Source organism: Bos taurus, chromosome 29, assembly GCF_002263795.3.
Source record: "Bos taurus isolate L1 Dominette 01449 registration number 42190680 breed Hereford chromosome 29, ARS-UCD2.0, whole genome shotgun sequence".
NCBI classification, from domain to species: Eukaryota; Metazoa; Chordata; class Mammalia; order Artiodactyla; family Bovidae; genus Bos; species Bos taurus.
The window spans coordinates 45,526,655-45,648,550 of record NC_037356.1 but is presented as its reverse complement, the minus strand read 5'-3'; the positions used below and the strand labels follow the sequence as shown (position 1 = coordinate 45,648,550).

The window sequence follows — 121,896 nt, the reverse complement described above, 5'->3', positions numbered from 1 at the left end:
ACCAGGGTTTCCTGACGCCTGCCCAGAGGTCTGGTTCCCCACAGGGTGACTTCCATCAGAACAGGGATCTTCTAAACAACTGCGTTTCTTGTGTCACAAAAATAAGGCATCTGGGGTACAAAACCAGGGGACAGGTTTCCACCAAAATCAGAAGGTGAGTTTGGAAGGCTCTCCAGTGGGGACACAGGAAACGCACTCAGGGGACCCCAGGGATCACTGCTGGTAGGTGGGTGGTCACTGCCAGGGTCTACCTCGGGGGTCCCAGGAGGGCTTCCTGTGCTCTAGGGCCTCAGAGTTAGATTTTTGGTGTCATTTCTAAGTAATCAGAGAGACGTGGTCAGGCTTGAAAATGCTTTTCAGTGTGCCACAAACCGTAATTATTTTTAATGAATCCTGCTATTAGCTTGGGAACAGTAACATTATCTTGTGCAGCTTTTGCATGTGTGTTAAGAATACTGATATGTGGGACTTCCCTGGTGGTGCAGTGGTTAAGGCTCCATGTTTCCACTGCGGGGGGCGCGGATTCAATCCCTGTTCTGGGAACTAAGATCCCCCATGCCACGCAGCACGGCCGAAAAAACAAAAGGCACTGATTTGTTCAATTTACGTGTTTCAAATATGCCCCCGTTTTTTAAAAAATAAATATTTTTAGATAAGACAAATAATTCTATTTATTTTGACTGTGCTGAGTCTTTGTTGTTGAGAGGCTTTTCTCCAGCTGGGGTGAGTGTGGGCTACTCTTCTTGGCAGAACGCAGGCTTCTCAGTGCCGTGGCTTCTCTTATTGTGGAGCACAGGCTCCAGGACAAGCGGGCTTCAGGAGCTGCGGTTCCCAGGCCCTAGAACACAGCAGACGCAGTAGTTGCGGTGCTCACGCTTAGTTGCTCCGGGGCCTGCGGGATCTACCTGGATCAGGGACTGAACCCATGTCATCTGTATTGGCAGGTGGATTCTTTACCAACGAGCCATCAGGGAAGCCCTATGCCCCAGTTTGGATAATTATGTTGAGGTACCAGCATGCCTTGGAGATACTGCGGGTTGAGTTCCAGACTACCTAATAAAGCGGGTATCGACATAAAGCAAGTCACACGATGGTTGTATGTTTCCTAGCGCACATGCCACATACTCCTAGTGTGCCACAGTCTATTAAGTATGCAATAACTGTGTCTACAAACCAGCGTACATCCTGTCAACTGAAAAAAATCCGCAACCTAAAAGTTGCAAATTACAGTTTTTAAAAGAAATTTTTGGCTGCGCTGCGTTTTTGTTGCTGCGCCCGCGGGCCTTCTCACTTGTGGTGAGTTTGGGCTACGCTCTAGCTGCAGTTTGGGGCTTCTCTCATTTCACAGCACAGGTTCTAGGGCCTGCAGGCTTCAGTAGCTGAGGTGCATGGGCTTAGTTGCTCTGGGTCATGTGGCATCTTCCCAGACCAGGGATCAAACCTGTGTCCCCTGCATTGGCAGGTGGCTTCTTAACCACTAGACCACCAGGGAAGCCTGAGAATTATGTTTTATTGGGTGAACATTCTGAGATAGCTTGGAGGGACAGCTCCAAAGAGGTAAGGGATGACCCAGGGGACAGAGGAGTCTTTGCAATAAAAACCAGGTAGTGGGATCATTCAAAGATTACTGTTAACTAAAGGAAACTAGACATGTCGAGTTAATGAATTTAGCACTTTTCTATGTATGGAAAGATGCCAGAGTCTAGGGTCACTGAAATAATTCCTCTGCTCGGCACCTGAGCCATCTGGGGCCTGCATCCTCTTCTCCCCCATCCCTGTTCCTTGGGGCACACCGCTGGGTGCGGCTGCAGTGGCTGATGGCTGCATGGCCACCGCATCCTTGTTCACTGATATGGCAGGGAACATTCTTTATCCAAATACTTAAAAAAATACCTTATTGCTAAAAAATGCTAACCATCATCTGAGCCTTCACTGAGCGGTAATCTTTTTGCAAATCTATCAATATCAGCTGGGAAAAAAATGCACAACCTAAAAGCTGAGAGGTATGTTTATTTGGGGACCTTCCTGAGGAATGTAGTCTGGGAAATAGACTTTCAGATAGCTCTGAGGAAACGTTCCAAAGAGGCAAAGGGAGAAGCTGGGATATACAGGATTTTTGCTGGGGGAAAAAAAAAAAAAAAACCCAAACAAATAAATGAAACTTAGAGTCAAACATCAAAAGATTTACTGCTAATCACAAAAACCAGACATCTTGAGTTAATGGTTTCAGTGTTTTCTCTGGATGGCAAGATGCAAGAATCTGGGCTCAGTGCAATTATTCCTTCGATAGGCATCTCAGCTATCTAGAGCCAGTATTGTTTTTCTGCATCCTGAATTCCCCTCAGGGTGCACAGCAAGGGGACTGCCACAGTGATTGATGGCTCCGATGGCCACAGCATTCGTCGTTTATCGAAATGGTGGGCAGTAATTTTTGTTCACAAAAACAAGATCTCAGATCACAATAAAAAATATAATAATAATAGTGTTTCCCCAAATTACCAAAATGTGACACAGACATGAAGTGAGCAAATGCTGTTGGAAAAATGCTACCAAGAGGCTTTGCTCCATACAGGGTTGCCACAAATTTGGGGGAAAAAAATGTGGTATTTTTGAGGAGCAATAAAACACGTTTTGCCTGTTATTTCTTCGTTTTTGAAAAGTGCTAGGTGCCTCAAAGAATGGAAAAGGCCCCAGGCCCTGGTAGACTTCTGGGAGGCTCTGTATTGCTATTAACAGAGTTCTTTGCTCTCATCTCCCCTGCACCCCCCTCCCCCTGCCCCAGCCCCTGGCTAATGGGATGAGTTGCTGCAGGGCCACCCTTACTATTAATAACACCAGGTGCTGGGGATCCAGAGAGCAATCAGTACAAGTGCACAGCTACCCTTTGTGTGGCCCTGACCTTGAGCCCAGCCCTTTCCCTGCTCCTTCCATGACTCTCCCCACCTCCAACAAACGAGTAGGGTAGGAACAGTCATCTCCATCTGGTTTAAAGGGGTAGGTAACGTATCCTAGGTCACACAGCCGGTGGAGGCAAATGCTGCAGACAGCTTTTTACCTCTAATGCTATACTCAAGATACCTGCATATGGGGGGGGGAGGGGGTGAGAGCCTATCCCAACCGCTGGACACATGGGTGTACAAGTCCCCTGCTTTCATTAAACTCTCTGGGCCCTTGGTCCTGCCTGTGGCCTTGGCCTTGAAGCACTGAGGCTAGGTGTAAGGTAGCATCGTGTCTCAGAAAGGCTCAGAGACCTCTGGAAGCTGCTGGGCCTGCTCGGCCTCAGGCTAACAGCGCATCCTGGGCTGGGGTCAAACCCAAGCACTTAGTGAAGAGCCCAGTTCCATGTCACACTGCTGGCAGGGGCTGTAATTCAATCTTGAGCAGTTAGGATTTCAGTCCAATGGCCTCTCTCCACCCACATTAATATTTTAAGGCTCAGAACTGAAACTAGGGTGACTGGGTTGAGTACAGCCTGGGAGGGGGTGGTAAGCAGAGCCCAACCAGGGCTCTCCTTCTGCAGTCCTCTAGGAAATCCCCACTGTGCCAAGTGCCTAGGACTTTCTGGGTCAAAGGTGCTTTTGGTGCAGAAGGATGGAGTTCCCCTATATTCAGGGGGAGGAGTCCTGGGTAGGTCCCTGGGTCCTGACCTTACTAGCTGCCTGCCTTGGAGAAACGGTTTTACCTCTGGGGTGAAGCTCAACCTTCTCACCTGAGAGACGAAGTGCTAATTATACTTAACATACTGTTGGCTTTGAACGTTCAAAGATGCTGGATACAAGTAAGGAGCTTGCCCACGGTCTGCCCAAAGACTCCCCGGCCAGGCCTCTCAGGCCAGACCACAGGAACCAGTCTCCAGGAAGGCCAGAGACTGGGCAGGGCCTCGCAGTCTCCCCCATGCCCTGCTCCCTGGTCCATCCTGAGGCCCATCACCCATGCCATGTGTGTGCTCTCAGACAGAATTTAGCATCAAGGAGCTTTCGGAAAATTTTTTCTGATGTCCTAGAAGAAAAGATTTTATGCTTGGGACACACTCCTCCCAGCACCAGCACCTGCCATAGCAAATTTCTCTCCAAGCCTTGTACACGTGTGCACAAACGATCACATTTTGGTGATCAGAATGTACACTGCATTCTCATCTTACACAGTATTGTCTTCCAAGGCTGGTTTGCTACAAGGGGTGTGCATTATTCATTACTCAATGCCAGCTGCTGGATAAGAAGCCACACCAAGCAGAGACTGCATATAACAGGAGGGTGGGGGTGTCTTGCTCGCTGCGCACATACTGTACATCCGCCTGTTCACCCTTCACAACAACTCTGTGCCCTGTGAATGATAACCCATTTTACAGCTGAGGAAACTGAGGCTCAACCCAAAGTCATAAAGTTAGCAAGTGCTGAGCAGCAAATATTTCCTTTTAAAAACTTTTTCTTTTTGGCTGTGCTGCATCTTTATTGTTGGGCTTTTCTCTAGTTGCAGCAAGTCAGGGCTACTCTTCTTTGCAGCGCACGGGCTTCTCATCATGGCAGCTTCTCTTGCTGCAGATCACAGGATCTAGGGCGTGCAGGCTTCAGGAGTTGTGGCACGTGGGCTCAATGGTTGCGGCTCCTAGAGCTAGGAGCAACTAGGACTCTAGAGCACAGGCTCAGTAGTTGTGGTGCGTGGGCTTGGTTGCTCCACAGCACGTAGGATCTTCCCAGACCAGGGATTGAACCTGTGTTTCCTGCATTGCCAGGTGGATTCTTCACCACTGAGCCACCAGGGAAGAACTTTTCAGCAAATATTTCTGGCACACTGAAGGCACTCAAGGGAAAAATGAACCCTTCCTACTAACTTCACTCCTGACTGATGCATCGATATCCTTTACAGCTCAGACTAGGAAGATAGAAAAACATTTAGGTTATTTCCAGCTTTCTTCAGCGAGAAATAACGTGGTGATGGCCAGTTTTGTACATGTATTAGGGGCTTTTTGCTGCTGATGACTTCTTATTTGAGGAGGAAGTCTTGGGGATGGGTGCTACCTCAAGGGTCATGGGCATATTTATCCTTCTGGATTTCTCCTTTGGGTAGTGATGTGTCTGATATTTTTCCTGAACACCCACTGTGTGTTGGATACATCATCACAGATGATTCAGGAAAGTTGCTCCTATTATTATACTCATTGCAGAGGTAAAAGCAGCCTGAGGCTTCTGACTGCCTAGGAGAGATGTCTTGTCAACCTTTCAAAGCCCAGCTCAAACACCCCCTAATGTAAAATTTAATATTTTAGCATTACCATGCCAAGCTACCTCAGTCTCTGCCCTGGAGGTTTTGCATGGAGTTGACAACTCCAGGGCTAAGAGTGGGCCCTGACTGGCCATTGAGAGCAAGTCCAGGACTATAGTTAGACTGTAGTGGGTGGGAAGTTTTGTATCCATACAGGCATGATGCTCTTCACATGAAGGAACCAGGACACCTGCCTTGCTCCTCATCTTCTTCACCGTGGGCCAAGGGTCCTTACCTGAGTCGTTCAGCCTCCACAGGACTCAGTCTCCACATCCATTAAATGGGAGCAGTAATGGACATAACTTTCCAACACCTTTATTGAGGCAATTTCTTATTCCTACAATGAACTGTGATCCCATAAGGAAGCTGTGGGTTCTAACAGCCCAAACCAGCAGACATTAGAGTTCCCTCAAAGGACAGAGGCCCAATCTTCACTTCCTGTATCCCTTCCTCCCTGCCACGTTTCAAGCATTCCTGTGAGATTACCAGGCTGCTGCCACCGGATAGTGGCATAAAGGCCTGTCACCTGGGCAGACCATAGACACAGCCTCACCTTCTCAGGGCTGGTATTTTTAGAAAAGTCCTTGGCCCTCTTATCTAAATGGCCTGACTGGAGACCTTGACTTCTCAGCTTTCCCAACATTCAGCTCCTCCTCTCCCTAAAGTGCTGGGCCGGCTCCCAGCTCCCTCCAGTTCAGTGTCCAGGCCCACCTCCACAGCTATCTTGACAAAAGCCCCCTTTCATCATAATCCTTTGTTCAATGAGCCCTCCCCCCCAACCCCCCTCTTGGAGCAAGTGCAGCCAAGCACACACTGCTAAGAAGAGATGTTTTCTTCCCGAAGACTGTGAAATCCCTACACAGAAGCCATTTCCTGTATGCCAGGCGCTGAATTTCCTAAGCAACCAGGGAAAACTCTTGTCCCAGCTCACGCCGGGTAAAAAGAGGATCCGTAATTTTTAAATGTATCCGTGGATTTATCTCTGGGCTTTCTATTTTATTCCATTGATCAATATTTCTGTCTTTGTGCCAGTACCATACTGTCTTGATAACTGTGGCTTTGTAGTAGAGCCTGAAGTCAGGTAGGTTGATTCCTCCAGTTCCATTCTTCTTTCTCAAGATCGCTTTGGCTATTCGAGGTTTTTTGTATTTCCATACAAATTGTGAAATTATTTGTTCTAGCTCTGTGAAGAATACTGTTGGTAGCTTGATAGGGATTGCGTTGAATCTATAAATTGCTTTGGGTAGTATACTCATTTTCACTATATTGATTCTTCCAATCCATGAACATGGTATATTTCTCCATCTATTAGTGTCCTCTTTGATTTCTTTCACCAGTGTTTTATAGTTTTCTATATATAGGTCTTTAGTTTCTTTAGGTAGATATATTCCTAAGTATTTTATTCTTTCCGTTGCAATGGTGAATGGAATTGTTTCCTTAATTTCTCTTTCTGTTTTCTCATTATTAGTGTATAGGAGTGCAAGGGATTTCTGTGTGTTGATTTTATATCCTGCAACTTTACTGTAGTCATTGATTATTTCTAGTAATTTTCTGGTGGACTCTTTAGGGTTTTCTATGTAGAGGATCATGTCATCTGCAAATAGTGAGAGTTTTACTTCTTCTTTTCCAATTTGGATTCCTTTGATTTCTTTTTCTGCTCTGATTGCTGTGGCCAAAACTTCCAAAACTATGTTGAATAGTAATGGTGAAAGTGGGCACCCTTGTCTTGTTCCTGACTTTAGAGGAAATGCTTTCAATTTTTCACCATTGAGGATAATGTTTGCAGTGGGTTTGTCATATATAGCTTTTATTATGTTGAGGTATGTTCCTTCTATTCCTGCTTTCTGGAGAGTTTTTATCATAAATGGATGTTGAATTTTGTCAAAGGCTTTCTCTGCATCTATTGAGATAATCATATGGTTTTTATTTTTCAATTTGTTAATGTGGTGTATTACATTGATTGATTTGCGGATATTGAAGAATCCTTGCATCATCGCAGCACTGTTTATAATAGCCAAGACATGGAAGCAACCTAGATGTCCATCAGCAGATGAATGGATAAGAAAGCTGTGGTACATATACACAATGGAGTATTACTCAGCCATTAAAAAGAATACATTTGAATCAGTTCTAATGAGGTGGATGAAACTGGAGCCTATTATACAGAGTGAAGTAAGCCAGAAGGAAAAACATAAATACAGTATTCTAACGCATATATATGGAATTTAGAAAGATGGTAACAATAACCCTGTGTACGAGACAGCAAAAGAGACACTGATGTATAGAACAGTCTTATGGACTCTGTGGGAGAGGGAGAGGGTGGGAAGATTTGGGAGAATGACATTGTAACATGTAAAATATCATGTAAGAAACGAGTTGCCAGTCCAGGTTCGATCCACGATACTGGATGCTTGGGGCTAGTGCACTGGGACGACCCAGAGGGATGGTATGGGGAGGGAGGAGGGAGGAGGGTTCAGGATGGGGAACACATGTATACCTGTGGTGGATTCATTTTGATATTTGTCAAAACTAATACAATTATGTAAAGTTTAAAAATAAAATAAAATTTAAAAAAAAAAAAAAAAAAAAAAAAAAAAAAAAAAAGTGTTGTAGGATAGGACTTGTCTTAAATAAAGTTGAAGTAATAATTTGGGATTTCCATGCATTTGCAAAAAAAAAAAAAAAAAAAAAAAAAAAATAAATGTATCCGTACTCTACTTTTGGAAAGGACTGGGGCGCCGGGGTGAGAGAGGAGAGAGGGACACGGGGCAGTAACATGGGGTAAATGGGGGGGGGCCTGCCCCCCCACCTCCGCGGGCAAAGGTGCGTTAGTCACAGTCACGGGGCTGCCTCCTGTGCGGGGGCGGGCGGGGCGGCCTCCACAAAGACAGGAGCCCCCGCGACACTCACCTTTGGCCAGTGTTCGGGGAGGTCGCGGGGACGCCGCCCCGCCCGCCCCGCGCCCGTAGGCCCAGGCATCCTCAGCACCACGGACAGGGAAACTGAGGCTGCAGAGGGTTGGGCCGTCGGCGCGGCCTTGAACCTGTCTTCCCCCTTTGGGGCCTCGGCTTCTGACCCGGGGACAATAATTTCTCACGCTCCAGCTTGGACGGGGCGTGGCCACGCCTCGCGGAGAGCGCAGCCGGCGCCGGGAAACGTTCTAAAAACACACGTACGGAGCTGCAGAAGGAGGTGCCTCGCTCCAAGGTCGTGGGGAAAGAGAAGTCGGCCCCCGGGCACCCGTTTCCTGCCTGCCCGCCCCCTGCCAGGCTCCAGCCTCTGCTGTCCTGCAGGTTTCGAGGGAGATCCAAGCAAAGTTTCAGCCCCCAAAGAAGAGGTCTGGCTCTCCCGAAGTTCAAGGGCCGCCCGGCCCCCGACCGCTCTCGGGGAGCTCCCAGCAGGCTTACTAGCTTTCTCCATCCTCGTGACCCCAGGAGCCCGCTCGACGCTCCGCCCCCTTGAGGCACCGCCCCTTCGAGGCACCGCCTCCCTCTCCCGCAGCACCCGAGACTGGCAAGGAGGCGGGGCGGGGCCGGTGTGCTCCCGCAGCCAATGGAAAGGCGGCGTGGAGAGGGCGGAGGCGGTTGTGATGCGCCGGGGCCGGCGGGCGGCGGCCAATCAGCGGCGAGCTCGAGGGCGGGCTGTGACGCGGCCGGCGCTCCTCGTGCGGCGGCGGTATAGGAGCGAGCGCCACGGCGAGCGGGACCAGCCGAGTGCTGCTGCCGCCGCCGCCGCCGCCCGCCGCTCGCTACCTCCGCGCCGCCGCCCCGCACCCGTCCGCCGCGCCCCCAGTCGCCCGCGCCCCGGGCCTGCCCGTCAGCGAGGGGGCAAGCGGCCTCGGTGCCCGGCCTCCGTGAGGGGGGCGTCCGGACGGACCCTGAGCCTCGCCTTCACGCGCTGCGGCCGACCGCGCCTCCTCGGCCGCCTGCCCGGCATGAAGACCAAGTTCTGCAACGGGGGCGAGGCGGAGCCCTCGCCGCTCGGGCTGCTGCTGAGCTGCGGCAGCGGCAGCGCGGCCCCGGCGCCCGGCGTGGGGCAGCAGCGCGACGGCGCCAGTGACCGCGAGCCCAAGCAGCTGGGCGGGCGGCAGCCGCCGCTCGCACTGCCCCCGCCGCCGCCGCCGCCGCTGCCCCTACCCCCGCCGCCCCCGCCGCCGCCGCCGGCGGACGACCAGCCCGAGCTCCGGACGCGGCGCAGGGCCTATCTGTGGTGCAAGGAGTTCCTGCCCGGCGCCTGGCGGGGCCTTCGCGAGGACCAGTTCCACATCAGTGTCATCAGGTCGGTGGCAGAGGGGGCGGGCGGTCAGGTGACGCCGGCCGGGGGCGGGGCCCGATGAAGGGGGCGAGAGCCCGACCCGGGGGCCTGCGGCCGGCTAGGGGCCAGATCCAGAAAAACGGACCCCGCGGCCCCTCAAGGCCACCCCCCCACCCTCCGCCTGAAGGCAGGCTGTTGAAAACATACCGGTGTCGTGGGAAAACAGGTCTCTTCTAAGGAGAGCAATATTGTTCAGTCACAAAGTACACTTTGTACAGAAGCTTAAAATGCGTCTGAAAGAACTGAAAGTGTTGATCGCTCAGTCATGTCCGACCCTTTGTGACTCCATGGGCCATAGCCCACCAGGCTCCTCAGTCCATGGGGATTCTCCAGGCAAGGATACTGGAGTGGGTTGCCATGCCCTCCTCCAGGGGATCTTCCCAACCCAGGGATTGAACCTGGGTCTCCTGCATTGTCAGGCGGATTCTTTACCCACTGAGCCACCCGGGCAGCCGGAAATATGTCTAGCAAGTCCCTTTGGGTTTAGGGACTTGAATGAAGGAGGGATATTGTGGCCCGCTTAAAAAAAATCACCTGGTGACTTTTGCTTTTAGTTTCTCTAGTCCAAGATTAGATCTCTTTCCTGTTGAAAGAGACATTTGTATGCGGTGAAGTGGTGGCTTCTGTTCATTCCTCACTAACTTTGCAGACATGTAGGTGGGTGACAAGCCAAAATTAGGATGTGTGGCTCTAAAAATAACTATTAAAGGTAAAAAGATTTTGCCCCCTTTGTTAAGCTTAGAAAACTTAATCATAAGTTTAAATTACAAGAAGTGTGTGTGTGTGTCTGTGTGTGTACGTATGTATTCAGGCTTAACCAGAAAACATGAATTTGGTTTTTGTCAATACTGTGCCTTTGAGATGACCACTTACCATTTAGTAGGCTTCCTACTGTTGAGACATTTAAAAATGTGTGGTCTTTTACTGCTAATTTTCTTTTAACTGTTTGACCAGGTTGAGTGCAGTGTCTAGAAACTGGCTGGCTGGCACCAATAATCCTGAAATCCAGTTTTCGTCATTTGATTCCTTTTCTGTGCCCAGTGTTTTACCAGAGCCGCAAATGCAGCAGAATTAACTGACCTTCACTTTATTTTTGTGCCAGTGGCCTTTCTTACAGATACGCTTAGGAGCAGTGAGAGTCGAAGAGAAAGGAAAGCCCAAGAATTGCCTAATTAAATGTTCTGTTTTTTTGTTTTTTCTCCCCAAATGAAACTTTCTTCCAAGCTATCACATTTAGTTAGGCCTGAAAATTCTCTGTGAGAGGCTTGTCCCTTGTGATGCTCAGATCATCCAGCTGTAAAATGGAAGGTGTAAGGGGCAGCGGCTTGCCTGAGGTCAGTGGCTCTGAGCTGACCTTAGAGCGAGCTGCCCAGCCTCTTGAACCCACTGCCTACTCCAGTGCTCTCTCCTGTTGCCTCTGAAAACATGTGGACACCTTGGATCCAGCTGTAGGTGTTTTTGTGGCCCCTTTCTGGGGAGTGTCACTCATTAGCAAAACCTTTTGTGTTTTGCGCAAATCTGACAATCTTAAAAGCTTAGAGGATGTCGATGAAAAAACTAATCAGTCTTCAATCTAAGAAAGAAATGGGAAGTTTTATTCGATCCAGGCTGAGCCTCATAACCCAGTGACAGCCTCTGAAAACTCTGAGAACTGTTGGGGGTGTGGGGAGCTGTGTGTACGTGGCCGAGAGCGACCTTGCTGACAAGTACATGTCTCAGCAGAAGGTTGCTGCTAATCAGGAGGAACAGACATCTGTGTTAATGATCTCAGTGTGGGAAGGTGCAGGAATCCAGCTTTGTGAGATATTTCTCCTGGAAACAATCTGAGGGCCAATTTGGTCATTTTTCCTAGAGCAAGAAGTACCTCATCCTAATCTTTGCCCTGAATTCCTTTGGGGATGAATGTGAGTCAGTGATCGCAGTGGCTAATGATTTGATGCTTATAGAACTGGACGGTGGGCAAGATTCTCTACAGTCCTTTCCCTTTCAGTCTTAATTTGACCAAGGTTTAGGAGGCATTTGGTGAGCAATTCCATGGTGCTAGCCATGCTCACTCCCAGGTCAGGGGAGGATTTCCTTGATAGGCCCCTTGATGTGCTGTTAGGGGACTAGGCCCTGTGAACAGCAACCAAAAGCCTCTGGACCACGTATCTTAGTAGTCTGTTATGCTCCAAGAAACAGTTCCCTGTTGTTGCTTCTTCCCACATGTAGAGCTATACTACTATAGTCATTGGTTTTACAGAGCTATATACTTAGTCAATCATTTCAAGTTATCTAGTGGCCATTAATTTTATTGGAGGCTTAGTCACACGTTTGGTAACGTAGGAAACAGTAATCTTATAAAATAGGCAGAATGCAAGTAATGTAGCTAGTGACATTAACAAGGTCACGAGTGACTAAACTAAGAACTCGCATTAGGTGTAGCCCCGTCTCTTCTGGGCCAATTGCTGTTCTGAAGGGAAATGATGTATTGGCATTGTCAACGTGACATATGTGTGTATGAGATGCTTGAAGGGAAATGATATATCGGCACTAAAGTTCACTGAAAGTGTCTGCACATGCAAGGTGAGTGACTCCTGAGAGGACTGAGAGAGAGGAAGGATTGAGAGAGGAGTTTTGTGGCTGGCTCCAGAAGAAGGAAAATTGATCTTAATGGTTGCGTGGGTATTTCTGCCACTGGGGAGGGCTGGTTAACAACGTAACACTCCAAGGGGGAGGGAGGAGGCCAAAATGGGCAGAGAAGAGTTTTATGTTTAAATTTTTCTTGTCTTGCCTTAAAATACAAATTTTTATTTCATCAAGAATGTTTTGTTTCTTTTCTCCAGGAATCGATAATCTTGAAAGACACAGCTTTCCTATTGGCTTGGTGGACCTTTTAGAATAATGTTGTATGGTATGGTGTCAGTCCTGTTTTCTGGAAGAATGTAGTTATGGAATGAGTTGAATGAGGAGAAAGAGGTGTTTTAGAGTATAGAAAGTGGGTGATGCCTAGTTAAAAAAAAAAAAGATAGACAAAAGAGACAGTTCAGAGTGGGGAGAGGGATACACCTGGCTGAAATTCAGTGGCCCTCCACAGCCAGTTCCCTTATGGGTTCTGGCGACCACGTCTTCCTGGCCCACATCTCCAGCCCCGGCTTTCTGCTGGGTGCTGGTCCGCCTTCGGTTTATGCGAGCTCGCTCAGCTTAGTCCAGCCAGTCCGTCCCACGTTTAACCCTTCTGCTCCTCCCCACCCTGGAATATGCTTCTCCTGCTTTTTTTTTTTTCTTTTTCTTTGAACTATTAATATTAACAGCAGCCGGCTGGTGCCCCAGGGTTATTTCTCAGATTTCTCATTCTCTCTGGAAGCCTTTGTCACCACGCAATAGCAGCTAAACCCTGGTGACCTGCTTCTGCGCCCACACCTCCCGTCTGCTCCTGCTCTGCTGTCCTGGCTTAGACCCTGTAACAGGAGTCGCTTGTGCTGTGGGTTGCCTCAGCCCCGGCTCGATACACCATTGCCAGGGATTTCTCAAATATCCCGACTCCTTTGTTTGAAAGTTTACGGTGGCTTCTGTAGCTGGAGAATAAAATCCAAACTTGTTTGCATGTGTTACACTTGGGCCCCAGCCTTACTTTTTCAGAGTGGTTCTTTTTTTGTTATTGTTTTATAAATCTCTCCTTTCCCCTAACCAGCAACAACTAACTGAGCTAGTTACACTTGAGCTTGTGTTTCTTGAATGAGCTTTGTTTTCCGTCTCCAGGCCTTTCTTCGCTCCTACACTCTACTTGGCAGCCTGGTGTCTGCTTTTAAAATACCTCCTTCAAGGCCTAAGTTAGAGAGCCAGAAGAATTAATTTCTTCCTCGCTTAGGTTTCTTCTATAGCACTTTCTGCATAGACACCTTTGTGTCACAGCACTTACCGTATTGTGTGTTTATTCGTTCAACTGCGTTAGATTGAATTTTTAGAGGGAGGTCATGTTCATCTTTACATCTTCAGCAATAGAAAAGCGCTTGACTTTAGCCCCTGGATTTTAGCTTAAATTGGCTTCTTTTCTGTCCTTCTAATGTGATTACAGGGGTCTTTGTCATCAGACTGCTGGTTGCCCAAGTCCCTCCAGCTAAGAGTGGTATAGGGAAGGATAAAAATTATCGGAACATGAAAATTGTCTGTAATGAGTTGACGACTTGGGAGTTTTCTCCATGCCCGGACATCATAGCTGAACATCAGCTTGTACCTCTGCCCATGAAATCAGTGTTATTGTCACACTCAGTGCTGGTTGGTAAAGCGGTCACAGTTGTGAAATATAATTGTTAATCTTGCAAAAGATGCACAATGTCTTTTAAGTTTGAGGAAAGAAATGTTTGAGGACTGAAAGTTTCACACATGTCCCTCCACAGCCCACTAGTTAAGAAACGATGGGGTAGATGATATCACGAGCGCCTCAAAATTGAATCGTTTGAGTATCAAGACAGAGAGGCCCTTGAAAAAGACTGGCAAAATCCTCAGCTGTATTTGCAAAATTCTACAGCAGGAGTTAAAGAAAGAGTGAGTTGTGCTTTGTGGTGCCATCATAAATGTTTTTGGAAAAATTAAGCCAAAATTCCCTACTTGGTTTCCTTTTTATGTCATAGTTCCATTTATAACCTACGTTATGTTACATGTAAAAACATAAATGGTTCTGTTTCATTTTTCAAGATAAAGTTTCATTTGCACTTTGTTTTTACTACACACTGAAAATTTGGTCTCTTAATTGGCTTTACTTCTTTCCAAAAAACAAAAAAAAGAATCAACTTTAGAGCCGTTTTAGATTGACAGCCGAATCGGGCAGAAAGTACCCAGTTGGCTTTTTACCTCCCCGTCCCCCGCAGCCCCCGTGGCTGTCGGTCACTCTCCTCCCGCAGCGCGCCCGTGCACCTGCGCTGGCGTGGCGTTACCACGCTCCACAGTTGGCACTAGGGTCCACTCTTGGCGGAGTACATTCTGTAGGTTTGGCCAGACGCGTGATGGCGTATTGTATCCACCGCTGTAGGATCCTACAGAAGAGCCTGCTGCTGCTGCTAAGTCGCTTCAGTCGTGTCCGACTCTGTGTGACCCCATGGACGGCAGCCCATCAGGCTCCCCCGTCCCTGGGATTCTCCAGGCAAGACCACTGGAGTGGGTTGCCATTTCCTTCTCCAGTGCATGAAAGTGAAAACAGTGAAGTCGCTCAGTCGTGTCCGACTCTTGGCAACCCCACGGACTGCAGCCCACCAGGCTCCTCTATCCATGGGATTTTCCAGGCAAGAGTACTGGAGTGGGGTGCCATTGCCTTCGCCAACAGAAGAGCCTCATGACCCCCAAAGTCCTGTGTCCTCTGTCTGTTTATCCCACCCTCCCCTCAACCCCTCATCTTTTCAGTGTCTCCATAGGTTTGCCTTTTCTAGAACATCGTATGGTTGGAACCATGCAGTATTGCCTTCTCGGATTGCCTTCTTTCACTTGATAAACATTTACATTTACTCCATATCTTTTCATGGCTTGATAGTCTTAGCGCTGAATCATTGCCCATGGTCTGGGTGTACCACAGTTTTATCCATTGGCCTACTGAAGGATATTTTTGATTGCTTCCAAGTTTTGACAGTTATGAATACAGCTCTTAGGAACATCCTTGTACAGGTTTTTGTGTGGACATAACTTTTCAGTTTATTTGGGTAAATAGCAAGCACAGTTGCTGGATTATATGGTAAGAGTATGTTTATGTAAGAAACTGCCAAAGTGGCTGTACCGCTTCTCATTCCCATCAGCAGTGAGTGAGGGGCATGTGGGGCAGTGAATTGCTCCACAGCCTCATCAGCATTTGATGTCAGTGTTCTGGGTTTGAGCCATTGAGAAGGTGTGTGATGGGATCTGGTTTTAATTTGTGGTTCTCTGGTGACAAGTGATGTGAAGCAGCTTTTCATATGCTTACTGGCCATTGGTGTATCTCCTTTGGTTAGCCCAGTTTCAGTCAGGTTGTTTGTTTTCTTCTTGTTGAATTTTGAGAGTTCTTTGAATATTTTAGATAATAGTCCTTTATCAGAGGACTTCCCTGGTGGCACTAGTGGTAAAGAATCCGCCTGCCAGTGCAGGAGACACAAGGGATGTGGGTTCAATCCCTGAGTTGGGAAGATCCCCTGGAGGAGGGAATGGCAACCCACTCCAGTATTCTTGCCTGGGAAATCCATGGACAGAGGAGCCTGGCGGGCCACAGTCCGTGGGGTCGTAAAGAGTCGGACACGACTGAATGACTGAGTACCACCTTTATCAGATTTGTCGTTTGCAGATATTTTCTTGCAGTTTGTGGCTGTGTCTTCACATTCTCTGGATAGTGCCTTTTGCAGAGCAGAATTGTTTAATCTGAATGAAGTCCAGCTTATGAGTTATTTCTTTTATGGATCCTGTCTTTGGAGTTGTATCTAAAACCTCATCACCATACCCAAGGTCTTCTAGATTTTCTTCAGTGTGATTTTCTAGTTTTATAGTTTTGCATTTTCCGTTTAGGTCAGTCAGTTTTTTTGAGGTTCTTTTTTTTTTTTTTTTCCCTCACTGCACACCTTGCAGGATCTCAGATCCCCAACCAGAGATTGAACCCAGGCCCATGACAGTGAAAGTGTCAAATCCTAACCACTAGACCACCAGGGAACTCTATTTTGAGTTCATTTTTGTGACGATATAAGGTCTGTATCTACAGTTCATTTTTCTTTTGGCTGGGCTGCAAGGTTTGGGGGATCTTACTTCCCCAGCCAGGCATCGAACCCATGCCCCCTGCAATAAAAGCAGAGTCCTAACCACTGGATCGCCAGGGAATTCCCTAGGTTTCGTTTTTTTTGCTTGTGGATGTCCAGTTGTTCCAGCGCCGCTTTTGAAAGGACTGTCCTTTCTCTACAGTTTTGTCTTTGCGCTCTGTCGAGATCAGTTGACCACGTGGGTCTGTTCCGAGGCTCTGCATGCTGTTCCATCGGTCTGTATGTCTTTTTTGCCAGTATCACAGTCTCTTGATTACTGTAGCTTTGTAGTAAGTCTTGGAATCTGATAGGATTAGTCCTCAGACTTTGTTCTTTTTCAATATCGAGTTGACTATTGTAGGTCTTTTCCTTCTCCATATAGCTTTAGAATCAGTTTACTAACATCCACAATATAACTTAATGGGATTTTTATTGGGATCACTTGAATATATAGACCCAGTAGGGAAGAACGGACATCTTGACAGTATTGAGTCTTACTCTTCACATGGGTCATGTCTCCATGTATTTAGTTCTTCTTTGATGTCTTTCTTTAGAATTTTTTAGTTTTCCTCATATAGATCTTGTACATATTTTATTAGGTTTATACCTCAGTATTTAATTTTGGGGAGTGCTAATGTAAAGAAATAGAGGAAAACAACAGAATGGGAAAGACTAGAGGTCTCTTTAAGAAAATTAGAGATACCAAGGGAACATTTCATGCAAAGATGGACTCGATAAAGGACAGAAATGGTATGGACCTAACAGAAGCAGAAGATATTAAGAAGAGGTGGCAGGAATACACAGAAGAACTGTACAAAAAAGATCTTCACGACCAAGAAAATCACGATGGTGTGATCACTGACCTAGAGCCAGACATCCTGGAATGTGAAGTCAAGTGGGCCTTAGAAAGCATCACTACGAACAAAGCTAGTGGAGGTGATGGAATTCCAGTTGAGCTATTTCAAATCCTGAAAGATGATGCTGTGAAAATGCTGCACTCAATATGCCAGCCAATTTGGAAAACTCAGCAGTGGCCACAGGACTGGAAAAGGTCAGTTTTCATTCCAATCCCAAAGAAAGCCAATGCCAAAGAATGCTCAAACTACTGCACAGTTGCACTCATCTCACACGCTAGTAAAATAATGCTCAAAATTCTCCAAGCCAGGCTTCAGCAATACGTGAACCGTGAACTTCCAGATGTTCAAGCTGGTTTTAGAAAAGGCGAGGAACCAGAGATCAAATTGCCAACATCCTCTGGATCATGGAAAAAGCAAGAGAGTTCCAGAAAAGCATCTATTTCTGCTTTATTGACTATGCCAAAGCCTTTGACTGTGTGGAGCACAATAAACTGTGGAAAATTCTGAAAGAAATGGGAATACCAGACCACCTGACCTGCCTCTTGAGAAACCTATATGCAGGTCAGGAAGCAACAGTTAGAACTGGACATGGAACAACAGACTGGTTCCAAATAGGAAAAGGAGTACATCAAGGCTGTATATTGTCACCCTGCTTATTTAACTTATATGCAGAGTACATCATGAGAAATGCTGGGCTGGAAGAAGCACAAACTGGAATCAAGATTGCCAGGAGAAATATCAATAACCTCAGATATGCAGATGACACCACCCTTATGGCAGAAAGTGAAGAGGAACTAAAAAGCCTCTTGGTGAAAGTGGAGAGTGAAAAAGTTGGCTTAAAGCTCAACATTCAGAAAACGAAGATCATGGCATCTGGTCCCATCACTTCATGGGAAATAGATGGGGAAACAGTGCAAACAGTGTCAGACTTTATTTTTAGGGGCTCCAAAATCACTGCAGATGGTGAATGCAGCCATGAAATTAAAAGATGCTTACTCCTTGGAAGAAAAGTTATGACCAACCTAGATAGCATATTGAAAAGCAGAGACATTACTTTGCCAACAAAGGTCTGTCTAGTCAAGGCTATGGTTTTTCCAGTGGTCATGTATGGATATGAGAGTTGAACTGTGAAGAAAGCTGAGTGCCGAAGAGTTGATGCTTTTGAACTGTGGTGTTGGAGAAGACTCTTGAGAGTCCCCTGGTCTGCAGGGAGATCCAACCAGTCCATCCTGAAGGAGATCAGCCCTGGGATTTCTTTGGAAGGAATGATGCTAAAGCTGAAACTCCAGTACTTTGGCCACTTAATGCGAAGAGTTGACTCATTGGAAAAGACTGATGCTAGGAGGGATTGGGGGCAGGAGGAGAAGGGGATGACAGAGGATGAGATGGCTGGATGGCATCACTGACTCGATGGACGTAAGTCTGAGTGAACTCCGGGAGTTGGTGATGGACAGGGAGGCCTGGCGTGTTGCGATTCATGGGGTCGCAAAGAGTCGGACACGACTGAGTGACTGAACTGAGCTGAATGTAAATAATATGTTTTAAATTTCAGTTTCTACTTGTTCATTACTCATATATAGGAAGGAGACTGACTTTTGTGTATTAACCTTGTCTCATATAACCTTGTTGTAATCGCTTAGTTGTTTTTTTTTTTTTTTTTCTGCCTAGTCTCTGGCTTGCTCAGCTCTGACCCTGATGCCCATGCTCTCCTTTCCAGTTTTCTTCTCCAGTGGAGCCCTGGCCATCAGCCTAGACTGGCCACCGCCCCCCGATCTCAGCATCCTCTGCCCACTGGCAGGGAGTCTTGTACTGCCCTAGGACAGCATTGTCTTCAGCTTTCCATCAGCCTATTGTGCATCTGTAGCCGGACTGCCATCTCCCTGTACATCAACACTCAGTTGTCTCACTGCGCCTAGCCCTTATGGCACCCACTCCAGTACTCTTGTCTGGAGAATCCCATGGACGGAGGAGCCTGGTGGGCTGCGGTCCATGGGGTCGCTGAGGGTCGGACACAACTGAGCGACTTCACTTTCACTTTTCACTTTCATGCAGTGGAGAAGGAAATGGCAGCCCACTCCAGTGTTCTTGCCTGGAGAATCCCAGGACGAGGGAGCCTGGTGGGCTGCCATCTATGGGGTCGCACAGAGTTGGACACGACCGAAGCAACTTAGCAGCAGCAGCAGCTGTGTCACAGCAGTCCAGGGGCTGGTGATGAAACAATAATATGTAAGGCCTGGGAGGTCTGGGTGGGCTGGAAGGGATGTGGGTTCTTTGTGGAGAAAGTGAGAGTGAATTCAAGTGAATCCATCCTTGAATTCACTCTGAAAGGTGGAAGGACCTTGCAGGTGGGAAGAGAGGGCAGAAGCAGGTTGTGTCCCAAGGATGCTCGGGTTGGTGGCTTGAAATGGGTATCTTCAAAATACTTTCTGAGGGACACCGAGTCATGTCTGGACACCTTTTGATTGTCATGGTTTCGTGGTGGTGGTGTTGGTGACCCTGGCACCTGATGGTGATCCTGGTAGAGGGCAGGGACACTGCTGAACGCCCTGCAATGCACAGCGCAGCCCTCTCCTCTCGTGCCCCCAATAGCGATGGGGCTGAGGATTGTGCAGCCTCGAGTAGAGGACTGAAGACGGAGCTTTCTCCACCTGGCACACCCTTAATAAATGAACTTTTGGCACTTCCACTGTAGGGGACACGGGTTCTGTCCCTGGTCAGTGAACCAAGATCCCGCATGCCATGCAGTGTGGCAAAAAAAAAAAAAAAATTTTTTTTTGCTTTGCAGTTGGTGGTGATGGTAACCAACCGACGTCATTCGGCCCTAGACATCGTTACACTGTTCTCCCGAGCAACGTGACGTCATCCCGCACTAGAAACCGTTACACTGTTCTCCCAAGCAACGTGCGGTCATCCCGCACTGGATACCGTTACACTGTTCTCCCCAGCGATGTGACGTCATCCCGCACTAGACACCGTCACGCTGTTCTCCCGAGCAACGTGACGTCATCCCGCGCTAGACAGCGTCACGCTGTTCTCCCGAGCAACGTGACGTCATCCCGCGCTAGACAGCGTCACGCTGTTCTCCCGAGCAACGTGACTTCATCCCGCACTAGACACCGTTACACTGTTCTCCCGAGCAACATGCTGAAGGCCCCGCAGCCATCTGCAGAGCCAGTGGCCCACCTGGGACCAAGACTCTGCCTTAATTGTGCCCGCAGACTCGGTGCCGAGAAGGCTGGGCGCTCAGATGCCTGCTCCCGATGACGGCACAGCTGTGCTGTCACTGAGCTGAAGTGGTTTTTCCCCCTGAGCTGTGGTTGGTTCACGTTGAATTTTAGATGGTTATAAGAAATTTTTCAAAAATGCACTCTTTTCCCCCTTGTTTGTGTTCTAAATTCAGGTATTTAGGAATTTAGATATTTAGATGTTCAGAAACTTAGATATTATCTAAATATGTTTCCATATTATCCTGTCTTCCATCTTCCCTGCTTACAGCCCTATGGACTTAAGGATACTTTTTTCTGCTTAGGTATTGGTTATGATGTTAACTTTTTTCTAGTCATCTTGACTTTTATTTATTTTATTCTTTATAATTTTATTTCATTTTTTTCTTTTGGCCACACCGTGCAGCATGTGGGATCTTAGTTCCCCAACCAGGGATCGAACTTGTGCCCTCTGCAGTGGAAGCATGGAGTCTTAACTATTGGACCATGAGTGAGGGCCTCTTGACTTTGAGATGGTGCTCTTGCAGCTCCTGGGTGCAGGCTATGAGCCTTAGGGAGGCCAAGTCCTGTGCGTGTTGGGTTTTGCACCAGGTTACTTGTGGACAGTTTGCAGAGGTTTCAGTCACTTTTTGGTTTTCAACAGAGTGCAGTCGGTTGGATGCAGGCCAGAAACTAACCACTGCAGTTTAGCAGATGAAAGCCTTTGTATTAAAGGCTTCCCTGGAGCAGGCAGTATCTTGGGTATCTCATTATTTAAGCTGACTCTTTTTACAAGTGTTTAAAAATATATAGATGTTTTTGATGGATGAATGGATGAGCAGAGTGTGGCGTATGCATACAATCAGATATTATCCAGCTTTGATAAAAAGGAGATGCTGAAATGTTACAGCATGGTGAACCTGGAGGACGTTATGTTAAGTGAAATAAACCAGTCCCCAAAAGACAAATATTGCCTGACACCGCTGCTGTGAGTTCCCGAGAGGAGTCAAGTTCATGGGGACACAGTATCCTGGTGGGTGCCAGGGACTGGGGGGTGGGGACTGGGGAGTTCGTGTTTAAAGGGGGTCAGCTTTATGAGATGAAGAGCTCTGGAGGTGGAAGGTGGTGATTCACAGCAGTTGAATGTACCTAATGGACAGTCACAAGTGCTTCCGATGGCAAACTGTGTTATGGGTATTCTACCTCAAACTTACAAATTGGTAAGGAATACCCTCTGGATGTTTGACATTAGGAATGGCGTATTGCTGACCTTGGGCACTGCAGCAAAGTGTAGTATCCCCACAGCGTGGGTTTTCCCCAGGTAGAATGCTGTAGAATCAAACAAGTAACCTCATTAAGACTTGGTTAAGTCTACAGATTAAGGACACAAGCCATTTGTAAAGCTACTTGAACACGTGTTGCTAGAACAAAAGCTGTTCCACAGTGAACCTCAGCCTAATGAGGTGATTTTACTCCAAAACTTTCAGAGATTGTTTCTCTGGGACAGAGTCTACATGCTGGATGCAGGCTCTCCCCCGCGTTCTCTTTATCACTGTAGTTAACAGTACCAGCCACTTCCTGTCGCCAGTGAGTACTCGCCCCTCCGGGCACGACATTCTCAGGTGCCCAGCGCCTGCCCGGCATAGACCAGCTTCCTGCCGCCACGTCAGCGTGACTCACACAGCACAGCGCGTATGAGTCACATCTGCTGGGCTGTTCAGCCTTAACGGGCTTAGCGTGGACTCAAACTTGACCTCCTTTCTACACGTGGGGGATATTTTCAATCTATGAGAACTTCCCAAAGCAACCAAAGTTGACTGACAGTCTTAACAGCCAATACCTGATGGTATGAAAAACACCCCCCAAAAATTTCAGTGTGTGTGTGTGTGTTTTAGTTTTTATTGGACTATAGTTGTTTTACAATGTTCTGTTAGTTTCTGCTGTACAGCAAAGTGAATCGGCTATAGTGAAAGTGAAGTTGCTCAGTCGTGTGCGACTCTTTGCGACCCCATGGACTGTAGTCTACCAGGTTCCACCATCCATGGGAGTTTCCAGGCAAGAATACTGGAGTGGGTTGCCATTTCCTTCTCTATTCAGTGTTTTTTCACAAGGTGGGTGAAGAGTCGGGAAGGATTTGTGAAGCAGCTGTGCAAGCAAGATGCCATCTTGCCCTGCAGCTTCCTGGCTGGAGAGGGAGTGAGGAGGGCAGGGCTGGGTCAGGCGTCCACCTCGAGAACTGAGCCTTAGAGGGCCCGGGGGGCTGGGGGGCTGGTATTTCCCGTTGCTGGGGCTGCAGCCGCCTTCCTTTGCTTCCCGGTGTTCCAGTAGGTGTTCAGTCAGGCTTCCTGGCTCTCCGTGTTGGAGTGGGGAGCGCTTCTGCCACCTCTGGCCGCCCGGTAAAGTGCCGCGGTGCCGTAGGTGGTGCGCTGATAAAGCCAGCAGTGTTTTTTCCTCATTTGCCATATGGCGGGAAGTGCTCATCTTCTTCTCCCTCCTTGAAAATCTCCACTGCTGTTAAATCTGGAAATTAATTGTATGTCATCCCAAATGTGACAGTAACCTGTTTGAAATGTAGTGACCTAAGGAGGCGACAGGACGAGGCGGTTGGGTGACGTCACCGACTCAGTGGACATGAGTGTGAGCAAACGCCGGGAGTTAGTGAAGGTCAGGGAAGCCTGACTGCTGCAGTCCGTGGGGCCGCAAAGAGTCGGACATGACTGAGCGCCTGAACAACAGCAACAACAACAATTAGCAAATTAGGGGGGCGTGATTACTTTTGTGTCTTACCAGGTTTGGGGGCTTTGCCCTGCGTGTAGGTAACATGTAAATTCCCCCGAGCCCTGTCATTGCGTAACATAGTCGACTGCCGTTGGAAAGGGTTATGCTGTAGGCCCTGGAACAGCGGGGCTAAAGTAGAAAAAGATGAGTCAGAGAAAAATCAAGTTGGCTGAATCTAGAACTGGCTTTCAAGTTGAAGGTTAGAAAAAAGTGACCAAGAAGCAGATTTATCATTATTATAGAGTGCCATCAGTGAAAAATACTTTGGTTTTTTTAAGGACTCTGCCATGAAATTCAGGGCTGAAAACGAGGCCTGGGTCTAAAAATCCTGAAACGTACCCAGGGTCTTATCTGTTATGTGACTAGAGGAAGGAAATCAGCAGGAAAGGTTCAGTTAACTGGAGCCAAAGTTACTAAACATTTCCCTTAATTTTCTAAAGAAAATGTGTGAAAATAAGGAAAAGCAAGACTAAGAATTCAGAACATTTCCTGGCCTGCCTTGGGAGCTGTTCGCGTCTGAGCTCCTCTGTGTGTGCTACCTCCTAGGGTCTTCAGTGATATTTCATGTTCGCGATAAGGGCCGCAGACCAGTGAGGGGCTCGAAACGCGAACAGGCACCTCGTATTTGCCACCCTAGATTTAAGGCAGGAATGGAGGGAAGGCATGAAGAGTTTTTAGATTTTACACGAGAATATTTCACTTGTTAACCTCTGATTATCTTGTGGTTAGCATGGTACTTCATACGACTTGGTGATTAACCAGGAAATTCAGTTGAGTGGGATAGCTCCCTTCTTTTTGTTTGTGCAGTGATTAGAGAAGACAGTTGGAAAAAGAAAATAAAGATTATTTTTGTTCATTATATTAAAAAAAAACTTTGTGAGTAGGTAATCGGTGTACTGGTTAAAATTCAGAAATTTTTATGGAAGGGTGTCTTTCCCCCCTCTGGCCCCAGCACCTCTCCCTAGAAGCAAGCATTGTCCTTCCTTCGTTATCTGTTCTTCTGAGAGACGTCAGGCAATATAGCATGTGTGGGTATACCTGTTTCTCCAGCAAACCTGAGAGCTGCAGTGTGCCCGGGGCTGGGACTGCCTGGCTCCCCCTCCTACTTTAATGTTGATACTCACAGTACGTCACGTTTTTGCACTAAAAGCAGCACTGTATCTTAGAGATTGTTTTGTGTTGGTATTTACTGAGTTGTCTTATTCTCTTGAATAGCCATATAGTATTATATTTTAATTGAAATATCATTTTGATGTTTTTCAGGACAGTTAAAGACTAGAGCTTCTGCTTTCTTAAGTTAATCATGGTAATAAAAGATTCCATTTGTTAAGTGCCTACTTGTTCCAGGTACTATGGCAGTTGTGCTTATCTCAGTTAACCTGGGCATCAGGCCTCCAGGAGAAGTATTACTCTTTTTTTCTTTCTTGGCCAAGCTGCGTGGCAGGCAGGATCCTCCTTCTTGGACCAGGGATCAAACCTGTGCCCCCTGCAGTGGAAACACAGAGCCCAAACCACTGGACTGCCAGAAAAGTCCCTCGAGGAGGTATTCTTTACCCCAGGGGCCCAGAGAGGTTAAGGAACTTGCCAGAAATTAAAGTGTTAACAGGTGGTGATTCCTTGCCAGTTGTAACACAGTATGATGGTTATTTCAGCTGTTCCCTCAGGCATGCACTTCAATTTTGGTGGAGATTACATACACCTGTCTCTATTTTTTGCCCACTTTTTGTGTGACAGGCACTTCTCTACAACAGTACCTACTGCTTGTGAAATATGTACAAAAGTATGCTGAGAATGTGATGTCTGGCAAGAACTTCAAATGAACTTGAGTGTGCTGAAGAGTCCTGTCTTTTAGGTGAGAAATCCAGTCAAGGGGCAGGTCTACCCTCAGGCCCAGTCAGTGCTCCCATGGGTTAGAAACCTCTGGCCAGGCCTGCTGTCACAGTCCAGGGACATGTCACGTTCGGAGGGATGCGTCACGTGGAGGAGGCGGGGGTGTCTGACCTTGCCAGGGACCCTGTTTTACCAATGAGAACTGCAGACAGACCGGGTTTGTGAGTCGCTTTTGTCTGTTTGTGGATTGTGGATAAGGATGCTAAGGGTTCTGTTGGGTGCACATACGATGGTGGATAATTAATACCAGAAGCGATGGTGGTGGCGTTTGATTGTTTTCCCCCGCACATAGGCTGTTGGAAATGTCATTTCTTCCGAGCCTTCCTCTCTCAGTTTTCCTGCACTGCATTTGTCCTGGCAGCGCAGGGGTGGAATTCAGGACGCTGCATCAAAGAGTACTGTAGAAGTACTGCCCCCAGGGCAGAGGTGGTCACAGCTGCTAAAGCATACTTTTAAAACTTTGAGAAGTCCAGAGATACGAACACATGGAAGTGTGCCAGTCAGCAGGAGGAAGGCAAAGGGCAGAGGAGGCAGGTGTTGGCAAACCTTCCCTCCCTGGGCTTGATTCTGAAATGTTTTCTCCTGACAGGTTTTACCATGGCCTGGATATCTGGCTTGTGAAAGGTGACTGGGGACTGGGTTGTGGCAGAGAAGGCTCTGTGTGAGGGGCTCCCTGCCAGGCCTCAAACTGGGCAGGGGTGGGGAGGGAAAGCCCTTGAAAAGATACGTGGGGAGGAAAGCAAGAAGGTATGGCAGGACTGCAGGAAAGGACCTCTGGTGGTACTGGTGGGGGACAGGTGCCACCTCCAGACAGATTTGTAGGTAGGTGTGGGAAGCTGGAAACCGAGCGTAACCTCAGAGGTTTCCCGAAACTTGGTAACTTTTCTCATTCCAAAGCCCTTCGTAGCACTTATGGGCTTGATTTCTCCTAAGCTCTGGCAGTTTCATTCAAAGTGTTCAGTACTTGGGAGCAGATTTTAATCAAATAGTGATTGCCCTGGATCCTACACAGGGAGCTTAATATTAAAGAGGGTGGTCATTCATAGATTCAGATAAATCAGTGAATGGTTTATCTTAACAAACTGCTGAAGGCAAGTTATCACTGATTTAGAAAAGGAAAATATAACAGCTTTATTGAGATATGTAATTCACATAGTAAGAAATTCATCCTCTTAAATGGTACAGTTCAGTGCTTTTTAGTATTTTTACAGTTAGCCAGCATTCACTGCGATTTTTCCAGGACATTTTCATCATCTCAAAATGAGACCCTATACTGTGTTAGCAATCTCCTCCCATCCTCCCCTCTCCCTAGCTTGACAACCACTGACTGATTTTTATCGATTTGCCTCTTCTGACATTTCATATAGATGGAATCGTACAGTATGTATGGCCTCCTGTGACCAGTTTCTTTCACTTAGTATGATGTTTTCTAGGTTTATCCTTGTAGCATGTATTGGTACTCCATTCCTTTTTATGGCTGAGTAATATTCCGTTACATGATATACCACAGTTGGTTTATTCATTCAGTAACGGATGGGCATTAGGGTTCTTTCTCTTTTGGGGGCTGTTACAAAATTCTGTGTACAGTGTTGGTGAGAACATATGTTTTCATTTCTCCTAGGTATATGTGTAGGAGTGGGATTGCTGGATCATTGAGTAACTCAGAGTTTAACTTTTTGAAGATGTTCCCAGCTGGCACTAGTGGTAAAGAACTCCCCTGCCAATGCAGTAGACGGAAGACATACAAGTTCAATCCCTGGGTCGGGAAAATCCCCTGGAAGTGGGCTCAGCAGCCCACTCCAGTATTCTTGCTTGGGAAATCCTTGGACAGAGGAGCCTGGCAGGCTACAGTCCATAGGGTCACAAAGAGTCGGACGCAACTGAAGTGACCTAGCACTCACAGCAGCGCGCACTGGTTTTTGCGGCCTGTGTCAGAGGACCCCCGTGGACCCCTGCACACACCCCTGTTGAGATCGAGAGGCCATTGCTGTGACCATTGTGGTCCTGCACCAGGATCTTTTTCTCACCTTACTGCCGCGATCTTGGGTTTATGCGTATGCTAAGTTTCCGGCTGACTTTTGAGAAGAGTTGGTTATAGCATATGCTGGCGGTTGTGTTTTAGATGCCATGCAGTTTTATGCAAAATAAGTTCTCTTTATTAAAAATTACATTTGTAAAGTAGTAAAGAATAAAGTAGCTTTATAAAATCTGAACATTTTGCCAAATTGGCCTCGGGTTCCTTTCCTTTGTCCAGAGGTAACGGCCATTTTACATTGATGTTAAAATTTGCTTGTTTCATTCTGAAATGAGTCTGATCTTTAGAGCAGACTTTTGAAATCTTTCATAACCTGTGTATTTGGTGTAAGTGCTGAAGTGTTAGAGCATTTTGTGTGACAGGTGTACTTGTAATAGGGTGGTTTGTCATAGGGAGGTTAACAATGTATGTTTTGAAACATCTTGGTTCCAATTTGACCGAATGGAACCGGTTGATCTAGTCTTCTGTTTTAGAAGACCTTTCATATCAGGAAAGCATAATGATATTTCCTGCTATGAGAAACCTTGAGAGTAAGTATCATCAGATGCCAGATCTTAGTTTCGTGGAGTGGCTTTTGTTTTGCACTGATTTTGTGGAATTGGTTTGGTTCTTTTAAAGTCAATTCTAATCAATGTGATGCCTATTGAGACACTGTTTCTTTGACCCATTTTTGGATCAACTACATTTTTAGATTATCTGCTGTTTTACATTTTCCAGTTTTCTTTTCACAATGATTTCACAATTAATTGTATGACTTTGGTTGAGGGGAGTAGTGAATTGATGTTTATCAGTTTAGGGGGAAGTTATTTAGCATAGATCACTAAGATGTTTCAAGAAATCCCTTTAAATTGGCTAACTTTCAGTATGTTTCATAATTTTTTTGGATTAATGATTTTACCCATATTGATGTACTTTCAAATATTCCCTTTGCAGTATTTTTTTAACTTTAAAGTATTTCATGCCATGTGTTAACTTTATATATATCTTGAAGCATTAAAAAATTTCATTATCTTCACTAGTAATTTACTGTTTAAAAAAGTTATATTCTGCTATATCAGGTTTTAATTGATTAAAAAAACAGGTCCATTTAGATATGAGACAGGAGTTCTGACACCACTGATGGGTGAAGAGTGGCCTGGTGGTGGCTGTTTTGTGGGACACTTTGACAGCAGCCATCAGGAACGTTTAAAATGGTAGTGCCCTTTGGCCCAGAAAACCCAGCCTTAAAGGATCTCCTCAGATTGTGCATAAAGGTTGACATGTAGGTATGCATTTTATAGGGTTGTGTATAGAAGTGAAAAATAATGGGAAAACCTTTATCTTTAGCAGTAGGCAGTTGCTTAAACCATGCTGTGTCTTTAAGGTGAAATTCTGTGCATGATTAAAAGTGACGTTTTTAATACTGAATTGATGGGAAATGCTCGTAATAGAAGTGGAAAAGCAACTTAACAGAGCAGGACATTCACCATGACGCCACCTTTAATCAAAAAGGAGAAACAGGGAAAGGAGCCTGGGAAAACGACAAGAAAAATATACACCACAGTATTCAAAGTGGTTATATTTGAATAGTAGAATTTGGGCAGGAAGTTATCTTTTTTATTTTGAGGAGGTCTTTCAGCTCCTTGTACACACAAATTTTTGGAACCTAGATTTTAAAGTCTGAAAGTAAAAAAAAAATTTAATACATGTTAAAATAGCCTACTTTAGTTGCTTCAACAACTAATAAACTGATAAACTTATCTGAGTTTTTTTTTTTTCTTAATTTTTTTAAATTTTATTTTATTTTTAAACTTTACATAATTGTATTAGTTTTGCCAAATATCAAAATGAATCCGCCATAGATGTACATGTGTTCCCCATCCTGAACCCTCCTCCCTCCTCCCTCCCCATACCATCCCTCTGGGTCGTCCCAGTGCACTAGCCCCAAGCATCCAGTATCGTGCATCGAACCTGGACTGGCAACTCGTTTCTTACATGATATTTTACATGTTTCAATGCCATTCTCCCAAATCCTCCCACCCTCTCCCTCTCCCACAGAGTCCATAAGACTGTTCTATACATCAGTGTCTCTTTTGCTGTCTCGTACACCGGGTTATTGTTACCATCTTTCTAAATTCCATATATATGCGTTAGTATACTGTATTGGTGTTTTTCCTTCTGGCTTACTTCACTCTGTATAATAGGCTCCAGTTTCATCCACCTCATTAGAACTGATTCAAATGTATTCTTTTTAATGGCTGAGTAATACTCCATTGTGTATATGTACCACAGCTTTCTTATCCATTCATCTGCTGATGGACATCTAGGTCTTATCTGAGTTTTAAAAGTTATGCCTGGGTCACCGGGGTTCTTTGTCACTTGTGTGTAGGTGACGTTGAATGTGCCAGAAGCAGCGGAGCCCTACCAAGTGACTGCTTTGTGGCTCTGTGATCACAAACTCATTTTCTTTGGCATGTCATCCGGTTAGTGTAAGTTAATTCTTTTTTTAAAATTGTCGATTGGCTCTTATCCTTTTTTCTTTGTTGATGTTTCTTCTATTTGTTTATTTTTGGCCCTGCTGGGCTGCTCTCTAGTTGAGGTGCGCAGGCTTTCTCACCGCAGGGGCTTCCCTTGCCTTGGGGCGCGGGCTCCAGGTGCGTGAGCTTCAGGAGTTGCAGCGCGCAGGCTCAGTAGCTGCAGCGCTAGAGCACAGACAGGCTCAGCGGTTGTGGTGTGTGCGCTTATTTGCTCTGCGGCCTGTGGGATCTTTTCAGATCAGGGACCAAACCCATGTCTCCTACATTGGCAGGCAGACTCTTACCACTGAGCCACCAGGGAAGCCCGTAAGTTAATTCTTAAAAATATCTAGAGAAATTGTATATTTCAATTGAAATTGAATATCAATTTCAAGAGAAATTGAGATGATTTTCCTATGTGATCAACAGTCTGTAAAAGCAGGTCTGTTCTCGCTTGTGGTCCCGTTGGTGCTGTTTGAGGGACCATGGGGTGGAGATTAGAGGCCACACTCAGCTGGATCCCCAGGCGCTGGTTAGAATTGCCACCACAGGGACCTCTCTTTTCAGCATCCTACCTGCCATGGCTTGCTTACTTACATGTGTTGAATATGAAATAAAGGTGTTATTTTCATTTTATTTGATATTTTGCTTATGTGAGTATCTCTACTATCTCCTAAATTGAATTATGGCAGATACGTTTATTATAAAGCGCTTCTGCCACTTGATAAAAAGTGTGGCGTTTCAGACTTCTCTGGAGTCCTCCAGCTTTCCTGGGGTTTTATGCCAGAGGATATTCCTGACAAGTCACAGGGTAAATTGACTGTTGTATTTCTGCTGCCGTTTCTGTGGCCTGTCAGGGTTTCATTTGATTGTCACCCCAAAAAGAAAAATCATCAATGGTTTACTTCCTCCCACTAGAGCATATTGAGCAAGAGGCTACAGAAAATACAAGAGATGCAGGATTTCCAGGTTGTGGGCCTGTTTCTGGCCAAGCCAGCCCGCCTGTCTTTTTCAGGAGTCCAGGGATAAACTCTGAATCGAGTTACACAGCTTAGAACAGTAGCTCATCTGTTTGCTCTCGCTGTGGACTGAGCTTGGAGAGTATGTGACAGGAAGGAAAACTAGGGCTTTTAGCTGATGTCATGCCGGCCCTGTTGCTTGGCAGCCACATGCCCATGGTGGCCAGGACTGGACGTGGCGGGCCCTTGTGATGGAAGGTGGAGGCTGCTGGGCCAGCCTGTCTCTGGGTCTGCCTTCTCTCCTGTCTTTCTGGGCTTCCTGAACTGAGGTGCACAGCTAGCTTGCCTCCTGGAAAGTTCAGTTCAGTTCAGTTGCTCAGTCACGTCTGACTGTTTTTGACCCCATGGACTGCAGCACGCCAGGCCTCCCTGTCCATCACCAACGCCTGGAGTCTGCTCAGACTCATGTCCATTGAGTTGGTGATGCCATCCAACCATCTCATCCTCTGTCGTCCTCTTCTCTTCTGCCCTCAATCTTTCCCAGCATCAGGGTCTTTTCCAGTCAGTCAGTTCATCACATCAGGTGGCCAGAGTATTGGAGCTTCAGCTTCAGCATCAGTCCTTCCAATGAATATTTAGGACTGATATTCTGAATATCAGACTCCTGGGAAAATAGTCCCTTATTTTTATAGAGGCTCCCAGATGCTGTGTGATTGCTTTTCTTTAAATAAGCTGTTGAAAATATTCTTAAAAATGACTTATTTACATCTGTGAAATGTTTATGTGGAAGCACAATCCAGTTTACTTGGTTCAGAAAAAATCATTACGTAGGAACAAAGTTTGTTTTTCCCCCTAAAAACACCTTTATTGAGATACAGTTCACATATCATATAATCCACCCACTTAAATGATAGATTCAGTGGTTTTTAGTGTATGGTTTTGAATATATCCACAGCTGTACGCAGCCATCACCACAATCAATTTTAGAACATTTCCTCACCTCAGAAGGAAAGCCAGGCCCCTTCAGACCCCTTCTCCCCTCGCCCTAGGCGCCCACACTGTAGGTTTCCTGTTCTGGACATTCGTATGAATGGAATCATAGGATGTGGTCTTTTGTGCTGGCTTCTTTCATGGAGCATGTTTTTAAGGTTCATCTGAGTTGTAGCATGCATCAGGACTCCATTCCTTTTTAAAAAATTATGGTAAAATATACATGGCGTTGTTGTTCAGTCATTCAGTCATGTGTGACTCTTTACAACCCCACGGACTGTGGCACACCTGGCTTCCCTGTCTTTCACCATCTCCGGGGGTTTGCTCAGACTTATGTCCATTGAGTCAGTGATGCCATCCAACCATCTCGTCGTCTGTCGCTAACATTTACCGTTTTAGCCATTTTTACATCTACAGTTCAGTGGCATTAAGTCAGTCAGTTGTTGTTCAACCATCACCACCATTCATCACATGAATGTTTTCATCTTCCTAAACTGAACCCTTGTGCCCATTAAACACGGACTCCTCATCCCAGCCTGTGACCCCTGTTTGAGATTCATTTGTTGTTGTTCAGTTGCTAAGTCTTGTCCGACTCTTTTGCTAACCCTGTGGACTGTAGGCTTCTCTGCCATGGAGAGGAGCCAGGCTCCTCTGTCCGTGGGATTCTCCAGGCAAGAATGCTGGAGTGGGTTGCCATTTCTTCTTCAGGGGATCTTCCCCACCCAGGGATTGAACCCGTGACTCCTGCTGCTCCCTGCAGCTCTGTTCAGCTATGTTTTGTGTTTCCTGGAAGGTGGTATGTCCTGTTGATGTCTAGCCCTGCTGACTCCTTGATTTTAGCCCTGTGAGACCTATGTCCAGGCATCTGACCTCCAGAACTGTAAGACAATGAATGTGTGTTGTTCAAAGCCACTAAGTTTGTGGTCGTATGTGACCACAGGAACAGTCATTTGTCTTTTGCAAGACTTCTGCAGACTCATTCTGACATCATGCTCCTGTGACCCACGGGGGTGCCCAGACCTGCTGTGTGTCCGATGTGGCATGTGGCACCCTCCAGCTCTGTCTCCCATCTCTCTCAGCATCAGAGGTAAACCCAGGGCCTCTGGAGCCCGACACCTGCCTTCGCTCCTGGCTCGGCCACCTCCTTGCTTTGCGCCTCCATTTCCTCTTGTGTGCGATGGAGGCAGCCCAGGTCCGCCCTGAGATTGTCGGGAGGTTGAGATGGTCCTGCCGGGTCAGATACTCAGAGCGTCGCAGTCCCCGGGCTCCGTGACCCTGCCTCCTGCAGTGACTATGTGAGGTGCTGCTCTTGACCAAGCAGTGGATTTTTGCGAGTAGGAGAGCTTTAGCGCTGTGCCCAAGGTCTCACAGTGAGTGCAGAACTGGGATTTGAATCCCTGGCTCCCTGGCTCTGAAGCCTGTGGTTTTTCTCTTCAGTGAGGCCCTCCCTCAGGAGAAAGGGCCTGTCCCTGGGGGAGCTTTTAGCCTCATTAGAGAGCCGGGCCTAACCCGCCAGCCTGGTGAGGACAGTGTAGGATGGTCAGTTACGATGCGTGGCAGGGAGGAGCCCAGTGAAGGGAGAGTGCCGCGGGCCTTGCCGATTTCAGAAGGTGTCTGCTGAGCACCTTCCCTTGGGGGTGTGGGCCTGGAGAATTGAAGCTAGACGTGACCCCTGCCTTCAGGGAGCTAGCAGAAGATAGCAAAAGCTTCCTGAGGATGTTGGGCTTCAACCTGGTTTTAAATAGTAGGTAGTTAGAATAGCAGAGAAGAGTGAGGAGTTTTGACTGGAAGAACAGGAGTCAGTGGGTGAGGTGGCGAGTGGTATCAGTTAGTGCTGGGCTTAGCTGCTTGTGACACAGGACCCCAGAGTCACATTGGCTTAAACCACCTAGAAATTTGTTTCCCTCGTGCATTGAAGAGGCCCGGGAGTAGCCAGGCTGAGCCGTGGCAGCAGCTTCCCGGGCTTGGTGGGGATGCGCACTCCTCGCGGCTGATGGCTGCGCCATTCCTGGGATGTGGCCCTTAACGTCATGGTCTAAGACGCCTCTACAGCTCTGGCCATGTGTGCTAGTCAGGATCCTGGCAAGAAAATGGAAACGACACTGGGTATTTCAGCAGACCTAGAGAATTTTATAGGAAATTGGGTGAACAGGCAGAGGAGAACCAGAAAAGCAGAAAAGGGAACACAAGTGAGTAGGATAAGGAGCACTGAGTGTGCAGGGGCAGACTCCTGGGGCTGGGGAAGCGAGGGGAGAGGGATGAGATCCTGGAAGCGGAGAGGAGGGCCTAACTCGGTGGGCCCACCTCCGAGGGCACTGCTAGGCTGTGGTGGGACTCTGACCTCTGGGCTGGTACCCTGAGGAGGGACCATGAGGCTGGTGCTGGCGTTGCCCACAGAAGTGAGGACGGGAGTGGGCGGGTTGGTACCACAGCACGTGGGCAGGTCTGCCTGCCGCCAGAACCCGGTGACACAGGAGCCGCTGCTCACGGAGGGGTGTCCCCGAAGACACCAGCGTCATCGCAGAACCGACCTGGAAGTCGGTCCACACCTCAGGATGGACGGGGGGAGGGGCCCAGCATGTGAGCAGGTCCGTCGCTGGCTTCAGACCCTTCCTTTACACTCTCTGTGCTGGCACTTGGTCACACAAGCCTGGACGGCTGTAGAGGTGGCTGCTAAGTACACTCCTGATGTGAGGCAGGCTGCCCCCTGGGCACAGCCCAGCTTCTCTAACGCAGGAAGGGCAGAGAACGTCCGCCACAGGAGTGGAACTGGCCACGACTCTCTGCCACCGTTAGTGCGGAGCATTAACACCTCCAGATAAAGAGTTCTCCCAGTTATCTCTCTTCGGCACACAAACTGAACTCTGTCTCTTGGACCGGTTCTTGGCGGGACCTCTCACCGTGTGCCATGAGCCCTGTCTGGGTGTGTGATGGTTCCGTTGTGGTTTGTATTTTAGCCTCCCTTGGGGAGTGTAGTTTCACTGGACTGTTGGTGGATAGAACAGGGAGAGAGGCAGCTGGCTCTGGAGACTGGGGACTGTTGTTCTAGAAAGCCGTGCTCCAGCTGGCTCATGACTTTGTCTCCAGAAGTTGTACAGGCACAGCATTGCTGTGTGATACACTGCACCTGACGGGCAGGCGTAGGTCAGGGTTTGCTGAGCACCTGCTTTAGACACTGTCCTGCAATTTTGCAGTCTCTCTTAGAGTTTTATGCCTGCATTCTTCCCTGGAGCCGAAGTCTCTCGAGGCAGGACCAGAGTCGGTTTCAGTTTTGTGTTACCTGAGCTTCTAGTATCGTGCTTCGCTTGGGTGATAGCTCTTCACGATCTGAAGCCTACACAGTCGAGGCGCCTTGGGTCTTGAGTTCCGAACTGCACAGTGTTTAATGTTCCTTCATTTAAGTCTCCAGTATCTGCACTAATCATTTCCAACCAGGGAAGGTGATTTGTCCCCAAGGCTACACTTTACTGTTAAGTGTCCCCTGTAACGTGTTCCTCGTCTTCAGTAGTCATGTGAAAGGTTTTGGGTGTTGAAGTCTCCCCTTTCCTCTGAGAGCTCCAGTAATTCTTAATGTTGCAAATTGTTTGAAACAGCTGTTAGTCAAATCTGGTTGAGAAGGGGTGGATCTTGCAACTTCAAGTGGAAAGTCCTGGGGGGATGATTTAGGTATTGCTCCAAGATTTTAACTCAGCAGTGACGGGAACAGGATGGGAATTTGGGGTCACAGATGAACATGGACTGGAAGGGATACATCTGAGATACCCCCACCCCCAGTTCCCATGGCTGAGGAGGGTCTCTTTGCCCCGTGTCCCTCTGTGAGGCAGATGCTACATGCAATTAAAAGCTGTTCTAATGAGGTAGATGAACCTGCAGCCTATTATACAGAGTGAAATAAGTCAGGAAGACAAAGACAAATACTGTATATTAACGCATATATATGGAGTTTCGAAAGATGGAACTGATGGTCCTACATGCAGGGCAGCGAAGGAGACACAGCTGTAAATAACAGACTTTTGGCTTCAGTGGGAGAAGGTGAGGGTGGGATGATTTGAGAAAATAACATTGAAACACATACATTACCACATATAAAATCGATGACCAGTGCAAGTTCCATGCGTGAAGTAGGGCGCCTAAAGCCGGTGCTCTGGAACAGTCGGGGGCGGGGTGCTCTGGAACAGTCTAGAGGGATGGGATGGGGTTCCGAATGCGGCGGCGGAGGGGGGGGGGCCAGGTATACCGACGGCCAACTCATGTCGATTATGTCAAAAGCTAGCACAGTGTTATAAAGTAATTGCCCTCCAATTAAATTAAAAGCAAGACACCTCCCTCGTGGCTGTCCTAGAAGGACCGATGGGGAGTTTGCCTGTGGAATTGATCTGAGAACTGTGGAGCTCATCTGTGTTGCAGGTGCCCTGAGGGACTGAATGGAGACTCAGGTGAGGGCAGGTATCGTGGGCGGGAGCCAACTTCTCGCCCAGTTACCCCAGAAGAGTGACGCGGCTCGCCCTCAGGTTCCGCTCCTTACGGTGCTCTTGTTTCCAGCAGAGGTGGCCTCAGCAACATGCTGTTCCAGTGCTCCTTGCCCGACACCCTGGCCACCGTCGGAGACGAGCCTCGGAAGGTGCTCCTGAGGCTGTACGGGGCGATCCTGAAGATGGTGAGTCCCTCGGCTGCTCGGGGCGGGGGGCCTGGCCGCGGTTCTCATCCTCTTGGCCTGATTACCTGGGAGGAGATTTAAGACGTGTTAGTGGTGTTGTGGGAACTATTTAAAGACACTGCTTTTACTGTAATCGGGCTGCACCCCTGGGTTTTTTTCTTTATTATTCCAAGTGAATTCTGTCTTACTATTTGTTAGCAAACTAGTACAAGTACCACTTTTATGTCCAGAAAAAGTACAGTGTTGGTCAAATCTGTAATAGTGCTTTGATGACGCCTAGATTTTCCCCACACTGAAATTTTCAGCTCAGACTTAGGTTGTAAGCTTCCAGCGTGGGGAAGGTATGGTTTGTCTGTCATCATCAGAAAGGGGCTGCAGGATAACCCCAGTGCAGAGGGACAAGCTCAGTGCAGCTGAATGCAGTAAGTGCCTCCCTGTGAGATTTCTTTTAAAACTTTGAGTTTGTTAGATTCTTAATCTTTCTGAATTTTTATATGACGTAAGTAATTGAATCTAACTTTCAGTTTAAGTGCCTTATTTGTTGAATTGTCTTAACCAATTATTTCCCAAACGTCTGGATTAAAAAAAAAAAACCTATACATGAATTTATCATTTTACTGAACACACATATAAATGCGTGTATATTGCAATGGCAGAATTTTTATATCCATTTAAATCTCCCTTGGAAGGGCCCGTTTTGATCCTCATGAAATGGAAAATTCGTTTTCTCACTTATTTTTTTTTTTCCTAAGACTAGTCTCTCTCAGCTCAGTCTAAAAAGCAGGTCATGTCCATTATCTGTGATAATCGATTATATGTTTAGAAATAATAAAGTTGGTGTTCTGAGTGTTAACTCACTTAAAAAATTGTCATGATGTGACCAAACCTTCCCACTGGGTAGCTTCCCCGTAGAGGGTGAGGGTCTGAGGTTGGAAACAAGCCCGCACGTCTGAGGAAACCTGAGCTGCCGTGGAGTTGGGTTCTCACACTGACTGACACCTGGCCCTGCCCGCTGACCCTGCGGTTCAGTTTTTTTATTTAATCAAATTGCAGTCTCAGAGAAGTTCTTGAAATACTCAATTTATGTCCTTTTGGGTCTTTGAATGAAATAACTTTCAGCCATTTCCCCCCCTAAGGACTCTCCCTAATGGTGAAGTCCCATTTCGGCTCATTTGTTTTGTATGCGTTCATTTAAGCAACACCTTTAAAATGCCTTAGTAGCCACCTCCTGGAATCGCAGGCAGTAAGACTAGTATTTACCTCTGATTCCTGAGGCTGCTGTTTTAACTTACACAGGAGCGTGTTCAGCGCGCACTGTATGCTCCCCCTGGGCCAGATGGGGTCCCGGGGCCCTGTCCAGAGGGGATGAGACGCTGATCCGTGCTGTCCAGGACGCCAGTCACCAGCCACCTGTGGCCGTAGGCACGCTTGAAATGTGGCAAGGGCAGCCACGGAATGGAGTTTTAAACTTTATTTAATTTTAATTCATTTAAATGGACACAGTCCTGTGTAGCTGGTGGCTGCTATGTTGGCCAGCATGGCTCTAGAGCGTGCCATGTTAAGGATGGGCAACTTAGAGAAAGCCAGCTGCAACATAGCCCATGCACCCTGAAATTTTCTTTTCCCCAAATAAAGATTCACCATCTGTAGTTAATATTCTGCCTTTTTTGAAATTTTAGCAGTCTAGAATTATTACTTTACAGTACTTAAGTGCAATAGATATGTCTGGAAATAGAATTTAACAGAATTTTCTCTCCCTATTTATTTTTAAAGGGAAAGAAAGATCATTGGGTAACTCAGTAGAAAAATAGAGAATAATGGACGCCACTTAAAATGCATTTAACTTTTTACTGAGCTAATGGATCAGAGCATGTTCTACACACAGTTCTAACGGGGGAGGTGGGGGAAGCACTCTGCATTTAGCTTCTCAATTCTATTTTTACTAGGCTGTCAGTTTCCAGTCCTAAAACTGCACCTGCTGAGGAAGTGCAGAAGCCGTGCTTGAAAGCACACGGGTGGAGAGGGAAACAGGTTGCTCACGAGATGGGCACTGATCAAACGTCGGCTGGCCTCACAGTTGACTCAGTAGACAACAGACTTGCTTTTGTTAGAAAAGGAGCTGTTCCTTTGCTCTCTAGGTGGGACTCAGTGTTTTCACATAATTACTCAAGTTCAAGTACACTTTTGATGGAGGCCCTAGTTCAAGTACACTTTTTTTGTTGACGTATAAACTTAGTAAAAACTGTGAAACCTACAGCCTCGAATATTTTTGGTTCCCATGTTCTTCCGGGCTTGGCAGGGGCCCTTGCTGCCAGTTAAGAGTTTCAGATGTTAATGGCCCTTGTCAACTGCTGGCCGTTGAACACTTAGGCAGCATGAGGAGGAGGAGAAACTCAGGATCTCTGAGCAGGGACTTCTGTTTAAGAGAGGAGGAGTGGGGAGTCAGGGGCAGAGTCTCAATGGCCAGCAAGACTCGACCTAAGTGCAGTGCCCTGTGCTTTAAAAGCTGGGCTTTCGTGGCATGCGGCCAGGATTTTACCACAGATGTGAGTTCTTACTCTTCTCATATTTTCAAATCAGATTTTAAAATGTCTATTACTTATTTTGTTGCTGGGTCATATTGCTGATCAACTCTTTACAGTGAATCTGGCCTCTAATGGGAGGAGGGGTATTTATAGTCTACAGGTTATATTCCCATCATAACCAAAAAAATGGCCAGAATTGATAGTAACTTGTCAGGATTTGCATTCATTAAGAGATGTAGCTGAGCAAATATGGAACCCAAATAATAAGTCACATTACTTTCATGAATGCATGGATTAAAGACAGAAATATCATACAACATGTATGTCATGCTTGCCTTATTTTTTGCTCTGCCTTAGAGGAAAGCACACACACGTCCCTATACATGTATGTGCATTCATGGTATTTCCTGCATTGGTCGTATAAATGCAGTTCTCACATCCTTCAAAGTGGGTTAGAATAAGCTCCTTCCTTGAAGCGTGACAAATCACGACAGCATGTGATGATCAGCTTATGTAATACTTTCTCAGTGTTTAGCTGTTTGGCTGAATAACATGAGAGCCTGGTTGAGTTTCACACATCCCTTCTTTCCCTTTCTCCTCCTCGTTTTCAGCTCTGGGACTTTTTACCTCTGTGAGAATCGAATATTCAATAGTACTTTTTAAATTTGCATTTACAATCATTCACAAGTAACTTGGTTTAAAATAATAAGATGCTTCTTGACTGTCTCATTCTTCATCTTGGTATTGCGATGTCTGACCTTGTTTCCATAGCAGCCCTGAGATGCTCTCTGGTGCAGCTCACCACAGGCTAAACAATAGACGGCCAAGGTGAAGCCTCCCGGCAGGTTTAAAGCCGACAGTTCTGTCCCCACACAGCTGTCTCTGCCAGCCCCCATTTCTCCACGAGATGAATCAGAAGCAGACTTCCCAGCTGAACCCTGGAGGTTCTGTTCAGAATTTGGGTTAATTTTAGGGGCACATGAGAAGTCCTGCATTGGACAAGAGGAAAATGGGCCCTTTTGAGAATGAAATAAGATCAGACACACAGCTTGAAAAACTGCCACACCACACAATATTGTTTGTAGGAGATTATTAAACATAAAAATATTGGTCTGACCTTCAAACAGTGTACGTCAGTAGAATTGAGTGTCTATTTCCCACGGGCCAGCTCTAACTTTAATGAGAAGGAGGTTATCCTCCTTAGCTGGATAGATGACGGAAATTGAAATTAACCATAAAATCGACTGTAACTAAAGCAGGTAGAACAGCTGAGTAGAAGCCTTGAGAAGTCCTGGTTCAGTCTTTGCCATTGTGGGAAGAGGTATTATTGCTAGAAGAGAGCTTGAACTGATGACGTCAGCTGCCAATGTAACGTGATTTTTTTTCCTTTCTGGTTTCTGGGAAGGAACATGCGCTCTGCACCGCCCAGCAGCAGCCTTTTCCCAGAAGCGAGTTTGGCTGATTACAAATAACCTGTTTGCTTATTTATCATGAATTGTGGAAGACACAAATGTCAGTACGTATTGTTCCTTCAATGTGACCTGTGCCAGTGGGCGGAAGTCTCAGGAGGCTTTGTCCCCGCCTCTGTCAGAACAGTGACTGTGTGGAGCCGGTCCCTTCTCCGCATGAATGGAGAGATTCTGCCTGGCCTTTCCAACGGCCTCATAGGCCTGAATGTCTGTAACACACCCTAGATCTCTCGAGTGTTGTCTGGGGAACTTTTGTTTTGTTCTCTGAGTAATAGAAGGCTAATATTAGTGCTTGTTGGAGTACTAACCATAATAAAATGAAAGGCATCAAGGCACAATGCAGATATGTCTCGGGGACTCGAAGAGCACTGTCTGGGGCACAGTCTTTTTTGAATTCAGAAAACCAAAAGTCACCGTCCCTGTCTTCTCTTAACCCCAGGTTAATTGAAAATTCAGGCATGATAAAGTCCAGAGCAGCCCACAGATAGTCAGCAGTAAACTGCTGGCCCCCCGAGAAGCCGCCTGCTAGCAGCACTTGGCTCTGGAGCCGAGATGGGGTGGCCGCCCTGCTTCATGCAGAGCCCAGCTCAGTCCCCAGTGGCTGGGCACACGTTCCCGCCAGATGAACAAGATGCATTGAATTTTTTTTCTCATTGTATTAGGTCATTGTGACCTAATTTACCCTACTTTTAAAAACTCCCCATCTATGTTGAGCATGATGTAATTATATCTATTGTAAAGCAGTCAAAACCTTCCTCCCAGAAGTGAAGCATCTTTCTAGTATTGCGCGTTCCCATTTGGTCTCACCTAGCATTTCTTCCATGAATCCCCTCCAAAGGCAGTTGCCAAATTACCCCCTACCGTGGTACCACCTTCCATACCTGCTTTGGTGCCTTCTTTTGATAACGAAATAAACTACAGGCTGCTGTGTCTAATTTTGACATATGCAAAGTGTCTTTTGTCTTGCTGGTCTTAAATGTTTGGGGTTTATAGCATGAAGCCAGGACAGGTGTCTGGCCCTGGAACGCTGGTGTGACTGCAGCCCGCCCTCGGGAAGGAACGTCTTCGTGTCGGGTGGCATGAGGGGTGTGGGGTAATGTACGACTTTAGCTGTGCATGTGTTCTCTGCTGCAGGCTTGTCCATGCGATCGTGCCTGGAGCACTCTGGTTTCCAGGTGACAGACACGATTCACGGTATAGTATGAGTCCTCTGAAGTTGGAGCATTCTCTACAGCTTTAATTTCTGTCTTTTAGTTCTTGGTTTCAAGAAATGTTTTTTAAAACAACAAAGTTGTAATGCTTTTGTTAAGTAGCACCAGCTACAGTTTGTGCTTGCTTAAAAAGCTACAGTAATTAAGATTTCAGAATGTTATGTATTGAATATATCACTTTGGGGTGGTTGTTTTTATTTCAAGTCCCAGGCAAATCAGACCCCTTTCTTCTGTTTCCTCAGTAGAAAATGACAAACATTTAGTAATTATAGACGTTTATGGGCCTCAGCTTGAAAATTCATGTCCAGTATTCAGCTGCTGCTTCTCTCATGCCATTTCAGCCTTCAGGAAATGCCACATACATATTGATATTGTGGTTGGAGTTGGAAACTCCCTTCTCTGCCCTTCTCACATAGGGTCCTTCTCCCCACCCCGGGCCTTTATGAAGCTCAGCAGTGCTGCTCTGACGTGGGAGGACGCACAGGATCTGTCCCTGGAAACATGCTGCCTGCAAGTCAGCCTTGGGGTGCTCGTGCCGGAGGAACCCGAAGCCGTCAGAGTCCTGGGGCGGCAGGTCACCTGGGATCAGACCTCAGTTTTGAGAAAGTCACCTTCAGAAAGCCACCTTCTTTACCTGGCCTTGCACTCACCTGTCTTCCTCCTAGTTTAGGTCTGCCTGGAGCCTTTTAGAAGTTCTAATCTCCTCTTGATATTCGTCACACCATCTGGTTTTGCAGAGATCGGCAGGATCAGACTGTCTTAGACTGGTCCTTGAGTAGATGGAACACACTCTAGAGACTCCAGTGAAATGTTAGAAATCATTGTTCGTTTCAATTCTCGCTATCCCTATGTGTTCACTAAATAATCACACAAGCTATACTTTAGATCATTGCATTGTCATCTCACATTTTAATGTGTTCTATAATATATTTTCAGGAAATGGTGGAAGAAGCCGTAAGAGCAATAAATACAGAATGTTTTCATAGAAATCAGGAAGCGGGAAGGTTAGGGTCCATGATATTGAGGAGAACACATACTGCAAAAGGTTACTGAAGAGCCACATTCCTGCCGTGCATTCCTGCCACCTTGGTTAACAGGGATGGCAACAGGTGTAGCCCCCATGTTGAGAACCTCTTCTCTCGTCTTAGTCGTCTTCAGAACCACGGGCAGTACAGTCGGGAAGCCCATGACCCTTCAGGACCTGACAAGCCTCGTGGTGACTGAATTCAGGGTGGTGCAGCCATCCTGTGACTCAGGTTGAACCCTGGTGGCCCAGAGTCCCTTGGGGCTCAGTTCAGCAGGAGACCCTCTGGTTAGTGGAGAGAGGGTTTTCCTAGACCGAATCTTAGATGCCCTAGAAGCTTAGTCTAGCTAACATTTGGCTTATTCTTTCTTAATTACTAATTGATGGATCCCAAAGCTCTTTTATTAAAAGGCTGCAGCCAACTTAATCTTTTGTTTTATAAGAGCCTTTAAAAGAGACAGTAGCTGAATGATGCTGGCCCTTATTGTGTGTAGATTCCCGTCTGTATCTTTTTATCTCTGTAGCCACCATCATGTTAACATGGTATGCCTTCCTCCTTCTGACATTATCTGTAATTGATGATTTGATTTTAAACAGCATTTCCAACTTAGTATACCAGTGATGACGTGTCACTCTCCCTTCTCAGTGGGTTCATCACTTTGCCCTCACCTGCCCCACAAGCAGCTCATGCAATAGCGGGTCTTTAATGCACTGTGAAGATAAATGTTTCAGGTTTTACACAGGATATTGAAGTAGCTGTATGCCACTCTCATTTATGTACACACACAGCCGCAAATACACAGAGCAGGGAAAATCCAGGTGCTGCTTTTGTTTCATCCAGCAAATGTGGCTTTATTAAAGTAGTTTAATCATTAAACTAGTTCCCTCATCATTAGCAGAATCTTTTATTAACAGCTGCCCGAGCAATGAGAGTTTATTTGGCTTAAACAAATGTCAAGAAATAACCCTGTTATATTGTGGAATATTAGGTAACTTACTTTCTTCATAGTCTTTAAAGTAAGAAATCCTTTAAATGTGATTTTGTCAGAAAAGTAACATTTGAAACCTTGTACCAAATATATTTACTGTAGAAATAGCATACCTTTAAATCTAGCCAATAGTGTACAGGCTTTTAGGAATTTAGGTTTTAAATTTAGAGGTACTTGGCCAATCAAAAATCTGTTTCAGCTTTTAAATTCTTCCATGACTTTAAAACAAAATATAAACCACACCCCCTTTTTTATTACTACGACTTTAGCCTGTTTCCTACAGCAGAGCTGATGAGTACTTAGATTATAATGAATACTTATAGATTCTCTTGAAAACCAAGCCCAAACTAGGAAGAAAAGAACAAGAAAGATGGCAGGAAACCAGTGGCAGTGTATTTTTCTTCTTATTGGATATCTTCTCTCTCTGTAGTTTAAGTATGCAACTCAGGAGCTTTTAGTTTATTCCTAGCATTGGGCGTCTTCTTTAGCAAATCTGGTGCATTCTGACTTCTTAGGTCTTGAAGTTTCAGTGTTTATTTAAAACAACATTTTATTATGGAGAATTTCAGATGCATGTAGAAGTAGACCAGAAGAGCGTAGCGCACCCCAGGGGCCCGACGTTCGTCTGTGTCTCTGCCCAGCTTGCTTTCGTCTTTACCCTTGTTTGTTCTCTAGGGTTCTTCCAGATTTCACAGTATTTCTTCCATGCAGGTTTCAGTCTGTACTCACGTAAGCTGATTTTAAAAATACATGACCACAATAGTGTTGAAAATGAAACTTTTAAAACAATTATTTAATATTAAATAATGTTAGTATCCAAATTTCTAATAAATGTTAAAACTTACCTTTATTTTATAACTTATTGAAAGCTAATTTTTATTAATGTAGAAGCTAGTTGGTGAAGAACTCAGAGTCATGTTAAATATTTCTATGTTGTATTTTAATATCTGCTTTGAATAAGTCTGTGCCTCTGAAATAAAATCTCAGAGATCCCAAGTTAAGTCTTACCTCCCGTCTCCCTGGAAAGAAAGGCCTCTTTTTCTGTGGCTCTCTCTGTGGGCAGCCGCTTCCCTCACCTTTCCGTGAATATTCAGCCTGCTTGGTTTTTGATTTCCTGCTCTTCTTACCTGCAGGATCGAGGGACCCTGAACATTCTCTACTGAGGAAACAGAACAGAGGGCTGGGCGTGGCGCAAGTCCATCTCGCCTTCCTGATGGTGCTCTGATGGGAGGAGTAATGATTCACTGGGGGCAGAATGCAGTGGGCAGGGTGGGCAAGTTATTCGTAGAACTTATTTCTACCTAATGATGCTCCTTTGTTAAAAAGAAATGGCCCTGGGAACTAAGGCAATTGGTGAGTCAGGTGAGGTGACTTGCTGTTATGAGAGCACCGTTAGGCAAGGGAGGGGGACTTGTGTTGGCTCAATAACCCCTTAACTGTATCTCCCTAAGAAGATACAGTTCAAGTAATAACAGCATAGAAATAACCACAGTTGTCTAGAAGTGTGTACAGGTCAAATCCCGTTACTGCAGACTTCAGTGGGGTCTCCAGATTCCTTATTTGTCTCTTCTTATGAAGTATCAATATGCAGAATATCAGATCATAGAACTTGTTCTGTTCTTAGTGTCCTTTGGGGGGGAAAGCACAAGAATTTAACCTTTGGGGGGCACTGTGGCCCACCGGGCACCCTGCCTAAGGACATAGCCCGCCCCCCACTTCTGGAGTCACAGACCTGGGTCTGGACTCAGCAGGCTCCTTCACCCTGGTTCCCTCCTTGAGCTTCATGGTGCAGGAGTGCTTATTTAGTCCTGCCATCCACAAAGTATCGTGAGCACCAGGATTTGTTGGGAAAGACCAACAATAAAGAAAAGGTGGAGTCCCTGTTCATTAGGAATTTGTGGGCCACTGGGGAGAGGGGACAGCTGGAGTGTAGGGCTAAGGCCATGGGGCGGTCAGGAGGGCGTTTTGCAGTTAGAGAAGGAGTGAACGTACCTAATACTCCTCCCTAGGGTTTGTCCCACCCCGTGTCAAGCCATCAGCAAGAGTCAAAAACTGTCTCTGCAGTATTTTCATTTTGTGGTTTTCATTGTAACGGGATTTAACCTGTAACATCTTCCCATCCGAGAAATGCAGATTACACAAAAGAAAATAGCACATATCCCCCATTTGCAGTTTCTGTACTTTATACAAAATGTACTTCACTGTGTGCTAAAGACATTACCAAGTATGTATAAGTGCAGTCTTTTGCAGATACCTTCATATGAACATTTTGTTTACTTCTTATATTGAGTAAACTGGAACATGTACTATTTATACAGAACATACGTTAAAATGTGTGTGGGTTATTATTTCCGTGTTGACGATGGGAGCGGTCGCTCTGTGTGGCTAGGTGTTTTGAATGGTGCTGGAGTAGCTGGCGGTGCTTAACGTGGCATTTTCTTCCCTGCCCACACTTTCGACCCTTGGTACAGGTATGTTTGATAAAGCTGTGGAATGGAAAGGTATGTTTTTCACGGGATTGTTCAAGAATCTTTTACCTTAAATTTCTGTAAGAGCTTCCTTTATGGGCCTCCGTGTCTGACTTAAGCAGACTTAGTTTAGTAAATTAAACAAATAACGTTTTTCTAGGGGCAATATTTGAGTATACAATTTGACAGGACGCGTAAGTTTCTCACTTGCTTTCCCCTGTCTCCCTATTAAACACCGTGTGAAGGTTTGTAAAGCACTTGGGGTGGGGGTTGCTTTTAAGAGCTCAGATCTGCCGTGAGTGGACGATGTGGGCAGACAGTGGCTTGTGGAAGGTCACAGTCCGAGTGTGTCGCTGATAAACTCCTGGTTACCGCTAACTTGCAATTTCATTGAGGAAAGGGGTGTAGAAGCCTCTCTCAATACGTTAACAGATGAAGTAAGTTTAGGGCCTGTATTAAATTGGCTCGGGCCTCTCTTGGGTGGAGGGACTCCACGCTGAGCTAGTGGCTGCCCGACCAACAGGCCTCCTGCCTGCACAGGGCACCCTCGTCCACCCAGTGCTGACCTCGGTGGCCACGGGCCTTGTGCCCCTGGCCTTGTGGGAAAGTGTCTTCCTGGGCTGGCACTGCCTCGAAAGACCCACCTGGCTAAACTGGTGAGCCAGCCCAGCGCCCACAGGAAAGCTCTCTCCGCTGACTTTCCTCCAATGATGAAATTGTAAAAAGGTACCAGGGTGGTGGTGAGGTGACGGCTGTGTGCACCCACAGCACCTCCCTTTTCTCGTAAAGCAGCGAGGTGCTTCCTCAGGTGTTGGTCCGAGTGTGGGACTCTGGTGGTGCATTTAGACTGTGCGAGAAACCCTCGTTTAAAGATCTGTGATGTCTTGTACACCCTGACTGTTCTGATGGTTGCTGAGAGAGTGCCTGCTCAGCGTTCCCCATTTCACCGGAAGTGTTTGCTTTTTCTCGTTCGTAGCGGTCCTGTAATAAGGAGGGATCCGAACAAGCTCAGAAAGACAGTGAATTTCAAGTAAGTAATTCAGCCCGCCCTGCATCCGGTGTGAGGTGTGAGCTGGTGGTGGGCAGGGCAGTGCTGGGTGGACAGGGTCCCTGTGCTGTCAGGAAGTGGGCACAGGGTCTCCGGGCCTCGCCCCCCCCTCCGGCTGTGCCCCTTCCTGTCCCTGAGTCCTGGTTGTGTCCCAAAGGAAGGGCTCCAGGTACTGGGAGCCACCTCCGGAAGAGGCGGTGAACAGCTCATGTTTCCGGCTCCTGCCGAGGGTGTAGGGAGGGCTGTAGGGAGCTGAACAGCACTTGGGCTGCGAGGAGATGGCAGCTTGGGTGGCCGGCGTGTGTGATGTCCTAACATGGAGGCAGCCTGGCGTCCGTGCTGCCCTGACTCTGCCGTTGCCCAGGGATCTCAAGGGCCACCCGTTCCCGGGCAGGCAGGAGTGTTTTTCCCTCTGCACCACAGGTGGGCCCTTTACTGTCTGAGCCACCAGGGAAGCCCTCTCGGTGTGGTGCCCAGGTCCAGAGGGTGCTCCTGAACCGCGAGGTCTCACTCTCAGCAGTGCATATGCTCAGAGGAGCTTCAGGTCAAGAGCACCTGGCCCTGAGACAGAAGCGGGGCGTCCGGTGTCGTGACCTCCACACCGCAGGGAGCGACTGCTGTGGAGTCCACTCTCCCAGTGTGCGGAGGTGTGTGTGCAGTGTGTACACACGCTGCAGATGAAAGAAATACCTGCACGCAGTGAATAAACTAGTTTTGTTCATTGTACACTTACTTGTGGCATGCAGGATCTTTCGTTATGGCGTGTGGAATCTAGTTCCCTGACCAGAGATCAAACCTGGGACCTCTGCATTGGGAGTGTAGTCTTAGCCACTGGACCACCAGGGAAATCCCTCTCTTATTGTCTCTTATTGTAAAAAAAAAAAAGTGGCTTAAAACTCAGTATTCAAAAAACAAAGATCATGGCATCCAATCCCATTACTTTATGGCAAATAGATGGGGGGAAAGTAGCAGGTATCAGATTTCATTTTCTTGGGCTCCAAAATCACTATCGATGGTGACTGCAGCCATGAAATTAAAAGACGCTTGTTCTTTGGAAGAAAAGCTATGACCAACCTAGACAGTGTATTAAAAAGCAGAGACATCACTTTGCCAACAAAGGTCCGTCTAGTCAAGCTATGGTTTTTCCAGTAGTTGTATATGAATGTGAGAGTTGGACCATGAAGAAGACTGAGCACCAAAGAATTGATGCTCTTGACCTGTGGTGTTGGAGAAGACTCTTGAGAGTCCGTTGGACAGTAAGGAGATCAAACCAGTCAGTCCTAAAGGAAATCAGTCCTGAATAGTCATTGGAAGGACTGATGCTGAAGCTCCAATCCTTTGGCCACCTGATGTGAGGGGCCAACTCACTGGAAAAAGACCCTGATGCTGGGAAAGATTGATGACAGGAGAGAAGGGGAAGACAGAGGATGAGATGGTTGGATGGCATCACTGACTCAATGGACACGAGTTTGAGCAAACCCCGGGAGATAGCGAAGGACAGGGAAGCCTGTCATGCTGCAGTCCACGGGGTCGCAAAGAGTCGGACACAGCTTAGCGACTGAACAGCAGCAGCAATACGAATTACTAAAATTACCAAGAAACAGGAATTTAAGAGAGCTGAGATTATAATGGAATAAAAGTACTGATGTTCTTTCTCGAGTTTCCATGGATCTTCCACCGGGGCCGAGCTCCAAAGACTGTGGTCTGGAGGGTCTGGACTGCGTGCTCTCAGGGGAGACCCTGAGTGAGCCGCTGTCAGGGGGAGGTAGCTGATGTTCTGTCTTCAGTCTCCTGGGCCTTTGTGTACAGACTTCTGTCTATACTGGGATTGAAACTGTTGGGTTTCTAGGACCTCCATGACGCTGAACCTAAGTTGTATTTTCAGTTCTTGTTTCCCCTTGATTTCTTAGCAGCCAAGGGGCCAGGACTCGGGCACCAAGCAAAGGACCTTCCTTACTTCATCCCTTCCTTGTTTTCCTTCTGGGCTCGTTCTCCTATTGTCTTTTTATTTTTCCCTAATATTTATTTCTTTGGCTGCACCGGGTCTTACTTGGGGCGCACAGGATCTTTAGTTGTGAGATATGGGATCTAGTTCCCTGACCAGGGATTAAACCTGGGCCCTCTGCATGGAGAATGTAGGGTCTTAGCCACTGGACCACCAGGGAAGTCCCTCTCTTCTTGTCTTAAGTACTAGGCCTGATGCCCTGTCCCTCCCCACTCTTCCCAGCCCACCTGATCCAAACCTGGTCCTTTGTTTCTCCTGGAGGCCAGGGATCTGCGGCTCCTCCAGCCCATGGAACCAACCCCAGCTGCTCCCTGTCTCCCGGGGTGTCTCACCAGGTCCAAGACTGAGCCCACATTCTCCTTCAGTCCGTCCTTCCTGGCCAGGCCAGAAGCAGGGAGCCACCTCCGCTACTCCTCCCCAACCCTGTGTCCCACCCTCAAGTCCGTTGGTGGTTTTCCTTTGGACCAGACCTTGGATCTGTGAGTGTCTCTCTACCCGGCCTGTGAACCTGGCTAGTCCAAGCTGCCCCAGCTCCCCTCGGGGCTCCCACTGCGATTCTTGCTGCCCACAGACCATTCCCTTCGTCATCACCAGAGCCATCTTTTTGAACTGCTCATCTGATCGTGTCAGCCTCTCGATGACAGTCCTTTGGTGATTGCTTTCTCCCCTGATCCAAGTTAGGTGAGCTTTATCCTACCAGGTCCCAGCGGCCTGACCCCACGGAGCTCCCTGGCCATATTTCTACTCGGGGCCAGTCCGTGCTGTTTGTTTACGATCCCCTTGGGTCAGAAGGTAGGCAGCCGGTGGTTAGAACAGGGAGGTGGTTGGTCTTTGAGCCTCTTTGAATGGCTGATCTTCGTCTCCTCTCCACCAAACTAGCAGGAGGCCTGACTCCATTCCTGCTTAGGGGGCCTGCGAGTCTCGGGTGGGCTCACCTCCCCGGCCTGCAGTGGCAGTGTGTCCCACCTTCTTTCCTCTTCAGACTCCCCCTCCCCACCCGGGAAGTACTATTATATCTTCTCAGGAGGGTCATATTGTTGTTACAATCTGGGTATTATTGCTGGATTTAATTTTTTTCAGAGATAAAGCCATACGGATAAAGTGGAAAGGCAGTCTCACACTTCCTCCCACCCCCTGGGGCCCCTGCGGCCTCTTCTGCTCGCTCTGCCCCAGCTGCATTCTGAGCCCTGTCCCCGTGGCTTTCTGAACCACTCTTGGTTTTGTTACCAGCAACTCGTGTGGCCAGATCCAGTGCCCACTTTCCTCTGCCCTCTGTTCACCGTCAAACACTCTGCCCCGTCCTGACAGCAGGCATCTCCCCTCCCCCCACCACCCCGTCTCCATCAGCTGTTCCGGGGTGGGCTGTAAACCTCCGCTGGGGCGTCAGATGTCAGCCTTCTGTTGCTTCCTTAAGTGAACCAGAGTAGAAAATATTAGAAAGCATTGCACAGCTGTGAGCGTGTATGGTTTGTCTCGAATGTGTGTACGTGTGTGCGCGAGCGCTGGGTTGCCGTGTACAGTGTGAAAGCGTCGCTGTGAGCATGGGGCGTCCTCAGGCTCCGCGCTGCCTCCTCCTCTTGGGCCAGTTCATTTAACGCTGTCCGGATGCTGAGGGCTGTCTGGCCCAGACCCCTGGGCAGCCCCGGGGGCCCCTCCGGGCTGGTTCCATCCTCCTCCTCCTCGGTTCCTCTGCTCCGCGCATCGGCCCCTCCCAGGGTCCGTGTCTCTACGTGGGGGTGGCCGCCGCCCTCACACCCCGTCAGGATGCCCTCTGCTCCTTCCCTGCGTGTGCCCCAGTCTGCCGACGGCCCTGCTCAGTTGTGGCGGCTTCTGTCCCTGGAAGGCAGGCGCCGTCCAGGCAGTGGCCACGTGTGTCTAGTTCTTGTTTCCCTGGGGGTGGAGTATATAAATGTATATTTCTGAAGCCAGCTTGAATCGTTTCCAGTGGAGGTATTGCCTTCTCTGCTGAGAAAGCAGGACTGGCTGTGGGTGGACACTCAGAGTCCCGCCCAGGTGACGGGCAGCAGGCCAGCTCACGGGCCCGCACCCGTGTTTCACCGGGCGCGCTTTCCTTGAAGGTTTGGAGACCCGAGGTTACCACTGTCCTTCGTGACCTACCCACTTTTCGTTCCGGGGCTTGGGGTGTTCTTTCATTTACTCCCTCTCCAAATTCTTCCCTCCGCTTCTCCATGCTGTGAATAAATATTGACCTATGACATAACAGAAAAACAGAGGTATTTCTTATTCACAGTGTGCAGAGCAATGTCAAGGAGAACTGAGACACTCCAAAGTCTCTTCGCTCTTCTCTCTGCCGTCCTGGCTCTGGTTGACTCTGCTCAGGAGGGTCCTGATGGTGTGGGCTCAGCCCGGGGCAGGGGCACCGGCGACAAGGGTGAAGGCAGCTCCCGCTCTCTGCACTGCCTGTGTGCCACGAGCAAAGCGCCGAACTTCCTAAAGTCATGGCGTGGGTTAAATTCGTGTCCAGAACTTTCAGACAAAAAGGGCCACTTCCGATTGCATGCACGTGTCCCCAGTACCCTCCAGCTTAGTCACTCTACACACAAAAAGTTGAAAAACCAAACTTTAAATCTGACAGAATTCTGGCTACCTAGGACAGAGGATACCCTCCTTGATCCTGCTCTTGGAAACAGTTGGGAGTGGGTTGGATCTTTTAGGCGGGAGGTTGTACAGAGGGCAGGGGGCTGCCAGGAGCCACTGCCTGTGGACGGCCTGCTCCGGGCCTGAGCCCAGCACCCCCTTTCCATGATGCGAGCCTCCATTCGCTTGCGGGGTGTCTCTGAGGCTGGACTTGAGGTAAACAGGCCCACGCTGACTGTACCTCCTGCCGATGTTTGCTGTGAGGTCAGATGAGAGAAAGAAAACATTCTGCCAGTTCAGTAGAGCTATTAGGGATTTGTTGTCATTCTCTAAGGGTTTAAGGAGTAGAACTGGTAGAAATCCTGTCTACCAGTAGACGTCCCGTAGAATTCCGCCTACCAGTGGACGTCCCGTAGGGTCCCGCCTGCCGGTGGACACCCCTCGGGGTCCTGCCTGCCGGGGGATGTCCCGTAGAGAATCCCACCTGCTGGGGGACACCCCGCAGAGTCCGCCTTCCGGGGGACGCCCCGCAGATTCTGCCTGCTGGGGGGATGCCCCGCGGGGTCCCGCCTGGTAGAGATCCTGCCCACATCCGTGAACCCGACAGATGGATCCTGTGTCTGGATGGTGGTGTCTTCATTTGCTTGGACTGCCAGGGAAAACTACCCAGGGTTATTGTTCATGGTTCTGGAGGTTGGCGGGCCAGGGTCAGGGCGCCAACACACTGCTGGGCTCTGGTGACGGTCCTTTCCTGGCTTGCAGATGCCATCTTCTGCCTGTGTCCTCACAGGGCAGGGAGAGGCTGCAAGCTCTCTGGAGCCCCCTCTTAACAAGGATGTTGACCCATTAGGGCTCCACCCTCGTGGCCTCATCTAAACTCAGCACCTCCCAAAGGCATCTCCAAATAGCGTCTCACTAGGGGTGAAGGCCTGAACCTAGGAGTTAGGGGAGGACACAGTTTGGTTCGTTGCAGTCAGAGCTCGAGTTAGTGAGATGAGGCCTCTCAAGGTGATGATGGTCAGACCGTAGTCGTGGGGATTACACGAGGTGGTGGATGGATTACCCAGTCCCCCAGATGAAAAGTGACCGAGTTACCTTTTACCTTAATGTGTCCCATATCCTTTGAAGGCAGTTTTTCCTTTTTGTTTTCTTCTCGCCAGCTTCAGAATCATGTCCCTGCCTGGTGAGTTTGTCCTGTGTATACTTTATTTAAATGAGTATATTTTAAAGAACTGTGTTTTATGTGAACAGTGTTTCTCTGAGATCCTGTCCCCACAGCCCTTTTCTGAACAAGGGGTGACCTGGTGTCACCAGAGAGTGTTTCCAGACCACACCTGCCGCCCCTCCTGACACATCGATCTGGAAGCTCCACCTGCAGAAGCACCTTTGGAGAACCGGTCGTAGGGCTCCTTCCCACCCGTCCACCCGCACAGATGGACATGCTTTAGCTATGGTTTGCTGCTGAAGGGAAGAGGACTAAGGAATGGATTTGAATTGAGAACAAAAGATGGATTTTGAAGGCAGAATGACTCTAGATCCCACTTAGTTATTAGGACTAATGGCAGAATGTAGCAGCATCTGTGACTTGGTGTGTTCTTTCATTTTCAGACAAACGTTAAATGACAGGATTGGGGGTAAAAGCAGAAACCAGAAAGCTTGATTGCTTTATGCTTGGTGTAACCCCAGACAGGGCTTCCTGGGCAGAGGGCCCTTTGCCCATTGACTCTCACTGGTGAACACTCTCACGGGTGTTCTCAACCGAAAAGCAAATCAACCTTCGCCAGGACGGGTGGAACTGTGTGGCCTTTGATGAGATGTCAAGGGTGAGACTAAACTGAAGTGGTAAACTATTGATACCGTTCTGTTTTTGGAACCAGTGACCTAAATTCAACTGGAATTTCGACTCTCATCAATAGAGCATGATGCTCACCAGTGTCCTTGTGTTATTCGTTCACACGTGTCCGGCTCTTTACGACCCCATGGGCTAGAGCCCGCCAGGCTACTTAGTCCATGGAATTCTCCAGGCAAGAATGCTGGAGTGGGTTACCAGTTCTTACTCCAGAGGATCTTCCCAACCCAGGCGTTGAAGCTGCGTCTCTTGTGTGCCCTACACTGGCAAGGGGGGTTCTTTATCACTGAGCCACTGGGAAGCCCTTGCCAGCACGGATCCTGGGTTTACCAATCTGTTTCTTCATGTTTAAAGTGGGGGCAATGAGGATCATAACAAGTACAGTATTAATAACCATACCAACAGTAGTAGCCGCAGCGCCCAATCATAGAGTCGCTGTGGGAGTGGGCGAATGGTGCACGTGGCTGGCCTGGTGACCGGCTGGCGTGCCACCATGTGTTTCAGGGCGCCGAGGCCATGGTCCTGGAGAGCGTCATGTTTGCCATTCTCGCCGAGAGGTCGCTGGGGCCGAAGCTCTTTGGCATCTTCCCCCAAGGCCGCCTGGAGCAGTTCATCCCGGTAAGGAGTGTGGGGGCACTGGTCGGGGCTGGGGGCAGGCCCACAGAGGAAGCGGGCTATGTCATCACCGTAGGAGCCCGGGCACCGTGATCTGAAATAGTAAGAGTGGCCTTACCACAGAAGGAAACAAAAACAGACTTTGTATTGAATTTGCATCAAAACCTCCGTCTTTCCTGCAAAGGTACATTCATCCAGATCAAAACACACAGGCAGACCTTGTTTAACTGAGCTCCACAGATATTGCGTATTTTACGAATTGAAGGTTTGGGGTGGCTGTGCACTGTCAGACAATGGTTAGCATTTTTGAGCAATAAAGTATTTTTTAATTAAGTCGCTGTGGGGCTCTTCGACATAATGTCATTGCCACCTATGCGCTGTAGTGTAGCGTGAGCGTAGCTTTTGTGTGTGCTGGGAGGCGAAAACGTCCACAGGACTCGCTTTGCTGTGGCATCAGTATGGCCGCGGTGGTCTGGGACCGACCCCAGTTTCTCCAGGTACAGCTGTTTGTGGAACCTGGCACTGCATCACCCTCTGAAGCTGCTTGCCTTGGAGCCAAGCCCGGCCACCCTGGTCTCATCTCCCTGGCCCTGGTCATAGAACCACTGCAGGAAGCGGTCCTGACCACACTGCCACGTGTCTTTGCCCTGCAGGGGCGGGGCCACTACCGTTGTCCTCGTTGTCTCCCGCTGCCTGCTTCACTGTAGAGCCTCCCCTGCCCCCGTGTGCCCGTCAGATTCCTTCACGTTGCCAGGCCTGGCTCAGATCCTGTTTCCGAGAGTCAGGGCTGTGCTCCCGTTCTCCCTGTGCTGGCCCGTTGTTAGTGTTGCCTTAACATCTGCCAGTGTGCCTCACTTAGAGTCATGTGTGCATAGTCCCCACCCGCATCGGCTGGGTGCCAGGCTGCCCGAGGGCAGGAGTGGGAAACACTTCTGGTGAGCAGCTGCCTTGAGCGCCGCACCTCACGGGGCCAGCTGCGCAGGCAGAAGGGCCGAGCTGGTGGTGGAGCTGGATACGGTCCCATCGTAAACTGCTGGAGACCCGGCGTGTTGAGCCCGGGGAAGAGGCCCCCTTCAGCATGGGGTGGGGTGACCGGAAGGCAAGCCCAGGGGTGCTACGATTGTACGCGGGAAGGACTTTGTCTCCAGAAAGTGGACCTTTGCAGGTGGCTGCCCCTCCCTGAGCAGTGCTGTCTGTGGGCACAGTGCCCTTTCAGGAGGAATTGTTCTCTGGACAAGACTGTGATGCCCCCAAAGACACTCTAGATCTAGGGTCATGTGACCTCACATGTCAAGTTTACCTGGATAAATGCCATCTTTTCACCCCTCTTTTATCTCAGAGCCGGCGATTAGACACTGAAGAATTAAGTTTGCCAGATATTTCTGCAGAAATAGCTGAGAAAATGGCCAGATTTCATGGTATGAAAATGCCATTCAATAAGGAACCAAAATGGCTCTTTGGAACAATGGAAAAGTAAGTGCTCAGCTGCTTGGCTCTCGCGCGGCTCTCCCCGGGGCTCCTAGAGTCTCCGGAGCGGTTCTCAGGAAGGCCCTGAGGGTCAGAGGCCTTTCTCAGTCCACTGGCGCACACACTGTCTGCTGGGACTTATTGTCTCATGAATGAATCATTCTAGCATGTAAAAATCAATTCCTGAACCAAGAAAGAAGAGTGTTTGCAGAAATGCTCCTGAACAGGCTGGGCGGGCAGAAAATCAACTTCCTAGACTCTGGGGTCGGGGGCCCTGAGGATTCTGCATGGTCCCTTTAGTGGGAGCCCCAAGCTAAGGCCATGGTGAACTGAGCCCTGATCTTTTGCTCCTCTCTCTTCCAAGATACCTGAATCAAGTGCTGAGAATTAGGTTTACCGGGGAGTCCAAAGTGAAGCAGCTGCACAGGTTCCTCAGTTACAACCTGCCTTTGGAGCTAGAAAACCTGAGGTGAGTGAGTGCCTCCGTATCCTGCCCTGGCGAGTGCATCTGCCCAGACACGTCAGCGCTCCGAGTCACTGCGTCTGCTGCCAGTGAACATTGCAAGCATCGTCTCAGGCCTGGTGTCTTACGTTGGGTTGGTGGGATGAGTTTAAACAGGTTAATTCTGCCGTCTCAGTTTTACACGAGCGGCGTCACCTTCCCCTGATGATCCATGAAGGCTTCACGGAGGAAGTAAAACGCCAGAATTCCAGGCCTGGTCACTGACTATGGCAGTAGGTTTTTCCTGAAACAAAAACAAAAAGCAGGAACCCTTGGGACAGGCGGGAGAGTGTCAGCAGATGAGGGATACAGTTGAGCCCAAGCTTGGGCGGGCAGGAGGGCACGGAACAGGAAGCTTAACCAGGTTTCTGAGTAGAGACTACAGGGGTATCCCTAGGCTGCTGGGCATGCAGGGTTCTAGACTCTCACCCATAGCCGAGTATCGGCATTGCCACCTCTCATTTCTCACGAGTTTGAGCATCTGCTGTACCAACATCAGGAATGGCTCTGAGCTATTATGACCAAGACATCCTGCAGGGAGCTTCTCTTTTGTTAGGAGAGAGAGGAGACAAGTAAATAAAATAATGTCAGGTTGTGATGAGAGCTTGAAGGAAACCAGAGGTCCAGACAGACCCAACACAGGGCTCTGCTCGGGCTCCGTGGTCAGAGAGCTCCAAGGGGGAGGCCCCCACCCCACCCCACCCCAGGCTGGGGGATGTGTGCTCAGAGACCCTGCCAGGGGAGGGAGCTGCAGGTCTGAGAAGTAACCGCAGAACCTTCCTCTCTCAGGTCATTGCTTGAATCCACTCCATCTCCCGTCGTGTTCTGTCACAATGACTGTCAGGAAGGTAAGGAACGCTGCCCGTGATGCAGAACCTGGGCCCTGTGTGTCTGCTTAGAAGGGTCCCTCCAGTGTGTGTGTGGTAACCACCAGGGGCCCCTGAGGTGGGGGTGAGATACATGGATGTATGGCCCAGCCGTGCACGTGTGTTGTGCGACTATTAAAATAATGAGGTTGAGTTCTATACAGACCAACAGAGAAATCTCTGGGATACATTTAGCAGGAAGAGCAAGTTTTAGAAAGATGTGTAAGATGATCCTATTTCCGTAAGGAAAAAATTCTGAGAAGATCCACTAAACCGAGATCTGGGATCGACAAAGCTACATATTTGTGCAGTGTTTAACTCCTTTTGGTCAACGTGTGACCTTGTTGATCTGAAGAAGCGTTAAAGAGCAAGGTGGCCTCCTCAACCAGCCCGGGGGCCCTGGCCTCTGCACCTTGCGTGCACTGCGCTGGCCAGAGCCCCTGCTCTCTCAGCGCCGGTTCAGGTGCTTCTAATGACCTTGGGTTTCTCCGCTTTAAAAAACTGCAGGGACTTATCTGGTGGTCCAGTGGCTAAGGCTCCACACCCCCGATGCAGGGGGCCCAGGTTCGGTCCCTGGTCAGAGAGCCAGATCCAGGTGCTGCAACTAAGACACAATATAGTCAAAGAAATAAATTTATTTTTAAAAAATATTACATTTTTTTAAAAATTGCAATGCCAGGTACAGCTGACTGTAACCAAACTTCACTCAATGTCATTTCAAACTGAGACAGTTTCCTCTGAGGCCCCATCTGGTGGGCTTCCCTCCCCAACACTGCCGTGGCACCTGGCTTTGCCATGCTGTCCTCATCCTGATCCTCGCAGCTGGCTGAGGTCCACTCTTGGGCCCTTTCCAGGCTCTTCAAGTTGTTTTTAATTTTGAGAACAGCCCCTGGTGAAGACTTGTAATCAATAAGATGTCAATTTGAGCCAGAATACCTTTTACTAATTAGCTGATGATTGCTGGACAAGTCAGATCAAGTAGGGTGTGGGCAAGGCAGCCTCACGTGTAGGATGCCTTGAGCGAATCAGAACCACTCTTGGCCCAGCTCTTGGAGGACCTGTGTCTTCAGTGACGGAACATGCCCAGAGTAAAGGTCATGTCATCCAAACCCTTTTGCAGGTAACATCTTACTGCTGGATGGCAGGGAGAATTCGGAAAAACAGAAACTCATGCTCATCGACTTTGAATACAGCAGTTACAACTATAGGTAATGTCAAATGTTTTTATTTCTGTGAGCATTTTAATACGTGTATGAAACAGTTGAAGGAGACCTTGGGTCACGGTACCACCCTGAGCTGCAAGTTTCCTCGGTGGGGGCTGGCGCTTTCTGTCCCAGCGGGTGAGATGGGCACCTACCCTGTTCTCAGTCGAGCTAGTGAGGAGCAGCCCCGGGCTCCTCAGAGTCCAGAGCTTGGCCTGACATGGGCTCCTCAGAGCGCTGACCGCAGGAGGGCTCCGAGCAGTCGCTCCGGATGGTGGGCCTGGGCGCCGTGGTCGCTGGTGCTGCCCAGTTGGCGGTCCTATCACTGACACAGTCATGTTTTTGGGACCCCCGGGTCTGGGGAGCACTCGTGGCAGGCCTGCTGCCTCACTGTCTGCCTCTCTCTCTTTTTCAGGGGATTCGACATTGGGAATCATTTCTGTGAATGGATGTATGATTATAATTATGAAAAGTACCCTTTTTTCAGAGCAAACATCCTGAAGTACCCCACCAGGAAACAACAGGTAGGAGCCTCATGCGTGCACACTTGCTGAGAAGTGAGTGACTCCTACATACATTGGTTTGCCCAGTTAGAGTTGACTACAGCTCCACTTCTAAAGATGCTTGTTTTGGTTAAGCAGGTTCTTTTGCTTTAAAATGTTGTGTCAAGATACAGACAGTATTGGAATCCAGCCTTTAAAGTCCTTTGCCAAAGGTGGCCTGTAGCTAGTCAGAGACGATCACAGCCTCCTTGGTAACTCCTTCCAGTTTTCCTGCCCTGCCCTCTGGCCTTTTGGGTCACTGACTTTCCTCTGTGTTTCACTTTGTGCAGACAGTGGTGGTCTTGGGGGCACTGGCTCAGCAGCTGTTGCAGCACCCACAGCCCCCTTTCCTGTCCTGGAGGAGAGGAGTCCACTGACTAGAGTCAGTCCTGTGGGACTCCTCCGGGGAGGCTCTCTGTTCCATTTGTCAGCCATGGCCCAAGCCTTGGGTTGAGGATGAGTAGGTTGCAATGTGGAAGCAAGCAGGCTGGGCAGAAGGGACACCACCCCCGACTCTCCCAGCCTTGCAGGGCCTTAGCTGTGTCTGTGCTGGGCAGCCCTGCTTTAGGTCAGCCTTCTCCCAGGAGCTCTGCCTGATCAGAGCATTGCCCAGGGGCTGGGGGTGAAGACACAGCTGGTCAGTCGCTGTGGTAGCTCACTCAGGAGAGGTCTCTTGAGTGCCCGCCTGAACTGGGCACAGGCAGTGTATCCAGCAGGTGCCCATGCTCGGGGCAGCCGTTGAAACGCAGACCTGCTGTGCAGCCAGAGCTGCCTGCTCCGCTCTGGCCACATTTCAGGCCGACCTCATGACCTTGCATATGTCCAAAGTGACTGGGATGGTTTGGAACCTCAGGGTCATGCTATGTGGGCAGGAAGGCTGGTGAGCCCGGGGAGGAGAGCACACAGCAGGCTTCAGGTTGCTGCTGTGACACTGGGCAGGCATCTCCAGAGAGGGGGCTCTCCAACCAGTAAGGGGAGATTTTCAGTAAGAAGGATTTCATTCTAGTGGAGGCAGAGCTGTGTGACTACCCTCACTGCACAGCAGTGGAAATATAAGGAAGTGCCATTTCTATTTTTTGAGAGGTTTTAACAATCCCATACAGTGTCTGTCTTGATCACCTACCCTGTCGCCATCTCCTGAGGTCATCTCATGCTTTTCTCTCTTTAATGCATTGAGGTGTTTTAAAATGTTAAACGTTACTGGAATTCCTAAAATAAATTATTTCAGTGAATTACATTATTTTGTGACGCTTGGTTGGATCTAGTTAGGCAGTTTATTTTTGCAGTTTTTAATATATGGAACAGGACTTTAATGTTCATTTAAAAAATTATTCATACCTGCTTTTGGAATAAAAAATTATGCTAGTTTACAAAATGAGTGTCCCCTTTTTATTTTCTGGAGCAAATTTTTATAAGATGGTGCTGTTTGAAAGTTTGGCAAACTTTGCCCGTAAAACCATCTGGGCCTAGAACTTTTTTGGGAGGGAGTGCCGCTAATTAACACTTTGTTAGGGTTTCAGTCTCTTCAGATTTTCTATCTTCATTTGCTACCTTCAGCATTTAGAGTCTCCCAGAAATTAACCACCTAGGGTGGTGGTTCTAGCATGGGTTTTAAAAACTAATAGGCCTGGATTTGAATCCCAGGTCTGCCTCTGCTGGTTGTAACCTACTGTTTCCATGCTTCAGTTTCCTCATCTGTGGAAATCACTGTGTCATGGGAGTGAGTTACTGTGCAGGAACGATGCTCAGCTTGGTGCCTGCCACACAGAGTTTAATAGGTGTCTCTTGTACCAAGCTTACTGCAGAGTCCACGGCCCCCTGCCTGGAGCGTGCTAGAACGTGAAGGATGCTTTCCGGTAGAGGAGGGGCAGAGTGTGGGAAGCCGATTTCAGAGCAGCAGGATGAAAGAGGGGCAGGTTGGGGAGGGAGAGGTACTGGTTACTTCCAGCCAGGTAACCAGTTAGCAGGGGTTCCTACCTGGAAGAAACACTGATGGCTGTTTCCTTCTTCACAAAAGCAAACATGCAGTGGTTGGCCATGTTCTGTTGCCTTTTGATACAGTATGAAATAGTGAGGCACAGGGACTCTCAGAGATCCTAATTCACACGCAGACTCATGGTGGCGCCTGGCAGAACGTCAGGGTAAACCGTGTCTTTTCTGGACTGGAATGAGATGCTGCTAGTGCATGGACAGGAGTGTACAGTCAAGGCATCTGAGAGGTGGGAAAAGGCCCCTTCTCAACGCCCGGGCCAGCTCCTGCCCTGAGGGAGTATTTACTGGTGAAGGTCAGGGTGCCCTGGCACCTCAAGCCCATGCCACATGCTGTGCCATCCAGAAGGCTGGCCCTGCTTTGTGGGCAGACAGTGGGAGACAGGAGTGTGGGTGAGAGGAGAAGAGCGACTCTGCCTGAACAACCCTCTGCAGAAGTAGTAGCAGTCTCGGTGACAGTGTGGCCTGGAGAGTCCTTTCGTTCTCTGTCGCCCTGGCACCCTGGCAGGGTGGGCAAACTCCCCGGATCCCTGCCCCTGAGCAGAGGAGTGTGTGGGCTTCTCTGACATCTGGAAGAGTCACGTGAGGTGTGCGCTTAGTGACAACTTTGATATCATCTATTTTTAACAATCATTGATCCTAACCTAATTACTTTTTTTAAAGCTCCATTTTATTTCCAATTACTTGGCTGCATTCCAAAATGAATTTGAAAACCTCAGTAACGAAGAAAAGTCTGTTATAGAAGAAGAAATGCTGCTTGAAGTCAATAGGTAACTTTTCCTTTGTTGATCTGTTATGATAGCTTCCTTCTTCAAGGTGTGCACTTGGGATGCTTCCTTGCAAATAAGAGTATTTCAGGAGCTTCCTCATAACCCTACATCTCTGGGTCTTGTAGTTTGCAAAAGAAAAGAAACGAGAACATTTGGTTATGGCCATCATGGCTGAGTGTGTTAGGATCCTTCAGCTCTCAGCACACAGCAAGTTAGGAGAGGGGTCTGTGCACAGGGTCAGCACATGGAGGTGGCGTTTCCGACCGTCATCCCCGCCGCAGACTCCGCTGCCCAGCCCCTGCCACCCGGGCCCGTGCCCTCCTGTCACTCGTGCTCCTGGAGTGGGGATTCCATCAGGTAATACGAGGAAATACCTGAATGTCTGTGTCCCCGGCAGCTCTCGAAGCAAGGCTGAGAAACCCCCAGATTCCACAGAGGTGTAGAGTACAGTGTGTTCACCCTCTCTCATCTCTTTAGTGGAGAGGCCCGAGTTACCCCTCGCCTCTGGGCTCTCCAGTGAGATTCCGGGGTACCAGGGACGTCTGGAGTCCCTGTGACCCCCCTCCCTCGGCACAGAGCCCCGTCCTCGCGGGCCTCAGAAGTGTCCACACTCCTCTCTCTGAGCTGCGGCCACGCTGGCGGCCCCTCAGCTCCTCCAGCGGCAGAGAGCTTCCCTCTCTGGTTCCTGAACGGATGGAAATAGGAAAGGGGCATGGAGGAGAGGCCCAGACAGAATGGTGGTGCCAGGGGATCTAGCGGGTCAGGGGCGAAGAGCAGCAGAAGCCCCGAAGTCCTCGTTCCCCAGTGAGAGCTCGTCTTCATTGTTGGAGGAGAGTATGGGTTTGCAGTGGCGGGAGGCAGGGCACAGCCTAGAGGTGGGACTTGGCCGCACCTCCCCCCAGTCCGCTTCCCATGTGCAGAGGTTTCATTCCCCATGTGACCCCTGTTTCACCAGCACGGCTGCCAGGGCCGCTGCTTGAGTCCCGTGAGTGTCAGCTTGTGTACCCGGGATAGGCTGTCGGGTCTTCACCCCCGCGGGGCCCGCCGGCTGGGGGCGGGGCCGCCGGCTGGGGGCGGGGCCGCCGTCTCTGGGGCACGTTGTCCCCTGCACCGGCGAGTCAGAGAGCCGCTGGGCAGCGAGTGGCATCCCGTCCTGGGCGCCGTCTCACTGCGCATCCTGCTGCTGTCTTTACAGGTTTGCCCTCGCGTCCCATTTCTTCTGGGGACTCTGGTCAATCGTTCAGGCCAAGATTTCCTCCATTGAATTTGGGTACATGGTATGTGCTGCGGTGGGTTTTCTCTTCTACTCCCAGGGGAAACGCCTCCTTGTACCCGAGCGCCTGGCAGTAAATGGCTCTTCCTTCCAGAGGGTCACTGTCCCCCTCCGCGTTCCTGCGCCAGGTGACCAGCACCGGGACGGTGGGCTCCCCCCGCCGCACAGTGGAAGTCACTGTCGTGGGTGCTGAGTCTGCCACTGGGAGCTGCCCCCTGCCCGCTTCAGGGGAGTGCCGTGTGGCCCTGTGACTGACATCACATGTAGAAATCCGGACCCTTAAGACCCATCCCCGATCTCAGTCCCCCTGACACACAGGACACTAAGCGATCGGGGAGGGGCCTGCGCCCCCCACGCCGTAGTTTATTCGTCTGTCCCCACCCCATCCTCCGGCCTGCAGGGCCCGGCCTAAGAGCTGGAAGCTGGTGCTGAACGAATGAGACCCCTTTTTGCAGCAAGTTTGTACCATACTAGGCTGTCTTTTTATTCTAACCTGAGAACTGTCCTTGGCACAGACTCTGCGTTAACTCCGCTCCATAGTGCGTGGTGGGGGGCGTCCTGGGCACAGGTGCTCCCAAGTGCAGCGAGCACCTGGCTTTGGGACTTGTGGTGGGAAACAGCTGGGTCCCTTTGTCCTTAGTCCACCGTGAGGATGGTTTCTGCTGCTGGGCAGAAGCTTTGGTAAAGCACAGACACTCGTAGACAAGAGAACATTCAGGTTTTTTAAAGTGGATTTGGAATCATGACCAGATGTTACTGTAAGACCGAATGGACTTTAGATCAGGACTACCGAAGACAGAGAAAGGGGTCACATCCTAGAACAGGCATCAGATCACCCACGGGACACAGAGGTCCTGAGTGTGTGTGCCCCTGTATTCTTCAAGAGACACAGGGCAGGGGCTTTCCTGCCGGTGCAGTGGTTAGGACTCCACGCTTCCACCACAGGGGGCGTGGGTTCGGTCCCTGGTCAGGGAACTAGGATCTCAGTGCCTCACAGCATGGCCAAAACGAAAGACATAGAGCAGAAACTGACAAAGCTGAGAGAGGGGCGCCTTCACCTGGTAGCCTGGTAGACTGCACACCCGGCGGTAGCAGGTGGAGCCAGGAAGCCCTGCCGCAGGGGAGTCTGTCACCTGAACGTCACCCTGCCAGCTCGACCTGACGAACGTGTGCGGGGCCCCAGCAGCTGCGGGATGTACATCCTTTTCAGAGAGTAGGGAGCCTTCATCAGGATAGGCCAGGGGCTGGGCTGTGAGACAGCCCTCAGATTTGCTGCAGAGTAAGTTCTCTGAACACAGTGCAATTTAATTGGAAATCACCAACCACCACAAAAATATCTGGAAAATTCTCAATTTGGAAATTAACTGTATACTTCTAAATAAACCCTGGGTCAAAGGAGAAATTAAAAGGACAATTAGAAAACATTTTGAGTTATAATGGAAACGCCATTAGGCAGCAGAGGATGAGATGGTTGGATGGCATCACCAATTCAATGGACATGAATCTGAGCAAACTCTGGGAGGTAGCGAAGGACAGGGAAGCCTGGCAGTGCTGCAGTCCATGGAGTTGCAGAGGACATGGCTTAGCAACTGAACAAGAGTGGAAACACAACATCCTAGAATTTGTGGGATGCAGCTAAAACAATGTTTGGAATCTTTTGGTTTTGTAGCCTAAACATTTGTACTGGGTAAGAAGAAAGTTCTCAAACTAGTAACATAAGCTTCTACCTTGAGAAGCTAGAACGTGAAAAACCAAGTAAACCCAGAGTAAATAGAAGTAGAGTAAAGGTAAGAGCAGAAATCATTGAAATGTAAAATACTAAAAATAGGGAAAAAATCAATGATACCACAAAAGTACTTATGAATATCTGGCTATACTGAGCAAGAAAGATAAGGCAGACATTACCAAAACCAAGTACAGAGAGAGGCCACCATCACAAAGTCGGTGGATGTTAAAGTGGAAGAGTGAGAAACAACTCTCCGGATCCGACAACTTGCTTGAACATGCCAATTTCTCGGAAGATACACATGGCCAAAACTGACATCAAACTGATGATCAAAAACCTGTAGACTAAACTTCAGGTCCTGGGGAATATTATCAAACATTTAAGGAAGAAATAACAGTCTCACAGAAACGTTTAGAAAATCAAGGGGGAGGGATCATTTCTCAGCTCATTTGACGAGGCTGGCATGATCCTGACACCAAAACTAGACATTTCAAGAAGACTGCACATCAGTGCCCTTCATGGACATCACACAAAAGCCGTTTCCAAAGTACTGGCAAAAGTAAATGCAATACATATAAAAGGATAATTATTTTATGACCAAGTGGCATTTATCCCTGAAATGCAAGACTAACATCAACATTTGAAAAACCCATTAGTGTAATTCACCATATTAACAGAATAAAGGAGAAAAACCATGCAGTCATCTCAGTGAATGCGGGAAAAGTGTTTGACAGAATTCAATCATTTGGAACACCTGTTCACAACAGAAAGTCTCAGCAAACTAGTAACGGAGAACTTCCTCAGCCAGGTAAAGGGCTTTATGGGAGCCCACAGGGGGCCGTGATAATCGACGGTAAAGGACCAGGCATTCCTCCCACACGTGCCCCAAGTGGAAAACACAGCCAGGGTGTGTGTGCTGAGTTCTCGCCAGTACAGGAAGGTGAAAAAAGAAAACTGCCTTTATTTTATAGGTGACATGATTGTGTACATGGAAAAATAGAAGAGTCAAGAGAAAAACTGTTTACTGAGTTTATCAAGGTCATAGGACACAAGGTCAATATACAAAAGCCAACTGCATTCTGATGTGCTGGAAACAGTTTGTAAAAAAATTTAATAGTTTGGCGTAAAAAATGTGAAATACTTAAAATAACATGCATGATCTGTACACTGACAATTAAAGAGAGATACCACAGGTATGGATTTAGAAGACTTAAAATGTTCATTCTCTCCAAACCAATCTATGTCTCCATGACACCATCGAAACCCCACAGGCTTTTCATAGACATTGACAAGCTGATTCTAAAACTTACTTGAAAGTGCAAAGACCCTGGAATAACTAAAACACCAAAATTATAGAACAGAGTTGGAAGACATGCTACCTGATTTCAGAGTTTACCAAGCGCAGTAATTAAGACCATGTGGTGTTGGCATAGGTGAAGTGAGGTCGCTCAGTCTTTGCAACTGACTCTGTCCGACTCTTTGCGACCCCATGGACTGTAGCCTACCAGGCTTCTCCGTCCATGGGATTCTCTAGGCGAGAATACTGGAGTGGGCTACCATTTCCTTCTCCAGGGGATCTTCCCGACCCAGGATCAAACCCGGGTCTCCCGCATTGGAGGCAGATGCTTTAACCCCTGAGCCACCAGGGAAGCCCAGTTGGTGTAAAGACATTCATAAATCAGATGGAACAGAATCGAGTTCCCAGAAATGGACTCCTACACATATAGGCAACGGGTATTCCCCAGAAAGGCCATGATAGGTCATTGCAGGAAGGGTTAGATTTTCCAAATATGACATGGCAACAACTGAATAAGCCATACGGAAAAAAGATAATGAACTTCAAACTTGTACCATACACAAAAATTGACTTGAAACAGATAATAAACCTAAATGGAAAAGCTGAAATGGGAGAAAAGCTTCATGACTGTGGCAAAGATTTTCTGAGGTTACATACAGCACTCACCATCAAAGAAAAAAGATAACAACAGATTGGACTGAATAAAAATATACAACTTTTTGTTTTTTGAAAGACACCATTAAAATGAAAAGCCAAGCCACAGACTGGGAGAAAATACTGCAAATTTACATCTGACAAAGACTTGTGTTTAGAATGTCTAAAGAACTCATAACTCAGCAAGAAACCAAACAACTTACTTTATGAAAGGATAGATTTGAACACAATGCAGAAGATAAATGACCAGTAAGCATCTGTTCATCTGCCGATGTAGTCATGAAAGAAATGCCAGTTAAAGCCCAGAGAGATGCCCTGCACACCCATGTCAGTGGGTAGAACTTAAACCAACAATGTTGAATGTTGGCGAGAAGGTGATGTCACATGCACTGCAGGGGGTACTGCAAGAGGGGGTGACCAGCATAGAAAACAGTTGCCTCTCATATAAAGTAACATACACACTTAACCATACAGCCCAGCAGTCCCTCTCTTTGGTGTTGATCCAAGAGAAATGAAAGCCTGTTTCCACACCAAGACCTGAACTCTCATGCTCCGATAGCCCCAGACTGGAAGCATCCCACGTGCCCAACATCAGACGAGTGTGACCACACTGCACTGGGGCCGTGTCACAGAGAACTACTCCACACCAAACGGACGAACACCGCCCTCCCCGGCCGCGCACAAGTGTCCCTGACCCCAGAGGGGCCCGATCCGATGATTCTGTTCACGGGGAAGCGTTCTGTCGCGGTCTGGAGGGCTTGACCGCGGAGGTCCCGGAGAGCTCGGAGGGTGACGGCGGTGCTGGTGGTAGGCAGACTGCATGCTTCAGCCAACACTGCACGTTTCAGATGAGTTAGTTTGTGTTGGTTTATAAATTCTCCCTCAGTGTTCGGTTTTCTTAAGGTGACGCTATAGTCTTGGCGGCTGGCACGGCAGACTTCTCAATTTGGAGTGGTCCTTCAGAAACTGCCCACACTGATGGATGGACGGGGGCGCAGACCCAGGGCAGGGGGCTGGCCAGGCGTGCTCACTCCCTCCCGGTGTCCTTTTACTAAGTGTGCAGCAGTGACCCCAGCACACAGCTGGCGCGCACACACACACACACACCCCCATCTTCCACCTTGGTGCCACACTTGCTGACGCCCAAGGGCCTTGGGCTTGGAAAGAGGAGCCTGTTGCGGCTGTCAGCCTGTCTGTAGCATTCGAGGTGAATGAGTCGGTGCACCATGGCAGCGCCCGGTCCATAGACGGACGTCCCGCATCCTGTCCGGGTCGGCAGGGCCGGGCAGCAGGGCTGCCAGCGGGGAGGACGGCCCAGGGGCAGCGCTGGACGGAGCGGCTCCGCTCTGTGCCCGGGGCAGGCGGGACCCTTGGTGAGGCTGCTCTTGCTTGTGTCTCCTAGGAGTACGCCCAAGCCAGGTTTGATGCCTACTTCGACCAGAAGAGGAAGCTCGGGGTGTGACCATGTGCGGCCTTCCTGCCTGCATCCCTGGATGGCGTGGGGGCAGCCGAGTCCGCGTCCCCTCTGTGCTCCGACTACTGTACCCACGGCCGGAAGGCTCAGACGTCTCGCCGCCCAACACAGACGTGTATGATACAAAAGACTATTAAAATTGAGTAACATTTATTTCTTACCTCGTTTACGACCTCACTAGGACTGACCTGAGATTGGGAAGCAGAATCATAGTACACTAGTGCAATATTGCAGTATCTCAGACCCTCTCATCTAGAGAAGACGTTTCTGTCGCAGTCGGACGTGGCGCCCGCAGCGTCACTCCAGGTGCCTTTTGTGGTGAATGTTGATCTTTACATGATGTGAACGGCCACGCTGGCGGACAGCGCTGAGCGGGCTCTGTGACAGGCGTGCAGACGCTGCCTGCTCCCGAGGGGGCGGTGACACTGTGACCATGCTCCTTGGCTTGACCGCCCCCGACGGCGCGGGCCCGGGAGGAACACAGCTACCTGCTTCCTGTCGTCCGAACTTCCCTCCGCCGGTGAATCTCACCCCAACGGGATGTGCCCCGCCCCGTGCCCTCTAACAAAGTGCTTTATTAACCCTGGCTTCGGGGCAGGCAGTAGGCCATGGCCACCGAGGGCCACTTGGACACACCTGCCCCCCCACCTGCTCTCTGCCCCCGCTCCTACCCCCCTGCTCAGCCTGGAGCTGGGGCTGCTCCGGCAGGGCCGGTCCCCCGCTCCCAGGCCTGGTCCTGCCCTGTGCCCTCAGAAGCCTCCTGCCGCCCCTGGTGCTGGGGCCTCAGCGTGCCCACGCCCGCTGCCCACTCGTGTGGTCATCGTGCGGCCATCCCAGTGGGAGACCTCAGCCCGTGCGTGGAGTCTGGGGGTGTGGATAGAGTATAGCTGTGAAGTCCATGTATATTAAATGTCCTTTGGGATAAATCCTTTTGTTTTTTACTCTGAACTCTTATTTGAATTGTTTTTTTGTGCATACATTCCTGCTACCACAAAGACTGTACCATACAAACAATAAAAAGTATAAAAGCCTGTCTCCGCTGTCTCCCTGGGATGTGTCCTGAGTCTCTGGGGGCGCGGCTGCTCCCGATGCGGCAGGATGGGCGGGACGGCGGGCTGACCGGGAGGGGAAGAGTGGCTGGGCCGGTGGAGGGAGACCACCACCCGTCCTTCCAGACGTCTGGAGCACAGCCAGGAGGAGGTCTCGATGCCGTGCCCTCTGTGCGAGGTCTCGGAACACAGCCCCCAGCTGCTGCCTGTGCCCACGAGGCCGTCTGCCTTAGACCCCAGGGCTCTGCTGGGCGGTGCCCTGCAGGGTCAGGTCAGCTCCGAAGTTACGGCCAGGGTGGCAGCTCTCCTTCCAGCCCCACCCTCGCCCTGTCATCCCGGGTAGCATTCCTGTCTTCCCATGTCCTCAGTGTCCTGGGCAGACCACACACTCGCCCCCCTGCCCCATCCCTGCATCTCCTGAGGGTGACCTCCAGCCCCGGGTGCCCCTCCGCCCCATCCCTACGTGTCTCCTAAGGGTGATCTCCAGCCCCAGGGTGCCCGCCCCCACAGCCCTGTGCGTGCTAGTCCCACAGTGCCCAGTGCTCTCAGCCAAGCTGCCAGCTGTCCGTGCAGCCAGCCTCTCCCCGAGCTCACATCTCCCTCCCCACAAACATGCCAGCTCTCGGCGCTGAGCACCTGCCCCACCTGTGAGCACTCAGCTCTGCTCCCCAGGAAGGTGAGGCTCGGAGTCCTGGGCTTGGTCCAGGTCCTGAGACACCCGCTGCCCTCTGTTCCTAACCAGAAGCTGCTCTTTCTTGGATCCAACTCTCTGCCAGGCCTGTGGGCTGCAGCCCAGTGTCAGGGGGCCCAGAGCTGGGGCAGCCCTGGACTCTGGAGGGACAGGCTCCTCCTCCCAGCAGCTGGCCAGATGGAGCCACAGTGGTGGGGCCTCCTCCCAACTCGCTGTGCCCAGGGCATCTCTGCCTTCAAGGCAGCCTTTGTTCCTGGGGCCTGCAGCCGGAAGAACTGCTTGGCAGCTCCTGGGCAGGAGAATGTGAGGCCGCTGGCAAGCACTGGCTCTGCCCCCCAGCCGGTGGTGGGACCCAGGTCAGAGACACCCACTGGGTGCCACCTTCCCCCTAGCAGCTGGATGGCCAGGCGGCAGGACTGCCCACCGGGGGAGGGATGGGGAAGATGGTGGCCTCTGGGGACAGGAAGGGAGGCAGGGCGTGGGGTCTGGTTCAGCCCTGTTTTGACCCTCAGAGCCTTGGGCAACGCTCGGGGTACCCTGGACAGCCTCTGCCCACGTCTGCAGGAAGGTGGCCTCGGGTGTGGCCTGCCATCCCCCATGGAGCGACACACTGCCCGCTGTGTGATGCGGGTCACACTCAACGCCCCAGGCTGCTCTCTGCTCCAGGGCATCGTGAGGGCCAGTGGCCAGTGCCAGCACAAGGACATGAGAATCTGGCCAGTTCATGCCAAGCACCTCCCTCCACACCCCAAGTATCCCAGACATCCTCCTACAGTTTGTATAACTCCAAGGCCGGAGAGCTCACTCACTGCCCCTGGTCCAGCCTGGGACAACAGTCATCCTGAGCTAAAATGCGCTGGACACATAGGTCCTCTGTCCTAGTTCTGCCCTCTTCCCCCCTCCCGAGTCTGGGGGTCCTGCAGATGCGCTTCTCGGGCCTCTGCTGACATCTTAAGGCCCCAGATCCTAGATCAGTGCCTCCCACCTCTCCACACCCCACACCAGCTTCAGCTGCACAGACAGACCTCAGAGAGACACAGGCTGGGATGGTGTCCCTCAAACCAGGAGAGGCTCCCCAGGAAAGACCAGCCCAGCGAGAGCCCAGGCTCCTGCACACCAGCCTCCCAGGCCCTGCCTCACACAAGACCAAGGCACGGGTCCTAGGCCTTCTTCATCTTTATTGTTTTTTGAACTCAGTCGCACCGTGTGGCATGTGGGATCTTAGTTCCCTGACCAGGGATCAAACTGTATCGGAAGCACCATCCCTGTACTGGAAGCATGAGGTCTTAACTGCTGAACCACCAGGGAAGTCTGCCGCCTCAGAATTTGTTTCCTGCTTGGCACGGTAAGGGCAGGTCGTGGGCATTACTCATCCTCCACGGCAAAGGTGAAGGGGCTCAGCTTGTAGCCGGAGCCCGAGTAGAACTTGTTCTGGAACTCCACCCTGGGGGACGAGGAGAGCTGGTGAGAGGACCCCTGCCCACGACCTGCCCCCCGTGCTGCCCGCACCAGCCCGCGGCCTCTCACCAGTGCAGCCGCAGCGCGTGCAGGAAGGCCGAGAGCCCCTCCATCACCAGCAGGATGGCCACGGTCATCACGGCGAAGGCGGCAAAGACGGGGACCAGCACCAGGGCCTCCACGCCCATCTTGCCACCCAGGCCCAAGCCAACTCGCATCACCATGGCCCACAGGACCTCCGACAGTTCTGCAGGTGAGGGAGGGAGCGGTGGGAACCACCCGGGCGTCCCTAAGCCCATCCTCCACAAGGGTCAGCAGGGGACCTCCCCACCATCCCCTCTTTCCAGACAGGGACACTGGGAAGCAATGGGAGATGTGTGGGGGCAGGCGCTGGGACTCACGGGCGTGGGCCAGGCTTAGGGCCCAGAGGCGCAAGTAGGAGGCCGTGTTGGAGATGCAGCCGAGGCAGAACTCGATGGTGTGGATGGCCTGGTGCATGAACACCTCGGACAGGACAAACTAGGGGAACGAGCAGCAGTGAGGGGCAAGCCAGGCCGCCAGCCTCCTGCCACCCAGGGAGTCCCCACACCCACCTCTTCCTCCTCTTGGTCCCCGAGGCATCCGGCCTTCTCCTCATCACAGTTCTGACTGGCCACAGACACGTCGGGCTGGCCCAGGAGCCCGGCCTTGTCCTCATCCTGGAGGTGGGAGCATTAGCAGACCCACGGGCCAGGGTGGGCTCTCACAGCCCGGACGGGACCCTCCGCACCCACCCCGCACGCCTCCCCTGCCCCTACCAGCGGTTGCCGCCTCCGGGAAGACTGGCGACGCTGGTGCCTCCGGCGCAGGAACAGGGGAGTGCCCAGCAGCAGCACAGGCACCGTGGCCAGGGCCAGGACCACCAGGGTGGACTGCACCACCTCCTGCGAGGGAGGGGCGGGAGTCAGGGCGCCACGCAGCTCCCGGGGCCCAGGGAGCCTGCCCCCCACTTCTCCGCCGGGGCCCCTCACGGAGCAGGGACGCCACCCCACACGGAGTTCTGGGAGGGTGGCACCCTAGGCTTCCAGCACCCCTTCCGCTGGACCATCTCTGCTGGTCCTTGGACCTCCCTCCTCGTCTCACGGCCTCAGGTCTGCATCCCACTTTCCAGATCAGGATCCTGAAGCCAAGGGGCGGGGCCCCGTGGTGGGAGTGGGCCCACCTGGCCCTGCCCAAGGCCCCGCCCACCTGCCCCTGGAAGAGCGGCTTGTTGGTGCGGCTGCGCGAGAAGAGGAACATGTTGATGAAGTGGATCAGGATGCTGGGGGCTGTGGCAGCGCTGGCGGCCGTGAAGCTCAGCCACTTGTAGACGACCAGGAAGACCAGGTAGCCGAACAGCCCCAGCAGGAAGACCAGCTCGGGGAGGGTCTCCAGCAGCAGCCGGTGCCACTGGCCGAAGTGCCTAGGGCAGGGACGGGGGCGAAGTAGTGGGGAGCCGGGTCACCAGGCCACTCTGGCCCTGCTCAGCCCCTCAACCCCAGGACCCCAGCCCTCACACGTGGTTGAAGACTCCCAGGACCACCCCAAAGGTCATGTGGGTGACCCCCAGGATGATGGACATCTTCATCTTGAAGGAGTTGAGGAAGCTCAGGTGGTTGACGGCCAGGCTCCAGACCTGGGGGAGCAGAAGGGCCGGGGGGTCACGAAGGGGCCGCCCCACCCGAGTCACTCTCATCGGCCCGTGTGTGCCCCTCCAGGGCCCCCTGCACAATCCGTCACCCACCAGATGAGGAGCAGCACAGTGGCATGGTTAAGAGCACAGCCTGGGCCCCTACCCCAGTTCTTTCTGGCCAGGCAACTCTGGGCATGTACCCTCAGCTTCCTCATCTGTGAAATGGGGAGACTGCACTGACATGCACTCGGTTGAGTTGTCACAAGGACTGGACACAAAATCATTTCAACAAGGCCTCAGAACGGTGCCTGCCTGGCACAGAGAGGGCTACAGAACACTGCCCTTAGCAGGACTCACGTCTCTGCTTTTCAAATGGCTGCGGTGTGGGCCCTGCCAGGCAGGCCCTGGTCTTAGGGGCCCTGAGCGGGGAGCCCAAACCCACCCTCCCGCCCGCACCACCCAGACGGATGGCCAGGACTCACAGGGTCAATGCCAAAGGGGTAGGGTCCCAGGAAGACGCCAGTGACGTTGGGGTCCAGGGCAAGCAGCTGGTGCTGGGCCAGGAAGGCATCGCTGTGACAAGAGTGGGGAGGGGGCGGTCAGGGGCCCAGGGGCCTCGGGGCTGGAGTAGGGGAGCAGCCGGGCCTCACCTCCAGCCGGACTGGTTGGCCATGGCCGCCACGCTCCAGCCCGAGGGGAAGATGGCCGTGGCACGGCTGAAGCACTCATTGTAAATGAAGCCAGTGTAGACGGAGAACAGGCCCATGAGCAGCAGCAGGTAGCGGCCCCCGAAGAAGGTCCTCCAGATCTGGGGGTGTGGGTGTAGTGAGAGCTGGCCCCGGGCCCCAGCTGTGCCTGCACCCCCGCTTCTCCCCCCACCCCCACCCCCAGCCCCCCGCCACTCCTCACCTCGTTCTGCGCTGACTTCACAGCCGGCTGGTTCTCGGCCAGCACCATGGCCAGGGCGAAGAGGAACATGAGCAGCCCGTGGCCCACGTCACCGAACATGACAGCAAAGAGGAAGGGGAAGGTGATGATGGTGTAGGGTGCTGTGGGCAGAGAGGGCCACGCAGTCAGCCATGACCCCGGCCCCGCAGAGGGGCCCCCGAGCCAGGGCCCAGGGCCACAGGAGACACAAAGGTGGTGTTTGCCAGGCAGGGATGCCATACCGCTTGCCTGCATGCAAGAGCCAGCCGTCTACTAGCTGTGCAACCTTTGGCTAGCCTCTTAACCTCTCTGAACCTCCAGCTCCCCATGGGCAAAATGGAGATAATACTACTACTACTTTCTGGGGCTATTAAAAATGAGACAGCAGGCCATAAATAAGCAATATAAACTCATTAGTTCTAGCTATTATTTATGAGAAGAGCTTTAAGGAGAAGCACAGAGAGTCCAGTGGAAGTCCTGGCTGGCCCATGGCAAGTTCCAGAAGGCCAACTTGGTCACTCAGTCTTTGGGGCCTCAGCTTCCCTTTAGCAAATGGGGAAAATTTCTCATAGATGTTAGGATCCTAATGCACATCCCAGTTATGGGTCAAATTGTGCCCCTCGCCCCCTCAAAGGTAGGTTGGAGTCCTAACCCCCCAGCTCCTTAGAAAGTGACCTCATTTGGAGATACAATCTTTACAGATGTAACCAAGTGAAAATGAGGTCATTTGCGTGGGTCCTAATTGAATATGACTGCTGTCCTTATAAAATGGGTGAATTTGGACCTTAGACACAGACACTGGAGAAGGCCATGCGAACGTGAAGACGGCTGCCTCCCAGCCAAGGAGAGAGGCCTGAACAGAAGACCCCTCAAGCTCTCAGGAGGAACCAGCCCTAACACCCTGACCTCAGGTTCCCAGCCTCGGGAACGGAGATACGATAAATACCCAGTGTTGAAGCCACCCCATCGGGGATGCTCTGTTACGGCAGCCCGAGCAAATGAATACCCCGCAGAGCTGTTGCTGAGAGCTGGGGGCACATCAGCAGCTGTGGATATCTGGGGATCAGGCTGCTCCAAGCAGACTGCCACCTGCCAATGCAGAGGAACTACGGGCAGGTGAAGCGTGTGTCGGGGAGAGCACACATCAAGCTCCCAGGTGCTATCCTGGAGGGCCAGCAGGCCCCAGAGGACACAAGATCCGGGCCTCGGTCCACATAGCCCCAGACTCTGCCCTCAGGTCCTGCTCGTACCACCTTGGGGGCCCCTAACCCTTTCTCTTGCCCACCGGGTGAAGCAGGACCCCTCCCCGGCCTCGGACTAAGTCCCCCTCGTGAAAGGGCCCTCCTCACGCTTCACGCCCAGACCCCTCCTCCAGGATCACATGGAGACGCCCTGCAGCCCTCACCCAGCGACACCGGGGCCCCTGGGCCCCTGGGCACATGGAAGCCAGCCTGCCTCAGGGGGAGTGCTGTCTGGAAGGAGAGGGACAGGGCAGGTGACAGGCCAGGTCCCACGGGGCTCAGGAAGGTGGCCGGGGCCAGGGAGGGAGGGAGCCAGTGCCCGCTGGCCCCAGGATGGACCCAAACGGGAGGGGCGGCCGCACCCAGCTCCAGTCTCCTGGGGGTGGGCACCATGCTGCCAAATCTCTTACTTTTTGCCAAAGTCTTGGGAAAAGGCAGACTTTTGCCAAAACTCCCACTTTAAGCCCTGGTGCCTGCAGCAGACGCTCTGCCCGGGTGGCACGGGGCCCTCGACAGCTGTGTGTGGGCCCCTGCCAGATGCACCACTCTCTGAGCAGCAGCGTCTCCAGGCTGGTGAGCACCCAGGATGTGCCAGGAGCTGATGGCCTCACTGCCCACCCGCCAGGGCTGGCTGACAGCTGAGGGCGCCGGGTGTGGAAGCCCTGCTCGTCAGCCTTGAGACAGACACACTCCAGTGTGGCCGGACTTCACCCAGGACTGGTCCTGCTCAGCCCTCCCTTCCCCACACGCCTCCCCATCCCCTGAGGTCCCTTACGGGTTTCTCCCAGGAACACCTCTCTTAAGAGACCACTTGCACCAGAGACCCCACCTCAGGGTCTGCTTTGGGGAAAACCTGACCCAACTCAAACCTTTCAACGTGTCTGGACAACGTGGCCAAACAAAACATAACAGCAGACTGATTCTGGCCTCATGGGCCGCTGGTTTGCAACCTTTGGTGATCATTCATCTTCCCAAGACTGCTCAGAGCTGAACCGTTATCTCCATTTTACAGATGAGGAAACTGAGGCCCAGAGAAGCTAAAAAACTCAAGGTAAGCAAGTAGGATCTCAAACCCAGGCCACTCCTAATGCAAAGCTGTTGTTCTTTGCACGACTTGGCTGGCTCCCTTGTATGTGTAACAAGGTGGGGTTTGTTGGGGGTAAACTCGAAGACCCCGGGCTCCCCCCGAGAGCATGAGAAGCAGGGCGTCTCTCATCCCAGGAGGCTGGGGCAGCCCCAGCGTGGAGATGCAGCCCTGCCAGCCTTCCACCCAGGGCAGCAGCTGACCCTCCTGAAGGCCGGGGCTGCGGGAGGTGGCGACCCTCACCGGGGTTGACCTCCTGGTAGCGGCCCACACCATAGGCGTCCACGATGCCCTGGAAGCTGGCCGTGAAGCGGTTGGTACGGATGAGCGTGGGGGGCATGTCCCGGCAGGGGATGCAGTGAACCACGGCGCTCACACCTGCCTCGCTCTGGGGCACCCGGGAGGCAGACAGACAAACAGAGAAGGCTGATTGCAGGGGCCTCCAGGGGCCTCGGACCACCCCACCCCACCCCCAGCCAGGCAGAGCTGGAGAGGCAGAGCACTGTGGGGATTCACTGGGTGGCAGCCCAGGGACCCGGGGCAGCCCCTTCTCTCCCTGTGAAACCAGACGACCAGCCCCACCTGCCCCCTGTTCAGGGGGCTTTAGAGACAGCCAGAGACTGGCCCAGAAGTCACTTGGGAAACAAGCATGCTTCTCCCCATCCAGGTGGCTGGGGAGAAGGAGCCGCTGGTTGCCACCGGTGACCTTGCCTACAGTGGCCACCCCCGGGAGGCAGGGTCGGCACACCCATTTCACAGATGAGCCCAAGGCTCCCTCCAGTCAGCCCAAGGTCACAGGGCTGGGGCCTGCAGAACCTGGATCTGAACGTGGTTCTAACAACACCCAGCATGGCCCGCAGGGTACAACGGCCCATCCCGGGGCCTTGGGGGAAGTGGGGGTGGGGAGAGGGCTTGCTGAGCCAGAGCCATCATGGAGGACTCCCTGGAGGAGGGTGAGCCCCAGCAAAGGCAGGGCACCTGTGGCACTGGGAATGGGCAGTGTGTTATGAGGAGGAGCCCCTGCCTGGCAGCGTGGGGGGGCAGGAGGGCCCCGCTCACCGAGCTGTCCTGCAGGGCCTGCTGCAGGGTGGGCAGGTCACGTGTGGCACACCAGGCCTCGGCGATGAGGCACTTGTGCGTGGAGCTCACGCTGCACTGGTTGAGGGCCAGGTACACGGCCTTCATCTTGCGGATCTGCACTTGCCAGGGCGGCAGCAGCCTCTGCACGCGGCCCAGCACCTGGCTCAGGAAGCGCTCCGTCTCCCCCAGGACCTGTGGCCGGAGCAGGTGATCAGGGCGGCAGTGGGCCGCGGGGGTGGCGGCCGGAGGTCCACCCTGGCTGCGGGCACCCACCTCCTGCAGCTCCTGGCTCTGCTGTTGCAGCTGCTGCAGGGCTGCATGCCGGGCTGCCTCCTCCTCCGCAAACGGGAAGACATGGCAGTGGAAGCTGGCAGGGAGCGGGGCGGTGAGCAGGTGCCTGGGGTCCAGGCCACGTGCGCGGGAGTGTGGAGGACGGCGCAGGCTTGGTGTGAGGTAGAGGGGACACCCAGGGCCCTGGGGGGGCTCACCAGTCAGTGATCTTGCGGATCTTCTGCCCTATCTGCCCGCCCCAGTAGGAGATGAGGAAGGTCATCCACGTGGCAGGCTCACCCTGCGGAGGGGCGCCCAGGTCACCCTGTAGTCCCCGCGCCCGGAGGGCCACACTCCCACCCAAGCCGCCCCCGGCCCGCACCCGCGCACCGTCACTGGGTCCTCCAGCTGCTGCTCCGTCTCCCGGAAGCTGGCGATGAGGAAGCCGCGGCAGGCCCTCCAGAGCAGGCGCTCCAGGGCCGCGGCCTTGTGGGGTTCCACCGCACCGGCCACGAAGCTGCGGGACCAGGCGGGGCTGGGCAGGGGCTGCGCCGACCTCCCCTCCCCTCCACCCTGCCTCCCCATCCCGGCCAGGCACACCACCCCTCACCCCCACGGGGAGGGCAGGAGCCCACCCGGCACACTCCAGGAGGGGAGAAACCTGTCGGGCAGAGGGGAATCCCAGGCCCAAGGGAGGAGGCGGCAGGGGGCAGTCTGAGGGAGTACTGAACAAGGAGTCCGCACTGGGCTGGAAAGAGCGCCAAGCTGCCCCTCACTTACTTGACCCTCAGGTCCTGGTGCGGCCCTCCGGGGGCCTGGAGCAGGGGGGTCCTTTCCGAGGGCCCATCGGTGTGAGTGGCCACCGACTAGGAGCCAAGAGGCCCCGTGAGCCCCAGCCCAGGGGGGGCCCCGCACCCCCGCCCCGTGCCCCTGCCCTGGGAGCTACACTCACCGGGGGACTGTGGCCCTGGCCCAGCACGGCAGAGTGGAGCTGCAGCTGGTGCCACTGGGCCCGCAGGGCCTGCTGGTTGCCCCGCACGTCCCGGAGCTCCTGAGCCAGGCGGTCAGTCTCCTCCTGGATGCGCAGAAGGTCGCGGGGCGGGGGCGCCGGCAGCCCCGCCTCGGGCAGAGGCAGCATCAGCCCAGCCCGCCGCACCTCCTCCTGCAGGAAGGCTGGGTGCGGAGGGGAGGGGTGTCAGGGGGCGCCGCTCAGGGGCCGCCACCAGCTAATGGCCACCACTAGCCAAGGGCTGGAGGGCTTCCCCAGCGGTTCATCAGGCAAAGAATTCTGCCTGCCAATTCAACAGACACAGGACACCCGGGTTCGATCCCTGGGTTGGAGATCCAGGTTCCCCTGGAGAAGGAAATGGCAACCCACTCCAGTAATCTTTCCTGGAGAATTCCACGGACAGAGGAGCCTGGTGGGCTGCAGTCCATGGGGTCACAAAGAGTCAGACACAACAGAGCCACCGAGCACACACACACAGCCAAGGGCTGGCTAACATCTAGGGGATTCTAAACGTCACCTCAAATTCCCCTAGCCACCAGCCAACTGACTCACTGAGTCCAAGACCCCAGAAAAACCTCAGGATAAACCTCCACCCCTGTGTGCTTACTCTGCTTCCCCGTCCAAGGCTCTTCTGGGCTGCCCTCCGTCCATCCCCAGCCCCTGGCCTGGGTCCCACAGTGGCTTCCAGCAGGCGGCCTAGCGCTGCAGGGCCTCGGACGGCAGCTTGCATGCAGGCCCACGGAGGACCTGCCTGACTACTTAAAACCCATCAGGCAAGCTAACCGTTAACCAGACATGCTCTATCCTCCCACAGTGCCGGGTCCTCCTGGGAGGGGTTTCTGGAACACAACCCAGGGCAGGGGTCCTTCTTGCCCAGGTCCAAGTAGAAGCTACTCCTTGGGGCACCAAGCCAAGATTGGTGGCCTCTGCTCACCCCAGTCCACCTACAGCAGAGAAAGTTCTGTCCATGTTTCTCTCCTGCTTAGAGACCTACGGGTGGCTCTCAGCACGTGCAGAATGATGTCCCAAGTCCTCACTCGGCACTAAGGGCTCATCCAAACCTTGGCCTGGGCATCAGCTCAGCTCACTCAAGAACACCCCACAGATCCCAGCTGCCCTGGCCTGGCTCTCCCTTCTCTGCCTTCCAACTAGGTGCCTGGGACTCTTCCTTTCAGACCAAGCTCTGCTGGCACCTCCTCTAGGAAGTTTGCCTGGGGTGTGTGGGCCTAGGGCCAACTCACTGAAGGTCTTCTCCAACTCTTCACAGCGCCGAACGTCCACCACGAAGCGTCTCTGGAAGGCACTCACCGAGGCGTTGAGCTGTGGTTGTGCATGGAAGGGTCAGGATTCCAGGCCGGGGGGCCAAGGAGTTCCCCCACAAGGGCCAGGCTGGCTCTCCTTAGGCCATTTGGGGGAGGCCTTTGCCTCTTCCAAAAGGTGCTGACCACACCATGACCCTCCTATGCCCAAGTGAAGACAACTAGACGCTGTGTGGACCAGGGCTGAGGCCTGGCTAAACCCAGGCTGGGGCAGGCATGAGTAAAGACAGCCTTCCTGAGAACAGAGCACCCGGTGGCAGAGGCCCCCGGGATGCAAGCTGGGCCGGGGATCAATAGAGGGCGATGGTCCACCCTCTGGGACGCCCAGGGACGAGGCCTCCCCCCACCCGCATCCCAGCCCCACTCACATCCCTGAACTCCACCAGGCCCAGCTCCCCGAGCTGGCTCACGCAGGTGTAGGCGGCAGCTGTGGGCAGGAAGAGCTGGACCAGTGCCACCTCCTCGCTCCGGAACATGGAGCCCATGGTCCTGCGGGGCGGGCAGGCATGGGGGCTCAGGCCAGGAGGCAGGAAACAGGCAGCTGCCCACCAGCTAGGGACTCCGTGCTCCTATGGTCCCACAAGGTCTGTCACCACCCCATCTGACAGATGGGAAAACTGAGGCCCAGGGCAGCTCGGCGGGGTGCTGAGGTCACACCGGAAGTAGGCAGCGCAGCTGACCCCTCGGCCGGACCCAGAGTCCAACACCAAGCTCCTTCCCAGCTGGGTCTGACTTGTCTGAGACCCCTGCACCCCCTGCCCCGGCGGCTCCTACAACACTGGCTCTTCTCACACCTGGCCCCACCTCCTGTCGTCCCCTCTCCGTGACCTGCCCTCACCTCTTCAGGGCCCCAGGTCAAAGGCCACCTCCAGTGCTGGCCTCCTGACCTGCCGCGGCCAGCTGGAGCCCTCGCCTTTCCAGCCCAGGGAGCACTCATGACAAGGACACGGGGCTGAGGTCTGGCCTGGCCCCTCGGGCAGTCGGAGCCTGCCTCTTCCCTGTGGCATCTGTGTGCTGAGGGGGTGGGGGCCACCCCTGGGCCTCGGGGAGGACACAGGGGACGGGCAGGGCCTCTGAGCGAGGAGGACCTTCCCCTGGGGCCTGGGCAGTCCCGCCGCAGCCCCGGGAGGAGTCCTCCAGGTGTCGAAACCACCAAAAGTGAAACTATGGAAACCGAAGGGCAGGAAGGGCCTGGCGGGGGTTCTGCTCCAACGTCAGCGCGGCGGAGGCTCCCCTGGCCTCCGATGGGCCCTGTGGACGCCCAGCTCACAGGCCAGGGCTCCACGGCCACTGCCCTGGGGGCCCGGGGCTGGCCCCCAGCCCCTCTGTGGGACTCCATTTCCTTAGCTCTCCCATTGATGGGGGGAAGGGGCAGCGCTGGGTGAGGGCCCCGCTGAGAGTGAACGTTTGGCGCCAGAGCGCCCCGCCCACTGCCTGGGCTGGAGCCACCTAGCGGGTCACTTCCTCCCCTGGGTCTGATTAACTTAAGAGTAAATAGGAAAAGCAGCCCCTTCCCCAGCTGGAGAGAATGGCGAGAATTAGCTGGGGGAGAATAGGGGAGAGTGGGTGGGCGGCCCAGGGACAGAGGGTCTGAGCCCTGCCCAAGCTGGGGTTAGCTGTGTGTCCTTGGGGGACTCTCCCACCCTCTCTGGGCCTCCACTTCCTCTTTGGGTGAACGGGACTTGGCCACCAAGCAGAGGCAGAACCTGGTGGGGAGATAAAAATAACCAGGGTCCACATGTACCTCCTCACCTCCACTACCTCATTTAAAACTAACAGCAGGCCTTGGGGGAGGGGGCACTGCACCCCTGTTTTATAGACGGGTCAGCAGGTGGCCAAGCCAGGCAGGAGCCCGGGCTGCAGGTTTGGAAGTTCTGGCCCAACGTGTGTTCTCAGGGGGAGGGTTGTTCCTTGCCCCAGGCACCCTGAAAGGTGGGGCTGGCCAAATGAGGGGTTGCAGGGAGCTAGATCCGGGATCCTGGCGGGCAGCAGTCCTGGACAGCTGCTGTGACCAGTCCTGCCTGGTACCTGTCTCTCAGGGCCCCGGGGCATGGCCCTTCCCTTGGGTGGTCAAGCACAGGAGTCCAGAGACCTGGTCAGACCCCTCCCCTGGCGTTTCAGCCCTCCACCGGCTCATCCCCTCCCCCTCCTCTACCCTGGCCGCTGCCTGAGCCAGGACCCACACCCCGCGACATTTACAGAGCAAATGAAGGGGCCCAGGTCCTTCAGGGTCCAGACTAGTCACTTTGTGCCCCTCGCCTCTTTCTCCCTTGGGAGGCTGGAGGCTAAGGCCAGCTCCTCCGGACACCTCTCCTCTGAGCCCCTGGCTCGCCGCGATGAGCCGCGCTGCAGGCGAGGGTCTGCGCTCTCTTCTAGTTCTGCCTCTTCCTAGTTGGGTTGGGCCTCAGTTTCCGCACCTGTAGAATGGGTCCCTCCCTCCCAGGAAGATGCAGCAGAGAAAGCTCTGAGCACAGCCTGGCCCGGCAGCCAGGCCACAGGGGGGTCACAGGCTGTTAACACCCCCCATTCTCCTCCCCTTCCTCCTCTGAGTCGCGTCCGTTCACCCCCAGCCCCGAACCCCCAACAAGGGCTGACACCCGCGGGCCTGCGGACTGAGCTGCCTCTACTGATCCACACGGGTCGGGGCGCCAAGACTCCCTTCCGGGGCGGAGGGAAGCGAGGGCGGCAGACAGAACGGGGGGCCCTGTAGCCCCCGCTGGGGCACTCACCCCAGGTCGGCCTCACGCGGCACTGCTCGGCTCCGCTCGGATCTCCTGGCTCAACTTCTCGCTGCCTCCGCGGCGCCCACGCAACTCACTTTTCCCGACGGGCGGGGCCGGGAGGGGCGGAGCCAGGGAAGCCCCGCCCCCGGGCCGCCCTGGACCTGCCCCCGGAGTCCTGGAGCCGGTGCAGGAGCCCTGGCAGGAGGGCGGGTGGGAGGCAGGCCTCCGGCTGGGCCCTCGCTTCCTCGCCCCGCGGGTGGGAAACCGTTCGGAGCCTTGAGCCGCCTAACCCGGGCGAGGAGGCCCAGACCCCAGGGCAGACACTGGCGCCCACCGTGAACGTCTACAAGGCTGGGATGTGGGGACGTGCTCAGCCCAGGCCCAGGGGCTACCTGGCGGGACTTCCACCACCTGGGCCTGTGGCTGACGGGACCCTCAGTAGGCTCAGACCTGGGGCCCGAGACCCACGTGTCCCCACCTCTGGGACCCCTCCCCTCGAGTGAGGTTGTAGTCACACAGGTCCTGCTCTCTTCCTGTTTCTGAGCACCCGCCTGGACTCCAAGCCCAGTGCTCTGGGCCCTTGGGTGGGCAGCTGCCCTTCTCTGGGCCTCTTCCCTCAGTAGCAGCAGGACGCCGAGGGCCAGGCAGCAGACTGCAGCCGCAGACACTGGGCAGTGCTCTGCCCTCACTCTCGCTCCTCCTGTGGCTGGACTTGTCCCTGGGTCCTTACTCCTATTAGCTTCATGCAGCATATCCGGTCCCAGCCTGTGGGTCACCACTGTCCAGCTGCCTGCACTTTGGACTGGCCAAGACTACCCAGTGGGTCAGCTCTGGTGATCCTTGAACCCCCACGGCAGAGGAAGGGCCTCTGGTGGTGGTGGTGGTGGTGGTGGTGTAGTGGTGTCCAACTCCTGTGACCCCATGGACTGTAGCCCGCCAGGCTCCTCTGTCCATGAGCTTCTCCAGGCAAGAATACTGGAGTGGGTTGCCATTCCCTTCTCCAGGGGATCTTCCCAACCTAGGAATCGAATCTGGGTCTCCTGCATTGCAGGTAGATTCTTTCCCAACTGAGCTACAAGGGAAGCCCAGGGGCCTCTGAGGGGTGGGCAAATGGAGCCCCAGAGCTGGGGGCTGGAAACTGAGTCACAGCCAGGGTGTCTTCAGAAGAGTGGGGACACTTCTGGTAGGGCTACTTTCAAGGAGAAACTTCAACACAACTGAACTGAGTACCACTGGGGGCCTCAGGTCAGTGCTTCCCATGCAGGGCAAACTGGAACTCTTAACATGTTTCAAAATGGCCTTAGAGCTGACCCAGCAGTAAGGGAAGAAATTAAGTCAGGAGCTGGACAGGCTCATCTGTGGTGCTAAAGAAGACTCTTGAGAGTCCCTTGGACAGTAAGATCAAACCATTCAATCCTAAAGGAAATCAACCCTGAATATTCATCGGAAGCACTGATGCTGAAGCTCCAGTATTTTGGCCACCTGATGCAAAGAGCCAACTCATTAGAAAAGACCCCAATGCTGGAAAAGATTGAGGGCGGGTGAAGGGGGCAACAGAGGGCAAAATGGTTGGATGGCATCGTCAACTGAATGGACACGAGTTTAAGCAGACTCCGGGAGATGGTGAAAGACAGGGAAGCCTGGTGTGCTGGAGTGCATGGAGTCAGAGTTGGACACGACAGTGACTGAACAATTTTCCTGTGTACAGATAGACTCCATGTCAAGCGTCTAACACTGAGTATGTCTGATAAAAGCAAAACTAGAAGTGCTTTAGGATATTCAAGCCTGCCTCTGACAGCTGGCCTGTTTTTTGGAGTTCCTGCTCCCAGCAGCCACCAGCACTAGCAGTGCTGGACTCACGGACACTCCCAGGGCTCAAGTATTCCTTTCCGGTCCTGTACTTCTTACTTCTGAGCCACTTTATGGATTATAAGGGCCCCAAAACCTTGGCCAATGGGACCACACAGGTCCTGGGAGATGGCCCAGCAGGGCCTGGTAAGCAGGCCCAGATGTCAGCAGGTGATCTGAGAAAGGGGGCTCTCCAGGAGTGAGTTAGGCAAAGTCTGGGCTTCTCTGCTGCAGGCCTTCTCAGAGCCTTGAATACGCTGGGCAGAGCCTGTCCCAGAAGGGAGAGGCCCCTTGGGGCACTTCCTACATTTACCGATCCAAAGAACACCCTCCCCCTTCTAAGAAGCATCTGGGGAGATTAGTGTTTTGTAAAAAAGCACTTTTGGAAATGATGAAGGGAATTCTTGAGATCTCTCAGACCTCAGTTAGTTTTTCCCTCAAGGTGCATGCTGTGTGACCCTGAGCAAGTCACTTCACCTCTCTAAGCCAGCTTCCTCAATGCTGAGAATGAACTGAAATGCTCTCACACCGCTCAGCACGGAGTCAGAAGGGGTTGTTGGGGCTATTCTACTGCCACTGGGCTTGCGTGTGGCCCCAGAAGGAACCACATCGCTTTGCTGGGGCTACAAAGCAGGAAGTCGGAACAGCACAGGCCACGCCAGCAGTCTGCCCTGCGGAACTTGGGGAGGAAAAGGGATGTGGCTGGAGGACAGGCAAAGCCAGCTCACGGGCAGCAGTGCTTGTGTCATCCCCTCGTGACTGTTACCCCATAGCAGGCTTCCCCCACCCTGCCCCTGGCAAGGATACCCTGGCCTATCCAAGTTCCTGCTTCTTGATGTACTTCTGTCTGCACTTGGGCAAACGAGACTTTGCCCAACTTATTCCTGGAGAGCCCCCTTTCTCAGCAGGCTCTAGGTTCTCGAGAGTCTCAGCTGTGGGTGGTCCTCAGGAGAGGACAGGCCCGGGCCTCCCCAACTGATCACTCAGGATTATGCAAACAGTGGCCTGAGTTGACCTTCAGCTAAGCCTTTGCGAAACATGCCCAGGAAGACCTGTGGGCCGCAGGCTGCTGTGGGCGGGGCCCAGCGGGTCGCACAGGTAAGGCAACTCGGTCCAAGAATCTGATCCACCGGAAGAATCCACAGGCTGCAGATGGTCCCGGCTCAGACAGCAGATGCATGACAGAGGTGGTGGGGGAAGTCAGAGCTTTTTATTGGGCAGGAGGGGCCGCGGGTCGGCCGGTCATCGGTAAAGGTAGTCGGCCTGGATGTTGGCAGCGATCTCGGCCTCCCACTTGTCCCCGTTGTTGAGCAGCTTCTCCTTGTTGTACAGCAGCTCCTCGTGCGTCTCGGTGGAGAACTCGAAGTTGGGGCCCTGCGGGCGGGGCGCAGGCGCAGTTGTCAGGCCCCGCCCAGGAGCCCCCGCCCCCGCCTCCCCCACCGCGGGGCCCCGCTCACCTCCACAATGGCGTCCACGGGGCAGGCCTCCTGGCAGAAGCCGCAGTAGATGCACTTGGTCATGTCGATGTCATAGCGCGTGGTCCGGCGGCTGCCATCGGCCCGCGGCTCAGCCTCGATGGTGATGGCCTGGGCAGTGGCACAGGGGACTGTCACCTGCCAGCCGCCCTAGGCCCTGGCACAGGATCCAGCCCCACATGGGCCTACAGAGAGGCCCCTCTGTCGTCCACTCTCCACCTCGTGGGCCTTTCCTGACTCCCCTCCTAAGAGGCCACCTGGCACAGCCATGACTTCAGCCTCTGCGTGCCTGCCCGAGCTGACACTCTCATTTGCTATCTGCCAGCCCCTCCTGCCTGAGAATGGGAGTCCCACGAGGAGAGGGCTGCTGCCTGCCTGGCACACCAGGGCACCTGCAGTCTGGGGGGTCTCACCCTGTAAATAATGCCCACTCTCTGCGGACCATATGTTGAACAACCCTCCCAACTACACCTAGTTATCTCCATTTAATGGATGAAAAAACTGGAGCTCAGAAAGGTGGAGGGCCTTCCCAAAGCCACCGAGTAAACGAGGGGCAGAGCCCAGACTCAAACACAGGTCCTTAACTCTCAGTTCCCAGGGGGCAGCCTGGCACCAGCCGAAGGAAGGGGTGGCCCAGGGCTTCCCCAGAGGCGAGGACCTTCAAAGGGATGTAGCCACGGCCCTGAGACATCCCCAGGAGTGTAAGGCCCACCGCTCACAGTGGGACCTTTGGCTAGTAGCCTCTCTCTTTGTGCCTCAGTTTCCTCCTCTACAAAAATGGGGATAATAACCTTGTCCAACCTAGAGTTGTTGCAGAGAGATCATGAGTTTGGCACAGTGCTGGTCTATGGTTGGCACTCACTGCCTGGATGCCACTGTTATTTGGGGGGGTGGGGCTCCTACATGTTCCAGAGACTGGGGACCGCAAGGCCACAGCCCATGGGCTGCAGAACCTGGGAGTGGTGAAGGAGACGAGCCAGGACTCAGACGGGAGCCGTCCTGAGTCACAGAGACGTGGCTGGAGCAACCGCTGGGAGGGGGACGCTGTGTGGACAGTCAGAACCCCTGTGCCTGCTGGGTACCTGCCGGGCACATCCACCACCTGAGTGCCCCCACTTTGTCTGTTTCTGCACCCACAGGCCGTGACTCTCGGCAGTCCATGCGGGACCCTCTGACAGAACCAAATGCCAGGGGCTCAAAGGAGCTGCAGCCAGGGGCAGAGAGTGCCCTGCTGTGGTCCGAGTGTCCCCGGGTCTGGCCCTGTGAAGGGCACATGTGTAGGCAGGGCTTCTGACACTGCTGCCGCCCACGTCAAAGTGGAGACCTTCAAGTGGCGCCTCGTGGCTCCGGCCTGGCTCTCACACTCACGACCAGACCCCCAAGGGCAGTACCCAAGTGTGTCCATGGTCTGCTCAGGACTGGAAGCTTCCCTCCGTTGACTCACCACCTCTGAGTCGGCTCCGGCAACAAGGCCTCACAGTTCCTATCACGGGGCAAGTGGCTCAGAGTGGGAGGGGACTTCCCTGGGGACACACATCCAGCAGGGGGTTGAGAATCGGGACCCAGGGCTGCCCACTACTCTCTCTGCAGCAGACTGCGGCCTCCCCCTCCCAGCAGCCGGGGTCAGGGTGGCAGTCAGCCGGGGTCCGCGCGTACCTGGGCCGGGCAGACGGCCTCACAGAGCTTGCAGGCGATGCAGCGCTCCTCCCCGGATGGGTAACGGCGCAGTGCGTGCTCCCCGCGGAAGCGCGGACTCAGCGGGCCCTTCTCAAACGGGTAGTTGATGGTGGCGGGCTCACGGAACAGGTAGCTCAGGGTCATGCCCAGGCCTGGGGGCGGCACAGGCACGGTGGGGGGGCCCCTCCTCCCTCACACATCTCTATCCCCCCTGAGCCTGCCTCAAGCCTCCCATCCCCCGGGCCCACCTCGGATGAGCTCGGTCCACAGCAGGGTCTGTGCTGCCCGGTCAGTCACCGACTTCATGTCCATCGAGGGCTCCCGCAGGTTCACATATTCTGCAGGGGAGGCGGGCAGAGAGGCCATGGCAGGGGCCACGCACAGCCCCTCTTCAAGGACTCCAGCTCAGGAGACGAGGCCTGGCCTCCTAGATGTAAGAGCTGGGACCCCGGGGGGCTTGTTCATTCACCAAATGCCCCTTGCCTCAGTAAGCAACCCTCGAGGCTGGCCTCCGGCCAGGGGCAGTCCTGGCCTGCTTCTCCCTAACCCTGTGAGGCCATCCAGGCCCGGAGGGAACGCAGGTGAGGCTTGGGTGCTTGGGTCCTGAGGAGGAGGTACAGGCTCCCAGGGCTCACACCTGGCAGCCCCCTCCTTGTCCCACACAGGGAGGGTCTGAGATCACATGTATAGCCACAGGGAAGGACCACCCCCCACCTACGCCCTGCAATAACAGACCCCACCCCCATGAATCATCTGATCACCCGCTTCATTTTACAGAGGGGAAACTCAGGTTCCAAGAAGGGGAGCCCCCAGCAAAGCCAGGATGAGAACCCAGGCCTTCTCCCCTGCCCCCGGCAGGACCATGATCACCAAGCCTGAGGCTCGAAAATCCCGGGACTCACTGTAGGTGGCTGCCACTGCGCTGCTGTGGAGGCCGCGGACACTTGCATGCCCTGCAAGAAGGGTTATGCCGTGCAAATGTGACCTCATGCCGGGAGGCTGGGCCCCCACACCCAGGAAAGGTGCCCTTGGTCCTACCTGCACGTGCGGCCTGGGCCTGGGCCAGGGCCCGAAGCAGCATGGGCATGGTCAGGCAGCGCATCTGTGGGGTGTGAAAAGAGGCAGGCACAGGTGGGTCCCAGACAGGTGTGGTCCTCCCCACATGAAACTCCAGCATGGCAGGTGCCCTGACCTTTGACCCCAGTGCCACTGTGGCATCTTGTCCCCTGCTCACCCTCATCCCTGTCAGAGGCGCAGATGGCCTTCCTGTTCCCAGGAGCTACCCCTCTCAACCTCCAACCTGACCCAGGTAACACTGCCAACCGCCACCAGCATTTATTGAGAGCTCGCCGTGCCAGGCACAGTGCTAGGGGTCACAGATGAGATGCTCAGTTATGTTAAGTGACTTGCCCAAAGTCGCACACTGAAGGGGGGGTTCCTGATGTGAACCCAGGCCAAACCTCACCCTTTACACCCCCCAGCCTTTCCCTGCTGGAACCCCTTAAAGGCTTAAATAACCCTCAAGATCAAATTCCTCTCCCCCGCCCCCCGCATCAAGGTCCTTCTGGAACTGCCTCCCTGCCTGCCGAATGACCTTGGGTTTTCTCATCTGTGATAAGGGGTCACGGGGATGGAGGGGGGCTCGAAGAGGCCACATGTTTAGCCCAGAGCCTGGCACTTGGCCAGAGCCACAAAGTGCCCTTCCCGTGACCTGCGACCTCTGGTGGGCCCATTTCTTTCGACCGCTGACTTCAGGGCCAGGTGCCCAACCCGGCTCCTTCCTTGACTTTCCTCCCGACCTCTGACCCCACGGAGCCGGCAGCGCATGCGCCCTGGAGGCCGCCGGCGTATCGGTCACCCCCGCCCCCGGCTGCACGCCCAAGGACACGGCGGCCGCGCGTGCTGAGCAGGCTGAGGTGAAACCTGGGCGCGGAGCCGGCAGGGCCCACGGGGGCCGCACCCGCGCCCCGAGACGCCGCGCTGCTTAGACGCGGCCTTAAGGGCTGAGACCGCATCACCCACCTTGAAGCGCGGCCGCTCCGTCCGGTGCAGCGCAGCCCGTCCGCCGAGAGGCGGGGCCTGTCTCCCGGGAAGCTGCCATTGGGCCGGCTGGCTTCGCCATTTCCTTGCTGACTCTCCATGGCGTGGTCTGATTGGCTGGCGGTGCAGCCGAAGGAGGCGGGATAAAAAAAAATCTTCTTCCCGATTGGCTAGGAAGGAGCAGGCGCTGAAAGGGCGAAGGAGCCAGGACTCCCGAACCCTTAGGGGCGGGACATCCGAGGCGTGGTTTCAGGGTGCATCTCCCACCTGACCGGGCCCTCCGAGTAGGGGGAGACACGCTGCGCCCCAGCGGGGTTCCGGCGATAACGGTGATTCCGCACCATTGCTGGGCTTTCGTAGGGTTTTGGGCTTCTCTTGTGGCTCAGCTAGTACAGAATCCGCCTGCAATGCGGGAGACCTGTGTTCAATCCCTGGGTTGGAAAGATCTGGAGAAGGAAAAGGCTACCCACTCTGGTATTCTGGCCTGGAGAATTCCATGGACTGTATAGTCCATGGGGTCACAAAGAGTCGGACACGACTGAGCGACTTTCGCTTTCACTTTGGAGCCCTCCAGGCTCCTCCGTCCATGGTATTCTCCAGGCAAGAATACTGGAGTGGGTTGCCATTGCCTTCTCCAGGGGATCTTCCCGACCCAGCGATCGAACCTGGGTCTCCCGCACTGCAGGCAGACGCTTTGCCATCATAGCTGTGCTTGCTCTATGCCAAACCTCCACACGGGCAGCTTCACTTAATCCTCACTGCAACCCTGTGTGGAGGAACGATTTACAAACTGAGACCCGGGCTTGTGCAGGAACTTGGTCCAATCCTTGAGAGCTGCGCAGTGCGGCCGCCTCAACCGCTCCTGGATGTATGCGACTCGGGAGCCCCGTAACCCAAACAGCCACCAAATAAACCCATGTTTCCTCCCGGTGAACTGTGTGGCAGAGGGAACTGGGAGACTGCAGACACTGAGAAAACCCTTGAAGGCCGCCCGTGTCTTGGTGGGGGGTTGGGGGGGCAGGGAGTAGAAGGTGGACAAGGAGGTCTTCCTGGAAGAGCTGACATCCAAGCAGAGAGCACAGAGGAGTTGGGCAGAACAAGAAGGGCCAGAGGGCGCGCCCAGCGCGTGTGGGGAGGTCCCTGGAGGAGGACACATCAAGGGCATCAGAAGAGGACAAGGATGGCGGCACGGGGCCTGCGCAGGGCTGTGGCAGAGCCTCCCAAGGAAGGTTTCCCGTCCAGGCTTGTGGGCCAGAGGGAGCCCGTGAAGGGGTTCAGGCTGAGGGCTGGCATGGTCCAGTGGGCTTTGGGAAGATCCGTGGGTGCACTGAGAAGGGCTGGGCCTGGGGGAAGAGGGTAGGTGATGGATGGCCCTGGGCACAGCCTTTATTTTAGTGTGTGGATTGGGGAGGCCTGTGGCGTCATCGAATCATCAGGAATTGCTCAGAGATGGGACTTGGGAGGTAGAAGGGAGGGTCCAGCTGGAGGCCTGGGAGTTCGGCAGCTGAATGACTGGGGACCGCTCCATAGAGTTGAAGTCCAGGAGGATGAGCAGGACAAGGAAGAGGATGAGCTCAGGGTGGGACATGGAGAAGGGAAGGTGCCCAGGGCCAACCACTTGGGGGACAGGAGCATGTTCAGAGCTCCTCAGGGCTCGAGCTGAAGGGAAGGAGAATCTACTGCGGGCATCTCATCAATCTTGCCTGGAGGGAGAGGTGGGGAGAGAGACAAGGGAGGCAGCCTTCCCCCGCCCGAATGAGGAGACAGGACGCTGGAGCTTAGAGTCAGCAATTATGTTCCAAATTTTAATCCTCACAGTGATCTCAGGAGATATTGTTTGTCACCTCCTCTCTACACCAGAGAGGGGGACAAGCTCAGAGAGGGCAGGAACAACCCAGGTCACAGCAGGTCCACAGCAGGGCATGGACCAGATGCCAGGACCCCTTCTGCACCCCTCCACAGAAAGAGAGGTCCCGAGAAGTGCCCACAGCTGCCCGACTCTCCTGGGACATAGGTGGCCACCCTGGGAGCCAGAGAGCAGGTTACACAGTCTCCCACGTGCCCACACCTTGGCCCATCCTGGTTGCGGGGCAGCTGAGGGCCTGAAAAGAGAAGCCCTGGGTGAGAGGAGGGCAAGCACTGGTCTGGACTGTGGCCTTGGCAGGTCCTTTCCCCCTGCATCGTGGATCCCAGGTCGTGTCTCCACCAGCCTCAGGTGGCCACGGCAGCGGAGGACTCATGGGTGTGGGGTGGGAGGGACGCTCAGTGCCCCGCGCCTGGGGTGGGCTCACAGCAGGGTGCAGCTGCAGCTGCGGGTCTCCATGGCCATCAGCAGCACCCTCAGGTTGCGCGGAGTGTGGGGCGGGTAGCGGATGGCGTAGATCTTCTCCAGCCCGGGGCGGCGCAGCAGGCAGGCGCGGTGGTGGGAGAAGGTGTCGAAGGAGAACTTGCCGTGGTAATTGCCCATCCCGCTGCTGCCTGCAGAGGGATAGGGGGCACGGCAGTCAGGCCCCCAGTGGCCGGCCAAGGGGCGTCAGACACACCTGGGCTCTGCCGGTCACAGGGTATGACCTGAGTGGGCCGCTTCATCCCCCGAGCCTTGGTTTCCCCACATGTAAAGTGGGCTAATCATGAGATGCTATGGGTAAAGGGCTTAGCCCCACCCTGGCATCAGCACCCAGTCAAATAAATGTTGAGGACTCCAGGTCTGGGGCAAGATGGGTGGACAGTGGGTGAGTGGGTTCCAGGGGTGGGGGGAGGGATGGATTGGGGGTTTGGGGTTAACTGCACACTATAGAAACTAGACAACAGGGACCTACTGTGTAGCACAGGGAACTATATACAATACTTATAATAACCTATAATGGAAAAGAATCTGAAAACGTGTGTGTGTGTATGTGTTAGTTGCTTAGTCATGTTCAACTCTTTGAGACCCCCACGAACTGTAGCCCACCAGGCTTCTCTGTTCATGGAATCCTCCAGACAAGAATACTGGAGTGGATTGCCATTCCCTTCTCCAGAGGATCTTCCCAACCCAGGGATGGAACCCTGGTCTCCTGCATTGCAGGCAGATTCTTTACCATTTGAGCTACAGGGAAGTCCTGTGTGTGTGTGTGTGTGTGTGTGTGTGTGTGTGTAAAACTGAATTGCTGAAACCAACACATTATTGTAAATCAAATATACTTCAGTTAAAAAAGAGGGAGACAAGATGGAAAGTAAAGAAAGCAACCCCGCAGTGGATTCTGGGGTGACTCCCTAGGTTTGAATCCCAGCTTTGAACTGGCAAGTGACTTTGCCTTGGTATCCTCGTGACATGGGGGAACAGTGGCACCACCTTCTAGAGTCGCAGGGACAAGTGTTCAGCCCCATAGATACAGCAAGTGCTGTGTTGAGTCCACAGTGTCTAGGTAGGGAGACAGTCAAGGACCAGACAGTAGGAAGTCCCGGGGATGCAGCCTGGTGGAAGCAGGGGCAGTCTGAGAGGGCTTCCTGGAGTGGGTGAGGCCTGAGGGATATGGCATTGACCAGATAAAGTGGGCGTGTGGGGGCAGGAAGGCCCCAGACTGAGGGACAACTCGAGAGAGCGTTGGAGGTGGGTGACCTGGATGTGCTGGGACTCAGGTCAAGCTCCGTGTGGCTGGGGCAGCAGCTAGGGAAACAGGAGAGGAGGCTGGAGCAGGATTCCACGGCCAGGCCAGGCAGGGCAGGCCTCTGGAAGCCGAGTCAGGGTCCTGTGGCTCCATCAGGGGCTGGGAGTTATGGGGGGCTTCATCAGGGGAGTAAGAGGACCGGGTTCCCCCACTGACAGATCCACTCACTTCCCTGAAGAGGAGCGACTGGGACTGGAGGTGGGGAGCCAGGCAGGCTGGGGGTGGGGCTTCCAGAAGGGGGCCGGCCTGTGCCCAGCCCTGGGAGGGCCTGGGAGGGCCTGGGAGGGCCTGGGACGACCAGGGCAGCCTGCCAGGCCCTGCTGGTCATTTACTCCGGTGCCCAGTGGGCCCTCTCCTCCCCTGAGGAGGAGGTCTCTCAGAGAGGGGCCGTGGTGGCCCCACATCATACAGCCGTCGGGCTTGCTGGGGCCAGCCTCAGAGGCCAGGACCTTGCAGCCGGCCTGGGGGCTGCTAGGGCCTGGTGGAGTGGGGAGCTGACAGCAGCCCCCTGTCTCCATCATGGACCCGAGGGGGTGCGGGAGGGCTTGAAGGAGCCGCGTGTAGCCGCATGTGGCATAGAGAGCACACCTGGGCTGCCCTGTGTGTGCCACCAGGCTGGCCAGGGAGAAAAGCTGCAGCAAGCACCGCGGACGGACCTCACGGTGATGCTGAAAACAACGTAAGCTGTGTGTCTGCGGGTCTGCCTGCGGAGGGAAGTGCCAGGACCGGCGTGGAAGGTTCCACTCCAGGCTCTGTGGAGGGGAGTGGGGGGAGGTGAGAGCCGGCACCTACCCACTCCTCCGAAAGGCAGGCTGGCCAGGGTCAAGTGCATGAAGCCGTCGTTCCCGCAGAAGCCCCCGCTGCTGGTCTGGGCCAGGACCCGCTTGACCACCTGGCGGGGAAGCAGCGGTGAGGCTGGTAAGAGAGCTGCCGGGGCTCTACCTGGCCCCCTCGGGGTCCCAGGGCCCATGGCAGGGTCTGAGGCCACCATGTGATCTGAAGAGTAGCCTGCCACCCCCACGTCCCCACTGGAGACGTGTGTCTTGAGCCTCCCTTGAGTGTGGTCCACGCAGGCGGCTGCGGACACAGACTCAGGCTGGCAGGGGAGGCGGGAAACCCAGCTTCCTCCTGGGGACGTGGAGGGGCGGGTGATCAGGGAGATACCCCGGGAGGGATGTGAGGTGCCTGCTGGGTGTCCAGGAGGGCAGAGGTGAGTAGGAGGGACCCCCACCCACCCAGGGTGAAGGCCAAGTGGGGAGGCCGAGGGGCAGGGAAGCTGTGGAAGGCCTTGCGGACTGCACCACCGGGAGGACACTGAGATTTGTACTTTGGAAATATGAACTTGACCCCTGCTTGACTTAATGAAGGCCCTTCTTAGGTCTATGGACAATAAAGAAAGATTCAGTTTAGTCGCTCAGTCGTGTCCAACTCTTTGCAACCCCATGGACTGCAGCCCACCCAGCTTCCCTGTCCATCACCAAGATGAGCAGACACTAAACAGTTGTTGCATAAAAACTTGGCTGTAGTTACAATGTGTGACCCTCAGGTCACAGCTAGATCAGGGCCTCCTGCAGAGTGGAACCCCATCCTCAGGATCAGAAAATCCCGTTGAGACCAGCAGTAAGGACAGCAGAAGGCGGAGCCGGGACCACCAGTGCTCAGTGAGGACCCAGGGCAGGGCACGCAGGGTGGGATGAGGGTTTGTGTCACCGCGTGGGGTGGGATGAGGGTTTGTGTCACCGCGTGTCCTGGAACAGTGCCAGGCAGTCAGAAAAGCTTGAAAGCCGATTGGCCAGATGACCCGCCTCCCTGCTTCCAAACACCTGTGCAGCACTTTCTTTTTTGACTGCTGTGTGCAGCATGTGGAATCTTGGTTCCCCGACCAGGGAGTGAAACCTGTGCCCCCTGCATTGGGAGCAGGTTTAACAGAGCCCTAACTACTGGACACCCAGGGAAGTTCCTGTGTAGCGTTTTCTAAAGTTAACATTACACAGATAAACAAGGGCTCCTTGAAGGAACAGCTGATTCTAGGGCCAGGCAGCTTGTAGACCCAGAAAGGAAGGAAGTGGTGGGAAAACCAAAGGATGGGCAGGTGTCTGGGACAGAGCAGCTCCCAGTGCCCAAAGGCCGGACAGGTCGAACGAAAATCAGGTGGTACTGGGGACAGGTTGAACAAGGAAACGAATCAGGTGGTATTGGGTTGTAACCCGGAAAATAAAGCAGATGCACTGGAGTCCATGCTGATATAAAGAATCAGGCTTCCCTGGTGGACCAGTGGTTAAGACTCCGTGCTTCCACTGCAGGAAGCACAGGTTCAGTTCCTGGTCAGAGAACTGAGATTGCACGTGCCACGTGGCGCGGCCAAACAGAAAAAAGGCACTGATATAAAGAACCAAGCCAAGATTCCAGGTAGATGTTCCCCCTCCAGCAGGTAGAGCTTACTCTCACCCCCTTCCATTGAAGGTAGGCTAGACTTAGTGACTTGCTCTCACAGAACAGAATAAGGAAAGGGAAGAATAGACCTTGTGCCAGACCTAACCTTGGCCAGGGATGAAGGTTAACCTCACCAGTGATGCATGGATCTCATGGTCCCCTGAGGATGAGCAGAGATGGGCCCTTGACCCTGTGGGCTTCTTTCATGAGAGAAACAGCTGGCCACTGAGATGGGGGACATTCTGCAGGACAGATGGCCAGCACCCCGTTAAGCTGAGAGATGGCCACAAGGGGACCAGAGGAGCCATGGCAACTAAATGCAGCTCGGGACCCTGGCCTGGATCCTGGGGTGGAAAGAAAAACTGGCAAAATCTGTCTAAAGTCTAGAGTGTGGTTGACAGCAATGTGCCAATGTCAGTTTCTTAGTTTTGACCAACGTAAGGGGAGAAACTGGAGTATAGGGGCCTTCCCTGGACTCTCTGCAACTTTTCTGTAAATCTAAAATTATTCCAAAATTAGAAGTTTGTTTTAGAAAAGCCTTTCTAGGACTTCCCTGGTGGTCCACTGGGTAAGACTCCATGCTCCCAGTGCAGGAGATCTGTGTTCCATCCCTGATCAGAGAACTAGATCCCACATGCCTGCTGCAACTAAGAACTTGCATGCCACAACTGAGACCTGACATAGCCTAAATAAATAAATATAAATAAAAAGTAAAATTTAGAAAAGCATTGTCCAGGGGAATCCCCTGGAGGGTCAGTGGTTAGGACCCTGCGCTTCCACTGCAGAGGGCATGAGTTTGAGCCCTGATTGGGAACTAAGACACTGCATGCTGCATGGCACTCCGGTGAGTGGGGGGAAGCATTGCCCAGTCTATGAGGCATCTCAGGAGGGCTGGGGGTGGGGGACGTGTGTCCTGAGCTGGAGATGGCTGGCCACATGCATGTGAGCCTCCCAAAGGGCCCCCAGGGAGGGGCAGGGGACCAGGGCTCACTCTTGGGTCTGCGTGTTCTGGTCATCCATCCCCCCTCAGTCATCCCATCCCGTGTTGTGTGTGCCTTCCACGAGCCAAGCACTGAAGGGGACACTGTGGTCACCAGGCCGAGATGATGCAGAACAAGAGAGGCCAGGCCTGACCTAGAGAGGATGCTGGACCCTAGAGGAGACCCTGGGGAGCTGCCCACTAAAGGCCCAGGAGAACGTGGCCTAGACTGAAAGGCAAAAGGGAGGCCCTGCTGCCCCCAGGAGAAAGGAGAGAGACAGAGCCAAGCGTGCCACCTGTCAGTGCCCCCGAGGGACCAAGAACCCCTGCCCTCCTGCCAGGCCCATTGGTCCACTCTGGTCCTGTAGCCATCGCCCTCTGCTGACCCTACTCCAGTCTCCACTGCGGCCACCTGCCCCCACCTGCGTCCAGCCCTACCTGGCTGCTGTTGGAGAAGGCGTACAGGGCCAGGGGCTTCTCCCGACGGTTGATGAAGTCGATGGCCTGGCCCAGGCTCCTCACGTTCACGATAGGTAGGATGGGCCCGAAGATTTCCTCCTGCATCACCGGATCGGTCTCCTGCACGTCCACCAGCACCGTGGGGGCTGCCCGGGACAGGGGCCGGCTCAGCCCAGGGGCGGGGCCTCTGGCGGGCGGGGCCTCTGGCGGGCGGGGCCTCTGGCGGGCGGGGCCTCTGGTGGGCGGGCCCTCTGGTGGGCGGGGCCCGCGGGCTGTCAGGGCTCAGGGACCCGGATGTCCCAGGGACGGTACTCTCCCCGCAGCCCCTGGGAAGTGACCACGAGGGGCTCCCCAGCCTGACCGGGCCCGTGGGGCTCAGAGAACCACTCAGCCTTAGTCTCACAGTCAGAGGGTGATCCGATCTTAGATCGCAGAGCCTGAGGCTCCAGGTCCCAGCCTGTTAGACCCTCCGAGTCTTTCAGCCCAGGAGACCAGGGTTCTTTGTTGACAGCAGAGCAGACGCTCAGGACGGGCAGTGGGAGCTGAGAACCGGAATCGTGGGCCCGTGGAGAAGCTGATCTTGGGGCTGAAGTTGGGAACCTGAGCCTACAACTCTGGGGTCTGAGCTTGGAGAACTTTGGCCAGAGTGTGGAGTCGTGGGGTCGCGGGCTCAGACCCCAGGAACAGGAAACACCGGTGTCACGAAGTCATGGCACCAGGCTGGGCTGTAGCGGTGGGGTTGGGGGAGCCTCAGAGCCCAGACTCGGGGCCCAGCTGTGACCCCCAGCGAGTAGGGGTCTTCGCTGGGGTGGGGGTGGGAGTGGGGCACAGTGGCAGGGAGGGCGGGGCTCACCGATGTAGAGATCGCATTCGTCACTCTGGCCGCCGATGACCACGCGGCCACAGCTCAGCAGGCCCCGGAGCCGCTGGAAATGCTTCTGGCTGATGATGCGGCCCAGGTTTGGGGAGCTCTGGGGGTCGTCGCCATAGAAACGGGTGATGGCGCTCTGCAGGGCGGGCACCAGCTGCGCCTGCATCTCGGGACTGCACAGGACATAGTCGGGGGCCACGCAGGTCTGGCCAGCGTTGAAACAGCGAAAGAAGGCCACCCGGTTGGCCACGGTCTGGGGGTCGCAGTTGTCGTCCACGTAGCAGGGGTTCTTGCCTCCCAGCTCCAGCGTGACGGGCGTCAGGTGCTTGGCGGCGGCAGTCATGACAATCTTGCCAACTTGAGGGTTCCCTGGGCAAGGAAGGAAACCGAGTGGCTCTCCATCACTTGACTAGGCGGGCGGCCCCAGCCCAGGGCTGGGCACTCTCAAGGGGGGTCACTCCCTGCCCTGCACTTCCCTGGAGAGGCCTTTGAATGGGGTCTCACCTGGCCTTTCCTTGTCAGTTGCTGCTACACTGGGGCCTTCCTCCCATCATCTTCCCCCTACCCCCTGACCAGCCCCATACAGTGGAAGGTCCCGGCTCCCTCACCTGACTTGCCCACTTAGACGTCCAGGAAGAGCGCCCCCCTCTACACCCCCTACAATGTCTCCCGGCTCCTGACCCCAGGCTGGGACCTGCAGGGACTCTTTCTAACCCGCCCCTCTGCACCCTCCCTTCTTTCCACTGGCCTCTGAAAATGACCCCTGTGGCCCAAGGTCAGCATCCCACTCCAGCTGGTCAACATCTGGGTCTCCCCTCCCTCTGACCTGATGCGGCAGCCCTGGCACCCTCCCCGCCCAGGTCCCGGCCTCTTCTCTGTGTTGGTCTCACAGTCCCCTTCTCCGCTCAGCCACCCCAACCAGTCCTGATGCCCCCGGGCCTTGAGACCCTCCTGCCCACGCCTGACCCAGGGTCCCACGCTGCCATTTGTGTCGCCATGACCCTGGTCTTTCTCCCAGCCACCACAGCCCGAGGGAGCCCGAGGCCCAGTCACCTCTCTGGTCTCACTTCCTCCTGCTTCCCTGTCCTTGGTCCCCTCTATCCAGGCCCCCTCACCCCCAGGGTGCCCTCCCCTGACCACAGGTCCTCCCTCAGGGCCTCCTGTCTTTGTCAAACACCTCCCCGACTATGAGGCCATCCTGACCAACTTCACCATGTGCCTTCCCACCTCTGCCCTGATCAACTTGGAATGGGCCCCATGACAACGCAGGAGACCTTGCCTTCCTACCCTGCTTCATCCCAAGGCCTGGCTGTGCTGGGCACGGTCTGCGCTCTAGTAAACGTTCAGTGAGCGAGCAAGTGAGTGAGTGAGTAGATGCTGCCCAGGCCACGAGCTGTGACAAAGGCTTTCATTCATCCACTTATCCTTAAGACAGGCCTGTGACTTGGGGATGGCCCCTGTCCCACTGGTAAGGAAACTGAGGCCTGGGCAAGTCAGGAGATGTGGCAGAGTGCCTTCTGATGGTCCGTCGGCCCCTGCACAGACTGCCTCAGGGGCCTGACCTGGACACTGGCCTCTGGGGTCTGCCTGCCTCGCCTCTGCACCCTCGGTCCTAAGGGGCCAGGGCCCAAAGCCCATTGAGCTTCGGGGTGTGGCAGTGGAAGGTGAGTGGAGGGTGGGTGGTGGGCCCCCACAGCTGCCTCCTCCTGGTATTCCCCCTGCCCTGGGAATCTGGAGGAACAGCTGAGGACCCTGCCTCTGCACTCCCCCCATCTCCTTCCCTGTCTGTTACAGTGGCGGTTGGCAGGCCTTGTCCCAGGCTCACGGCAGGGTCTGGGGAGGAGAGAGGCCGAGACAGCCTCCCCGGCCAGGGACGAGGTGTGCTGTGGGGGAGGCAGGTCTGGCCTCCCTCCTCCAGGGCCTGGCCCACTGACATGGCTGTCTGCCTCCTCCATCCTTTCTTCTCTTCTGGGAACTCTGCCCTGGTCACCTGAAGCTAGGTGGTGTCTGGGCCCCATGGGCACATGCCAGGATGATGGCAGGTGACCTCTGGGGGCAAAATCCAGCCTGCCCCAACCCTGGCTAGTGAGGTGGGCACTGCATCTCTTTGTCACCCAAGTCTCCGGACCCTCATCCGTCCAGCCTTCCAGAAGGGCTGTGGGGTGGTGAGGGAGTGCCTGGCATAGCCGGAGCTCACTCAGCAAGGGCGGATGCTGTGACGTGTGAAACTGTGATTGGTGGAGAGGCCTGTTCCTTGGGATGGGGCCCAGCTCCCCAAGGGTCCCAGGGGTCCAGGGCCACTCTCCAGGCTGCTTGTCTTGGAGCCGAGCGCACCCTCCAGAGCTCACCCCCGTGTCCTCCCTGGCTGGCTGTCTACCTCTGTCCTCTGAGCCTCTCTCCAGCAGCTGGGGACAAGGCCCCGAGCTGGCCTCAGGCCTCTCGCTCCTCCCATCCCGCGCGGTCCCCCCCCACCTGCCCCCGGCAGCTGGCCCCTCACCCGTGAAGAATATGTAGTCGAACTTGTGCTCCAGCAGCCGCCCTGTCTCCTGGGGCCCACCCAGCACCACGGCAAAGCAGCTCTGTGAAGGGGGATGGACAAACGGAGGCTCCCTCTGGGGTCCCAGCCTGAGAGCCCAACGGGCTGCCTGCCTGCCTGGGGCCGCTCCCCCCTTGCCTGGCCTGACCCAGTTATGCCAGGGCTCCAGCTGGGCTGGGTGGGGAGCAGGGAGCGCCCCAGGGGCACTGGACAGGGGCAGTACCAGCTCAGCACGTGTGAGGTTGGGGTCTGGCAGAGTTGGGGTGGGGACTGAGGTCAGGATGACCAGAGACAGACAGGGAGCCCCTGGGGACAGGCCCCACCCCTCTGTTTCACGCAGAGGGGAACAGAGAAGCTGGTGACCTGGCCAAGGCCACACAACCCAGAGGAGGTCGGAACTCAGGTCCTGCCCCGGGCCCAGAGGGCCGGCCTGGCCCTGCTCGGCCCCAGTGTGGCTGCCTGGTCTGCACCGGGCCTGGCTCACCTGGTCCAGGTATCGGGGCAGCACCTCGGCCAGGACCTTCTCAGTGTTCTTGCTGATCTCCGAGGGTTTCAGCACCACGCAGTTCCCTGTGGGGCGGGGCGGGGTGGGGCGGGGAGAGGGCGGGGCCGTGTGTAGCCACGCCCCATCTCTATTTGGTCCTCACACACCTGCAGGGCAGGAGCCCACCTCACTCCCCCTCCAGGTGAAGAATACAGCTGGGCTAGGAGAGGTGCAGTGCCAGCCCCAAGGCCACACACATGGAAACCAGGCTGTCTTAGCCACCTGGTGCCAGGCCCCCCCAACTCCTCCCTGGCTCTGGGGATGGCTGTGAAGCCATGAGGCTGGGAGGGGATGGGCAGGGAGCAGGAAGGCAGAGGATCCCTCTCACCTGCTGCGAGGGCACCCACCAGGGGCCCCAGGCTCAGGTTCAGAGGATAGTTCCAGGGAGACAGGATGAGCACCAGGCCAAAGGGCTCCTTCCGGATGAAGGCCGAGTCCAGCTGCGTGGCCTGGGCCGGGGCCAGCGTGATGGAGAACGGTGAGGAGCTGAAACCCCAGCCCCTCAGCCACCCTCCACCCAGAGAGGTGTCCTGACCCCAGCGTCACTCACCAGGTTCTTGGACACTTTCTCATCCTTCATCCAGGTCCTCAGGTTCCTAAGGGCCAAGTTAATCTCGTTCTGGCTAATGCTGATTTCAGACACCTCTGCCTCGAAGGCTGACTGCAGGGTGGGTGGGGGAGAAAGGGCAGGGTCGGGACTGGGGTCAGGGACCCAGGATCCGCAGGTGGCCGGAGCCCTGGAGAGAGCTGGAGCCCTGGGAAGGGCAAAGCCTGCCTTACTGACTCATTCTTTCATTCATTTATTCACTCCACGTTCACTGAATGCTTACAGAGTACGCGTCCCATTCCTGTGCTGGGGATGTAGCGGTGATGAAGCAGACAGAGGACCTGCCCCACAGAGCTGACGCTGTGGTGGGGGGCACAGTCCACGTGATGATGAGAATACTGACTACTCCATTAAGATGTGACAAGTGCAATAGAAGGATGAAACAGAGTTTCAGGGTGTGTGTGTGAGGGCCTATGCATGTGTGTGTGTGTCTCTTTGCTCTATTTTACACAAGATGGTCAGTACCAGCCTCTGGGATGGCGTGACATTTGAGCAGTGAAGAAAGAAAGGAAGGCAGCAGATGGATACCTGGAGGCAGGATATTCCAAGCTGAGGGTATGGCATGTGCAAAGGCGCTGTGCAGCTTTGCTCTCTTCCTGGTTAGCAAGCAGGAGAGTGGGTGAGGTGATGAGGCCTAGCCACTGGGGTGGGGACTGTTGAGCAGAGCAGGGACAGGATCTAACTCAAGTTTGAACAAGACTGTCCGTGTGGTCCCTGTGGCCTGCTTTGTGGATGTCAGTCTGCAGCAGACACAGAGGACAGGTGTCTCTGGATAATTGCCATCAGTTCCCATAGCCCAGGGGCCAAGGGCAGATTTCGAGGGCAGGAGGCAGAAAGAGGCAAAAGTCAATAGGGACACTGTCCTGATCTCTGCCAGCTGGCATGCCTGCCCCACCCCCACGAGGCGGGAGGGAGCCAGCATGCGGGCTGCAGGAAACTGGAGGCCATCGCCCGGGACACCAGAGCCAGGCTGTCCTCATGAATGAGACTCCGCTGTTACAGTGAGAGTGCCTTCCTGCCAGAGGTGAGGACAATGGGCCCAGGGGTGGCAGAGCTGAGTCTTGAGTGGGAAGGATGTGGGGACCCTGGAGCAGAAAGCCCTGTCCACCGGCCTGCTTCAGGCATGCCTTCTACTGTGTCTGTGTTCACAGGCCACACTCCTGCCCAGTGAGATCTCCTGTGACCTGTGTGAGGTTTGGGCCTGTTTAAGGGGCTTCTCTGGTGGCTCAGATGGTAAAGAATCCACCTGCAATGCAGGAGACCCAGGTTCGATCCCTGGGTTGGGAAGATCCCCTAGAGGAGGGCATGGCAACCCACTTCAGTACTCTTGCCTGGAGAATCCTATAAACAGAGGAACCTGGTGGGCTACAGTCCATGGGGTTGCAAATAGATGGACACAACTGAGCGACTAACATTTTCACTCTTTTCAAGGGATGATCTGGACCCCATTGAATGCCATGGAAGAGTAGGTTGTTTTCAGCAGGGGCTGTGTGCCGTCAGGCAAGAACATGCCCTCTCTCAGTCACCTCTGAGGGTTACTGGGTGTGACCACCTGTACCGGGAAGGGCTGCTGGAAGTTAAGTGGGAGGATTCGTGCAGGGCAGACAGGGCAGTTGCTGCCTGCTGGGAGGGTGGGAACAGGGCTGGCCGAGACCAGAAGGAGGGACAGATTGGATTTCCTGGGCTGCTGCTACCTTTATGGGGCCCTGGCTCCTGAAACCTTGAGGGTTGGAGGCGGGAGGTGAAATCTGAGCTGTAGGGAGAAGAGGGACCAGATAGACCATCGGGTCAGGTGTCACAGAGGCGGCCAGGCCAGGCCAGCAGGTATGCAGGGAAGAGGCTCCGTGGGGGGAGCCCAATAAGCCAGGGTAGGAGATGAGAGTCCCCTCTGTCCTGGATCAGGTCCAGTGAGGGACACTCCACACAGGGAGGCAGAGCCAGGCCCCTTGGATGTCAGAGAGCTAAGGAGAGGATGCTCTGGCACCATGGTTTCATAAATGGGACAACAGATGATTCCAGAAACAGCTGATGAGGGAGCCCAGCTGTAGTCCCGGAGCATGGTGATAAATAGAAGGTTCGAGGACACTAAGAAAGGGGCTAGGCATCACCAGAAGGCCACGTCCTGAGGACAAGTCCTTGTGCCCAGCTTTTGCTGTCCCCACGGAATGGGGGTGCCCTGACCCATGACCTCAGATGCCAGGAAACCCCATAGTCTCTGAGTCCAGGCCTGCTCTGGAGCCAGGGTGGACACCCTGCTGGGTGTCTGCAGATCAGGTGGGTCCCAAGGAGGCTGCAGAGGCACCCCCAGGTCTGCCAGGGCTGACATCTCTCCCACAAACTGGGTGGAGCCAGCAGGCCCAGCAGAACAGCAAAGATGGCTGGAGGGCAGTAAGGGATGACTCCAGGGTTCCCTGGAGGGCTCTGCTCGTGGGCTCAGGAGGGGTGAAGAAGAGCTCGGTGCTCAGCATGAGCCAGTGTGGGACTGCTGCAGCCCCAGGGGACAGCGGCCGACATGCACCTTGGCCCTGTCCTGGTGTGAAGTGTCAGAATAGCACCTGACCAGCTGGCAAAGAGTCACAGCCTTGGAGGGTTACTGGTGGTGAAGGGCAGGGGGCACCAGTGTCCAAGGGTGAGTCTGGACACTGTGGCTTTGTGGCAAGCACAGGGATGTTTTGTCCAGAGAAGAAACTCGGGGACAGCTGTCTTGGGGCAGCAGCAGCCACATGGGGGGGCCCTACTGGCTGAGAAGGTGGGAGACTGACTACAAGGAAGAATATTTCTTGGGGTCCCGTCAAGGCTACTGCTGGAAACAGCAGGGACTGAGCCCCAGGCGTCCAGGATTTGGACAGAGGCCATGATGCCCACAGTACCTGGTGAAGCCGGAGTCCCCCCAACACACGCGGCCTCAGGGGTGCGACCCTCCTCTCCGGACCTCACCCCTCGTGTGTCTCCACCTCTTGCCCTCCCCTCCAGCCGCGCCGGCCTCCGTGCCGCTCCTCCAGCACAAACACACCAAGCACCTCCTGCCTCAGGGCCTTTGCCTGGGCCCTCTGCCATTTCCCCCCTTGTCCCTGGGACCCTTCTCCCTCCCCCTTCACACATCACCATCTCCAGGAAACCTCCCTGACCCCCACATACCAAACAGCACCCTGACCCTGGCCCGCTCTCAACCCCTTCACACTGGGAGTGTCTCTCCATGGTATTTATCACCACCCAACATGCTTTGTATTTATTTACTGTCTAATTGTGTCTGTCCCCGGGGGGCCAGCTCCCTGGACTTGGTTTTATTTGTTGTATCCCCAGAGCCTAGAACAGGGCCTGGCACATAGTAAGTGTTCAATAAATAGAGTGGAGTGGGGGAATTCCCTGGCGGTCCAGTGGTTAGGACTCGGCGCTTTCACTGCCAAGGGCGCAGGTTGAATTCCCTGTCGGGGGACTAAAATCCCAAAAGCTGTTCATGTGCGTGTTTGTGTGTGTGTGTGTGCGCGCGTGCATGCTAAATAGCGGTCCAACTCTTTGCAACCCACCAGACTTCTCTGTCTATGGAATTATTCAGGCAAGAATACACTGGAGTGGGTTGCCGTACCCTCCTCCAGGGGGTCTTCCCAACCCAGGGACCAAACCTGTGTCTCTTAAGTCTCCTGCGTTGGCAGGTGGGTTCTTTTCCACTAGCACCACCCGGGAAGCCCCAGATAGCAGTGGAGTGGAGGTGGAAATGAACGACTGGATGAATGCAGAAGAGTGGGTTCTGGTGCAGGAAAGGAGGTGGGTGTGACAGCTTTTAGTTCCCCTTCGTGGAGGATGCAGCTGTCTCCACCTTCGCTGCCCACCTGCCCACCCCTGCCCCCCTCCCCGCAATTCCCCTCCCCTCACCCCTGCCCTCTTCCCCTCACCCCTGCCCTCCTCCCCTCACCCCTGCCCTCCCCCCCACCCCACCCCCACCCACCTTGTGCAGGTCCTGAGCCAGCGCCTCCTGCAGAAGCTGCTTGTTCTCTCGCAGGAAGCGGCTCAGGCCCTTCAGCTGGGCGTCCCGGAACTCGGCCGGCCGCGTGCGCCCCGAGACGAAGGCTTCCCGCAGCCGCTGCAGGGTATCTGCAAAGGGGTCCATCCTGCCGGGCGGGGGGCAGCGTGGGTCAGGGTGGCCTCACTTCCGTGGCCCCCTCCCTGGCCCCTGCCCGCACCCAGATGGGCCCACGGACACTCCCTCGGGGACTCATACGTAATCCCAGGGACCCGGGCTGCCCCACCTACACACACACACACCACACACAATCACACACAGGACACACTTAGACACCCACTACAGAACTACAGATCACGCCCCTCGGCCAGTGGACAGGAGAGCCCTGGACCCCAGGGCAGTCACGGGCCCGGGCCTGGGCTGGGGAACTGCTACTCCACAACCCCTAAGGGCGAGCAGGCAGCCGGGGGACCACGCGTCTTCCTGCCGCAGGGAAACGAGCCCCTAAGCCACAGCCCCCGCCCTGCTCCGCACTCCTCCCAGAGACGGCAGCCCTGAGCCCAGCAGGCCTGAGTGGAGCAACCGGGGGAGTGTGGCCACCAACGGCCGCTGCAGCCACTTCGTTGGGACATTCCTGACGCAGAATGCACTGCCACCCCCGGTCCCCAGGCAGGGGGCCCTGCCCGGGGAGGCCGGGCTGGTGGGCAGTGGCTCAGAGGCCGGGTGACAGGACCCCCCCTCCCTGTGGCCCAGCTCTGCAGCAAGATGGGGAAGGAAGAGCTCGCCTCCTACAGGTGCCGCGGCCCACCCCCCACTCCGCGGCCACGGTGCAGGAGGAACAGGGAGTGGGGGTGGCAAGCAGTGAGGGGCAGCCCGGCCCGCGTGCTGGCATCAGCCTGGGCCAGCAGGCTGGGTAGGGGCCCTGGCATTCCCTGGGGCCCCTGCCTGTTTACCTGAAGCTCACAAGAGGAGTGCTCTGACGCACTCGGTCCTCGGCCTGTTGCCAAGGACCCGTGGGGACCCTTTCCTCCTTCTCTTCTGACTCCCTTCGCTCGGGTCTCTGCTTGGCTGATGCCTCCTTCAGGCAGCCCACCATGATTACTCCCTTATACGTTCTCACAGTGGGCCCGCGACTGTGCTCCCCACCACACTGCATGTGTGTGAGTTGCTCAGTCATGTCCGACTCTTTGTGATTCTCATGGACTGTAGCCCACCAGACTCCTCTTTCCATGGACTGTTGCAGGCAAGAAACTGAAGTGGGTGGCCATTTCCTTCTCCAGGGGATCTTCCCGACCCTGGGATCAAAGCCGGATCTCCTGCATTGCGGGCAGATTCTCCACCGTCTGAGCCACCAGGGAAGCCCACACGGTGTAGTACTTTGTGGTAAATACTGGTTTCCTTCCGTCCACTTCCCTGTCCCCACCCCCATCCCTCTCCTCTCCCACTGGACTGGGAGGCAGGGCCCCGCTTTGCCTTCTTAGCCCGTCATTTGGGTTTGTGCTCCCCATCTGTTAGGGTCTCCCTTCCACCTACCAGCTGACAGGGTTTTTTTTTTTTATCAAGGATGAGACCCTGCCTGCCAGTTCGGGGCCCAGGGAGTGGCATCAGTGCCCCCAGGCCTGCCAGCTACTGTTAAGTGGCCACTGCTGCCACAGCCCTAAGCTTTCTGGAGGGCTCCATGACCGCTAGGGCCAAGCTGCTCCAGCTGACAGGATGGCCTGGCCCGATGGACACCCTGCCGAGAGCTTGACAGGAGCCCTGCGCTGTCCCCATGCGTGATGGAGGCCAGACTGAGCCCATAGGCCTCCTGCTGCGATCAGGAGAAAGCATGCAGTGGTCTGGGCACAGGGCGGGTTCCATGTCCCCCAGAGAGGGTGACGGTGCCCCAGAGCGGGGACATTGTCAGGGCTACCCTCAAGCCCAGGCTCACCCTCCGCTCTGACCCTCCTCCTGGGAAGAAGGTATACCGGACAGAGGCCCAGGAGCCCAGAGCCTTGAGAACCCCCCGGGCCACCTTGTGAGCTCAAACCCTGACCCAGCCTCTTCTGGCTGTGTGACCTTGGGCAAGTCACTCTTCTCTCTGCCTCAGTTTCCACATCTGTAAAATAGGGATGTCGATAGCACTTGCTCTGGAGAAGGAAACGGCAACACACTCCAGTATTCTTGTCTGGGAAATGCCATGGACAGAGGAGCCTGGAGGGCTACAGTCCGTGGAGTCACAGAGCTGGACACAACTGAGCGACTAAACCACCACCACCAGTAACACTTGCTACCATCCGGAGGATTGAATGACATATCACCCCGGGAAGCAGTGGCTGTTGCCCGCATAGTTAATGGTCAGCTGTGGTTATTGTTACCAAGTGCTCGACAAATATTTATCCCTGTTCCCTCCCCCGGCCCCCCTCTCACCTTCAGATTCCTGCTGATGGATGCTGAGTGCGAACCACACCTGCCCCCTCCCTCCTCCGCAGGGTTCCTTTCCTAAGAGTCTCGGCAGAACCCACAAAAATGTGAGGCATCTGGCTTGAAGGGAGCATCTCCCAGTGCTGGGAGGGGCGGGGAGCTCTGCGGGGGTGGAGGTCTGGTTGGAACATTCCAGCAGCCTCTCCAGGCAACACTGAGGCCAACTCACACAATAGTACCCCCTGCAATTTGGTCAGGACCGAGTTCCCCCCGGGGGTGCCTGCTGGGGAGCGTGGAGCTTGACTCAAGCCACAGGAGCAGGTGAGCCAAGGCTACCTGCGGGGCCTGGAGCCTGAGGGGACCCTGGGCCTGCGACCTCACAAGGGAGCTGAGCAGCTGCTCTGGACATGCGTGCAGGGGTTCCTGCACCAGGGGGTCTGGGGGCCCTGGGCCCACCTCCCTGGGAGCTGTTAAGTCAGTCGATGTGACAAGGGACGGCTTGTTTCCCGGGGGCCCCGGGACCTTCCCTCAAGGCCAGGGGCCCGGGGGTGCGCTAGTAAGAATAAGAACGACCAGGCGGTGACACTGCAGGTACTGTGTCGGCAGCGGGGGCACCAGCAGTGGGTACAGCACGGTGTTCAGATGGCGTCCCTGAAGGAAGCTGAGGCCCCGGGCCCGTGGCATCAAGACACTGACAGGCAGGGTGGGCACTCAGGTCTGCTGCCTCCAAAGCAGCATCGGGAAGCCGCTGCTGCCCGGGCCCCGCCCCTGCGCCCTGCCTGGTCCTGCCGATGAGCTACCTCCCAGCCCTCACCCCTGTTCACCCTCTCGCACTTTCTGCCTCGGTTTCCCTGTCTACACCACAGTCCCTCCAAAAGCATGCTCCCAGTATGCCGTGTCGGAGGCCCAAGGACCTGGGTCCAAATCCCAAGTTATCAGCTCGGGCCTCGGGCAGGTGGCTTGGCCTCCCTGTGGCTCACTTTTCCCATCTGTGAAATGGGCACAATGCCTTTGTCTACCCTGTGGTGCTGGGAAGTGGTTGGTGCTAGGCTGAGCCCCGTGAGTGCTCATGAGGATGGTTCCTGATGATTGTTATTCAGACAAGACCGCAAAGGACGGCTGTGCTGACGGGGCCGAGGGGAGAAGATCCTGGGGTGGGAAACCAAGGAGACCTTGGCCCAGCGTGGACACCCGGGAGGCAAGGACATCAACTTGGGACCCCATGGGGGCAGGGAAGCAGAGCTGGCAAGAGCAACAGAGGTGACCTTGGTGGTCTGAGGGCCTGGGAAGCCCCTCGACCATAAGTGGAGGTCACAGGCCTGGCTTGAAAGCCCCACAGGCCCCAGTACTCTAGAGTCTCTAATCTGGCCTCACGCCTGGAGCCGTGTAGCCTTAACGTGGATTTTCCCAAGGTCTCCCGCACTCTATGCAGCAGCCCCCTCCCTTCCGTGGGGGCTGTAGGGAGCTGCGGACCAACCCTTGGCTGTGGGCTGAGCCAACCCCAGCCCCGCCGCACGGAGAGGCTGTGCCGGAGGCTGGACTCCCTGATCCTGGCGAGGTCCGTCTGACAACAGCTTCTCTGCGAGGCCGGGAGGGCGGGGCCCAGCTGACCTTTCTTCCTGGACGTTGGCAGGGTCCATTCCCAAGAATGTGATCACTCAAAACCACTCACAGTGAACCCCGCCCCAGCAGCGGATACGTGTGGCCAATGCCCAGGAAATGTGTTGTCAGATGGATGCTTGACACCGCACCCCCTTCATCCCAGGGACAGGGGTGTATTCCTTCCTGGGGCAGCTGGTCCAGAGCTGGGGCTCCTGGCTCCCTCAGTAACCCCAGCCCAGCTCAGACTCAGTACGGGTGCTGGCTGGCCTCAGGGACCCTCAGCTTCTCTCTTTCATCTCTGAGGTTGGGGCAAAGGGAAGTCCCTTCCTCCTCCTTCTTTCTCCCCAGGTAGGCAGAGCAGCTCTGAGAAGACAAAGCTAGCTTTTGCCTGCGACCGTGAGGGGTCAGGTCTGCCCTGACCCAGAGTCTCAACAACAGCCCAGAGTCCCCGCACCAGCCTGCCAGCAGTCCCCGGCCCTGATCACTGGCCACTGCATCCCAGCCGCCACGGAGTACCATACCTGAGGCCCTGCCCAGCTGCCCGTCTTCCTGGTCGGCCGCACTCTGCCCAGCTGCCCGCCCTGCCGTTATGAAATGTCCAGGGCTGGGCCGGCCCCTGGGGCGGGGCCACCCTGGCCTCGTGCCTGACTTTGACTCCAGGCTAGCTGGAGGCCGCAGGCTGAGATTTCACCAGCATTTCCCTCGGTGTGGGGGGGCCTCTAGGTCCTTCCCTGGACCACGAGAGAGGGCCAGGGCCCAGAGAGGGCCAGCACCAGACCAGCGCACACAGCAGGCCTCGAGGGAGCTCTGAGCTGAGGGTCCATCCCGAGGCCTTAGGGGGAAGGGTCCCAGGCCTGGCTGAAGGAGGAGGAGAGTCCAGGCAGTGGAATTCTGGTGTGGATGGGGGCTGCGGCCTGGAGTGGCAGAGAAAGCCTGCTCCCCACAACCCCCCCACCCCCGCCCCTCTAAGCCTCAGTTTCCCATCTGCAAAGGGAAGAGTTCAGATCCAAAGACAGCTGGAGTCCAGAAACACAACCTCAGGGCCCAGAAGGGCCGCAGGCTTCGTCCTGATGGCCACGTGTCTGTGTCCATCAGCACCGCCTCCCCCAGCACCCCATTCACGGCGCCTGTCACCCCTGCAACGTGACATTTTACAAGGAGGAGATGGAGGCCCGGGGGGAGGATCTGACCCCACAGGGCACAGCGGCGGGCTGGGACCCACACGAGAAGGCTGTCACTCTGTACCGGCCCGGGCTGGTCTCCAGCCAACCCCTCCTAACCTCCTGGGAAAGAGCGCCGCCCTCTGCCCTCCAGCCGCCGTCGTGACAAGTGTGGCCGTGGAGGTTCCTGTGTGCCCGCTCCTCCGCGTCACCCCAGCCCCCATGCCCGCACACCTGTCAGAGCCAGCACAAAGGAGGAAGATCCCCCCACAGGTGCTGGTGTCAGACAGGCGGCTGATTAGGTTACAGGTGTGGGGACAGGTGTATCCTCCGTACCATCGCTCCAGGCTTGTCGCCCCGGGCTCACTGCTGCCCCTCCACCTTGGTGCCCTGGGTCTTGCCCAGGATCGTGGCCCAGGGCCTCTGGGCCAACTGGGCCCCCAGGAGATGCTCCTCACGGCCCCCACCCTCCCCGCGGCCCCTGCCTACCTGGGAGGGCAGGAGAGGCCTCCGGGCCCTCCTGCAGGATCTGGTAGCCCCCCAGAGGCTTCAGCCACTGGGATGGGGTAAGGGGCTGCTGGAGCCCCCGTCCTCTGCGTGGGATGGAGCCCCCAGCCGCTGCCTGTCACGTGGCTCGGCATGTGACAGCCCTGCCCTGCTGCCTGGAGCTGAGCCAGGCAGAGGCAGAGCCAGCGGCAGGCGGGGCAGGGCTGGAGCTGAGCCTGGCAGTGGTCAGCCTGGAACCAGGCCCAGAGAGGGGCAGTCACTGATCTAAGGCCACACAGCAAATCAGGGACCCACCTGGGGAGACACTGGTGGGTGGCAGGGGTATTGCAGGATCCTGAGGGGCCCCTCCCTGACCGGGGATCCCTCCTGCAGGGGTTACCCCTGAACTTGTCACGAATTCAGCCTGGGAAGTCCCCAGAGAGGACTGTCCTCCTGGCACAAGGGTCCTTACCTGGCCTGGGAGTGAAGCTCCCTGAGTCCTAAGGGGCACTGCCCCCTGGGGAGGAACAGGGGGCAACCCCCTCCCCTCTCTGGGTTGGATGCCTCGTGTTGATCCTTAAAGCTCCAGGGGCTCAGTGGGACCTGGGGTTACACCCTTGTCCCAGAGAGCTTGGGATAAATGGGGAGATATTGCCAAGGTACTACTGGGAGCCATTCTTGGAGCCAGTCTGGTGGTGCCAGGGTCTTCTGAGGACCCAGGTCAGCCGGTGGAGTGGGTTTTGGGGGAGCACAGAGGTCAGCGGCTGGCGGTGGGGGGCACATCTGACCAGCCGGGCCCTGCCCTTCTGCAGCTCCTCTGGGTTTCAGATTGCAGATCTGGATGAAAAGGCCCTTGTGATTGTCACCTTTGGGCTCCCTCTCTGGGCAGAGAGATGGGGGAAGGTGAGCAGGTCATGGGCTAAGGCATCACGTTCATTCATTCATTCATTCATTCTGTCCCTCACCTGATGAGCCTGGCTCACAGAGCCTCAGATCCAAGCATCTGACCACCTGGCCTGCTGACGGATACAGGCTCCCCAGGTGATCTTAAGCAAGTCTCAACCCCTCTCCAGGCCTCTGTTTCCTCCCCCTAAAACGGGGTTGATGCTCTCTGCCTCACGGGGCTGCTGTGAGGGTGAAATCCAAGCACGTCTGGAAAGCCCCCAGTAGACAGCAGGTTCTCAGTAGATATGAAGGATTTTCTGCCCCTTTCCCCACACTCCTAAGGGAGTGGCCACCCCAGGCCTTGTCCCTGGGGTCCTGCTCCCAGCTTTGAAGGCAGGACCTGTCTACGCCCCAGCAGCCACCTCCATGGAGGCCAGTGTGACCCTGGGGGGCAGTCACAGGCCACTGGGGTGCAGTGCCCAGCATACAGTCGGCGCTCATTTGTGTGCTCACTTAGCAAAGCTTCACTAACACATGACACAGACTCTCATATAATTCTCAGATGTGTGGTCTGAACTTCACAGACGAGACAACAGACTCAGAGACGGCCAGTGGCTGGGCCAGGGCCACACAGACGGACAAGCAGGGATTCTAACGCAGCCAGGTCAGAGTGCCCAGCCCTCGGCGTCTCCAGGGGGCCCCGCTGTCTTGCCTAGGAGCTGAGTGGGGTCACCCCCACTCCCAGGAGCCTTCGGGTCTCAGTCGAAAGCAGCGTTTATCCTGGACACTTGCTGTGTCAGGCGCTGGGCAGGGTCTTTAGCACATCCCAGCTCGGGGCCTCCCAATAGCTTGTGACAATCGTCATCCCCATGGTTCTTAGTGTTTTTTATGATTTGTTAAAATAATTATTTTAATCAATTTTGTTGGCTGCACAGGGTCTTAGGTGCAGCGTGCGAAGATCTTCAATCTTTGTCGAGGCGTGTAAGAGCTAGCCCCCTGACCAGGGATCCAACCAGGCCCCCCTCCACTGGAAGTGTGGAGTCTTAATCACTGAACCCCTAGGGAAGTCCTCCCATGCTTTTTAGTTTTAAAAAATGGCAAAAATCTGCCTCAAGGCCACAGAAGCAGTGTTAGGGGAATCAGCAGTGGACCCTGAGTGCTCTTTTGAATTCAGTGCAGGGGTGACGCTTCACGCGACCTCTGGAGCTGTTTCAGGGTGTTCGAATCAGGAATAATGTGTATGCCTCCTGTTTGCTTTTCTGTGAGGAGCATCTATTATTTTCAAATGATAACAAAAATAGATCCTAGTACAGAAAAAATTGGACCTTCCCAAGTGTCTCAACAGTAAAGAATCCACCTGCAGTGCAGGAGCCGCAGGAGACTAGGGTTCAATCCCTGGGTCGGGAAGATCCCCTGGAGGAGGGCATGCCAACCCACTCCAGTATTCTTGCCTGGAGAATCCCATGGACAGAGGAGACTGGTGGGCTACAATCCATGGGGTCACAAAGAGTCAGGCATGACCGAGCGACTTAGTACGCACGCATGCACAACTTGGGACATTTGAATTTGTACTCTTTATGTCTGTGTTTTTTAAAAAAGTTTTGTTATTTAGATGTAAATATATTTTCTTTTCACTTTTAATAGGATTAAGTTGTTGTTCAGTCACTAAGTCATGTCTGACTGTTTGTGACTCCATGGACTCAGCCCACCAGGCTCCTCTGTCTATGGGTTTTCCCAGGTAAGAATCCTGGAGTGGGCTGCCATTTCCTTCTCCAGGGGATCTTCCTAACCAGGGATCGAACCAGCGTCTCTTATTGGCAAGCAGATACTCTACCACTGAGCCACCAGGGAGGCCTGATAGGATTAGGATAGTGTCATTAACCACTGGGCGCTATAAAGTCAGATTTGGAAATGAGCTACCATGACCCCCCCTCCCCAAAATGTTCTGAAATGAATCGATCTTAAGAAAGTAATTCAAAAGTAAAAGCTACCAAAATCACAGAAGGAGTCCACATGTAACAAGAACTCCAAGACTTAATTAAATATTTCTGGGACCCTACACTGTACAGTAACCTATATTTTAGGTGTGGACTGAGATCCCACATAAAACAAGCAATATTGCCGAAAGCCAGCATCTAAGAAGTGATGCCAGGGACTTTCCTGGCAGTCCAGTGGTTAAGACTGTGCTTCCAACGCAGAGGGCGTGGGTGTGATCCTTGGTTGGGGAACTGAGACCCCACATGCTGTGTGGCAAGGCCCAAAAAATAAATATATAAATAAAAGAAGAAGTAGCTTCCAGTGGTGCTCAGCACGAGGAGGCGGGGGGACCCACTTGTATAGGCAAACCACCCACTTCCTAGAGCAATGTCCTTGATCTCCTCCTACCTTCTGTTTGCTTTCTGGATGATTTGTAAAATACACTCCATCTGATTACATCTTGGGGGTCCCTCCTGGTGAGAGATACACAGCCCAGGGGTGTCTGCCCATGAGCATGTAAGCCCACCCAGGTGACCTTTACCCTTTCTTAGAGGACACACATCCGCTCTGGGTAAATACCGGGCCACCTGGAACCTCAAAATGTGAATGGTGAGCTCTTGGCCAGAGGGAGCTTCCAGAGACTGCATCTCAGAGCTTCCCAGCCCCTTCAGAGGTCACCCCATCTTCCCTTTGTCCCTTTATAGGAATTCTTTGGGTTTGTCCTTTTCCCAACACAGTGACAACTAAATATCTCCCCTGTCCAGCCTCTCTCTAAGAGCCCCTGGGTCTGGGGCACTGCCCTTCCCTTTCCATGGGTGTGATAGAAGAAATGTTCACAGACTGAGGTTGAGGGAATTCATTCTGCCTTATCCATGAGTTAACCTGAATTTGGTGCTAACTAGAACAGCCTGCTCGTGGCCTGTCAAACACTGCGCATTCGCTTCAGTCGTTAAACAAAAGGGCGCATTGACCAGAAGAACGTCCACGTTAAAAATGAAGGTGATGCGCCTCTCTTCCTGGGATGTCCATGCTGGTAACTCCTTCAGCGATAAGACTCCGTTTCCAGGCGCCAAGGCCATACTGACTTACTGTATTCACCCTGATTTGTTTTCTGTGAAGGAACCCTGAAGGAACGTCTCCCTGACTTGTTTGATATTCTGTGTTCTGATAAGACATAAAACTGTGCTGAAAACCCTGTTTCTCTGAAGCAGTTCCTCAGAGTAACCTGAGAGGCTGTCTTTGGGGCTATAGTCCTTAGTTTGGCTCAAATAAAGCCCTTTTCTATTCCTATTGCGGGTGGTTTACTGATTATTTTCATCCACAGCTGTCACTCCGCTCTCACCCCTAAGTTCTGCTCAGTCTCTAAAATTCCTCTCCTCCCCCAGCCACCAGCTAGCCCCCCTCCATCCTGTTTTCAGTCGTCGGAGGTCTTTTTCACTTATGCCTGTTTTCCAAGGGAGGAAATACTGGGGGTGAGTGGAAATGAGGCAAAGGGACTTCCCGCACTAACACCCAGAGAAGACCGGGCACCCTGGGGATCCCCCTGCATGGTGAGAGGGCCTGTCTCCCACCCTTCCGCCCTGGCTCGTCTGGGGTTTTCAGTTCTCTGTCCAAGACTGGAGGAATCTGGTACCCTTGGCTGAGTGATTTCTTCCTTAATTGCTTCAAGTGCAGAAGGTGGCAGACAGGACGGTTATTAGCAGACCACAGATGCTAGTCTCCACCCAGTCCAAGGGCCCTCCTTCTGATATGGGTTTAGGAGGGTGCGCTCCTAGGAGCCGACAAAGGTCCGTGTAGTCAAAGCTATTGTTTTCCCAGTAGTCGTGTGTGGATGTGAGAGCTGGACCATGAAGAAGGCTGTGCTGAAGAATTGTAGTGCTGGAAAAGACGCTGGAGAGTCCATTGGACTACAAGGAGATCAAATCAGTCAATCTAAAGGAAATCAACCCTGAATATTCATTAGAAGGACTGATGCTGAAGCTGGAGCTCCAGTATTTTGGCCATCTGATCCAAAGAGCTGACTCATTGGAAAAGACCCTGATGCTGGGCAAGATTGAAGGCAGGAGGAGAAGGGGATGACAGATGATGAGATAGTTAGATGTCATCACAGACTCAATGGACATGAATCTGAGCAAACTCCGGGAGACAGTGAAGGACAGGGAAGCCTGGTGCACTGTAGTCCATGGGGTCGCAAAGAGTTGGACACGACTTAGCGACTGAATAACAACAACAAAATTTCTTCTAGTGGTGGGATAACTCAGATCTATTCTCTCAGTAGGTTTAATATTTATAATACAGTTTTGTTGTGTATAGTCCTTGTACAGTGTATTAGGTCCCCAGGCTTTATTTATCTACTAGGCATGAGTGCGTTCCTTCAACATTTCTCCCATACCCCATCACCTGCCCTTGCTAATCACCATCCCACTCTGTTTTTTCAGATTCTTTCTTTTTTTTTTTTAAGATTGTACGTAGAAGAGACATTATCCTTCTTTGACTCAGCTCACTTAGCATAAGCTCAGAATCCATCCATGTTGTCACAAATGGCAAGATTCTCTTTTTTCTTCTCATGACGGAACAGTATTCCATTGTATGTGTCTATTGCATCTTTATCCACACTCATCCATGGATGGACACAGGTGGCTTCCGTATCTCGACTGTTCTGAATAAAGCTGCAATCACACGGGAGCGCAGATATCTCTCTGATGTTCTGTTTCGTTTTCTTTGGATAAATATCCAGAAGTGGATTTGTTGGGTCACACGGTGGTTCTGTTTTTAATTTTTTTGTGGACTCTCCAGATGGTTTTCCACAATGGCTAGGCCACCAAGAGGGCACAAAGAGAACCAGAGGGTTCTCTTTTCTCCGCATCCTCTCCAGCACCAGTCATCTCTTGATGATAGCCGTTCTTACAGGTGTGAGGTGATATCTTACCTTGCGCTTTTGATTTGCATTTCCCTGGTGATGCAACGCTGTTGATGAAAAGATGCACAACCTCAAAGTTGAAAGGTATGTTTTATTCAACAGACCTGCTGCGGACTTAAGCCTGGGAAGCAGCCTCTCAAATAAGCTCTGAGGGAACGCTCTGAAGAGGTCAGGGAGGAGCTACGATATATAGGAGATTATGCGACAAAAACCACGGAGCGGGAACATCAGAATATTACTGTTACAATAATGAAAGAAAATCAGACATGCCAAAGTTAATGAATTTAGTGCTTTTCTAGGTATGGGAAGCAAGAATCTAAGCTTAGTGAAATCATTCCTTTCATTCGCCCCTGAACTATCCAGGGCCAGCATCCTTCTTTTCCCCATCCTGACTCTCCTCGGGGAGTACAGTCCGGGGCTGCTGCAGTGACTGAGGGCAGCAGCATCCTTTATTTACTGATATGGCAGGTGACATTCTTCATCTACAGAGCACTTTTTGTGCTGTTGGCCATTTGTATGTCTTCTTTAGAAAAAAAAAAAAAAGTCCATTTAGCTCCTGGGTTTTTTTTTTTTGGGGGGGGGGGCTTCAAAGCATATGGGATTTTAGTTCCCCAGACAGGGATTGGACCTGCACCATCTGCATTCGAAGCACGGAGTCTTAATCACTGCCAGAGAAGTCTCCCCTACCCATTTTTAAATTGGTTTTTGTTGTTGCTGTTATTGAGTTGTATGAGTTCTTTATGAATTATGGATATGAACCCCTTATCAGATGCACGATTTGAAATAATTCTCCCACATTCCATCAGTTCAGTTCAGTTCAGTCGCTCAGTCGTGTCCGACTCTTTGCGACCCCATGAACTGCAGCACACCAGGCCTCCCTGTCCATCATCAACTCCCAGAGTCCATCCAAATCCATGTCCATTGCATCGGTGATGCCATCCAACCATCTCATCCTCTGTCATCCCCTTCTCCTCCTGCCTTCGATCTTTCCCAGCATCAGGGTCTTTTCAAATGAGTCAGCTCTTCGCATCAGGTGGCTAAAGTATTGGAGTTTCAGCTTCAACATCAGTCCTATCAATGAATACCCAGGACTGATCTCCTTTAGGATGGACTGGTTGGATCTCCTTGCTGTCCATGGGACTCTCAAGAGTCTTCTCCAACACCACAGTTCAAAAGCATCAATTCTTCGGCGCTCAGCTTTCTTTATAGGCCAACTCTCACATCCATACATGACTACTGGAAAAACCACAGCCTTGACTAGACGGACCTTTGTTGGCAAAGTGATGTCTCTGCTTTTTAATCTGCTGTCTAGTTTGGTCATAACTTTCCTTCTAAGGAGCAAGCATCTTTTAATTTCATGGCCGCAATCACCATCCCCAGTGATTTTGGAGCTCAGAAAAATAAAGTCAGCCACTGTTTCCGCTGTTTCCCCATCTATCTGCCATGTTAATTTATTATTTTATTTTTTTGGCTGCACTGGGTCTTTGTTGCTGTGCATGTTTCTCTAGTTGCAGTGGGCGGGAGTTACTCTCGAGTTATGGTGCTCAGGCTTCTTCTCCTTATGGTGAAAGTCGCTCAGTCGTGTCTGACTCTTTGCGACCCCACAGACTATACAGTCCGTGGAATTCTCCAGGCCAGAATACTGGAGTGGGTAGCCTTTGCCTTCTCCAGGGGATCTTCCTGACCAGGGATTGAACGCAGGTCTCCCGCATCGCAGGCGGATTCTTTACCAGCTGAGCCCCCAGGGAAGCCCTCTCCTTGTGGTGGCTTCTCTTATTTCGGAGCATGGGCTCTGGAGCACGCAAGCAGTTTTCAGTAGTGCTGGCGCTCAGGCTTAGCTGCCCCCTCAGCACATGGAATCTTCCTGGACCAGAGATCAAGACTGTGCCCCTGCAGTGGCAGGAGGATTCTTAACCACTGGATCACCAAGGTAGTCTTTTGGGTGCCTTTTTATTTTAATGGTTTCTTTTGCAGTGTTTAGTTCAGTTCAGTCGCTCAGTCGTGTCCGACTCTTTGTGACCCCATGGACTGCAGCACGCCAAGCTTTCCTGTCCATTACCAACTCCCAGAGCTTACTAAAACTCCTGTCGATTGAGTTGGTGATGCCATCCAACCATCTCATCCTCTCTTATCCCCTTCTCCTCCTGCCTTCAATCTTTCCCAGCATCAAGGTCTTTTCTAATGAGTCAGTTCTTTGCATCAGGTGTAGAAACTTTAAAGTTGATATAGTCCTACCTGTTGATTTTTTTTTTCTTTTGTTGTTTGTGCTTTTGATGTCCTAACTGAGACATCATTGCAAGACCCATATTGAGAAGCTACTATTTTTTTTTCAAGCTTTAAACTTTTTGTTTTGTATTGGGGATATAGCCGATTAACAATGCTGTGGCAGTTTCAGGCGACCAAGTAAGCAACTCAGCCATACGTACACAGTATCTTTTCTCTCCCAACCTCATTCCCATCCAGGCTGGCATATAACATTAAGTAGAGTTGCATGTGCTATGCAGTAGGTCCTTGTTGGTTATCTATTTTGAATATAGAAGTGCGTACATGACTCTCAGGAGCTACTACATTTTCTTCTAGGAGTTTTATTAGGTATTAGGTTATTAGATACTTTGTGTCTTTGCCTACAAACACCCATATAGTCAAAGCTATGTTTTTTCTAGTAGTCGTGTATGGATGTGAGAGCTGGACAATCAAAAAAGGCTGAGAGCCAAAGAATTGATATCTTTGAACTTTGGTGTTGGAGAAGACTCTTGAGAGTCCCTTGGACAGCAAGGAAATCAAACCAGTCCATCCTAAAGGAAATCAACCCTGAATATTCATTGGAAGCACTGAGCTGAAGTGGAAACTCCAATACTTTGACCACCTGATGTGAAGAGTCGGCTCATTGGAAAAGACCCTGATCCTGGGCAAGATTGAAGGCAGGAGGAGAAGGGGATGACAGAGGATGAGATGGTCGGATGGCATCACCAACTCAATGGACATGAGTTTGAGCAAACTCTGGGAGATGGCGGTGGACAGGGAAGCCTGGTGTGCTGCAGTCCATGGGGTTGCAGAGTCAGATGTGACTGAGCAACTGAACAATAATGTGTCTTTGATCCATTTCAAGTTAATTTCTGTGAGCACCTTCAGAGGGAGGTCCAATTTCATTTTGAGCATGTAGTTATCCAGTTTTCCCAACACCATCTGTTGAAGAGACTATCCTGGAACCAATATTTTTAAAAGCTTCCCAGATATTTCTAACCAGGCAGATATCCAGAGCTGTGGAGTGTCACCTCCAGCAAAGCAGAAATTTCCTGGGCTCTCACTGAAGCCCCGGACCCAGTGTCCAGTCAGAAGTGGGCAGGAGGCTCTGAACCCTGCTACAGTGTGGTGCTGGGGGTGGTCACCCTACTACAGTCCAGCAGCCCCCACAACCTTCTGTCTCCCAATGACCCTGCAAAAGGAAGCTCAGGGTGAGTGGGAGGTGGGTGTGGGCTGCCAAGGCCTCTGTTGGGAGCTTCTCCCGGGTGCTGTGGGGACTCTTTGAAGGGAAGTGTTAGTCGCTCAGTCATGTCTGACTCTTTGGGACCCCATGGACAGTAGCCCACCAGGCTCCTTTGCCCATGGAATTTTCCAGGCAAGAATACTGGATTGGGTTGCCATTTCCTTGGCATTGCCAAGATTCCAGGGGATCTTCCTGACCCAAGGATTGAACCCTTGTCTCCTGCATTGCAGGAAGATTCTTTACCAACTGAGCCACCAGGGAATCCTTGGGGGGCTCTTTGGTGACCTCCAAACACATCAGATGGGGCCTGGAGATGGGATAGGGATGACAGTGGGAAGGCTGAGGGGAGCTTGTTATGGTCCTGCACCTTCCTAAGGCTTTGCATTAAGCCAGCAATCCCGAAATAGCCCTTTGAACCCTTTGAGCTGAGTATCCCCTGGTTTGTTGTTGTTCTGTTGCTCAGTCATGTCCAACTCTTTGCAACCACATGGATTGCAGCATGCCAGGTTTCCTGGTCTTTCACCAACTCCCGGAACTTGCTCAAACTCATGTCCATCGCATCGGTGATGCCATCCAACCATCTCATCCTCTATCATCCCCTTCTCCTCCTGCCTTCAATCTTTCCTAGCATCAGGGTCTTTCACATCAGGTGGCCAAAGTATTGGAGTTTCAACTTCAGCATCAGCCCTTCCAATGAATATTCAGGACTGATTTCCTTTAGGATGGACTGGTTTGATCTCCTTGTAATCCAAGGGACTCTCAGCAGTCTTCTCCAACACCAGAGCTCAAAAGCATCAGTTCTTCCCTCCTCAGCCTTCTTTACGTCCAACTCTCACATCCATTCAGGACTACTGGAAAAACAGTAGCTTTGACTAGACAGATCTTTGTCAGCAAAGTGATGTCTCTGCTTTTTAATCCCTGGTTTACAGGTGAGAAAACAGAGAGTCACAGAGAAGTGGAGTTAATCTCCAGAGTCACAACACAGGGAAGTGGCAGAGTGGGGATTCGAACTATCACCTCCCATCCCTGAGGCCACTGAGGGACACGTGAGTGCTCCCCTACACACATAGACACGCACAGAAACATAGAAATAGACACAACGGACACGCAGACACACAGACACATACAGACACACACACACACACACACACACACACCCTTGCCGGGCACGCCTCCAGCCGCGCAGGGCCTCCCCTAGGGCAGGAGGTGGCCCGGGGGCGGGGCGCGGCAGGTCCCGGCGCCGAGAGGAAGTGCCGGCCCCTTGCCTGACTCCCGGGCGAGTCCTCCCTCGGGTCGGGCCATGGAGGCGGAGCCGCCGCTCTACCCGGTGGCGGGGGCCGCGGGGCCGCAGGGCGATGAGGACCGGCTCGGGGTTCCCGACGGGCCCGAGGCCCCGGTGAGCGGGGACGCGGATGGCGTCGGGGCGCGGGCACCGGGAGGACCTGGGACTCCCCGGCGGGAGTGGGATGCAGCCCCGGGAGCCGGGGGCGGCGGGGCTGGACGCGGGAGCGGCCGGGATGCGCCTTTGCGAGCGGCCGTGGTGCCCCGCAGCTGGACGAGCTGGTGGGCGCGTACCCCAACTACAACGAGGAGGAGGAGGAGCGCCGCTACTACCGCCGCAAGCGGCTCGGCGTACTCAAGAACGTGCTGGCGGCCAGCGCGGGCG

At 53.2% G+C, this 121,896-nt stretch overlaps 6 protein-coding genes and 1 long non-coding RNA gene across 20 annotated transcripts in view; 3 read left to right on the top strand and 4 right to left on the bottom strand.

Moving 5' to 3' along the window:
* Positions 1-314: 314 nt before the first annotated feature.
* On the bottom strand, positions 315-9,198 carry LOC132344222 (serine/arginine repetitive matrix protein 3). The gene is made up of 3 exons (XM_059883155.1): positions 9,192-9,198; positions 8,670-9,139; positions 315-838 (listed from the first exon to the last, which is right to left on the bottom strand). The coding sequence occupies exons 1-3, from the start codon at positions 9,196-9,198 to the stop codon at positions 668-670; spliced, it is 648 nt and encodes a 215-aa protein (XP_059739138.1). The 3' UTR covers positions 315-667.
* On the top strand, positions 8,942-68,763 carry CHKA (choline kinase alpha). 5 transcript variants are annotated; one of them, XM_024987538.2, is made up of 12 exons: positions 8,942-9,540; positions 36,054-36,165; positions 46,828-46,881; positions 53,856-53,969; positions 55,306-55,439; positions 55,798-55,902; positions 56,725-56,783; positions 57,922-58,009; positions 58,419-58,527; positions 61,198-61,304; positions 62,500-62,581; positions 67,657-68,763. In XM_024987538.2, the coding sequence occupies exons 1-12, from the start codon at positions 9,197-9,199 to the stop codon at positions 67,714-67,716; spliced, it is 1,368 nt and encodes a 455-aa protein (XP_024843306.1). In that variant the 5' UTR covers positions 8,942-9,196; the 3' UTR covers positions 67,717-68,763. The 5 variants fall into 5 exon arrangements, with proteins under 5 accessions (XP_024843306.1, XP_024843308.1, XP_024843305.1 ...); XM_024987540.2 differs by lacking the exon at positions 46,828-46,881; XM_024987537.2 differs by lacking the exon at positions 62,500-62,581.
* A 1,863-nt stretch (positions 68,764-70,626) lies between these two features.
* TCIRG1 (T cell immune regulator 1, ATPase H+ transporting V0 subunit a3) lies at positions 70,627-82,319 on the bottom strand. Of its 3 annotated transcripts, none has more exons than NM_001075634.1 (20): positions 82,237-82,319; positions 79,876-79,996; positions 79,430-79,508; positions 78,132-78,352; positions 77,960-78,045; positions 77,570-77,696; positions 77,398-77,480; positions 77,183-77,276; positions 76,889-77,101; positions 76,073-76,217; positions 73,487-73,626; positions 73,228-73,385; positions 73,060-73,150; positions 72,462-72,580; positions 72,154-72,367; positions 71,724-71,849; positions 71,520-71,624; positions 71,328-71,445; positions 70,996-71,173; positions 70,627-70,912 (listed from the first exon to the last, which is right to left on the bottom strand). In NM_001075634.1, the coding sequence occupies exons 2-20, from the start codon at positions 79,990-79,992 to the stop codon at positions 70,834-70,836; spliced, it is 2,493 nt and encodes an 830-aa protein (NP_001069102.1). In that variant the 5' UTR covers positions 79,993-79,996; positions 82,237-82,319; the 3' UTR covers positions 70,627-70,833. The 3 variants fall into 3 exon arrangements, with proteins under 3 accessions (NP_001069102.1, XP_059738877.1, XP_059738876.1); XM_059882894.1 differs by having other exon boundaries at positions 81,707-82,301; XM_059882893.1 differs by lacking the exon at positions 82,237-82,319 and adding an exon at positions 80,346-81,651.
* A 2,947-nt stretch (positions 82,320-85,266) lies between these two features.
* Positions 85,267-89,317, bottom strand: NDUFS8 (NADH:ubiquinone oxidoreductase core subunit S8). Of its 4 annotated transcripts, none has more exons than NM_001302669.1 (7): positions 89,253-89,317; positions 88,269-88,332; positions 88,133-88,183; positions 87,479-87,568; positions 87,210-87,382; positions 85,536-85,664; positions 85,267-85,452 (listed from the first exon to the last, which is right to left on the bottom strand). In NM_001302669.1, exons 2-7 carry the CDS (start codon positions 88,330-88,332, stop codon positions 85,321-85,323), a joined length of 639 nt encoding a protein of 212 aa, NP_001289598.1. In that variant the 5' UTR covers positions 89,253-89,317; the 3' UTR covers positions 85,267-85,320. The 4 variants fall into 4 exon arrangements, with proteins under 4 accessions (NP_001289598.1, XP_005227041.1, XP_005227039.2 ...); XM_005226984.3 differs by having other exon boundaries at positions 85,270-85,452; positions 89,154-89,311; XM_005226982.4 differs by lacking the exon at positions 89,253-89,317 and adding an exon at positions 88,825-89,033 and having other exon boundaries at positions 85,270-85,452.
* Positions 89,318-91,048: 1,731 nt separating this feature from the next.
* On the bottom strand, positions 91,049-111,077 carry ALDH3B1 (aldehyde dehydrogenase 3 family member B1). 4 transcript variants are annotated; one of them, XM_005227060.5, is made up of 10 exons: positions 110,965-111,077; positions 105,296-105,458; positions 101,293-101,403; positions 101,071-101,191; positions 100,683-100,768; positions 100,160-100,241; positions 97,645-98,031; positions 96,771-96,937; positions 93,713-93,812; positions 91,049-91,748 (listed from the first exon to the last, which is right to left on the bottom strand). In XM_005227060.5, the coding sequence occupies exons 2-10, from the start codon at positions 105,455-105,457 to the stop codon at positions 91,558-91,560; spliced, it is 1,407 nt and encodes a 468-aa protein (XP_005227117.2). In that variant the 5' UTR covers position 105,458; positions 110,965-111,077; the 3' UTR covers positions 91,049-91,557.
* On the top strand, positions 101,129-101,734 carry LOC112444853 (uncharacterized). The gene is made up of 2 exons (XR_003033223.2): positions 101,129-101,220; positions 101,575-101,734. It is a non-coding gene; the product is annotated as an uncharacterized lncRNA (long non-coding RNA).
* A 10,420-nt stretch (positions 111,078-121,497) lies between the features above and the next one.
* Positions 121,498-121,896, top strand: part of UNC93B1 (unc-93 homolog B1, TLR signaling regulator) — a 10,068-nt gene continuing 9,669 nt past the window's right edge. Inside the window, exons 1-2 of one of the 2 annotated variants that reach the window (XM_024987049.2) lie at positions 121,498-121,626; positions 121,782-121,896. The exon at positions 121,782-121,896 is cut by the window's right edge and continues 27 nt beyond it. In XM_024987049.2, coding sequence (XP_024842817.1) covers positions 121,531-121,626; positions 121,782-121,896 — 211 coding nt within the window. In that variant the 5' untranslated portion in view covers positions 121,498-121,530. The remainder of the gene's footprint in view (positions 121,627-121,781) is intronic. The other variant, NM_001193147.1, reaches the window with a different exon arrangement.

Excerpts from the sequence above, each read along its gene's own strand:
- NDUFS8 (XM_005226982.4), bottom strand. The coding sequence starts at position 88,887 with ATGTGGCCTCTTCGAGCCCCCCTCCATCCCCGTGACCCCTTATCACAG. Across the intron at positions 88,333-88,824 it reads CACAGATGAGAAAACCCAAG|ATGCGCTGCCTGACCATGCC; the intron begins GTCATTCGGCAG and ends CACACCCCACAG. Across the intron at positions 87,383-87,478 it reads GTGGACCGAGCTCATCCGAG|GCCTGGGCATGACCCTGAGC; the intron begins GTGGGCCCGGGG and ends TGCCGCCCCCAG.
- CHKA (XM_024987537.2), top strand. The coding sequence starts at position 9,197 with ATGAAGACCAAGTTCTGCAACGGGGGCGAGGCGGAGCCCTCGCCGCTC. Across the intron at positions 9,541-36,053 it reads TTCCACATCAGTGTCATCAG|AGGTGGCCTCAGCAACATGC; the intron begins GTCGGTGGCAGA and ends TGTTTCCAGCAG. Across the intron at positions 55,440-55,797 it reads CTCTTTGGAACAATGGAAAA|ATACCTGAATCAAGTGCTGA; the intron begins GTAAGTGCTCAG and ends CTCTCTTCCAAG.
- LOC132344222 (XM_059883155.1), bottom strand. Across the intron at positions 839-8,669 it reads CACGAGGATGGAGAAAGCTA|GGCCTGGGAACCGCAGCTCC; the intron begins GTAAGCCTGCTG and ends GCTGTGTTCTAG.
- TCIRG1 (NM_001075634.1), bottom strand. The coding sequence starts at position 79,992 with ATGGGCTCCATGTTCCGGAGCGAGGAGGTGGCACTGGTCCAGCTCTTC. Across the intron at positions 72,581-73,059 it reads ACCCCTTTGGCATTGACCCT|GTCTGGAGCCTGGCCGTCAA; the intron begins GTGAGTCCTGGC and ends CTGCTCCCCCAG. Across the intron at positions 70,913-70,995 it reads CACGCGCTGCGGCTGCACTG|GGTGGAGTTCCAGAACAAGT; the intron begins GTGAGAGGCCGC and ends CTCGTCCCCCAG.
- ALDH3B1 (XM_005227060.5), bottom strand. The coding sequence starts at position 105,457 with ATGGACCCCTTTGCAGATACCCTGCAGCGGCTGCGGGAAGCCTTCGTC. Across the intron at positions 101,404-105,295 it reads TGGCTCAGGACCTGCACAAG|TCAGCCTTCGAGGCAGAGGT; the intron begins GTGGGTGGGGGT and ends CCCACCCTGCAG. Across the intron at positions 101,192-101,292 it reads AGAAAGTGTCCAAGAACCTG|GCCACGCAGCTGGACTCGGC; the intron begins GTGAGTGACGCT and ends GCCCCGGCCCAG.